General features: G+C 37.3%; 4 protein-coding genes and 1 long non-coding RNA gene across 7 annotated transcripts in view; 3 read left to right on the forward strand and 2 right to left on the reverse strand.

The window, feature by feature from the left end:
- LOC121318292 (transmembrane and coiled-coil domain protein 3-like) overlaps positions 1-21,179 on the forward strand; it is a 30,201-nt gene extending 9,022 nt beyond the window's left edge. The window contains exons 1-4 of one of the 2 annotated variants that reach the window (XM_041254806.1): positions 11,023-11,110; positions 15,766-16,688; positions 17,955-18,090; positions 20,075-21,179. In XM_041254806.1, the coding sequence (XP_041110740.1) occupies positions 11,102-11,110; positions 15,766-16,688; positions 17,955-18,090; positions 20,075-20,377 (1,371 nt within the window). In that variant the 5' untranslated portion in view covers positions 11,023-11,101 and the 3' untranslated portion in view covers positions 20,378-21,179. Of the gene's footprint in view, positions 1-11,022; positions 11,111-15,765; positions 16,689-17,954; positions 18,091-20,074 lie in introns of those variants that run through there. The other variant, XM_041254805.1, reaches the window with a different exon arrangement.
- A 4,469-nt stretch (positions 21,180-25,648) lies between these two features.
- Positions 25,649-33,228, reverse strand: LOC121319056 (histidine ammonia-lyase-like). The gene is made up of 20 exons (XM_041256279.1): positions 32,981-33,228; positions 32,453-32,513; positions 31,855-31,882; positions 31,146-31,220; positions 30,959-31,031; positions 30,779-30,845; positions 30,535-30,572; positions 29,946-30,071; positions 29,704-29,843; positions 29,568-29,615; positions 29,308-29,455; positions 29,112-29,207; positions 28,969-29,027; positions 28,757-28,837; positions 28,239-28,304; positions 27,164-27,329; positions 26,839-26,973; positions 26,190-26,298; positions 26,030-26,099; positions 25,649-25,752 (listed from the first exon to the last, which is right to left on the reverse strand). The coding sequence occupies exons 1-20, from the start codon at positions 33,225-33,227 to the stop codon at positions 25,672-25,674; spliced, it is 1,914 nt and encodes a 637-aa protein (XP_041112213.1). The 5' UTR covers position 33,228; the 3' UTR covers positions 25,649-25,671.
- A 1,367-nt stretch (positions 33,229-34,595) lies between these two features.
- Positions 34,596-52,810, forward strand: cep83 (centrosomal protein 83). The gene is made up of 16 exons (XM_041254810.1): positions 34,596-34,680; positions 35,648-35,910; positions 36,564-36,714; positions 36,897-36,989; positions 37,500-37,631; positions 38,641-38,892; positions 39,196-39,327; positions 43,490-43,604; positions 44,022-44,166; positions 44,996-45,145; positions 45,312-45,387; positions 45,917-46,074; positions 47,247-47,376; positions 47,491-47,594; positions 51,283-51,469; positions 52,037-52,810. Exons 2-16 carry the CDS (start codon positions 35,777-35,779, stop codon positions 52,133-52,135), a joined length of 2,058 nt encoding a protein of 685 aa, XP_041110744.1. The 5' UTR covers positions 34,596-34,680; positions 35,648-35,776; the 3' UTR covers positions 52,136-52,810.
- A 1,891-nt stretch (positions 52,811-54,701) lies between these two features.
- Positions 54,702-101,576, reverse strand: LOC121318293 (plexin-C1-like). Of its 2 annotated transcripts, XM_041254808.1 has the most exons (34): positions 100,389-101,576; positions 84,541-84,672; positions 83,752-83,886; positions 83,568-83,668; positions 82,059-82,185; positions 81,796-81,955; positions 80,937-81,039; positions 79,998-80,091; positions 79,438-79,524; positions 78,860-78,946; positions 76,019-76,100; positions 75,696-75,745; positions 74,553-74,695; positions 74,142-74,318; positions 73,540-73,630; positions 72,517-72,693; positions 72,244-72,417; positions 71,569-71,665; positions 70,769-70,870; positions 70,024-70,127; positions 69,094-69,135; positions 68,756-68,877; positions 67,449-67,647; positions 66,661-66,807; positions 65,914-66,088; positions 65,673-65,776; positions 63,016-63,091; positions 62,247-62,281; positions 62,064-62,168; positions 61,604-61,767; positions 61,355-61,502; positions 60,463-60,603; positions 60,275-60,349; positions 54,702-55,525 (listed from the first exon to the last, which is right to left on the reverse strand). In XM_041254808.1, exons 1-34 carry the CDS (start codon positions 101,346-101,348, stop codon positions 55,421-55,423), a joined length of 4,821 nt encoding a protein of 1,606 aa, XP_041110742.1. In that variant the 5' UTR covers positions 101,349-101,576; the 3' UTR covers positions 54,702-55,420. The 2 variants fall into 2 exon arrangements, with proteins under 2 accessions (XP_041110742.1, XP_041110743.1); XM_041254809.1 differs by lacking the exons at positions 54,702-55,525; positions 60,275-60,349; positions 60,463-60,603 and having other exon boundaries at positions 61,413-61,502; positions 61,604-61,667.
- Positions 68,628-70,747, forward strand: LOC121318295. Its single transcript, XR_005950590.1, has 3 exons — positions 68,628-68,713; positions 70,489-70,552; positions 70,657-70,747. It is a non-coding gene; the product is annotated as an uncharacterized LOC121318295 (long non-coding RNA).
- Positions 101,577-110,771: the final 9,195 nt, after the last annotated feature.

Below are 110,771 nucleotides of genomic sequence, written 5' to 3' on the forward strand. Positions count from 1 at the left end.
GGGTATTATTGAAGGAAACAATGAAGATTTTGTTTTTAGAATAAATATAATTCCCAGACTTCAGTGTCCTAATGTATAGTGCAGACATATTAACATTAACACGTGTGCTGTGCCTTGCATGTAAAAGGGTAGGGGTGGTTTGAGTCCTAGTTGTTAGAAGGACATTCAGATCTGTGAGCGTCTTGCCCCTGTCAAATGGAATGACCTGTGCACCATGCAGTGAAAATCTGATGTGCTTTTTAAGCCAACATTTCTCTATCCAGATGGTCTTTCACAGCTGGTTCACGTCCGTTAAATAAAGGATTAATAAAAATGAATATAGTCTCGTTTCCACTGCCTTTTACCAGGTAAAGCTGAGCTGGACAGTCTGGGTGAGGTGTAATTAAAGATAGCTGTCTGCATTCCATAGTCATTTTGTCAGGTATAGCTGATGAGGAAGTATCAGTGTAGCATTAAAAAGTCACATTATTATCTTGTATTCATTTTTCAATTTCATATCTCTTATCTCAACACTGAATAGCAGTGTGATCAATTATCTGCTGCCGCAGAATCTCCACAATTGTCAAACACTTTTAAATGTCTAGCTGTGCCTCTTGAATGTGGTTTTCCACCCAGATGTGAGGAGAGCTGCACTTTCTTTTACATCCCACGAAGCAACAACTTTGTCGGTATTGTTTTCAACACAGTCTTTCGCTTACAGCCCACATTGTTCAAGACAGTTTGTCACTTTTTAGCCATGCTTTCGATATCAACAAACAGACTAAGTCTGAGATATACTGTAAAAACTTAGCTGCATACTGCCAGTTAATACTTTTATGTATATTATCAATCTCCCTGTAATATTGCGTAGTACATCTCTGAAATGTATAAATCATAGTGTAAGGATCAGGGGTATGATTCATGTCTGAGGAATGAATACTTCAGGAATTGTAGAAACTCAATATGTTAAAAGTCATTAAAGAAATTGGACAGACATTAATTAAAGTAAACCATAAACAGGTCAGATATGGCTTATGCCTTTCATATAGCAACTTGATCATTATTGATCATAATTAATACTTTATGAAGAATGTCTTCTACAATTCCCCCATTTTGTACTTTTGGACAAAAAGAACACAAGTACAATTTGAGCTATATCTCTTAGTTTACCGGTGGTGCTGAAGCAATCTCACTGTTTCTTGTCTATCAATCATTCTTTTCAATTGTTTATGCTGATATTTCCACCAAATACATTGCCCCAAGTTCCACAACATAAGTAACCCTAGAGCCCCAAAGATAATAAACAATATCTAATCCCAGAGTTATTTCGCATTGCTTCTGCTAACCAACCATACCGCTTTACAATGGCGACGCCTGGTCACGTGCACCGCAAGATTTCTGCCAGGCAGTGGCACTGCCACTGTGTTACATAGCCACTGTGTTACAGGAAAAAAGGGCTGAAAAGATTTTTAAAATTTTTTGGGTGGCCTCAGTACGCTTCAATCAGTACTGCTTTCACATAGTATACTGAACCGCCACTCAACTGACCAGTGACATGCTTGCTGTTTGTGCACACAGCTTTTACACGTTACAGTTCGAACGGACACACAACATGACATAACGCTGAGTGAGAGACGTGAAGTATGGCCTGACAGCGGTAGGGCAAAGGAAAAAAATCTTTTTAAAATTAGCTATTTGTTTTGGTCGCCCTAATTTGTCTAAACGGCTGAAAACTGTTGATGAACCGTCTGAAGACGACAAGCTAGTAGCTACCACCGGCCGTCCTGCGCCAATCAAACGGTAATTAAATTAGTCAGGATGTGCGAGAAAATGGTTTGCTTTGCTTTGAACACAACATGTTAGCTAACAAAAATGAACAACCATAAGTAGAGGTCTACTTAAATTGCAGCAAATTTACGTATTTTTCATGGGTAAGTTGCAGAATGAAATTAGGATTTCGCTGACATTTCACGGACCTGTTTAAACATTTAAATAAACCTAAGTAGACCAGTATTTCAGAACACTGTAAAGCCTAAAAATAGTGGGACTTGCTCCTCACTAAAACATAGTGCTGTAATTTGTTAAAGGCAAGCATGCAGCATCCCCCTGCAATTGACTTGCCCATTCGTTGAGACTGCACGTTCTGCATCCACTGAATTGTTTGGAGGTTAAGGCAAAGCTTTGCGAAGTTATACAGATGTGGAATCGATTAGAAACAGGCACACAGCTTGTTTACCCATGGGCATCTGGCATACTTTAATAAAGGCAATATATGCAGCATGTTCGTTATCATGTTATTTGTCCCATCCAGTAATTTATTTTATTAGTACCGAGTCAAAACATAGAGAACGTGGCTGTTCCGATCTAACATTCCAACTATGGAAAAGTAAGCAGCAGGTCGAAGCGAGGTGGCTGTGCTAGATCGTTGTAGTACTGATTTAACTTGCTGACAGGAATGCTTTTTGTCTGGGCTGATTTTCCAGTTTGGTTTCTGAAAGCTGTTTATTTTATGTTCTGTTGAGCAGCCTCTGTAGTAGCCTTTTGTTTAATGTGTGATTCGATCGTATTTACTCCAAAATTATATTAAGATATGCAAAACAATTACCTCCAGCTACATGTACAATTACTTTGCGAAATATCTTGACAAGATCAATCACAAAAATATACTTTTTTTTTTTTTGTTTGCTTTGTTTTCTACTATTTTACCTCCACTGAAAACTAGATTTTATCAACCTAAATCAAAACAATGCAGCACTAACTTTGTCCCAGCCCCTACGGCACAGTATAGGTCACAGAAAAGCAGTACAGACCCACTGATAGGCTGATTAAAACGTTGTTGTCATTTGAATAGTAAACAAGAACGTTAACCACTGGAGAATTTTTTTATAAATGTTATTTGTGGACATTTTTTGTTTGTTTTTTGCTTAAGTGCAATGCACACAGGACGGTGAAGGAATAAAAAGGGCTATCTACAGAAGGATGATACATAGTTTGCGTTGCTTGCATTGTGCAGAAGTTCATTTAAACGAGGTTTCTGTTTTTTTCCTCTCCGTACTTGTTAAAAATTCCTTTGCTTTGTATTTCCATTTTTGTTTTTAATCGGAAGGGTTCTAAACTGAATCTTTCACTATTTTATATTGTATTTGATTATTCGATCTTCTGTTAAAAAAATTGTTCTTTTATTTTTCGAAAATAAAATGTCAATACAGGAATAAGAATTCAGGTTGCCAATTGCACCAGTGTGATTACTTACCTTTAAAAAGTTGCCATTTCCAACCCCTCCCGAAAAAACAATCCTGGCAACGCCACTGTTATTTAAAAATAGAATATATATATATATATTTTTTTCGTAAGTGGGTAGAGAATATATGCAAGTACACAGTTTATTTCAAACTTTCAAATCTTAGTAGCATAATCAAAGAGTGTCTTAAGACCCTTCACTGTTATATCTGTTATTGTGTGACAGACTAACTTTTTCAGTCAGTGAAAATATGTGCTAAAAACTAAGTGAATTTGATGTAGCCCTGTTAAGATGGCAAAAAGACAGCTACGTTTGGGGATTTTCTACAACAAAAATGCTAAACCACCAACGCCAGAGACATCAACAGAAACCGAACCTGACTCTTCTGTAGTTCAGAATGTTATTAACAGCACAAGAGTGTGACAATACTTCCATTTCAAACGCTCAGGTTAGTGCAGGTGCAGCTGTCGATAAGAGACCCTTGCCAATAAAGTGTTGTTTGCAGCTCTCTTGATTGTGACCAAGGAGGCATTTGAACATCTTTTATTCTTTTAATTTATTCCACTAGGAGTCATTATTGGATTTATGACGCCATATTATGGAGGTTTAAAATGTAATTCTATTCCTTTCCATTTTGGGATATTGACATTGTGTTTTTGTATTGTTTCTTTCTCGACAGTGGTTAACTGCGATAGGTCTTTGCCTTTTCCAGTAAACATATTTTCTACTTTTGTTTTAGTTTTTCATTATTATTATTATTATATTATTATTATTTTTTTTTTTTTTTTTGTTTACATCTAATTTTACTTCCAGATTCCTGCCACCAGGTGGATAGTTCCTTTTCAGTTTTACACTTGCACAGCTCAATTCCTTTTTCTTTATTATGTGTGATTATTCAAAGATTGACTCATCTAATCGGACGATGATAATGGAACCGGTCATAAAAATGAAGAAAATTAATCTTTACAACCAATGATTGTTTCAGGAAGTTTCTCAGGAATCCTGGGTTTCGGCACCATAAACTGTAGTGAAATAAATGGACAAGTGATTTTTTTTAATCAAAAATATTTTATATTCGCAAAGAAAATAGTTAATACAATCGTGTAAACATTAGATACAAGCAAGCAAAGACACGCAGGTCGCAGCGTGTCCTAATGTATACGTTTGTATCATAACACAGACTTCCGTGGAGTCAAATCAAAGAATTGACTGACGATTCAAACAAAAACATTTCATTAAATATTGTGAATATATTAGCATTTGCATCCTCATTTCTTCCAGTCAGTATGGATAAACCCTACTATCACACACCTTCAACACACCTCTCGTAAGGGTGGGGAGAGGGTGGGGGGGAAACTCGCCCAAATCTGTAACATTCTATATTGCGTCATATTTAAACTATCTTAACCTAATCTGTTAGAAACTATTTCAAACTGGTTCTTTGTTTGTGGTGTTCTGTTTTCTCACTGTGTCTCCACTCCTCCACACATCTTGATTAGACATCTACTCACTTTGGCTGTCTGCCCAGATGCCAAGATACGAGAGACTGAAAATGCCTAGTTTTTTTTTAGAGAGACAGGAAAATCGCAGTCTTGCTTAGTTAGTTACATGTGCTTTTAAGATGTATCAAAATATGAACATTTTAACATAGCAGTAAAGAGACTTCTAATCAAATACATAATTAATACTTAATGCAGAATGTCATCTACACCACACAACATCCTGTAACTTCTTTACAGTGTAATGCCTCTGTGGGGTTCAGGTTATCTATGCACAGTAATTTGCTACATTCACAGCTCAATGTCATTTCTCCATTGCTCACAGAAATTAATATGAACATTCTGCTTAATCAGGAAATTCGAGGACTTGGTTTATAATGAAGCTTTAATTCACAGGCCTGGATCTGTTATATTCAGTCATATTAATACTCTGTGTGTCCTCAGGTTAAGTAAATAGGGTTCTTACTCTAAGCAGTGTTTTACCATATAATCTTGAACCTGTCTGGATAGCCATCATTGCCTAATTACTAACTCCACTGTGAGAGTTGCAGTCTCTTCACTGATTAATCACTCCACAGTAACATCCCTGAGACTGTGTGGTGCCTTGTTTGTCATACAAATGCCCTGTTTGTTATTAAAAATCAAAGTGAGTGGCACTGTGTTCATTGTTCTCAAGAAATTCATAGCTTTCTGTTGATTTCTTTTGTGGCTTAGAGGTAGATACTGTACTATATTGTCAGCTGCACTATTCATCCATTTAGACTAAAACAATGTGGTAGAAAACTCATCCCTACTGGATCTTGATCTGTCTGCTTGGAAATACAGATTTTGACATAACTTTAGTTTTTATCTTTCTTTTATACTACTTGAGTACATAGAATCTGGTGAAATAATATATAATTAATTTCAAAATCTCAGGCTCGATTTTAAATAGGACAATTTCTTACAATTTTCAAAACCATTTTGGTAGCAATTGTTTTTAAACTTCTAATGTTCACATGCTATAGTGAATAGAACTGTGGTTCCCCAAACTCTGTATGCCACAGACAGTCTGTTCCAGTTACCCAGTCACTGTAGTTACTGGTATTTTTAAATCAGACTTTAATTATTCAAACAGTTTCCTTTTTAATGGCAGTGTAATGTGATACAGAAATATCTGTGTGGTTGCAGCCATTTTTCTTAACCAATGAATATTAAGTGGTAAGTCTTTCAGCTTTTGCTTTTGCTGCTCAGTATTCATGTTAAATATCTAAAGAGGGTTTAAAGTTTTAGGAATGCATGGTTTCTGCTTCTCTAATACAGTAGGATTGCTTTTTGACAACTCTGTATATGGTATGTCGGCCACCCCCCTGGCCCCGAAAATGAAGGTTGGTGGGCCCATCTCGACTGCCCGAACACTCGCATAGAAAAATACACCTCCACACACGCGCTTGAATACTGTAGCCGTCATATGCTTAAATCTATAACTGGCACGGGACGATCTAATCGACCGAAGTGTTGCTTTAAGAACATGTAGTCTGATTGATTCTGCCCAACTGTGCACACTATTTTTACCACTGTTATTCTCCTATTAAAAAAAATGGATTGCTTTCAAAACCACACTATCCAGAAGCCAAGCTATAATGTCTGTATGATACATTTTATATCGTTATTTGTCCATTTGGTAACGAGAAATCTGGTGGGTTTGTGGGCGTTTCAGTTGGCATTGCGCTTTTGGTCTGTCTCTTCTGCGGCACTGCCTGCTTGTGAGCTTTGTGAGAGGAATGATCTGAAAAAGCTGTTTTGTGAGAGTTATTGTGTGGAATAATTTTGGAGTTGTATATACAGAAATGGTGGTTGAGGTGAAATCTTACTTTATTATTAGTTCATAACAGTAACAATATTAGTAGTGCAACTACCTGTGTATGTGTGTGTGTCATGGGCATCAGAAGCTGCGTGCTTCCCCTTCCTTCCACTATGTTCCCCCTGAGGTTCCAGACGTCACTGCACCGGTCCTGAGCTGCCCACTTGGGCCTGTTGCTCCTTGCTCCCGGTCACCGGCCGGTGCTGCGGTCGCCCTGGTCAAGCCGCCCGGGTCCCACCTCGCCGGTATTCGGTCCCTCCCTGGAAGCACCAGAGGGACTGATCCACCCTCAATCCCACCCGTGGGGGGCAAAGACCAAAGAAATGGGACTTGAGGGTGGGTGGTCTTTTAAGGGTGGAGGGAAGTGGCCTTGGAATGGCTATAAGCGTTGGACATTTAGGGGAAGGATGTGTAACCAGGCAAGGAGGGGGTTAAAATCCTCCCTGCTGAAAACATGTGCGTATGCACATTTGTTTAGCTTAATTATTGTTTTATTATTAATTCTCCCCTGAACCTGGCTATCATTGTATATTATAGCCGGGTGCAAGGTATTTAAGGAAAGCAGTCAGTCTCTTCAGGGCTGCTGTGTGTGAAGAACACAGGAAGCCCGTCTGTGTATGTGTGTACAGCCTTAATTATAGAACAAAGGTAGTGTGTAACCTTTTTGTTTTGTGGTGTAAACTGTGTTTGTTTTGTGCTAGTAAACAGCTTAGCTGTCCAGCTTATTAGAGGAGATTCCAGTTGGTGTTTAGTTAGTGCACATAAGAGCTAGGTGTTTGTTTTCATTTTTTTTGTTTTTGTTATTAAAAATGACGCATCCGCGCTTTAAAAACCTTTATTCTTGTGTCTGGGTCTGTGTTCAAAAGGGCGAAACGAACCTGAGCTGTAAGGCTTGTTTTATATATATATATATATAATATATATATATATATTATTTGTAGTATTATTTTGAAGTCAAATGGAAATGTATGTACAAACTTATGTACCGTACTAATCTCTTCTTCCGCCTCGTCTGTTAATGTCACACTTTCCATGTCTTCCCAAAAAACTGCTATATTTTTTTTGTATATTAGGGAAGAGCAACAGTCAGGGAAGCTACTCCACATTTCCTATGGTAGCTCACACTAATCTCCTAAAGAAGTGATATGTCTGTCTGTGCTAACCTGTATTAATAAAATGAATTAGAAATATACAAAACCATTTGTGTATGTAATTTGTACACCAAAGTGTTTTTCCGTTTCAACATTACTTTTTTCCATTTGAAGTAATTTCCACGTTTTTCCATTTCACATGCCGATAACTTGATATTTATGTACTGGACTTTCTTTCAAGCTACATCGCTCAAGTAAATGCCAATACATTAGTTATTCAACAGTCAACAGAATTGAAAAAAATTTAAAAACAAAAGAAAAAAATACAACTTACTGTAGAAATCGCATTGTTTACAGAAAATGCAACCGAAACAAACTTCTGAAAACTAAAATCAACAGTGTTCGAAATCACAGTTCTCGCAAGCACATTTTTAAAATATTTATTCATGCACTTGCATATTCTCAGACTCTGTAGTTAATGAGAAATTGCGACATGGTAAGGTATGTATACTCAGAATCTTGGAAGAGTAAAAAATAAATGTAAGGACTGGTTGGTTCCATGAATATTTTTAGGATCTACTGCTTCTTATCGTATGTCTTTTTAATTTAGAAATTGCTTCACATTTTTCTCTTCGGTTTCACTTGGTGTTATGGGATCTATATAATGTGACATTGTTTGTTGGTTTTTGTGCCTCAAGTATAATTTCTCTGTTTCATTGGTGTCTGGTTCTTTCTTTCACCACTTTTTTTTTTCTGTGCATAATAAATTATTGCAATACCAAACGGTTTGCTTAGTTTTAGATTTACTGTGTATTAAGGCAAGTTTGTGGTTTTAAAATTCTATTATAACTATATTATTTTGTAATTACTTGTCATAGACACAAGTAACTTTTACTTGCTCTTTAAATCTCAACACAAAAAAAACTTAGTTACACCTCGTTTGAATTTTGGGTCGCTATTAAGGGACATATTTAGGCCCAGGATATGCAGTTTTAGACCCCTGCAAAGCCCTGAAATTTGTTTTAAGTGAGGGGCATTGCTATCTGCACCCGCGCTGGGTTGAGAAAATATATAAAATAGGTAGTACATGAAATAATGATTTAAATCAGTGATTTCTTTTTTTAAATCAGCCAACCCTGACACACACACACACACACACACACACACACACACACAAATAATATGTGCGCCTTTTTTTCTCTGGAGTGAGACGCTTGGAAATCCCATCAAAGATAACTTTATTTGGGATGAACATACACTGTATATGTTTGCACAGTTTGAATTGCTTTTAGTTTTTCAATTCTATATTTGTTTTCACTCTGGGTAATTTTTTTTTTTTATTGTCCCTGTAAAAGCATGAATAATTGCCAGTGAAAAACGTGTGATGTATGGGGTTTCCTTTGCACACAGCCAGCTTGAATAGCTGCTGTATAAGTCTTGTTACATGATGCCATCAAACAACATTACTGTAGTTGTGTGGCTGTTAAAAAAAAAAAAAAAAAAAAAAAGTAAGAATAGCACCAGATATTTTGCTTAAGTTAGATTTTCCATAATAAAACACTGAAATGAATACCCATTGCAGACAAGTGGTTTTCTTCACTAGTTCTATCCCAGACTTGTTTTTCTTCAATTTAATAACAATTAATAAATCAATATGTGTCTTTAAAATATAAATTTTCACATATACAGTCATAGTTCATAAATTATACTTTAAAAAAAAAAATACTACTGTAAAATATATTTTACAAGATTTTCTGCAATTGACATGGTCTGGTTCTTCTGTAGTGAATTCATTGCTTGAATTCTGAACTGAGTAAAATATCCACAAAAGTTAGATATTGTTTTACACAAAGCTTTATTTTACAGCTTTTTTCAGCCATTTTGACTCTTCTGCTGTGACTTGACTCCCACAATGCAACACTCAATGCTAAGAGGGCATAAGTGTGCTGGTTACACCCTCCTGGTACGAAGTTTAATTCGATTGCGCAGTTGTGTCTTTTGTTACTTTCTCACTTTATTCAATACAATTTGTGATTTCAGTTAGGTCCATTTGGCATTAGATAGATCTCATCAAAATCTTTAATTTGATATATAATATGCCATTTTGACAAAAATGTCACTTACGCCCCTCTGGTTCTGAGCCCGTGAAACTGACAACAATTTAGGTGCTGGTTGAAGCAGCTAAACTTACTTTTACAGAAACAAATGGCAGGAAAACTTAATTGGTGGAACCAGGATAAAATTGTGCCCAGTGAGTTGCACCATAATCAGCTTTACTATATTTTATGGCTTACTGATTTCTTGACTATTTCCAAATTCAGTGCACGTGCGTTCATTCCCATTAGTTTTGTTTGCTACAGTTTGCTTTGTTTTTGCAATGGTGAAACACAGTGTTTGGACTCTGCTGACACAGACACATAAGAATACAGTAGTTATACAATTCTATGGTCATGGCAGGGAAAGAACTGCATTAACAAATCAGTAAAGAATGCAGACCAGTAAAAATGAGACAGTTTTGATTCCACCAAAAACTCCTTTTAAACCTAGTGAAGAACTCTCAAACCAACAACACGTGAAAAACCTATATTTGTGACTCTGTGTTTGTATGTCGGTATGGGGATAGGAGTGAAAATCTGCTCTGGATCTTGACCTTGGTGTAACCACTAATTTTGGACTTTCATTAAAAAATTGAGTACACTGACTGTATAGAAGTACTTCAAGCACGGAAAGTTAATAATAGAGTATGGGGACCAGAAGTAAGTCAATGAGCATAAAAAACTAAAATACTTTAAAATAACAATCGGTTTAACAAGCCATACATTTAACTAAATCTAAATATCAAAAATGACATTTAGCCAGAAGGAAGTGGTGTTGTTATTTGTTGTCGTTCTAGTATCTGGTGTTTATTGGTTCCGCCTCAAGCAACTTGAAAAACTGCAATTTAGTGGCAAGTCTCACTAATGTCTTAATTTTCACAGCAGTAGTTAATTGTGTGTGCATGGTTTTAACACCTAAATTTTGACCTAAAATCTGTACCTTAGCAAAATGTACTTCATAAGCTCTGATTCACTGTACTGCATTGCTCTGTATATAACTGCAAAATATATTGGTTCTGAAAAAACACCTGAATAAAATGTTTCAAGATATTTCAGCTTCACAATTATTATTAAGTAAAGTTTTTAAAATGTTATTTTTATTACCATTTGACATTGTACACTATGGTAACACTAGAACTCCTGTATGCTTTGAAAATTTGATTTGAACACTTCTATAAAAAGCTATAATTACCGAGCCTAGATAAGAAGTCATCAGGTCAGGTGGGGTGGTTTGCCACTCCCTTTTTTCTTATTATGACAGTGATGAAAAGGGCTGCAGTACCTTTAGTTTTGGTGACATCATTCTTGGTTTCGTGAGAAACTTAGTGTAACCTTGTCGGAGCTGAAGGGGAATGAAGCAGGTGAGCCCCTGCAGTGAACTGAAGGACCTTATCTTTTAAAGACTGGAGGGCTGTGTTTCATTGACGACTGGGAAGACAGTACCCTGTTATGTGTAATGCTCTGTTTCCAGAGCATGGGGAAAGAAAAGCTCTTTTTTTGAAACGTGGAGCAGAAAAAAGGTGAAGCTCAATTATTAGAAAAAGTGATTTCTGATAAAAGATCACGAGAGGCTTATGTCTGTATCAGTAGAGTAGATTAGGAAGCACAACATGTTTCACTTTGCAGAAGAAAGGTTTGGATTTCTTGGATTAAGTTAGTCAGGATGTTTAAAATGCTAACAGATGTTTTATCAGTTCAAACATAAGTTACAGTACAAACATTTTTAAATGTAATTCATCTGTGATACACCTTAATTCACTGCAGATGCCCAGGAGATTTGTAGTAATTACAAAGTTGTCTCTCTGTGATACTAAAAACTTTAGTTGAAGAAGAAAATATTGATGTGTTTTCACAGTGACATGCACATTCTAATGAGCAGACAGGTGTCTGGTTTTTGTTTTCTCTCTGAAAACAACATGTTCTCCTCACTATTTGTTTCTATCTACTTTAGCTCATGGTGGTCTCTTTGTAATCCAAGGAAGTACACTTTATTTCAAAAATCTATTATCAAGCATTTTATTGTACATTTAGAGAGCAACATCTGGTGCCGCCAGTTGTTCCTGTGTTTGTCTTAATAATGTTTAGATCCCAGTAATGCATTTTAAATGTGAATTTTAATCCATTATTCCAGATTCTCTGCTGCTGTATCCTTTTTTTGAAATTCTGAAACTAAGAGCTTTGAATTTAGGAGCAACTGTATTTGGTGAAATTAAAGGAGATAATGGACTTTTAATGGACATGGCCTATTTGTATATTTGAGATTTCTTGCTCATAAAATAGTGCCTATGAACGAACAATCCCCAGTTATGACTTTGCAAAGACACCTTTCAAGGCTGCTTTAGTTTTTTCTGTTGATAGCGTCAGTTATTTGCAAGGGAAACCTGTTTTTCAGTGCAGCAGCGGGATAGGGGAATGGAGGTGGAACAACAAACAAAGAAGCTGCTTTGCAAAATGTTCTTGAATGCTTAAACTGAGGTGTGCATTTGTGAAATTAACCGGCAGTGGTGGAGGAACATTCTCTGGGATAGTATGTGACAAAGGGTTGCCAAATCAAGACAGAGCAGAAACAGTAGAGATCTAATATATTAGTTGGGGAAGTACTGGGTAGCTGGTGAGAAAATGCTGAAAGAATACAGATGATGTGGGTGGGTAGGTTGCATTGAGGTCAGATTTATAAAGTATGTGTTGTTTGATTTGTTCACTGTCAATGTAAGATATCAAGGTTAGCTTCCAGAGACGCATTTTTCCTGTGTACACCTAGTTTAAATAAAATACTAATATTGTTCATGATTTGAAAAATCTTCACACTTCAAAGTCTGCATAAAGGTCATACCATTACAGTAACACATGACTAGTCAGCTACTTACAGTATCATTGTCCAGGAAAAAAAAAAAAAACTGAAAAGCTATATGAGGATTTCACATTGTTCAGTGCTATTTATGCAATGTGGTTATCGTAGTATAAGTATTTGAAATCAGATGGATCTATAGAAAATGTTTCAAACTCTGAGGATACTGGACCAGCTAGATCTTTTATGGCAGTGCTAGGCATTTGTCCTTGCCTCCTTTTGATTTTTCAGCTGTACAGCATTGATTAGTTTTATGTTTCTTGAGCTCTTTCAGTCTTTGTGCTTCTTGCTGAAAACTAATAGTGAATACCAAGTCACTCATTTAAACACAGCACATCCCTTATACAATAGCAGTACTGTACAGCTGTGCACATGGACTTGTGTATAGTGTCCTATAAACTGTCTCCGATTTCAAGTGAACAGCATTGCTTAGTTTCAAGTCACTTGAGCCCTCAGTGTGTTCTTGTTTTCAAACTTGGGTGAATCATGCATTTCAATTTAAATCTCAGTGGCAAAACAATGTGTACTGTGACGTAACTTTGGGCGAGTGGCTGTGCAATACATATTTTTGTGTTTTCTGTCTCGGGTTGAGTGCTACCACTAGTATTATTACTGTGAGAAGTCAGTGTAAGATTCCCAGCTCAGGCTGACATACTACAGTATGTACGTTTTTAAATGAGCACATAACAGCATGTTAAGAAGTTAAATGATTATTAGAAAGAATTTCAATGGGGATCAGAGTTCTTGCACAATAGAGATAGTTGCTACTTAGAGTAGACTACAGACTTCATGTAAATAATGGGTAACACATATAGATCAGACTGACAAGTTGTTGATCATGGAATTTTTTTTATTCATCAAAGTATTTATTTATTTATTTGTAATTATTTTAAACCAGAACCTTAAAAAAAAAAAAAAAAAGTTTTGTTTGTTTCAAAGATGTGACATGACTGTGAGTATGAATTAAATCTGTATACATTTCTAATGTGGTTCAAAAGCTACAAATGCAATAAAAAAAACAAATAAAAAAACAGAACAGTTGTTGATATAGTGAGGTTTATGACAAAAACAGTTACAGATACATGTACCTCAGTTCCTGGTGATTTAGAAGTAAACAGACATTATCATAAAAAATTAAAAAAATCATAAAGTAGTTTCATGCCAGTAAATGTATTGAATCCCTAGGCAAATACCATTGTGCTAATGCTTTACAAATACAGCCTGTAGTACTGCACTCTCACACTCCTGTAAATATTCTGCTGAATCAACTTGAACAATTTATAACACTCTGTCAAAATGCTCATGGGAATACCACAGGAGTGTGCGATTTTTAAAAAGAAATTCTTGTCCAAGGGACAAAATGCTAGAAAAATCTACTTATCCTTAAAAATATTTTGCCCCCTCCCCGTTGCAAAAAACACACGCAAAAAAAAAAGTTTAAATATAACTTTGTAAGGTTTTGTTTTTTTATTTAACAGTGGGCACAATCAATCAGTTAGTGATTAACAGGCCTTGATCTAGCCTTGTGACAGGTTCCCTAAATTCTTCAAAGTACACAAAAGGTTCCCTGTGACCCCAACAAATGTATAACACACTTTAAGGAAATGTTCCTTTCAGTGCAGTTTGGAACACATTTGCTAGTAAATTTAAGTAACATACTAAGAGTACAACTATAACAAGCAACACTTGGGAGTTATTCAAATATAAAAATAGCTTCTGCCTATTTTTCCACTCTGTAAGCTGAATTCAACTCCTGATGTACAGGTGTTTCAGTTGGTTTCATCAGAGATACAGAAACATTGCCAACTGTTACTGCTGCTTTGTGGAATTCTGATTTTTCTTGACGTTCTTTCAGTTTTGTAACTGCTGAACCCCAGATTTTGTGGGAGGGTAACATACTTTCCCTGCACTACTCTCACTTAAAATTAAATACATGAATGAATTAATACATCAACACACTGCTGTGAGATTTACAGTCTCTATTGTTTTTTAAATAATAATAGTACAGATAATCTCATATACAAGCATCTCATTTCTAACATTATAAACATATTTGTTAATCTTCATGTTTTAGTAGTTTCACAAATCGATGGATTGTGCATTTCCAATAAATAATATTGCTTCTGTTCCAATCTAGTAAAAAAAAAAAAAAGTTTTTATTTATAAGTGTTTAAATCAAAAAGAAAAATGTAAATATGGTAAATGGCAAATTAGGTTGGCAATACTAAAAATCAAAAGAAATAAAATCATAAATTTTTTTGCCAGGGAAAGTTTGTATTGAAATGCATCTAAACCATGATCATGTGTTTTTTTTAAAACATCCCAACAAGTACAGGCTTGACCACAAAGTAGAAATAATTTTATAAATTACACAACATGATTTTTTTGTAATATGCTAATACCTTGGCGACACTGGTGGTTTTTTTAAATGTCAGGTTCATGTATTAAGAAAACAGTATCATTTATTTGTTAATTTATAAAAAACATAAATAAGTTTACCAGATTAGTCTGTCTCTTGGCAGCCATTTCTGGGCTTCTTTGTAACAGTAGAAGATCAGCTTTTTCCACAGCTAGCAAATCAGTGATAGGGGTGGGATGTAAGCACTTTTTAAAATGATTGTGTGTAGGTGCTAGACTTCCGCAATTCAGTTTTCAGAAACTTGCGTGGCTCTCTAGAAATATACCCGGAGTGTTTTTCTAGCAACAGAACGAACATAGGAAAAATAAATAAATGAAAGCTGTTTGTCCAACAAGTAAAGTATAACAGCAAAACTTGTCCATCATACAAATCATGTTGTCTCGGGTGTCGGGCGATAAGAATTGCACACCCCTGTACCAGACTGGAATATTGTGTTTGTGCATGCAGTTGCGGGAAATCACCTACCTTTACAATAAAAATAACTGAACAACAATAAAACGTTTTGACTGCAAGAAGGATTCCCATTAAGAATGGTTGGGTATTCCCCAATATGACGACAAATGTCAACAACAGTAAAAAATGCTATAGTTTCTCTACTTATTTTGCTTTGAATTGGCAGCACTACACTCAAACTATTTGTACCCTGGTGTTACGAAAGGCAAATTTTTTGATCAGCCAGATTTTTGTAATATACTCTAAATAACTGAACTCAGTATTTACTCATTTCTGTTCCTCCTCTTGTTTTCCAGGCAGATCGGAATGATGTGACTGCCCTCACTGTACCTGTGACCATCCAACGTGGAGGCTCGGACAGCAACCTCAACGTGGACGTGACCGACGGCATCCTGGATTTCCACAAGAATAGAATCACTAACGACAACCTCCAGCAAAAGATCCTGAAGATCACAGAGTCGATGAAGATCGAGCAGTCTGCTCGTGACGAGAATGTGGCGGAGTACCTGAAACTGGTCGACAGTGCAGACAAGCAGCAGGTGGCCCGTATCAAGCAGGTGTTTGAGAAGAAGAACCAAAAGTCTGCCCATACCATCTCTCAGCTGCAGAAGAAGCTAGAACAGTACCACAAGAAACTGAAGGAAATCGAGCAAAGTGTGCCCTCCAAGATCTCAAAGGATGCCTCCAAAGACAACCTGAAGGACATACAACAGACCCCAAAGGATGCAGGTAGCACCCAACGAACTGGCAACTCTGGGCAGGCCAGCACAGAGAAGAGCAAAACGATAGGACCAGGTGTGTCCTTGACACCTCCCTTTTTTTTCAACAAACCTAGGGAATTTGCCAACCTGATCCGTAATAGGTTTGGCAGTGCAGACAACATAGCACAACTTAAAAACTCATTAGATACATTCCACCCTGAAGGAGGGAATAGGGCCCTAAGTGGCAGTGCCACTATTGTTGCCAAGCCCAAGTATCCCAGCGATGATGAGTCCTCCAGTGGGACCTCTGCCTCTGCAGACAGCAACGGGAACCACTCCTTTGGCCCTGGAGGCTCCAACACGCTGGAGAGCCAGACCAAGTTTACCATGATCTTTGAAGACTTGCAGGAGATGAAGGCGATGCAAACCCAGTTAGCAGAAGATATTGAAAATTTAAAAATTCAATTTAAGAGTGAATATGAATTCATTACACAAACCCTGCAGGAGGAAAGATACAGGTGATTATTTATTTATTTATTTTTAAATACCAGGTTTATTTTAGCAGTTAAATTTACATACTATATTATTAAACATCTAGTTTTTGTCAATGCACTGTTCTCTTGGCCTTGCAGCGGCAAATTATTTTGGAATACATTTTAATAAATTACTCTTTTAAATGCAAGCACACATTTAACTTTCAAAGCTATACAGCCATCATTTTTCTTGTGCAACAAACTCAGATAGTAGATAATGTCAATGTCATTTTACTTTTTAATTACATAAATATCATTATTTATCTTCCAATGTAGTTTGTTTTTCATAAATAAGAGATATATTTCTCCAAACAACAGCACATATAAATAATTACCACAGTTACAATTATTAAAGTAGTTTGTAAACCTACGTATAACAGAAGTTTATTTTATATTTCTAGACAGCATAGGGCATTTGTAAATTAATAGTAATTATGTTGTTGTACTTTAGATTATTATGTGCCAGAAAACAATTTAAATTAATCCTGCAACTAACAAAAATAAGATTAGCATTTATGTGCTAATTAAAGGAGTGACACTGAGAGTTACTGGAAGATAAACATTTGTGCAAGCAAAATGGTCTGTTGTAAATTCTGTATTCCTTTCTTTACCTTTCGTTAACTAATTTTGCATAAGCTAGTATGTCAGTCAGTCAAGTTTGATTTAGATAATATATTGAAGACCAATTGGTAAAACCTTTTGTGTAGGGAAGCCCACTCATGAATGAAATATTTGTTATAGAATTTTTAACCTAACACGTATTCTAATACTATATAGAAGCTGCATATGCTTACTGCGAGTCAGTTTCGGTCTCAGTGGGCAATACAGCAGATCAGACAGACAATCTGTCAGGAGGCTGATAGTTGCAAGTGCTACTGTATCCTGTATTTTACACAAGGAACAGCCTTAAAAATGATGACTCTATGGGCTGTTCTGAAGAACAGGCTTTCTTTCTCCCTCAAACTTCTCTGAAGGATCATTGAGGAATGGTGACGCATTCCAATGGAACAGTCAAACACCTTGCAGACTTTTCAGTTAACCAGTGCCATCCTGGCTGCTGACCTTCAACACTACTGATAGTGTTATGGAAAGTTCTTTCTTTTTTTTTTGTCAAACCCCTCTGTGGTATACATGGCAATGTACTAAAACAGAATGCCATTTGGGGTAAAAACAGATTAGAAATTCGATTGTTTTGAAAAGCACAACATACTGCATTCCAGGCATGGTAAGCATTTCGTTGTCTTTCCACAGGTATGAGCGTTTGGAAGATCAGTTTAATGACCTGACAGAACTGCATCAACACGAGACCACAAACCTCAAACAAGAATTGTCCAGTATTGAAGAAAAAGTGGCTTACCAGGCCTATGAACGGTCCAGAGACATTGAGGTACCTCAAAGCAGCAAATGAAATGTGAAATAGTTTGTAATCTGTCAGACAGAGGAGGAACACAGAGGCTAGCACTGTCGTCTTTTCTTTTTTTTGTCAGTCAAAGACAATGCATTGGAAAGGGTTGATTTAGTAACGTTGCAATACTTCTTAAATACAAATTGTATTTTACTAACACCACTCATTGTTTAGTGTTGTCCACATTAGGTTAGTTGCTTAAGTGGATTAGTTCATTTTAGGGCATCAAATTCAGGATTTATCTGAATTGATTTAAAATGGAACAAATTTGTTGACGTTTGATATTTAAATACAATATTCTGTTTTTTTTGCAAAGAATTGCATCAAATAATGTATATGTAAAGAGAAGCGAATAACAGAAGGTGTTTGTCAGCTGCATCAATCTCAGAGTGACCATAAAGAACTCTAAAATACTTTAGATTATAAATCACAATGTTTACAACACAAATAGAGGTAGCACACTAGAACAGTAACACTATCATTGATACAGGTTTGTAACAAACTTCTATGTGCACGTCAGTGGGTGTCATTTTATGGTAATTAAGGAGAGGCAATGCTAATATTGGGGATGCCACTCATCATTACAAACATACCAGTTAAATGCTAATTGCATTAGAATGGGTGTTTTATAATGACTGTATGATTATAGAATGATGTTACAGAAACGTTGCAATTTTACTTACCTAATCACAGGTTTTTACCTAATCATCCAGGTTTACAGCAGATGTAACTGGAACGTTCTACTTGTCATCTCTGCTTTTTTAAAAATTTTTATTTATTGATTTTTATCTCGGAGGATGTTTAAATTAGGGCTGTCAAGTGATTAAAAACATTAATCGCGATTAATCTTGAGATTAAGCATGTTAATCTCAGTTTAATCTTGGTTTAATATAATTATTAAAATAAAACAAAGCTGTCATTTTGTTAACAGGGCTGCAGTCGGTAGCTGTCCACTTTGCAACAGCACTGATTACATTATTGTAATTAGCTTGATTCATGGGTTTGCAGCAATCCTGAATTTCTAAAAGAGTACTTTCTCGAAACTGACGGGTTTCGTTTGTCGTTGTGTGTAGCAGAAGAATTACTAGAAATGTGTATTTTGAGAAGTGAATGCATGTTTAGCACACAGGTGGTACAGCAGACTAGACGCACTTCTGTGACACAAGTAACCCTATTTCTATCCAGTGAACCATCAGAAAGGTTTTTTAAATAAACTTTCCATTCACAGGTCCTTCAGTTTGAGTTCTTTGCTACGTAATGCGTTTCCTTGACTAATTTTGTATTCAAACGATGACGACACTCATTCAATCCTGACATGCACTTGAGTGCCGCAGGAAATGAATTACGGTCTGCTAAGAGAGGGTTAAAACTGTGATTAATTGACAGCCCTAGTTTAAATGTAATTATTGTTAAATGTTTCCTTTAAGATTATCTTATAGCACAGATTTTTTTTTTTTTTAAATAGTGCCAGTAGGGCTATCATTACTAATTCCATTTAAGTTTATTTATTGAACTGCGTTCTGTTAATGTACAGTGTGTGTACAGTCAGTTACAAAACTCCTAAGAATATGCAGCTGGCTGACAGTCATGAGGAAGCACTGATGTAGCTTTTTGCCCTTGCCCTAGTTAGCTTTAGTTTTTCATACTGTTTCATTGGCGCTTGCATTGTTTGTTGTTAAGGTGTTCATTAAGCATTACAGGGGGTTACAGGAGATAAGGAAGTGTATTTCTGCCTCAGTAAGGTGATCAGTCTTCATAAAAAGAACATTGCTATCTGAGTGATATTGCTATCAAAAGTCATTCTGAACATGGCAAATGGTTATCTTATAAAGTCCAATATACTCTAGGTGATTTTGTGTTGCTTTATACTGTATTATGCAATCTGAAATACAGCCCAAGCCAAGGTTTACAAACTGGTGATGGAACTGAGTGTCATTTATTTCCTTTTTTTTTTTCCCCTCATCAGGAAGTGCTGGAGTCATGCCAGACCAAGATCTCTAAACTGGAGCTCCAGCAACAGCAGCAGCAAGTGGTGCAGTTTGAAAACACCAACGCCAAGGTTCTGCTGGGGAAGTCCATCAACATCATGCTGGCCATTGTCACAGTGATTCTGGTCTGCGTCTCCACCATCGCCAAGTTCACTGCCCCCCTCATGAAGAGCAGACTGCACGTCATCTGCACTTTCTTTGCTGTCGCCCTCCTTGCCGTTTTCTGGAAGAACTGGGAACACTTTCAGATCGCTATTGAGAGATTATTACTACCGAACTGAAGGAAAATACTTTACTGAGCTGGTGCTGTTTTTTTTTTTTTTTTTTTAAAATCTAGTTTTATAAAAAAAGTGCTGTACATGCAGCGATAAATACTGTGGTATAATTCTGTGACGGGTGACATTACTTTTGGTTTCCACAGTGCTGGTAGAGATTCAGCGGAATAGCTAGCCAAGTGTTTATGTTCAAAAGGTGGTTGTTTCTTTTTATACAAATTATCTGGTGACAATTAACTGTCAAAGGCTTTTTGGTTTGGCATCTCTTCCTGACATGTGGCACCATATCATAACACAAACTTGACTTTATCTGTAATACCTAATTAAAGTTTATTTTAGTTTTATTCACTTTGATCGATTGAGTGTTTATAGAGGGTTTTAGTCACAAAAGAATTAAAAAATAAAAGTTCTGTTAGTTTTGCATTATACTACTACAATGGCTGGCTTGTAAAGTGCAATAAAGGTGTGGGATTTTGGATTGCTTTTTCTTATGCTATCTGACACCCACTGAACTACAACCCAAGCCAGCAGTGTACACTGCACAGTATAAATGCATTAAAATATCTAGTGAGCTGAATGGCAGTTGCTTGTAAGACCTGTTATTCGTTATTCCACCTGATAAACTGGTTGTTTGTCTTTTCCTAACATGTTTCGTGCTAAACAAGCAAGTTGGGTGCTTGAGTGGCATAGGTTCAGTGTACGACCTCAAATGAAGTCCTATTGAAGATAGGTACCTGAATTGGTTCCTATGGGGAAATAAAATAATTCAACTATGGTATTTAAATTTAATTTAAGATGCCCCCCCCCCCCCCCCCCCCCCCCCCCCCAAACAATTACTGTATTTTTGTTTTGCACCCACGCAGGAAACCCAAACTTTAAATTGTTTTTGCATATGTAGACACAGACTGTATTCCCATATTGTTTGAAAATTAAAAAGTAAAAACATAATATTTATGAATTTAATTAATTTAATAAACAAATTAAAACAAACTACATGTGACATGCTTCTCGGTTTCATATTTTTAGAACATGAATTTCTGATTTCTTGATCAGTCTTAATTTTACATTTCTTAATACGAAATGTAAAGCTGCTGTATCCTGCATGCACTCAAGAACGGCCTTCATACCTCCACTTTTCACAAGGAAAACCAGTAGATTTTCCTTAATACTGTACAGCATTGTTTGCATCTGACTTTATAATCACTAAATATGCTTTTTTTTTTTTTTAATTCCCTGACTTTAATTATTATTTTTTTATTTATTTAAATGTGTATTTTAATACAGTGTGGTTGTCCCGTCAAGCTCTTACTGAATGGTGTATAACATTGGAACCTTTCATTTGAAATAGCATCAAAGTAAATATAGTAATCATGGTGGGCCATTGGACCAGTACCAAAACCCACTTTATGGTTGATTTGTATGAACTTCGTGTCTGATGGTTTAATGCTGTGCCTGTCTTTTACGTTCAAACATTTGGATTAAATGTCTAAATCTTTAAAGAAAATTATTAATATGTAAAAAGTGTAATTTAATAAATATTGAGAGTTTGTAATTATTAGTATAGTATAGTACAAACCTGTTATTTTTGTACTTTCTAAATCTACTTCAGAAACACTTGGAAATGCTATGAAACAACCAACTACACTCAGTCTTTATGTCAAAGCTAAAGTTTTATAGGGTGTAAACCCCACAGGCCACTGTGGGCATATTGTCCTGCAAGATATTAGTTTCTGTTTATAGTGTTGTTGTTGTTGTTGTTGTTGTTGTTGTTTTTTTCTGTCCTAGAATCACTTTTAAATTATCAAACTTGTTGAGAAATGTTTATTATTCCAATGGGTTGGTTTCATAGACCTCCAAGCACTATTCTTGGTCTGCCTAATGTAGGTAAAGTAATCAATAATGAGGGTCTGTAAAAACCAACCATATTTGTTTAAGTAACAGTTAATATATTTTCTAAGTCTAGAATGTTTTTACTAGGGGTAAATGTGTTTCTCTTGCACAAAGACCATGTTAACAATGTGCTTGATCATGTTTTAACATGAAGGTAAAAATGGTCAGGTTTTCATTCCAAAAAATGTACCTGCAGTATTCTCACTCACGGTAAGATCACTTTGGTAAGACTGTGTGGTATATTGTGGTAGTTCAGCATGTGTTATAAAATTGTACCGTAATATAGTTTGCTAGGCTTTGACACTTTTCATAAACTACAGTAAATAAATCTTTAAAAATATTTAATATGAGCTTCATTGGACACACCTGGGGTGGTTACCTATATATAGGGCTCATTGTTTTCGGGTTTTACTTTTGGTCATGTGATGTCTCTTTAAAGTTATATTGACCCGACTCTATTTCTTAATTAAATGGAAAACTGTTGATTGTGAAACATGATCACTTTTGTTTTTTCTCCTGTAACTTGAATGAGACGATAATTCTATTTCATTGATAATGTCAAAAAAAGGCAGCTCCTTATTTTCAGTTCAAACCAAACACAAAAAGCGAATTCAGTTAAATAGTTTTTCCCAGATTTAAAATCTTAATGACTCGTTGCAAAAATGTTATAACCTGTTTTTCAAATACTAGTTTCCTCTTAATTACGATTTAATTAAATCAATTTAACTTCACTCATTGTTTGCATTCGGTTTTAATTAAAAATAAGAAGCTTTATTTTTTGTTTTATACAATACCAATGAAAAAGAACCAGTCTGGATCAAGTTACGTGAAAAACTAACATCAACTTGTTTCACAATAAAATGCTTTTCCAAGCATTTAATTGAGCAGAGTTGGCACAAAAAACAAAACAAAACCGAAAACTAAGAGCCCTACAGGCTAATTAAGCTCCCATTAACACCTGGAAGGGCTCAAACTGCTATGCAATTGGGAGTCTAATTTCAAATTCTGATCTCTACATGTTTATGTACATCCCTTATAGTAATCTATTCTATGACCCTATATTAAACTTATAGTGACAACCAAAGTTGTTGACCAATGAATTAACTGTAGGAGATATGAGATGTATAAAACAAATATGGATGTTGTCTCATTGTTTGAGCACATTTTAAAGAATAGGAATTTGTTTTGGATTGTATTTTGTAAAATTACAAATTTTATAATTGAGAATAAATGGTTTCACTGTTTTCTCTATCTACATGTACAGTCTGTGTGTGTGTCGAGGGGAAGGGGGGAGGGTATGAATTGTGTAATTGTTCATAATGGGAGGCTGTACATTTTTTTTTTTAAATAAGTGCTTTAAATAAACACATTTTATGCAGACTTAAAAAAAACAAAGTATCCTTATAACAACAGCTCATATGGTTACAATGGTGTTTGGTGTTTAATATGCAAGTGTTATTTTTTAATAAAGAAAAATAACATACAAGCTGTATTTGGAGAAGGGATTGGCTAAATGAACTGACAGTGCGGTAGGCCAAAGTATTACATAAAAAAATTGAATGGAGCACTGAGGTGGCTATTCATGCATGAGGGTTAGAATTGCAGAGACAAGACCAGGTCATTATTTTCACTGAAGCGATTAAGGCATAAGTCATTGCTATCTTAATGCTCAGTGATAGGCTATTCTGCCTAATATCTATTCAGGGTTGTGTTCATTACAAAAAACAAAAACAAAAAAAAACAAAAAAAACACTACTACTATTATTTTTATGAGTAGGACACATTTCAAAACTAATTATAATTGCTTTATGTCAGAATAGATTATGAGCACAGCTGCAAGATTTCATAGTTTTGCAGCACTGTTCAGGTTTGTCATTTCAAACATGCTGTGCAATTGCAGTATTTGTTATGTTGTGTGCTTTAAAATGGACCTAAAATGGTTTTGTTTTTTGTAATTTTATTTAGCCAATCCCTTCTCCAAATACAGCTTGTATGTTAGATTTTAAATGAATTCTTAACAAAAATGCAGCATACGTTTACTTAAAGATTCAGCTTGAATGTTGAAATATTATATAAAAACATTATACAAGTAACCCAGATTCACGCTCCGCTCGTATTTAGTTGTACTACTCTGTGCTTTTGACTGAGTGCCTTTCAGCGCCACAAGGCTCTCTGTACATTTTTTATATTTAGAAAAATAATGACCTTAACCCAGTATATTTATTGAATGGGACAAATGAGACATCAAGGGCTAGTGTTATTGTACTGTATGTGTTCCATAATATTTATAAAGCTACATGGTATACTATACTTGTCTGTCTTGTAAAAACCCTTGCAGGTTTTTAACATTATAGTAATTAATTATTATTATTAATAAAAAAAATTCCCCCAAAAGACCAAATAAAATAATTAAACCTTGACTTCTGTACTTGGGTTGCCCTCTTGTGGTAAAATAGTGAACATAGTGAACATGGGACAGATTTTTTGCAACGCAAACCTAAGGTGTTTTATATATACTATACAGGAAAAACAAATAGTTAGAGTTACCAGCAGGCCTGGTCGTTTAGAACATGGTTCTGTTAGTGTATGAGCATTGTGTATTTTGGCAGTGTGCCATCTGGTGCTCTGATGTTGTTTTTAGTTTACTTTATCCCACTCCCTAGGATTCAAATTGAATAAACACAATTGTATGCAGCGTTACCATTAAATGATGGCACACCATTATCATAGTTTGTATTGGTAAAACAAACCTTTTAGAAGCTGCTATAATAGTAGCACCATACTTAAAATGTAAATCTAGGATTAGTCAGAAAAAGTGCTGTATCAGGATAGTGATGCACTGCTCCCAGGAACTTTTTAGCTAATCATGTTAATGAAAATTCCTTTTTGAAGCCCAGTAAGTTGTTGATTGAAAGGATTGCTAAACCAATACATTACAAACAATCAGTGATTCTAGTGCTAATTCCATTCACTAATCTTTTATATATTGAAAAGTGTTTTAGAATGGTAGAATGATTTTCATTTAAAAATGGATTATTCTCTAACCCATGTGTCGTTCATGCTATCAGTTTTTGTTCATTGTCGTATTGTGTTTTGTTTTTGGTTTGGAAGGGTTTCATACTTCATCAATGTGAGACTAAAGGTTATAGTGAGATTACATGTTCAAGTCATCTCATGAGTACATGACTACTGAATTTCAAGCAGTCCTAAGCTTTAGACTTGTCATTTAAACAGAAAACAAACAAATTATACAAGTCAATCAAACATTAAAAGTATACAGTTTTTTGAAATTAAAAGCAAATTCCCTTATGTTTTCACAGATTCGATCTAAATATATTATTTCCTAGTTTACAGCTGTAGGTAAGTAACAGCCGGTGGCGTGTCAATAGTGGGCTGCTTTTCCAGATGAATCAGGGGAAACAGGCACAGTCAGACTCGGGACTGAGAGCCAGTCTAAACTTTTCAATGTAAGGGTGTACTGCTTTCCACACCTGTTGGGGACACAGCAAATGGTCATTTAGCCATTTTGTTACCAGTCATTTTAGGAAAGCATGTCCTTTGTCATCATGGTTTTTATCGCAAATCTCAGTGTATATTTTGTTATCTGGTACCCAGAAATGATAATACAGAATTTATAAAAACATTGTTTGCATGTGACATTTACTTTCATGGTAACAAACTGTATCACCCATATAGAAGGCTGAAGGACATTTGGACAAAAATCTATGACTTAGAGTACAAATACACTATGTAATATCAATAACTTGCCTTTTGATCCAAAAGTAGCTTGTGAACAGCTTCAATATCCGGAGCCATGAAGCGGTCCTTAATCCATGGCCTGAAAAAGACACGAGGTATTAATGTTTAAACTTTAACCAAAAATCATCTTTGATTCGGATTGTTAACGCACTATTTCTGTTTAACTTACTTTGCAACAGAGCGCACAAGGTCATAGACCTTCTCCAATGGTGTGGTAGTTCTCAGGGGGCGTAAAAACTCAATCCCTTGGCAGGCTGAGAGTAGCTCTATGGAAAGAACTGAACAGCAAAGCATTGATGTATGTATTTTACTTGCTACTGACTCTTTAATCGAAAGGCAAATATTTGCAAGTTTTGAAGTGCAGTTGGAAAAATAATAACAATAAATAGTATACCATTACATTTTAGTATTGAGACAAGTCTTTAAAAAATGAAATTCTTTGTACTTGCAATGATGTAGTGCTCTTCTTTACTGACCTAGTCAATACAAATTTTAAAGCTATAATTTAACTGTAAGTTAAAATACATTTTTCCTGTGCAGATCACAGTTTCTCAATCTACTCTGAACATGTTTGCAGATATTTTTTCAGAATATAAGCATTGTGTCAGACCTTATTAAGCATGCAGTTAGTTATTTTTAAAACTTTTTACAACTGTCTGTATAGAGTAAAACTGTACCAAAATCACCAGAGCATAAAGAGCAAAAGTCAAAAGTCTGGTTTGTGGATAATTTATATACTGTATTCTCTCTGGAATAACTGAGCTGAAATAAATGTGCAATAAATGACAACTTGTTAGACATTTTAATATATGAATTACCTTGCTCTACGTGTTCAATCACTTTGAGTGCTTTCCTGGCAGCCCAGCCCCCCATAGATACATGGTCCTCAGTGGCAGCGCTGGTGGACAGGGAGTCCACAGAGGAGGGGTGGCACAGCACTTTATTCTCTGAAACTGGAGGATTAACATTGTGTTAATGTAAAGACCTGGGACTCCTGTTCTTATCACTACTGAAAGAATACCCACAATACCATTCAACTATGAAATCTGGATAGCCCACATCTGCTTCCAATACAGGGAGGGTGAGGGTGAGCTGCATCCTTCAGATTTTCTTGCCTTTCCTCCTCCATTTGTCTCCACTCACCCAAGGATGCAGCTGTGCAGTGAGCAATCATAAAACCTGAGTTTAGACCCCCTTCACAGACCAGAAATGCTGGGAGCTCGCTGAGAGAGGGGTTACACAGGCGTTCAATTCTTCTCTCGCTCATTGCAGCAAGTTCATGCACACCAATCGCAAGGTAGTCTAGAGCCTGGAAAAAGATGCATCAAACCATTACCAGTATGTGAACACAAACCAGTCCTAAAAAATGATTAATAGAAACTGAGATATTTACACAGACAACGATGAGAGTAAGGAATGAGTTACCAAGTAACATTGTTGCTGCTGAATCATTGACATCCTTTAAGAAAGGTCTGTGAACCAGATGAGAATTAATGGGCTTCTCTTGCTTATAAGTTTTTTATGGGTTTTTTTTTTAGAATTAAATTTACTAGACATCATATATGATTATTAATAACACTATGTAATACTATTTTTGTTCCTGGGTAGTAAGTGTTATTTCCTAATTGCTTAGCCTCAAAAGTGTAAAAAATGGCTATTATTCCCCACAAACTTTCCTTTTGTGACCAGGACAGTGATATTTTGAAATATCACTATTTCCAACGAGAAAACGGGAGCTTTTGTGTCTTTTCGTTCACATAAAGTCAGAAAAAAACAACATATGAATCCAAATTAACATGTATTTACACTAAAGTAATACAAAAATGACTACAAAAGATTTAGAAGTGAGTAGTTTTTCGAGATTTACAATTATACAGTAAATTTACAGTATAATCGTAAATCTCGAAAAACTACTCACTTCTAAATCTTTTGTAGTCATTTTTGTATTATTTTAGTATAAATACATGTTAATTTGGATTCATATGTTGTTTTTTTTTCTGACTTTGTGAACGAAAAGACACAAAAGCTCCCGTTTTCTCATTGGAAATAGTGATATTTCAAAATATCACTGTCCTGGTCACAAAAGCAAAGTTTGTGGGGAATAATAGCCATTTTCTATACTTTTGAGGCATAAGCAATTAGGAAATAACACTTACTACCCAGGAAAAAAAAAAAAAAATTGTTACATGGTGTAATGTTTGGGTAATGCCATACATACTTTAGCTGGATATTCACCATGGAAATTTCCTCCTGAAAGAGTCACACCTCGTTCTGCGAATACCATCTTCAGCAGTTGTTAAGGCTAAACTAACATAGCTAGATACAAAATTTAAGAAAAGTGGGCTCCTTGAGACACACCTGCCCTGTTTAAAACCAGACACAGAGGGAAATACTTGCATTGTTAGAGTGAATCATATTGTTTACACGGCCACTGTGGATGTTTATTGGGGATTAATTTGCAAATCTATTTAAGAATTGTTTGGTTAATAAAAAAAGAAGGGCACAAACCTGTATAATTCTATATACTGTTTATCTCCTATTTTGTAATAAATAAAAAGAGCACCTACATGTGGACCTGCAACACATAGATATATACAGTACATATAGACGTACCTTACATATAGTACCTTACATGCTTGCTGCTACAGTAATACATTGATTAAGGGCCTTAGCCACAAATACAGCCTACAATCTGACTGATTTAATCTTTTCGATTACCAAAACTGTAAAGGATACAGGGTTGTCTGTGGCACTGTTAATCTCTGTGTCAATGATATTCTTTACAAAAGCAATTGTGTCGTTCACCACTCCATGGACCTGAAAGAGAACACATGCTTTTATTCACACCTACTGTACACTGCCATTACAGCTAGATATCTACAAACACACATGACGAGGCTATGTTACAGTATGTAACCTCTCATAGAGAGTGCTTTGTATTATAGTACCTGAGGGCAGCAGCGTAAAGTGTATGCATCCTGAACTCTGTCACAGAACCTGTGGCTTTCTGATAAAAATAAATAAATACATTTTAGTGTTTTCATTTGAAAAGCTTAACAATCCATTTTAAGTCCTTCGTTAAACTCTTCACCTGCAATTTCAGAGGGGTGGTGATCTGAATCCAGAAGGGATCGGAACCTGAAAGCCACCTCTTTCTGCCCAGGGTGGGGCCGCAGCTCATGGATGTCTAGGAGGGAATGTAAAGAGACTGTCACTACAGTGCTTCATATCGCTAACCCAGCCGTTCTCATCCTCTCATTACTCCCGTCATCCACTGTGACACCCACCACTGTCAAAGGCCTTTGTGGTTCCCTTCAGGACCTCCAGTGTCAGAGCTGCGATGATGTCAGCCTGTCTGGCGATAGCCAGGGCTCTCTCAACTGCCTCCGCACCCAGAGACGTGATCATCTGGGTTCCATTGATGAGCGCCAGCCCCTAGGTAGCAAAGAGATGATAAACCTGAGATTGGAGCAAGGCACTAAAGATTACAGTCCAAGTTAATATGCTTTCATCACATTTTTACATCAGAAGTCAGAGAATGCTGTACCTCTTTAGGTTTCAGTGATATAGGTTTCAGTCCATGAGCCTCCAAAACCTAAAGAAAGTATTTTTCATGATCAGTTCAATGTGTAAAGGTGAATGTACTGGCTGGTGGCTACGTGAAGAAGTTATTGAAAACGTACGTATTTGGCATCTGCCCAGCCACTCTTGGGTGACCACATCTTGCCCTCTCCCATCAGTCCCAGAGCCAGGTGAGACAGAGGGGCGAGGTCTCCGCTGGCCCCAACCGTCCCCTTCTCCGGCACATAGGAGAGGCAGGAAGCTGCACGCAATCATCAAGGGGAATCGGTTACTGTTTTAGTAATTTAGGTTATAATGTGCTGTGTATTCTGTATGTAGTCAATGCCACTGAAGGTCTGGTTACCATTGAAGGCTTCAATCATCTGATGGAGAGTGTCCAAGGAAATGCCGCTGTAGCCTTTGGCCAGAACATTGATCCTCAAGGCCAGGAGCATTCGGGAGCGCTCAGGGCTCAGTGGTTTGCCAACACCTAAAATCAACAAGAGTTACGAAAAAGTGACATTTGTTTAAAGCATATGCAAGCTGATATATTCAAATGTATTCTGTTCAACGTAGCTTTAAAAATATATGTATTTATAAGACTTTACAAGCTGAGGCTGACAGAGGCCTTATTCAAATAGGTTTGGATTTGTACTGCTGCATCAACAGGGAATATTTTAAATATTTTTCAAACCTTTCATGCATGAAATATTGAAAATAGCTGAAAAAATTTAGTTTTGAACACATAGTAAATATATATTTTCATTGGAAATGCTTTCAATTTCTTTCCATTGCTTTATCTGGGGTAAAAATGCATTAGAAGATCATTTTTTTATCTATTCCTATATGAGGCTGTTATGCAAGAAGGGTAAATTTAGTACAGGTGACAGGGATATAAATATATTATAACAAGAACAATCTTTAATGGCTCAGTTTGTTCTTTCCTACAGTACCTGCTGAACAGGAACGAATCACATTTTCCTGTAGTTCGCTGGGGGTATAAGAACATTCAATATTTAATGGAAGAGATTGTATATGAATAGTACACTACATACACGTTAACAGAAACAAAGCACATTCTCACTCAGCTCAGTGTTGAAGAAGTTCTTGACTCTGTGATTTGTACTCAGAAATCTCAACTGGATTTTTATAGACAGGTCCCCAGCAAGAAGATGGAAAACATATTAAACCACTTACATGAGTTTATTATTTGGGATGATGGTTTGGGAAAATTTTCCAAATCCTGTTGTGATTCCATATACAACTAGATGAAAAAAAAAAAAAAAAAAAAAAAAAAACTTAAAGTAAAGTTGTTGAAATAAAATTGAAGCAGATAGATAATGTTGCCTCCTCTTAATAAATGACATATTACTTTACCTTTATGGTCCTTAACAATGTTGTCAACAAGTTCCCTTGACTTTTTGACTTGACTTTCTGCATCTGCAGTAAGCTTAAAAAAAATAAATAAAAAAATAACAAAAAATACACAGGCACCTTTTCTATAAAACATCTGAAAAACACCATTTTGACAAAAAAATGCAATTTCTTTTGATATGTTTCTCACCTTAATCTTGTAAAGTCCTTTTCCTAAATTCACCAGGTCAGTTGTTGAGAGGCCTTTCCCATCTATAGAAATATACTTAAAAAACAGAACTTATGAATTGAAAATAAAAACTGGTAGGCTGCTAAACACTAAAAACAAGTCACACCTTCTACCTACAGTGGTCTAACAAACTGCATATTGGATAACATGAAAGCTAAGCTTTAACAAATGCATTTCATTACAGTACAGTGGAAATCGGCAAAGTCTAGAATAATCATCACTTTTGACTGTTAAGGAACAGTCAAAAGTGATGATTCTTCTAGATAAACAGTATATAGAATTATACAGGTTGTGTGCCCTTCTTTTTTTGTTAACCAAACAATTCTTTTTTGCAAATTAATCCCCAATAAACATCCACAGCGGCCGTGTAAACAATATGATTCACTCTGTAACAATGCAAGTATTTCCCTCTGTGTCAGGAATTTGTGCAGTATTTTGGATACAAAAGCACATGACAACCTAATGCCTGCTGACAGCCCATTATCAGTCAGTCAGGGAGATGCATCCTCTATTTATTACAGAATATATATGTGAGATGCTAATTGCATTACAAATGTATCAGTCATATGAGAGACAGCCATGTACACATGAAAACTGTGTAAAATTTGTTGTGTTACAGTAAATGTACTTGTTTAGAAAATTGCATAGGACAATTTCATACGGTTCTTACCTCCATGGGTTCTTGATATTTATTATAACTAAAGAGCAAATATTAAGGAAATAAAAGTATATATTTTTATTTCTAAACATGCACCATCATCATTTATTAATAAACTGTAAATTATAATACATATGGGATACTATTGTACAATGATAATGATATTTGGACAGTATATGAGATATTGTCCATAACTTTAAAACATGAATCAGTGTATCAAAAATGTTTACACTGGTATTGTTTTGTGGTGCTGGGGTGCAGTATTTGTTGCCCATTTGACTCCACTCAGACGGCATGCTTAACAGTTATCTTGCTATTGCAGGATATACAATTGTTCACTTCATTCTGTAAATTATGCGCAAACCAGCTTACAACATCAACATTATGAAAAAATAAGGATGACATTTATAGCCCATGTAACCCCAATCAGAGTATTTGATCACAAAATATCATGGTATGCATAAACAGAGCCTAATATTTATCCCTTTAAATGGATACAATATTTTAAAATTGGTGTTGGCATTGGTATGTAATATTGTAATACAATACAAATTCTGAATGACTGGGTGGGAAATGCACTTTCCCCAGGTAAATGCTTTAGAAAGGATACAAGTGAGAACCATCAAGGTGTGGTGAAGTGAAATCTGGAGACATGGTTTCCCCATTAATTACTGAAAAAAAAGTTCAATGTAACTTTAACATAAATTATTCTGACTAGTTTGCGTGACTTATTTTTTAAAAACTAAATTTGTATAACATATATTGTTCAAACCACTATTTAGTTATTGCCATTTAAAAAAGCATTTTGATGAGCCTTGCAAAGTGACCATGCAACATAAATTACAGATATGCATCTTTATATATATATATATATATATATATATATATATATATATATATATATATATATATATATATATACTCTAACTGTACTGTACTGTATAATGGTTACTTTTTTTATACAGGAATTATGTTAGATCAGCATCATATTTATTTTTCAATTATATTACTCCTCCCAAAAATGTATGACACACTCAGTGCTACACTGCTAAATAAAAATAAATCCAGAGAGAAAAACAAGACAGGGATGGAATTATTCATCCTGAACTTGGCTGTGAGACCTTGACCCTCCTCTTACCAATTTCTACAACATCATTATCTTCCAGAGTATCTTCCAAAGTGTCACCCGCGTCCAGCAGCCCTTGCCCTTGGCATCTTCTTACATAGAAACTGGCCTCTTGCACATAGCCGATGCCCCCATTATCCGGCTTGTTCTTTATGTATCGTTTCAGCGCCTCGAGACCCAGCCACTGCACTGTGCGGGACAGGTCTCTGCAGGGGACAGTCAGCCACTCATCCCTGACATGCACTGTGAATCGCGGCATTGTGTTTCTTCCAGAGGTGGAAGCTTGCAGTGCAACTCCAAACTGACATCCAAAGTGTGCTGCACCTCACTGTAATCAACCCTCAGTATGGTAGGGCGGGAACAGCCACAAGCCATGAGTAGCCAATGAAACCACTCTTACACAGCCTAGGCCTTTGGTCAAATGGGTGTCTTTGTGAGCATTGATCAAGCAGAACCATGTTTCCATTAACACAAATAGGTAGAAACTTTAAGCAGACATGTTAAATCATTACCTTTTCTGAACAGAACAGTCAGTTATAAAAACTATACTGATTAAAGAGATCCTGCAGCTTTCTTCTCACACATTAACGTTAAGATCTTTGTCAGGAGTTTGGAGTAAACTGTGATACAAAAATGTCTCTTTATCTTTACAAATCTCCAGTTGAACCACATACACTGATAGATCTGGGTTTGGCTGACTGACAGCCACAGATGGCTGGTCTTCCTAATTATTGTGCCCGTTATGTCTTCTTCACGACCATTATCTGCTGACCAGGTAATAGTGGAGAATGTTTACAACCTCATTCAAATTGCTACTTATGTTGGTTTGAATTACGCTCCAATATCTCCTGAGATCTCTGGTTGGCGTAAGTCATCCTGTCATGATGCTGGCTCACCTAGCTCTCTTACCACTTTCAGTGTTCCGCGATCCTTTTATTCTGGGCACAGCTGTCCCTGGTCCAGCCCTAGGTGATACCAACAGAGGATGAACACAGGATCCTCATTCTGCACTCTACTTCATTATTTTGGTCTGTAGGCAGTGATAAAGTTTTTAAGTCATTTTGGCTGCACAAATACATGCAAGCAAGCATGAACAACATCATGAATTACCTTTGTCTTAGAGGGCCCCGTTAATAGCTCTCCCACTTCAGTCAAGTCAAATTGATAGTTTCTCAACTGGGCTGTCCACTGTTGCTCCATAGCACTTAACTTGGGCAAGGGGACTGTTATCACTATATACTTCAAAAAGAAAGACAGCAAAGTATTCATCAAGCATCTCTACTGTTGCCTAATTTAAGGCCAGGAACTACAAGCACTCAGAAGAGTTAAAATGTTCACAGTCGAAGTTGTTCACTTTGGCAGCCCACAAACTAATATTGGTTCGATACAGAGAAGGTTAGCATGAGCCCCCGCGCCGGATTGACACGCAAATACTAAGACGACTAATAATAATAATAATAATAACTGTTATATTTACCAACGTTATAAATTCTCAGTTTCAGTTTTTTTTTTTTTAATGAGTACAAAGGCATCTGTGTGTTGGTAAAAATACGTCCGCTAGATGGTGCTTTTTTCTATTGGTTGCTGTGTGTGCTTGCTGAAGATGACGTTAGGTGGTCCCGTGATGCTGTTCTGTTGTGGAGTTCCTGCCTGACAGGAGCAGCTGTTGTTGATTCCAAGAAGTTAGATATCTGGAAGTGAAGCTTGTTCAGGTAGGGGAAATTTGATAAGATGTCGTTATTATTGTCTGATTATACATTACATTAGAAATGTGGTGAAATATTACATGTCGAGTGTTTAGTTTATGACCTGGGATTTCTGGGTTAGCAACGGCGGGAGGAAAAGCGCCATTTTTAAATATCTGAACTTTGTGAAGCTGACACAACCTTATTTACTTCCCTGCCGCAACAAATAACACATATATGGAGGGTTTAAATACGTTTCTGCGTCTAACTTAATATCTGCTAATATAAAGCACGTAAGTCTAAAGTTAGCTTGTCGTACGGTTACTGTTCCTTACCTCCTTAGACTAGATGTTTTTATCGTTATTTTCAAATACATTTCTTACTGTTCTTTTCGTGTAATAAACATATGTGGCAAATGAAATAACCCAATTTACTTTGCAACTGTTGACTACCAACAAAGAGACCCAACAAAGAGACTGTCAAAAATGTTCAGGCGTTCGGTATTGATACAGCAGTCTTATCGCCTGAATCAGTTATAAGATAAATCACGCTTACAGTACCTCCTGGCGTTTACTGAAACAAATTAAAAAGGAACGTTACACGTTTCTTAATATTACCAAATGTATTAGTTCTGTAAATGTAAAGTATGGTCGCGCTGGGCAGTTGCCAAGACAACAAATTCAGAAGCTACCGCACCTTGGCCAACTGTAACCTTCCTACGCGGCTTTGTTTTTATTTTCACTGGGGCTCTTGTGTCCTCATGCCGTTCATGGCAATGTATTTAGTTGCAAAGTAAACTGTTAAACATTGTGTGTGTGTTTTTTTTTTGTTTTTTTTTTCATGATTTTGGTTAGGGATCAGTCCAGAATGGTTTCCCTACGTTTGCTAAATCATTACATGAATTTAATTCAAACTTGTGTTAACACAGTTCACAATGATTTTTATATAGCGCTTCATTTTGTGGGCATGTTTTTTATTTATTTTTTTGCAACAGGTAATTGAATCCTCTGGGACAGCACCAGGTGGGGAGGCGAGGCCCATTACAGACAACCCTTCTGGGAGATCATTGACTTCTGGCTTGTTGAATCCTGTTCTGGCACTTTCTGCTCCACTACTTCCAAAGATGGATTATTTAAGTAATAACCCTGTAGGTTTGGGAGTGTCTGACACGGAGTTTCAGAAAATACTGATTGATGAAAGAATGAGATGCGAGCACCACAAAACTAATTATCAAACACTTAAAGCTGAACACACAAGGTAAGGCATTGATAATGCACAGTGCCAGTTGTTTTATTGTTAATTCTTTCACCAATCCTAAGTTTATGTGTACACTTTTGTACAATGTTTTTCAAGGCTGTGTGGAGTGTACATTTTTTAACTTAATACAAAATAAGTAACATTTTAGAGATCCAAATGCACTCATAATGATTAACGTACTACTCTAATTTACGTAATCTTATGTGATATATATATGATTGTGTGTTTATGTATATATGTGTGTGTGTGTGTATATGTGTATATATATATATATATATATATATATATATATATATATATATATATATATATATATATATATATATATGTGTGTGTACAAATGCATGTCTTTTTAAATTTCAATCATTGCAATGCTGTCCACTTATTTTGTTTTTAGTTATTATACAAGTTAAAAAAAAAAAAAAAAAAAAAAAATTGGAAGAGAAAACAATGTTAATTTTTTTTGCAGTTGAGCATTGCTAAATTGTTCTGTTTTCTTCCAGGGCTGTAGTTCTGTTTTTGTACTGCACATTGCAATGGCAGACAGTAATGTTGGAAGTCAACATGCAAGAAAGAGAAATAATGCAAATGGTTGCAAAAACATTTGTGTGCATTAAGGGACCAATTAAAATATCTTGTAATTGTTATAATAGGCTACAGGACGAGTATACAAAGGCTCAACATGATCTGAAACGCATGTTGGCTGAGAAACAGAGTGTCCATGATAAATTTCAGTTACTGCTTGCTGAGCTGCGTGGGGAGATGTTGGATAAAACCAGAGAACTAGAGGAGCTGAAGATGCAGGTAAAGCAGACCTGCAAGATGTAAAAATAAGTCTGATGCATAAACTGCAGTAAAACATTGCTGATCTGTTGTGCACAGTTACATTCAGTTAACCAAATAACCACACAAGTTTTTTTTTTCTAACATATAAGATGGCACATGAAGCAAAGGTTTTTTGAAATGGCAGCATTTCTCTTTTACAGGTTATCACACCACAGAAGCTAGAAATATTAAGAGGTCAAATTCAGCAGGAGCTAGAGGTGCCAATGAGAGAGCGATTTAGTAGACTTGATGAGGTTAGTTGTTATATCCTGTGTTAATCATGCCCTAACCCTTTCAAGACTTGACAGAAAGATGGCCTTAGGCGTAAGTTGCTGTAGAAATTTAAATGGTTTTAGTATCTTATGCTTTCAAAAATAAGTGTGGCCCAGTCAACTATTCAGCAGTGTTGAATCTTTCTACTAATGCATGCCATATCAGCTTCTTATTTTGCATGTCATTAATGTCATTTACTGACTAACTCATTTAAAACTATACTGCTTTACAGACATTTTAATTTAAGAAAACAGCAGTTTAGATAATTAGCTCTACCACCTTTGCCACTGTGTATTTTACTGTATCGTGTTCCTTAACCCTTTCATGCTTGGAACCTCATATGAAGACGGATACAAATAAGTGCATGCTAGTCTCATGAGGTTGTCATTTTCTCCCCAAATAAAAAAATAATATTTCATGAAAGGGTTAATTTATTTTTGTGTTTTTATTGTATTGTGACATGGGTTTTCAAAACTGTATTTTCTTTGTAGGAAGTAGAAAAGTACAGGTCAGATTACAACAAACTTCGTTATGATTACACGTTTCTGAAATCTGAATCTGAACACCAGGAGGTGGCACACATGCGCATATTAGAAGAAAATAAAATCAGATATGAATCTGAGGTGAGTGAACAAAAAAAAAAGTGGTTTCCTTTGAACCTGATTCGGTGATTGTACCTAGTAGTTTTACTTTCATTTCATTTCATTTGTGTTTATTATGTGATCTCTCTTTGTTTATCATTTGACAAACGCTTCAGTTAAAAGCAGCAGTTTAGGTGTGGTTTTAACTTGCCATCTAACATTAATTGAAGTGTGAGAAAGATAAACATCTGTACATACAGTAAAAGCTATACATTAAATCAAACAATTATACACATTCTTCAGGCATAGCCGTTTAAGGTTAATATATTAGAAGATTACTGAATATGCTTCAGTAAACCTAAACATGTTATCACTGTTTAACCCAATAATTCCCACTTGCACTTTGAGTAAATATACTGTGTGTTATTTGTCACCAGACATGAATTCAGGTACCAAACAAATAATTAGAACATATATAGAATTTAATAGAAATAAATGAATGGATTTGTAACATGCAGTATATCTGTTAATTGTACAACATGATTAATTAAGCAATTAGAAGAAAATAAAAACCTCACATTTAGAGATTAGCATGTATTGTATTTTAATAGAACACGGAGGGTAGCAATGTCCTTTGTCAAGCACTGAAGTGCTATTTCTCTGTGTTTCCAAACTCATTAATGTTTTTGGTTCACTGTTACTATTTCCCGGTGGAATAGCTCTTAATTTATCCCCATCTGTATACTTAGACCTCCCCTGTTGACTGCATAGTAAATGTTATGACCTAAAGTTTTTTCATATGTATACAAAACGTGAAACATTCATAATCATATTCATTTTGATAACAGTATGGGCACAACATATATTTTAATTCTATAATAAAATCATTATGTATTTAAAAAAAAAAGATGGTTACACTTAATAACTAATGTTACATAAAATTCTGGGCTGTTTTAAATGTCCATATCAACTTTACTTGCAGAATATAGCATCACTTGTAGTAGTAGTAGTCGTAGTAGTCGGGAATTTATTTTTGCAATGTTTAAATCAGATTTCCAGATTAGAACTAGACAAACAGGACCTGAGTAACCAGCTGCTGAGCATGGATCCTTCTAGAGACAACAAGAGAGTTGAATCGCTCCTCCGAGAAAAGGCTCAGCTGTTACAAAAGTTAAGGAGCCTGGAAGCAGAGGTCGCTGAGTTACGAGCTGAGAGAGACAACTCGGGAGCACAGGCAGAAAATGTTCAGAGAATACAGGTGCGGCAACTGGCTGAGGCTCAGACTGCACTCAAGTCTTTGGAGGTATGTCAATGAACTGTTTACAAAAGTTTTTTTCTTGTGCTAAAATTAAACTGTGTCTGAGGTCGCTCTTAATTTAAAATGTTCCATCACTATATGTCTAAAATTAGATGTGTTTTATAATAACAAATGTTTCCTGCTTTAGCTTTTGGTTCTTATTTGGTGTAGTTATACAGTTCAGATATGTGCTGAATTAAGTTATTCATTCATTACAGAGATATACTGCACTATAATGTGCAAAACTTGCTTTTAGTAAAGTTACTTTTGATAGCTTTGTTGCTGAAAACAATCTCATTTTATTTCAAGGCAGAGAAACAATCCTTGAGACTGCAGCTGGAGCGCTTTGAGAAAGAACTACAGCTAAGCCACGAACAAAATACACAACTAACTAGCAAACTGCACAAGGCTGAGCGAGAGGTCAACGCCCTTACTAACAGTGTAAGTGTATCTTAAATCCTTTTTTTTTTTTTAATTATATATTTAAAACTGAACTTTTAGCAGTTCTTGCAATAAGTGACTTACCCAGTGGAGTTGAGTCGAGTAGACTGATTCAGTAATTTCCATTTGATCTTTATTAACTGTGGATAGCTAATTCACAAATATTCACACGCCTCTTACATATTTTTACAGAATGTTGGTGTGTGGCTAGTTGATTTAGTGTTTTGAGTGACTGCCATTTGAACTAATTAACCAGTGTGAGAAATTGTTATTCTCTTTTCAGCTGGTGGTTAGGACAGCCACACCAGGGAATTGATCAAATAGTTTGTTCCACATATTTGTCAAATAAAACCCAAGTTGTTCTCTTACAAATACAAAATATGAACCATCACTAATGGGTTAGTCCCCTTTAAGAACCCAAGAACTGAAGCACGTACGCCAACAAACTCTCGCGAGAGTGCATGACGCAGTGCGAGTTTCCCCGACAAAAGCACACTGCGGCCATTTGCAAATTCTCTATTCCTTTTTTCACTAAGAGTGAAAGCATCAGAACTAAGTTTTCTTTACTTACTCGATTTATGTCTCTTATTAAATTGTTTTTTGCAGGTTTCTGTCTTATAACAGTGTTTTTTCATTTGGTAGATAATATCTACTGTGGTTAAAAAAAAAAATTTTAAAAATGTTTAAAAAAAAAAACTTCTGCCGTGAGCTAGTTATCCCTACCTGGGCTAGTTTCTTTATCTTGTGTATTCAGTGCTGTTACGTTACTGTTTACTCACTTCCCTGGTTTTTCTTTGTTTTGCAGAAAATAGGATCGAGTTCTGTGGGCTCACAGGACTCTCTGTATTACAGATGTAGTACAGAGGCTATCTTCGGCTGGAGATAGCCGGTAACTATGTTTGAGTGTAGTATTCGTACTGCTCATTCTACAGTTACACAGTCTTCTTGACTGTACAGTTAGCTGGTGTGCATCTTTTTGTGAGATCTGCTTTTGTGGGATTGCCTTACTACTGTTGTACTTTAGCACAAGGTTAACGTCTTCTTCTTTGTACCTCGGTACCAGAGTGGACACAACCTTAGAGGAGGTGTTCGGTACCAACTCTATATTGACGCGATATATAACGCGTACGGTACTGGGGTGGTCGGGTGAGTATTAGCGTCCCGTACCGAAGTCTCATTGGAAAAATAAATAAATAAATAAAAACCACGGATGGTGCAGATGTTACGTTACCAACGGTACTTGCGGTTGGTACCGAGCCATTTTCAATTAGTTTCGGTACCTGTAATATTCATACCTCGTACCTAAACTACTTCAGTACCAGGTTGCTGGCACTAACGTTGGGTCCGTGGGGGAGGAAATGGAGGATGCTGGCTCTGTCCTTGCTTTGGAAGAAGCGGAGGAGCAAGAGGGGTTTGTATTGGAGGAACAAGCGGCATCGGATTCGCTGCCCCTACCTCCATTACCTGGAGAGCTTATACCCTTGATGCGTCGAGCCAATGAAGCACTTAGGGTGCCATGGCCAAGCACAAAGGCCGAAAGGTGCTCATTGTTTGACAAGTGTAAGGAGATTCCATCTGAAGCCCCGCCCATCTACCCACATTTTTGGCAGGAGCTTACCTAGTCATGGCAACACCTGGCCACGGCCCCTGCGACCCCTAGGTCAGGCACGACCTCTAGGGTGCATGAGGGGGATAAGATGGGACTGGTCCAGTTCCCCACAGTGGGATCGATCATACCAGCATTGGCGCCGCCAGCGAACCTGGCGATGCTGTCCAAGGACGCCGCTTGCCTGAACAAGCAATGTAGGGTCATGGAGGTACTTCTAAAGAAAGCCTACTCCGCTGACGCCTTTGTTGCGCATTTGCGCAACTACGATACGGGCCTGGTAGCTTACCAGTGCTACATTTGGAGCTCCGCTGCTGAGGTGGGACTCGCCTCTGATCAGACGACTGAGCTGCAGTTAATATCTCCCATGTTGCTACGGCTGGCGAAGCTCCTGAGCCAAGCAACAGGGCGGAGTATGGCAGCATTGGTAGCAGCACGCCTTCAGTTCTGGCTTTCTCAAGCAAGGTTGATGGAGGGTAATAAGACTCCTATGCTTGACGTGCCCATTACACCAGGGCATACTTTCGGCCCTGCAGTGGATGATATGTTGCTTTGGTCCAAGGCGGCAATAGAGGCAACAAAGGTGTTTGATAACCTTGCCCCTAAGCCTGTACCTCTGCCTAAGAGGCAGTGATATCAGAGACCACCACCCTGGCCACAGTGGCAGCCTCAGGGCGGTCCACAGGATGCTCTAGCAGTTGCTGGTACATTGGGCCGAGGGCGTGGTAGGCACAAGGGGTTTCAGCGCACCGCGCCTGGCAAGAAACCGCAGGTGCCAAAGTTGAAGCAACAGCCCTAGGACATTGCTGCCACAGGGCCAGGGCCCCTTCTCCAGGGACCATCTGGACTACTGAGACCACAAGGTTTTGCAGGATGAACATTGTGGATCCGCTGTATCCTGGATTTGGATCACGGGTGCTGAGGGCTGCTTCGGAGGCCATCCCCTCAACCATGGATTGATCGGTGGGTAACCTAGTTACCTTAGGACAGCTAGCGCCATTAGCTCAGAAGAGTCTTGCGCCTGTCCTCACGACAGATTGGGTATACTTACCCATTAGTGATGGTTCATATTTCTTATTTGTAAGAGAACATTAGGTTATTATCATAACCCTGGTTCTCTGAAATATAAATATTTACCATCAGTCTTCGCGGTTGCTACAGAGGCACGAGACTCAAAAGTAAAACAATTTGCAAATGGCCGCAGTGTGCTTTTGTCGGGGCAACTCGCACTGCTTCATGCACTCTCGTGAGAGTTTGTTGGCATTCATGCTTCAGTTTTGGGGTTTTTAAAGGAGAATAACCCATTAGTGATGGTTAATATTTTTATTTCAGAGAACGAGAAACTTTTTGTGCAGTGGAAAAACAGAAATTGCTTATCATTTGCAAATTTCCATTGTCCAATAATGCACAATATTATGGTATATTCTAATACTGATGCATGTTCTTAAACACTAAAGCTGCAAGTAAAATTTAAAATATAGTAACCAGGTGTGAACGTGTGGGTTGCAGTGCTCAGGTGATTCAGGTGCTTTTAACAATGACAAACACAAAGTTCACAGTTCAAAACAGTTCTTTTATTTCTCCTTTTGTCTGCTTAGACCGTTAAGTAATAAACACTGGCTCTACACAACCATGTGTGTTGCCAGTTTTAAACCACAGGGTTCAGTCCTGAAATAATAATCACAAACACAGACATGGCCACTTCTCCTGACAGTGAGTGCTCTGCGTGCAGCTGCTGGTGCAAGGTATTCAGTGACAAGTGGTGTAAGTGCAGTCCGGGCTTGATGCTGGCCTGTAGCGACAGCTTCCTGGCTTGTGTTAGCCGTATAGTAGTGAAAAACAGACCGTTAGATTCCACAAACAAAACACTTAACACTCAAGATACATTTGCACGGTCCCTTTCCTTTATCCGTCAGTTTCGTAAATACATCAAATTATACCCTTAGTCACTCCACCTGCGATAGCTAGTTTAGTCACGCCTCCTCCAATCCATGACTGACGCATCACGTACCGCTTTAGGGCGAAGACTTTAGACATTGGGACTCCACCCCCTTCCTGGCTGGCTGGCTTCTGACTGACCCTGGAATGAACTGCCAGACCAACCAGATTTTTTCCTTTTAATGTCTGCAAATTCCAAGAAAGCTGAGCTCACATCACTGTTAACTGCCAATGTAGTGAGGATAATTTTTTATGGTGTACTGTGTACATCTCCAATTGCCAGTTCATTTATTGAAATATAAATAGTGTATATTTAAGTATATAAAGTGTATTTTTTTTCATTAATTTGTATACAGTTTCAGTTTGTAATTCATGGAGAATTCTAAATTAATATTTTAGTAAATGCAGTTTATTCTGGGGACCTGTGCTATATCAAAGTGGGTTTCTAATTTTGAAATAGTTTTGGTAACATCTGTACTACAATGTTTTGGTTGTGTGCAGTTATACACCCAGCAGGTGGCATCACAAAAAGGAATCTTGTATATCTTGACTATTCATTAGCCACATGCAAAGGCATTGTCTCCCCAGCCAAACTGTCGATATTTCCTTGATTATTAGAAGGAAGAACTCAAACATTCCCATAAACTGGAAATTTCTAATACCAAACTAGAGGCTGCCCGAGCAAAGGGGGAAATGGAGAGAGAGAGGGACAGCCTTCAGAGCCAAGTCAATGGTAATTGCCTTTTTGCTTTTAAATGCCTTTTATAAATTCCTTTCTATAAAGTTATCCTTTCCTGTTGGATAACGTTGAAGCAGACACAAACTTATATCACACTTTTTAGTATAAGGTTTTAATTGGTTATTGAATGTATCATAATCTCAGGGTATATGGAGGCCACTGATTGTATGTCACAATTTCAAATACTTTTTTTATTTGAAAGCCTAAAGCAGTGGTTCACAACTTTGGCCCTCGGTGTCCATTCCAGTCCTGATAATTGTATTTGAAACAGCTAAGAGTCACTGAACTAATTTAGGACTTGATGGAATCAAAGGCCTAGACTGGACCGCAATACCTTGTTATAAAGCATAGTGTACCATACCTTTTTTTTCCTTGAACCATTTATTTATTTAAATTTTTTTGCTTGGACAGGATTACAGTCTGATATTGAAATCCTGAAGACCACAATTGAAAGGCACAAAAACCACGTAGCAGAAAAGGAATGCGAGCTGATACGCAAAGTTCAAGCTATCAGGGAGGAAGAATTTCAAAAACTTGCAGCAGTTCAAGATGAAAAGTAAGATGGCAAATTCTAAATTCTGTTGTTTCTAAACATTGTGTTTTTGTGTGGCAGAGTAGGGAGAGGAGAGAGGAAGATTTAGTCCATGAGGTGTAGTACAGGAGTACATCCCCCAGAATTAAAGCCAGGATCGGAAACACCTGCCTATAAAAGCAGGGTAAAATGTTTGTGTGCTGTCTGTGTAAAGCCTGGGAGTAAACTTTGTAATCTATGTGGGGACAACTTTAAAGATACTGTGTGTAACCCTGTGTAAAACTTTTCTTTGTGAACAAGTGTGTTTTGTAATCGGTAACTGGCTTAGCCGTCCAGTTCTATAGTTCAGAACTGTGAAAGTAGGCTTTTGTTTTATTCCAGTGTTTAATCTGTGTGAATAAAAGTGCACAGAAAGCGCTTAAACTTGCAGTTCTGGTGTCTGGGTCAACTGTTTAAGGGCGCAAACCAGGGCTGAGGGCTTCACCAAGTTTAACCACTTTCTGCATACTTCTATTCACACAGATGAAACGCTGGAACAAACAAGACACACTTGTTCACAAACACAAGTTTTACATAGGACACACAGGTTTACACACGCATCTTTTTAAACTTTACTCCCAGGCTTCACACAGAGGCCTCAGCATTCACACAGACAGCACACAAACATTTTGTCCTGCTTTTATAGGCAGGTATTTCCCATCCTGGCTGTAATTCTAACCCCAAGGCATTTTGGGGGATGTAGTCCTGTACTACACTTCAAGAACTACATCTCCTTCTCGTCTCCTGCCACATTTTGACTTTCTAAAAATAGACAATGCATTCATTTTAACGAGACCCTTTCTCATTGATATAGGCAGGAGTTGGAAAACCGAGTTGCTGACTTGGAGCAGCAGAAAGCACTACAGGAAGCTGCAGGGCGTTCAGAACAAGAACAGTGGGAAGAGAAAATGCAGGCTGTGCAATTAACTGAAGAGTCAGCAAAAAAGGAAGTCCAAAACCTTAGGTAGCCATAAATGAATTTGACTACTTGGACATAATCCTTGACAGAATGTCTACTTGTACTTCTTTCTTGAAACGTCATATTTTATTTTAAGGAACAAAATGCTTTATAGCTTGAATTCCCTTGCCAAAAAGTTCTACACATAGTATGTTTTATATCTAACTTTCAGGGCTAAAGTGCAACAACAAGGGCTTCTCCTGGAAGACCTTGAGAGAGAGAAAAATGAGAATGCTGATCTTAGACAGGTATGGTTTACAAATGTCTGTTCACTCGGTATTATAGGTGTTCCACAAAATAACCATTTTTTTTGCCATGAAATAATTGTTATTATAATTTAAGTTTCCAAGGTTTTTAAAGGCTGTTTATGTAAAACTTTTACTAAACTATGTGTATACGGGTGCCCCCACTGTATCCTGTTACACGGAATATGCATTTATTACATTTCGAATAATGAACCAAAATGTATGACATCAAAATCAAGATTAGATAAAAGAATAAATATAAAATGACAGAAAACACTTGACTATGGTATTACATTTACTTGAAACATCTTTGATTTTGAGAATGTTTTGTGTGAATCCGCAGCAAGCAGTCCGACTGCAGTCAAGATATAGTATGAGTATACAATATGAGGGGTGATAGTTCATGATTAATTACTATATGTGATTACTTTTACCGTATGCACAAGCATTGTCTGACAGTATACACTAGTGTTGGGATACCATATACTTGTACAATTTAAAATATTTTATGACATTTTCTTTCTCTTCACAGCAAAACCATGACCTCCAAATTCAAGTGACAGCACTGTCACATTCAGAAAGCGACTTACTTGATGCCAATCTGAAACTGCGTGAGATGCTTGAACGAGTAAAAGAGGAATTACGAAATGCAAGAAGCCAAGCAGAAAAGGCACAGCAGGAAGCAGAAAAGTACACCCTTAATTCTGTTTTTATTACTTGTGAAATTGGCAAAATACTTGAAACGTTTTTATCGACCCTAAGCAAATACATTTGTCATAGAGCTGAACTTTAAGAAAAAAGCCCAAACACTGAAATCTAAGGAGGGCATTTATTTTAAAACTGATGTCCTTTCTCTTTTAAGACTTTGAAATATCTATTACTTTCAGATGTTGTTGTCTTTGTTGTTGTGTCCTTGAACATGCATAAATACATACATATAAGAGGCTGAGGTGATTATTGGGTTATGACAAACCTTCACTAGAAAGTGTACACTGGTAGCAGCTACTTTTCAAAATGGTGAATTTTGTATGTATGTGAATGTTAAAACCAAAGTTTTAAAATCTTTTTTTTTTTTCTTCTTAATAGCATTATCAAGTGCTCAACTGGTTATCTAATATCAAGAAAAAATATTTATTGTAGTTATGTATTTTTGCAAACATTACTGTATACCTCCTGTGGTGTGTTTCCTTGATAAAGCAAGACAGTCAACTTGATGTAACAGATTATGTCATAGGGTTTTTATTTAACTCTGTAGAGGGGGAACTTGAAAAAAATCAGCAAAACAGGCAAATGCAAAAACATAATGTGGTAATGGTGTTAAAATGGATTTGAAAGCCTAGGATCACCCCTTTTTGAAGCATTTAGTAACATTTCAATCAGAAATGTGCCTATTATTTCGTTCAATATTGTTAATATGATTTCTTTCTGTTTTGTTATTTTCTTTCTGTGGCTTTATATATTTCTTACAGTTTAAAACTTTTAAAGCATTCCACAAAGTAATTGATAAATTGTTACAATTCTCAGTTGGAATCTACTAGAGGTTTACATATTGAGTTATTGCAAATATTTAACCAGTAGTAACAATAATCCTTTACAATATTCATCACTAATCACTCACCACAGCTATAACCAAAGTGCAATTTATATTTTATAGTGGGGAGCCAAAGTTTTGAGCCCAGCAAATCATTTTTATCAATGGTCTGGCATTATATTTCATTGATGACAGATGACAGTGCCTTCTAGTTGGCAGCATTACAGCTGTACCAAATTACAGCAATATGAGGGCTTTCACTGCATTGTTGTAGCAAATGTTAACGTGGTTATGTTTTGTGTGTCCTAACATTCCCATTTTTTATTTGAAGAGTTCTTGAAGATAGACGTATAGAATGGCTAGAAGAGAAACACAAACTGCAGGAATGTTCCTCTACACTAGAAGAGAAGTACTGTCAAGCCAAGGAGAAGCTGCAGCGAGCTGCACTTGCACAGAAAAAGGTGTCTTGTAACTACCCACACACTTCTTGCAATTGGGAACACGTGATAGAGTGGCAACTCTGTTAAGTAACACTTTTGGAGATGAGACTGATATTTATTTATTTATTTCTGCAGAGAAAGACACTAAATGAAAATAAACAGAAGAGATTGCGAGATACGATCCAGCTACTGGAAGCAAAGAAAGAAGAATTAGAAATTGAGAAAAGCACCTTAAACAAGTAATTTTCATTTTCACATTAAATTGCCTCTTTTTCTTTTGGTTTTACATGAGCCCATCTAGCCACCTGCATTGAAAAAATGCAAAGCCTTTCTGAAACGCAAATGCATTTTTGCATGAAATGAAAAGTTTAATGTTTTTCATGGCACTTTTATATTGAGCACTACATATTTAATATGCCAAACATAATACATATATCAGTATTCATTATCCTAGTACTGTACTTTTTAATTCTAGGCTTTCGAGAGGAAGAAGGCAGACCTGAGATTTTTAAAACAAATTTCACTTTGTTTAATGTTAAAATGAAAGATCTTATGATTGGGGGTTAATCTAGGAATGAAAGGCAAACTGCATACACGGCAAATTAATTTAAAATAAAACATATTGTAAAAAATACACTACACGTGTATTTTATTATTGTAGAATTGTATCCATAAGTTAAATATATTATTGTAATCATGGACATTAACCCTTTGTGATCCATTTATTCAGTGCCTATCAGGAAGGTCGGGTCTAATTTATTTTCACACAAGCTGTTTATTTTACACACGCTGTTGTTTAAAAGTAATTTTATTCACAGTAAAACATGGTTTAAAAGGCACTGTATATAAATAGAACACTCAGTACTGCATCTCCAGCCCTGCCCCACTCCTTGTTCTCTGTATTTATCACATATCTCTTCATGCTCATGCATACTGATAAGTCATCTCCCGATCACTCGATTTATCACCAAACTCCTCAATAATGCTATCCAAGTCATTATTTTATTATTGTAACATCTCAAAAAGCTTGGCAAATGTCTGTGATTTTCTTTCAGTGCTGGATGCGGAAGCAGCGATCTTGTTTGTTCATGTCTGTGTTATGTCTTTGGTGAAGGGACTGTGCATATTGTTTTTTTCCGGCCTCAAAGCCACTGAAAGCTGTGCTAGTCTTTTTCCGGAGAAAAACCGACATTGACGCCGGACAGTATCCAAAATCGGACCAGAAAGGAAAAATTGTAATGTCGGACCTGGTCCGGCATAGGACCACAAAGGGTTAACATTCGCTTATCCACATACACGCTGTATTGCATATTTATAGACTACATATAATTAATTGGATGAAATGCAGGAATCACAATGTATCATATACACTGTCTGTCTGATGTTATGGTCTAGCCTTATCGTCATGTGACATTACTAGTGGGTAAGTATTTCTGAAGTGGCAGTTTGGGCAGTGGCAGTATACAGTAGCAGACAAAAGTATTGACACCCTGTACTAAATGTAATTCAAAAAATACAAGCATTTAGTTAACATTAGCCACTAATTATGACAACGACCAAAATACACACTTTCTGATGGTTTAACGTGTCGGAGAAAAATAATTTATAATGTTTGAATATAAAAGTAATTCCTAATTGGGCTTCTATAAGTTAAACTTTTTTTTTAACCACAATGTTTATTGCAAGTTCTGCAGTCTGCCAGGCCGAGGGACACATGGATTGTAAACCCCTGGTTTCATTAGGTCGTGGATTACAAACATCTGATTTTGAAGATTGAATGAATGCAGCCATGTATCAAAACATTCTACAAAGTACAATGATACCATCTGTTCAAAGGCTGATTGGCTGATTAGCTTCCAACACAATGACCCAAAGCATACGGCTAAGACAACTCTGGAATTCTTGAAGAAAACTAGATAAAAGTTCTGGAATGGCCTGCACATCGCTAGATCTGAAAAAAAAAAAAACTGTAGCCAACCATTGTGTATCCATTCAGTCTGAGCTGTAGGAAATATGCAAGATCGAATACTAAAGCAAGGGTGCCAATACTTTAAACAAAATAAACTGGATTGTTTTTTGATAGATTATTTGTTAAATTACTAGAGACTTTTCATTAAAAAGTGGTTCATGTTTACTAAATGCTTATCCTTAATCGGTTACCTTAAATTATGGTATAATTAGTGTTGGGTGTCAATTTTTGTGACTATGTATGAGAGGTTAGCGTGTAAGGTAGAAATGTACATACAGTAAGAAGGGCGAGGACAGAAGTGGAGCTCCAAAAATGAGTTAATTAACAGATTGTTTGGACCATAGCCAATATCAAACATGCAGTGCCATATGTTATACATAAATCGCAGTTATCTGTGTATGTATGTTAGCATGGATATATTTTTTAAATTTATTTTATTTTTCATTTCAGAGAATAGTTCAGTACATTGTGGTGTTGACATGTGAGATGCATCACAAGTTGCTCTCTCTAATCTCTTATGTCTGCTGTTTGGCATGAGAAGTTATTTTCGACTGTCAGTTTACGGGCTTGAGGTCAACATGCAAACCTCAAGAGCAGCTCTGTAGTTTCAGATTAAAAATGGCCTGCAGTAACCAGGCATTGAGTGTGCTGTAATTAGGGCTTCTGATTTTCGTTTTTAACCTGCACAACCCAATAAAACACCCCCGATACAAAAAAATGAAATCGGTGGGTAGCCAATAAAAACAGGAAAACACTGGCAAAACTGTGCAAATGGGTAATCAATTCACGTTGACTTTACCCTTTTCCCATTAAAAAAATAAAACCTACTACAAAAATAATAATAAATACATTTCCCAGTGCTGCTGGGCAGTGTACCGCCTTCCTGACTCATATCTGTCATTGATTTATTCTGAATGCTTTAAACCTGCCCCAACGACTGAGTGACAGCACATTCCTACATGCCCATTGGAGACTCCACTTGCAAGATTTCAAACCAGGAATGGAGGCTTGTTAGCGTGATTTAAAGCTGTATTACAGTTAAGATACAGAGGATTTAAAACAGAATTGTGGCAAAATGTAAAAAAAAGGTCTACGCACAAAAACCCCAGAAGAATGTGCCGGTGACCATAGGGATTTCTTTGTGGAAAACAACAAAGGAAAGAAGGTACAACTTAAGTACTGTCGAGTTACTATAAATATTTTGACAGAAAAAAAAAACACAAGCATTTTGGAAAGTAACCAAAAACACTAATTTCATACAGTATATCAAAAACGAAAGCCCCGAAAAAAACAATCTATAGAAAACTCAAATAAAAAAAAAAAAAAAAAAAAAAAAAAAAAAAAAAAAAAAAGCAGAATAAAAACAAAAACAGAAGCTCTAGCTATAATTAAGACTGGTAAAGTGTCACAGATTCTGCACAATACCCCCAAAAATGCATTTCATGAAAGCAGAGGCTTATTGTTTTGTTCATTGTGCAACATACCGGTAGATTATAATCGTAAACTGTTATAAAATAAAAATCTAATTAAAAAAAAAGCTGTAAACTACCACAGCAGGTTTTTTTTTTTTTTAACTTTTAAATGTTACTTTCTGAAGGTATGTAAAACCTACATTTGTGTGCTGCCTTGTAATGCTGGGATGAAAACTCACCGACCTGTTACATAAAAGGAAACATTTTTGTTTGTAGTTGTATACAAGCTTACAGATTTAGAGGGTTAAAGTACTTGAATTAAATTATCAGTTTGTCATATAGATTCGCATTGATGTTATGAAAACCATAATAAATATTTGTTTGTACTTTTATGTAAGTATATTGTGTGTGACTTCACACACCATTTCCCCCTTCCTCTGGGATTTTAACCAAGTTTACCCTGACTGCTCCATGATTTTTGTATAAATTTCCGTGACAAAATCACAGCCTTAACTATAATACTATTGCCTATTTCTGTTCTCTCAGACAGAACACCTATACGGAAGAGCATGCTAAGCTTCAAAAAAGGCTAAAGGATATACAGCGGAGGCATAATGAATTTCGCAGGCTTATTCTAGGACCACACATGATAACGGCTGGAATTAACAATTCAGCCAGTTTTCTGTCATCCACGTTGGTCCCAGGAGCTCAAATGGCAATATCTAATCTCCAAGTGAGTATCGGCATTTCTTACTTTGTGCACACTAATTCGGTTGGCCTACAGAATAAATAGTGAATATTTGAAACAACGTAAAATACTTTCCTAGAGACTGAGTTTGCTCATAATAGAAGTCAAGCAGGCTTCACAACTGAACGTTACAACCAGCGGTTCATAACTTGGATACATGCTTGTATCAATAGTCTAAAATGTTATCTGTGTGGTTTATTGCAATGAGGTTGCTTCATAATGTAAATGTTGTTATCCGAATGTTTTGAAAAAACATACATTGAGATTAACTTGATTTAACAATGTCAAAAACTTTTAAATTAAACAGTCTAGTCCTAGTACTAAAAAGGATCTTGGTAATTATGTCAAAAAATATTTTGACTATAAAAAGAAGAATGTAAAAGTGTTTTTCTGTTTTATAATGTATTTCTGCTAACGCACACAGTCATGCAATGTTTATTTTTAGTATCACTAAATATCTAACTTTTATGTTAAATATGTTGTATGTGAAATTCTTGTCAGATCCTTTTAAAATTAAAATATACATATACACATTTTTTAACTTTATTTTAGGAAGAGCAACATCAGAGTGAACTGTTCCTTTTGCGCAAACGACTAGAAGATCTGGAGACTACACAGCAGCAACAGCTGGAGGAACTTGGAGCACCCTAGAATGTGAAAGGCAAGAAGCATTTTTACACAGAAAAGACATGATGGATAAGTTATAAGAAACTGCAGATCCAAAGCTGATTGTGTGGTCTAAATATTTTTTTCTTTCTGTCCCAGCAAAATCACTAAACAGTGTCAATATAAACTTTACAATGAATTATAATGTTTTAATAGTAACACTTTTTTTTTTTTTTAATATATTTGAAAAGTTATTTTTATGTTTTACAAACATTGGGTTTTAAATCCTAACTCCACAAATACATACATCTATTTTTAAGCAGCTCATGTTTGCTGGCTACATTCCTTCAACAGGAAGTCCAGCATGGAATAAAGTGGAAGACATTCATCAATTTTTTAAAAATGCTATGAAAAAAAAGACCATTAAAAACATTAACATATTGTGTGCATTTTTCAGAAAGAAAAATGTGAAATCTACGAAGAGATAGTAGTAACTCCAAGATTTATTGGAATTATTTTGTTGATGACCGTGTACTTTAAAAGAATTAGTTATTTTATTTGTGATCAAGTATCAGTTTTGAAATAGTCTAATTAATGTCTCTTCAGGATTTTCATCTCCCGTAACATTTAGTGAAACATGCACATATTCAATAATAAAATACAGAAGAATATGATTTTTTAATTTGTTTTGCACATTTAAATATTAGTACTAGGTTGTATTTAAATGTTTTCTAAGCTGTCATTTTTTTTTGTTTGTTTTAAGTAAAATCAGCTTTATATCCTATTTAAATGTTGTGCATTCAATACTGTATAACCCATTTTTCACAACAGAAATTTGATTTAAAATGGTAGTGTTTATCATTGTAATTTTGCATATATACAAATAATTACATATTGTACAACCTCCACAACAGTACATGCAAGAAGCTGACTATCTCTCTCATCCAATCCCTAGGAATCTAAAAATGTGCATATTATTCTAACCATGCTATCACAGTACATCTGTAGAAACTTGACAATTGTATGGTAATAAGTACGGTATGTAAATATTTATCAAACAGACTTTTCCTATAGCACAGGCTACAATTTAATACTCTGACACAAATCACTAATATGAACATGGTCTGGTCTCAGGTGGTTTGGATTTGCAAAAGTCTACAGTACTTAATACAAATTGCAGACAGTTAACCCTTTTTTTACATACACTCCTGTGCAAAAGTCTTAGACATGTTGCATTATGAGCATCAACAATTACTCAAAGCCTCCACTAGTGTTTTCTACTATTATAACAACCTTCACTTGCATAAAGAAGGAAACACATTAAGTGAAATAGCTCGCAACGCTCAATTTTCAAGCATAATCAACAAGTACAGAGAAACATCATCTGTAATTGAAAAACCCATGCCAAAAAGCTGTGGCTGTCCATCAAACCAACAGTACTAAGGTCACTCTTGAAATCAGGTCTTTAAGGATGTGTTGCAGTAAGAGTACTTACAATGATACAATGTCTGATTGCCATGTAATAATAAAAATAGAAAGCAAATATATTTTTTCTAGATATTTCTGACAATATTCAAACATCTTGCAAACAAATAATTATACAAATCTCACTGTTATGCTATTAAAATAGCATGTTATTCATATTCACTTTATTAAAACTAATGTTCTGATAACGACTGCACAGCAAGTTAACTATGAAAGCATGTCAATTAGTGATTGCTTTATGTGTGTTGTATAATATGTTCTAATTCCATTGTTTAAATGTAAATGAAAAGTTTCTAAATTAAATACATAGAATGACAGTAAATAGAGGGAAAATAAACTTAAGTGTGTATCCAACGTGCCATCTTTGAGGGGAGTGCATTACATTTCGTACTGTTGCCAAACAATTTTTTTTTTTTTTTAGCCAAATATAAGATCTCTGACAGGCTTGGTTTCTTCTGCTAATTTCCTGTGCCTGAACAGTTACTGGTGGCAGGATTGCTATTTTTTCCTAAAAATACTTTGTTTATCATAGGAAAAATAAAGAAAATATAGACAAATGCACTTAAGTTTTTCACGTATTTCTGTAATAAAGCCAAACATAAAGCCAAACATATTGCAAGATTTAAAAACATGTTCTGACACCAGGTCAAACGCAATAGGTTAATCAATCATTTAACTTAATACAATACCTAAGCTAAAGTACACTGCTAACGTATTTAAATTAAATGAATACAAATACTACTTTCACTTTCATGTTCTAATCACATACTGCGCAATTCCCAGCTAAACCTAGAGAAATTAAAGTGATTTCCAGTACCATTTATCCTAAAACTATACGTAAAACTGTAATATTCTAGAATAGGGTGTGAAGGCTTAATTTTGCCCACTGAATTAAGTATAAAGCAAAGGATGTCAAAACTTAAAATTATACACTTTTTCATGTGTGTATTTCAGGCAGAAACAGTACCAAAACAGATATTGCTTTTTTCTTTTTTTTTTTTTAAATCCCTGCCATTGTAGTTTCTTTGAAGTAAACAGTGGCAAATGACCCATTTTTATAAAGTAATAACGTTGGAGGGTTTTTTTTTTTTTTTTTTTTTTTTTTTTAAAGCTGTGCACACAAGAGAAAACTGTCAAATTTAACTTACACTAATAAATGTGGAAAAGGGGGCGTTGCATATAGAAAAAAATAAACACTGTTTTGGTTTTCGTTTACTTACTCTCTTCATAACAGAAAATAAGATCACACAAAACAATATACGTAACATTTACCTTGCTTGTTTGGACAGTGCCTGGAAAGTGTGACGCGTTGTTGATTACCTGCAGCAATATCTCCTGATTCTGACTCATTTGCCAAATCTGAAGCATCACTTTGCTGATGTTGTGTTAATCTCACACATCACTTGCCATTTTGGACACGGCATGAAATCTGAAATCTCACTAGAATGAAAGCTGACTTGTTCCTGATTAGGTTGCCAAAAAAAAACAAAAAACGCTTGTAGGGACACAAATATCCTGATAGTGGAGACATTACAATATTGCCTTTCAGCAATTTCAGCTTTTGTAATAAAGGGAAGCTGATGGGCCAAAAGGAAGGATCTCGGGACGCCAATTAAGGATGTATGGGGAACTGCTCTGGTACATGTTTTTCAATAACGCGGTCTCCTGGAAACCGCCTGTTCCCTTTAATTCTATGTTAGTTTTTTAGCACTGTGCTGCCCTAGCTTTGTGTTTCAGAATATAAAAAGTATGCTAAGGTTTTGCTGTGAATGAAAAATTAACATTATTTTGTTCTTTTTAAAATCACGTAATTCTCTCATTCTTGCAGAATTCCACACCTGAAGATTATTCCGACTTGCACGATTTATTTTCACAGAACAAGTCCTTCACCTTCAGTAACTGTTGTTTCAGGCTGCCTGAAGCCTCATTTTGTTCCAGCTTGATCAGGACCTGTAGAGAATATCACAGATTAGTACAGCCATAACAGTGCTGATTTGTATTAGTGCAAGGTCTTGTGAGTTGATTCTTTAGCTTCGGGGCTCCTGATTTAAAAGAAATTACCACAAAAGAAATTACATAGATTTTTTTATATCGTATATGAAGATACTCGTATATGAAGATACTTATAATTATATGAAGATACTTGTAAAAAAGTACTTAAATGACTATAGAAATTGATTCAAAGAATACAGACATTTTTGGATGTTATTTATTATTTTAAACTGAACAGTGTGTTTGTAGTGTATTTTGATTTAAGATTACGTATCTACAGTGTTTTGTTGCTCTGCCCCGTCTTAGAGCAACTGGGTGTTTGTGTTCACATGCAACCTTGGATACAACAACAATCTCAGACTCCTGCTTGTGACTGCAGCTGGAAAAAGTGATGATATAGAGATGCACAGACAACTTCACCACTGTTATTTGCGTCACTGTTAAAGTGCCCAATCCTCAAACAACTAAAGAACTGATTTTGATGAGTTTAAACAGGTGCACAGAAAATTACTAGAGACCGATGTAGTCAAGGACTTTAAACTGATTGTTTACCCTAACCCTTTGATTATTTTCACTGATTGATGAAATTCTGGAATTTTGTGAACTGCATGACTGAATCATTTCTTTATTAATTTCTGCATGGGTGAAAGTTTTCTGTCTGTAGACAGAATTCTGTCAAAAAGGCCTCTCCCAGGTCCATTCCTATGATTCGCTTAGAAATACAAAATAAAAACGGCAGGGGGGGGGGGTATGTAATTTTTATTACAGAAAACTGTTCAATATTTTCACATGTACTACTTGATTTTTGCAACAGAAGATGCAGTTTGTAGATAATACTACCAAAAAAAAAATTTCAAATTTCAAAAATTCTCTTAATTAATCTGTTGAAAAAAGGGCAATAGAACCAAAGGTGTGTGTGTGTGTGTGTATATATATATATATATATATATATATATATATATATATATATATATATATATCATTTCTTTTTTTTAAATAAGGAAGTTAGTAGGTTCATGTTGCTGTGGGGCCTTGAATGGTTTAAGTTCAACACCAAATTTAAATAAAATGATGTTACTGTTATTAAGCACTAGTATTAATCTGTAGCAGCGGCTTTTCAAAATAACAAAAGCATGTTTTTACTTTAGTTGATAGGCTAAAATGCCACCCCCCCCTTTAAAAACTTGTCGTTTTCAATTGAAGTTCATTTTCAACTTAAGGTTCATATTGATGCTTGTGTACTACTCATTCAATCAAACCAAGTAGGAATTTGCTTAAGACTTTTTTCATGACAAGTAAGCTTAATTTGTGTATAAACTAAAATAGTCGCAGTCCTTTTTTTGCAGCTAGTGTCGTCTTACTTTGTTTAAAAGCACATACTGTACCTGAAATCGCAAGGTAATTTAAATATTTTGCTTATAGTTGTTCGCCTGCCCTTGTTAGATATCAAATAATGTACACGATCCGAAGCAAGCGCAAAACTTGCCCCAATATGTAAAGTAAAAAAATATAAATATTTTAAAACTACCTTTAGCTGGTTGCAGTAGCAGCAGTTACATTATTATTTAAATAATTGTACCTTTATATCTGCTACACCCACATTGCCTCCTACTTGCAAGCGCTGTTCTGCAAACTCGCTCGCCCAGAGTCCCAGGACAGGCCAGAGCACAGCCCCTCCTCTCCAGCACAGTGCAGCTGAACAGATCCCATCCTTCAGCTTCATAACAACATTTTCGAGGACGTGAAGTCCCTCATTCATCCCATCGCTGTCTCAATTGTTTCAATTAATACACATCTCAACGATATGGACAAACGGGTTGCTTCCAACACTGCAGCAATCTCCACTTCAATCATGGCTGCCGTCTTTCCAGGTTCAGCACTTCTAGTCCCCACAGCTGACGTTCCCACCTACAACCCTCAATGGTTCACAGCAAGCGACTGTAGTCAGAGGTCAAGTCCAGCCACCACATATGGTTTCTATTTTTGATATTTGTGCAACATTAAGGACTAGATTCTTAAAGTTTTTTCTTCTGAAAAGGAACATTTTCAAGTACAGTTCTAATTTAGACTGTTTGCAAGTACTAAGAAATAGCTGAGTTGTTGTTTCTGTCAAGTCTGATTTTTGGAAACAGGCTTCACACTGCTATTTTACTGGACTTTCCCATCTTGTACACTTCCAGTTTTCAATGCTACTAAACGAATGATATTTTCATAATTTCGATTTTACCCCGGTAAAGCCTATTTATTTATATATTTTCCCACTCATTGCCCGCCCTTTCTTGCCCAGCAGCGCCTTGTCAGCAATAGTCACTCATTTGGATGGCATAGACAATCGCTCCAGCACCATTTCAGTTCCTTTTTCAGCCTCTCATGTGCCAATCTCAGGCCCCTTCTTAATTGCATCTTCTACTTCAGCAGCTCCATTGCTTGCCCCAGCCCAGGCAGCTTCGGCCTTGCCCCCATCTACCAGCATTCCAGAGTACAACCCGGTTACACCATCTGCTTCAGGCTCCCAATCAGCAGCCGCCATCTGACATCACGCCCTCTCCCCGTCCGTCATGCCCTCTCCCCATTGAGCCGAGGTCAAGAAATAGAAGATGGCCAAGTTCAACAGTCTGTTTTGCAGCGCCCCACGGTCACAGACAAACCCAAGCTCTGCACTGCCCCACAGCCACAGACACGCCCAAGCTCTGCACCGCCCCATGATCACAGACACACACATACACTCTGCACCACCCCGCAGTCACAGGCTTTCCCTATTTTAAAAGCCTTGGTTGGCCCCCTTCGTAATCTCCCTGTCCCATTCATATGCAAAAATCCATCAAAACAGCAGGCTACAACTTTCTACTTATATCCCCACCTTAGGACCCCCCACTCAAGCAATCTTCAATCTGCAATCCCAGTTTTCTTCAGTAGGCATCCCACTCTCAAGATAAACCATCAGCACAACTAGCATTCCTTGGAATCACCTGGGACACTGTCAAATCTGAAGCCAGCCTCCCACTTGACAATCCTGGAATGCAATCCAAGTATCAAAATCAATCTCTAAACACAACCCGTCTCCTCCCAAATCTCTGAATGTGAGTTCACCTTTTCCATTCTAAGCAGACATGATAGCAGCAAACCACTGATCGATCCTTTAGTAGCTAAAACATAGGATGGTTGGCATCTCTCTAGACATCAGAATGTGCTACACCTTGCTGCAACACTGGAACAATAAACGAAAGAAAATCCAACAGTTCAACTTTAATTGTTTGAATATCAGTTTCCCAAGATTTCATCACCCAAGCTTGCCATCTTCCAAGCATCTACAATAATGCAGCCATCCCAGCAGTACATCTGACTCTACGAGGAATCACCAAGAACCCCCCCCCCCCCCCCCCCCCCCCCCCCCCCCCCCCCATCCCCCCCCCCAGATTTCCTATAATTGCTTCCAAAGCATCGTTGCCAGACACTGGTTCTTTTCCCATCTCTCTCGTCACTAGAGCAGGTCTTTCTCCCCTATTCTACACCATACGCTTCTTCAGGATTGGCATAGCCTCTTCAGCGGCCACAGCCCGCACCAGCCATCACCTGATCAAGACCACGGGGCATTGGTCCTCTTCAGCAGTCAACTCCTACATGCGATCGCTGCCATCCGATATCACTGCAGCTCACCAGTCTATAGCTAGTGGGGGGCACCCTCTCCACCAGGACCACCAGAGGTTTTCTCCTAAAGAAGGGTATTTTTCCCCTCTGTCGAGCGGATAGCCGAAACATAGCTTGTTCCCCTAACCATCTACTTTAGTTTTTTTGTTTGTCTTCACAGTTGCGGGTTCAGCGGGGAGCCAGTGGTCCATCTTCTGGGGGGATAGTGAGTATAGTGATTGCACTGTCTCCACCCTGTTTTTTGTGAATTTCTGCTGGATTGCCCAGAATTACATGTTCATGTGGTTTGCAATGATTGTGACAGATGCAACACTTTAGTACATCTACACCTATGTTTGTTAACTAGCCTTGTATGATTTATCAGGTTGATCCATCTGGCAAAATGACAAGTTGTAAGAAGTAATTTCTGAATTTCTTTCCTTACAAAGTTAAGTTCAAATGTGATTCTGAAAATGGCTCAGAATGCATCTGAGAGCACGTACAACCCCAGAGCTCTGGGGGGCTTAGACGGGCCCCTGGCTAAAAGATTGGTTTTGCCCCAGGAGCTTGATCACTTACACCCATGTTTCTGTATTCAATAAACTGCTCTACATTTACTAGTGTTGTTTTATATTGTTATTGATACACCTTAGTCATATATTTGAACTTTTGAGGTTGGGTTTGTTGTATTAACATTACATCATACATAGCTATATTATTGGTTTTTCCAGGTACTGCAATTTGATCAAATTTAAGGGAAGATGGTCTTAAATAAATTTAACACCCTGAATATTCACTACTAAAATAAATACAGCTGTGGAGATATTTTATAAGTGAAAAAGGTTTGCATTGAATTTCATTTTTTTGACCAGTTATAATTTTGCTGTAGGTACACATATTAAATAATGTTATAAAATGTTGTTGTAGCTACAATGCACCTGCATTATGAAGCGTATTCCATTCATTTGTCTATGCATAACAGGGGTTGAAGGTATATCATGAAAAAGATAACTGTTACCAGTATTTTATGTTCACTTTGGATTATCATTAAAAAAAACAAACAAAAAAAAAAACACTTACCTCATCGAAATATACTGTAATGAATTTGTAGATTTCAGCCATAGCTGCTTGTTCATTAAATTCATGTTTATGCTTCTGAGGGAAAAGATTAAATTCAGAATAGTTGAATTGAAGAACATTATGTACAGGCAAACAAAATCATGAACATACCACATAAAAAGGAAGACTATTTTAAAATGATTAGATACCTCTGATTCTTCAAGCAGAAAGTCATTAAGGTCTTTTTTGCTGAATTCAGGGAGCTCTTGTATGTGCTTGTAGTAGGCTTTGACCTCTGTCTTGTACTGTGGTATGTCTTTGGCATACAGCAGTTTGTTTGTTGGTGCATACTAAAATTGGAAAGAATAAAAGTGGAAATTACACAAACAAATTTTTCTTCTATTTGGTTTCAACCTTTCTGTCTCTAACCTAATAATCACTGTATTAGCATACTGGATGAGAAGACAGTATTATAGAAATGGGTTATAGCATAAATGTCTTGTTTCTTGTGACTGAAAAAAGTACAGCACACATGCTACATATTGTATGCCTGGTTCCTTCCATTTTCTAACCAGACTACATCATGTCCCATAAACGCCCTCTGAATTGTATCATCTGAATCCTTCAGAGGGGAATAAGCAGATTTTAAAAATCAAAGAACTGTTCCAGCTCTAATGTCTGAATTATTGTGTTAACATCGCAACAGGAGGTAAACAAAGTGAAGTCCTATTGCCCTGGATTTTACACTTGCTCTTATTAGATTGTGTTGAAAATGCCCCTTCTTTAAGTTAAATATCCCATTAAAAGTTATTTGAGAGAAATAAAAAATAAGAAAACAGGTGTAATTACATTGTGTTCTGTGTCATTTTTGACCTTACTAAACATCATGCCTTATCATTACAACACAACGTAAATACATAACAGGTAAGCAATTTCCCCTATTGATTAAAATAAACATTTTATTTAAAAATAGAAAATATACAGTCCTTTCAATTTACAGTACATTAATAAGCTTGCCTTGAAGTTTTAAACGGTCAAAACATTTATTTTACTAATACAGACTATATTACTGGTCTTTAATACACAGCTTTTAATAAGTACCTTCCCGAGCTGCTGGTCTGATAAGGAGAATGAGTCCATGAAAGCCTGAGCTATAACTGACAGGCATGCATCCAGGTGGGGGGACTTTTCCATGTCAAAAACAAACTGCGGATTTTTCAGGATATTGACCCAAAAACGCAAGGGGAGACTGAATAGGTACAGAAAAAGCAAATGGTTATAAATCTTAAAAACACCATAAGATTCATGAAATTGGTTCATGTCTTTCTGTTTGTTCAAAGAATGCATTACCTGTTAGTTTTCCAGATGTGCAACATATCTGGGTCAGTGATCATTTTATTTTTAGCCTGGAGATCTAAGAAATCAAAAAAGTACTTTATAGCCACTGGAACTTTGTTGTTTGGCATTCCCCATATTGTCTGGAAGAGTTTTTCAACAAAAGAGTGAATAGCAACCTAGAAAAGGAAGTGGTTACAGCTGATGAGTTGTTGTATGTGACTTAAATAAGTTTGTATACTGTAATATTCACACAGGAAGCATCTAGCTGTAATGTGTTTGTGCTTGCGTATGTGCTGTTTTAAAAAAATAATTTAAAATGAGGAAATAGTCTTATTTTTTGTGAACTGAGTGCTGGTTTTCTTCTTACTACATACTGTAATATTTAAGAAAGTACTCAACTAAGTATGTTGCATTTTCTCTACTCTTGTCTGTGCCGTTTATATTGAATATAATGGCTGACTCAAAAACATACCTTTGTTGACAACAGTTTAGTGAGGTAGACTTCTTTCAGCTTCAACGTTTTTCTTTTCTTTATATTTTGTTGTTGATCTAAAACTTCTGATGAATCTGTTTCAATCTATAAACACATTGGGATAAGGTCAAACATTGTACACAAATATACATACGTGTTGTAATACAAGTTGCTGTAACTTACCAAATGGCAGTATTTGGTTGTATAGTTGTCATCATCTGCACACATTAGAAGAGAAATGAAGAGAGGTCAAATTAAAGAACTAACAATCAACATCGCCATTAGCTTGAGCTATCAAAGCTATCAGGTCTTAGGACTCCCTAAAATGTACAAACATTCGCCAACCTGATCTCACTGTATTTGTATTGCTTGTAGTAATGTTAATAAATTGATCTATAAATCACATCTGAGGGCAAACCTGAAATATATACAATATAGAGTTAAAGTGTGTGCTCTAGAACACTGACACAGAGAGGAGGTCAAAGCAATATTGCAGTGAAATGGTTATTTTTTACACTTGTAATGGACCTTGAAGAAAATCAAAGAATGCAGCGGGTCAATGCAGTAGGCATGCAGTATTTATAAAAACAAATATGAAGTCACTACCTCATATGGTTTCTGATACTGCATATGAAGCTTTGACACTGGTGTCAGCCACAGCTTTGCGAAATTCCTGGTACAAATAGGTAATTTTTTCTTGTACTACAAACTTTCAATCTTAATCTAGGCAATCACAGATTTCAGCTGTGTATTGAGCATCAAGCTAAAAGCATGAAGTGCTGGGTCTTTATCATCTCGCAATTCAAACTGAAGGGCACCATTACATATTCTACTTCCTTTTATGGCTTTCTATAATACCGGTACCTAAAATATCAGTATCTGAAAGTTTATGAGATATTAGCAGTTGAATTAGCAGTGCAGCAAATATCCAAACTCATACACGCTTATTAACCTTTTATACTTTCTTGAGTAGATAAATTATTCTCCCGATTTTTCTTGGTGACCCTTATGAAAGCTCCATCAGGAATCTAAAAATAAAGGCCACAATTAGATTCAAGTATAGGTACTGAACTATGGTCATTTCTAGGAACAGACTTGCAGAAATGAAAGAAAATAACACTATGTAACACAATTTTTGTTCCTGGGTAGTAAGTGTTATTTCCTAATTGCTTATGCCTCAAAAGTATAGAACATGGCTATTATTCCCCACAAACTTTGCTTTTGTGACCAGGACAGGTAAATTTCAAAATATCACTATTTACAGTAAATTTACAGTATAATCGTAAATCTCGAAAAACTACTCACTTTTAAACCTTTTGTAGTCATTTTTGTATTACTTTAGTATAAATACATATTAATTTGGATTCATATGTTGTTTTTTTCTGACTTTATGTGAACGAAAAGACACAAAAGCGCCCGTTTTCTCATTGGAAATAGTGATATTTTGAAATTTACCTGTCCTGGTCACAAAAGCAAAGTTTGTGGGGAATAATAGCCATTTTCTATACTTTTGAGGCATAAGCAATTAGGAAATAAAACTTACTACCCAGGAACAAAAAAAAAACAAAACAATTGTTACACGGTGTAATCAAAACAAATGACAGCCTCCCTCTTCACACAGACACACTGCTGTTTAAATACCTGCTTGCTACAGGCCGGTGCCATCAACTAATTTAACAAAAATAATTACAGCTGTGGCTGTATAAACACAGCCACACCCACACACATTTATCTGGCAGGGACAGAAATTAACCCTATCCCTGCCAGCCACCAACACATTTTCTTCATGCAGGGATTTGCCCTGCCACACATCCTTCCCCATTCCAAAGTCACTTCACCCCCCCTCCTTTAAAATTTAACCACCCTTCCTCAAGTCTGACATTGCTCATGTTCACCCTCGGTGGGCAGGCTTGAGGGCGGCTTGGTCCATCACCTGGAGCCTCTGGGAAGGGGCCGAGAACTGGCGACGGGACCAAAACGATGCGGCAGGGGCGACTGTCGTGCAGGATAGGGACTGTGAGGCTGCAGCAGCAGGCTGAGGTGAGAGCTCTGGAATCAGCGTAGTGACGTCTGATCCTCTGGGGGGAATGCCAGTGATGTCTGCTGACTGTGCAATGACGTCTGGGGTTTCAGGAGGAGCGCAGCAGGAGACCAATCAAACTCTCACTGGTGGTGCATCGACCAGTAACACCACTAGCAGCATGTGGCAAGGGACCCCATCCACCGGCGTCAGACTGGTGTGCAGGGGTGGTGGTCGCGACTGTGGTGGCGGTGTGATCCTAACCCCCCCCCCTTCTCTCTGGCCTGTAGTTCATCTTCCTGCAGCTGTGATGGAAACTCTTGCTCCGGAGGCTGCAACACTTGCTACAGTGCAGGCGACCTCACTCTCTGCAGCACCAACTGCGACTCCGATGGCTCAAGTTCTGGCAGCTCCAACTCTTGCCTCCATCGCCCGTTGCTCTCCTTAAGTGCATCCATCGACTACACTACTGTTTTGATTAAATCTGCTATTTCCATAGTTTTTATTTCAAACTGTGCTGGGTTTGTAGGATTTGGTACTGCTGCAATAAGATTTTACTTATTTTAAAAGGATCACAAGATTTTAATTTTTCTATTTTTTTGTACTTTCATGAGATTTTATTAACTGCAGAAATAAAAGAAAATAATCAAAACAAAAAAAAACCTAACTCACACATGGAGTACTAACTATACTTTTTTCAGTACCTAAACTAACAAAACTGGACTGGCATTAGTGATTTAACTGTAATTAGCACAAGCTCTGGCACTTAATGATATTGTGCATCTCTCTCTCTCTCTCTCTCTCTCTCTCTCTCTCTCTCTCTCTCTCTCTCTCTCTCTCTCTCTCTCTCTCTCTCTCTCTCTCTCTCTCTCTCTCTCTCTCTCTCTCTCTCTCTCTCTCTCTCTCTCTTTAAATATCTGCCTGCTAACAAAATAATTACACCTGCAGCTGTGCAACACCCACACCCACACCCACTTATCTGGCAGGAACAGAAATGAACCCTATCTCTCCCAGCCACCAACACATTTTTTTCAGGCAAGGATTTGCCCTGCACACAGGACAGATATGAGCTTACATTAAAACAAGCACAAAAAACTGAAGTTCAATAAACTTATTACTAATAAAGTGAAAGCTAGTGGGTGTTGCAAATCTCAACAAGGCTACAACAGCTGTAAGCTGTAACAAATAGGCAGGAATCACAGCACTCACCATAGAACAGTAGTTGATTCCCTTTTGCAAAATTAAAATTTACAGTACAAATTAAAAACATAACTATATTCTGGTGGAATCAGTGCTGTTACTTAACATCCTAACAATTCTGCAACCAAACTTTTATAGCTTTAACATTTCTCACATTAAACATCATTTAATGATGTTTGCAATGATTCAGAGTGGTTCTACTGAGCTATTTTTTTTTCTTACTGGCTTTGAATTCGCTTTCAGCTTGTCTGAGACTGAACAGCATTCCTCATTATGTTCCAATCATGTGACAACATGACCTTTCAACTCTGCCAGGCCCAATATTCTTGTCTACAAAGAATATATATAAAACAAGCTTATCTGAATAACGTGTTCCAACACATTCCTACCTTGTAATGCCCAATAGTGTTCAGCATTGTTACGCCATTTTCCAGAACTTTAGAACTGTTGTCCACTTCTTTAAGTTTCTGTTGAATCCCATCTTTTTCAAATTCTGAAAAAAATATACATTTAAAAAAAGATTTAGTTTCTTAAAAGACACACACACACTCAAATGCATTGACTTTTCAGAACATTTCAAGACATTTCTGATATGATAAGAACATGTTATCACACATACAACAGACTCACCAATATCAACATCATTTATCTGAAAAGGACAGCAGTGGCCAAATTTGGTTTTGAAGCTTTGAAGAATCTTCTCGCTGGCCTGTCCAATAGTGTCGCAATCGAGAACATTGACATCAAGAGAAGTGTGTGCCTCACCCTCACTTTCAGGACTTTCTTGTAATGAAACTTTAAGTTTCTAGTAAAAAAACAAACAAAGAATGTACTGTATGGGTATACACAAAGGTATGAAAACAGTTATTCAAGAGAGAAAATGCTACAGCTTACGAAAGTACAATGTAATATTCTACAGAATAATCACTTCACCAGCAGACATTAACATATTTACATATTTTTATTTTGTACAATGCCAAACATTCTATACAATGCCAAACATTCTATAGCTATATTACTACATAGTTTAAAAAAAATAAATATATATATATATATAATATATAATATATATATATATATATATACGACAAACTTAGAAGTACATTGAGCAACAGATTTCCTGTGTGATGGCTGTCTCATAAGAATCAGTAGAAGAAGTTGCTGAGAATCAACAAGTAGGCAAAGAACTGTGCAGCAGATATGTGTTGTAACTGCCATTGCCTACAATAATAAGAACATTTAAAAAAATAAATAGATGTTTGAAAAAAATGCAATTTAGGGTGTTTAGATAAATGTTTATAGCCACTGACTTGAAAAAACTCATAAAAGGAATTCATCAAATGCCTATCAAAAAAATAAATAAAAATGCAATCATACCACAGTACTGAAATCTCGAGCTTGCCACAGTAGCCAGTCCTCATTGAGGGTGTAAAGAGCTTTTTCATGAATGGCATCTACTGGACCTTTGTTGCTCCGCTGTGTTATGGCTGACACCAGCAAGAACAAAGGTTCTCCCACTGACTCCTGAATAAAAGAAAACAGGAACAGTGCTGTTTTTATAATACACAAACCAACCCACTTTGCAACAGTCTTTGTTCTAACCACATCCTTAACTGTTAAACTGTACTGTTAAATGACCCTCTATTACCCTATCTGCCTACAGCGAGGCATGACCAACACATGTTGAAACCATTCACAATCCTGTTTTCAAAACATGATGATTGCTCATTTTTTTGGTCATGTGAATAGGGTATATAATAGAGTTCCTAACCCTGTTAGCACAGCAACTGTAGACTTATTGTATACTTCAGGCTTATCTTATTAAATATCTGAAACATTAGCACTGAGTTTAGCCATTATTGCCACCACAATCCTACCATGGACTTGTACTTCTTAATCTGTGAGAAAATAATGAAAATGTAAAAATGATCTGGGCTGAGTTATAATGTTTAACAATTAATTTAACCTTGGCAATTAAATAATGGAACTATTCCCTTTTTTGACACCTTGTTTATAATTTCAGAATTGCCTTGTTTTTTGTTCTCCCAGTATCCATTTGCAGTAACTAATAATCCCTTTTAAAAATGAGAAACAAGTCAAAATAACTGCCACTAATAAACCCAATAATTCATTTTACAAGCAGTTTCAAAATGTATTATACTTACCCTAAGAAAACCATACAAGCACACAGACATCCAGTTTGTCAACAGTTTTTCAACAACTGACTCAGTACGTCTCAGCATCAGTTTTGGTTGTGTGTTACTGGACTGGTCTATTAAGTTCTTAAGTAATTCCTCCATCACACTGGTTAGGTATACAAGGTTACTTTGCAGAGCAATGGTCAAGTAGGAGGCAAAGGTGCACCTGTTGGCATTAAAAGTATTGTATTTATACACTACAGTTGCAGAATCTTCACAGGCCTTTTAATATGTTGGCGGGTGGATATGAAGTGTTTCAGACCACGCACTCTGAACTTTTCACCCCGACTCAGATCTCTTCTAAGTGTTGCTGTTATGGTACTACTTTATCGTCACAACAGGCACTGTCTGCTACACCCTTTGGTAAGGTACCATGTTAAAAGACAAGTTCCAGACCTCTGTTTAGTGCTGTACATCCAGGCTGCCTGTATTCAGAGTACTCAGTATCCTGTTCTCAATGCTTCTCATGTCTAGTTGGGCATTTGTATTTGGACGGGCTGTACTGTATGTCCAGTGCATATGCAGCACATCGTTTTACATCATTTCCATACCGTGGATAGCTCATGCTGTTGACACATTATTTATTTTTTAGGTCAATAATTCAAAGTAGACCAATTCAAAGTAACGAGCCTTTCTGTATCACAAGTGTAGCAAACATCTTTGTGAACACATTTGCACTTGAAAAAGAGGAATGGCTGGAACTGAACTGCACAATTTTGTGTAGCACCAGTTCCTCTGTTGCAGCACCGAGTATATTAACAAACACCTTCTTTGTTTCAGGATGTAGACAAAATTTATGTAACAAAATAATTGTGCAGCTTTTACAGTAAAGAATGTATTCATATTCAGAAGGGAAACAACATTTTGAAAGGCTATTACTGATTTTACCTTGCTGTCACATATGAATGTAAAAAAAGTGCTTAAAAAAAAAAAGTAATCTCAGTGTACTGGATTGCTCAATCATTTTAGCTTAAAGCCAATTATTCTTCTTTGAAGACCTTCTAATGAAGAAGAAAAGCAGGAAGCATACTGTAATTGAAACTGCTGTCTTGATAGGGTTTGGCAGCAGTGCAGCTATTTTAGATCCAGATAACTCTATAGAGTAATGCCTTCCTTTGTACTGTTTCCGGTGTGTAGTTGGAGAATGTGGAAAGGAAGACTTCTGCATTATATCTGCTAAGCAAATCAAGATATAACAGTTCAAGAAGCCTGCAAGAAACCTGGTGTGCTAGGTAGGCTGCACATTATTTTTCTCTGTTAAAACTGCAACTCACCTGTCTTTGATGGTGAATTGTTTTTGTTCTTCCATGGCATATACCAAGGTGATAAGAAACTGCTTGTTTAATATAAGTTCAGACAAGGCTTTGGAACGGTCATCTTGTGAATCTTGAAAAGGCTTTAAAAAAGAACATATTTCTCTTTCTCATGAGATCAATTCTATATTCTACATTAATGTAATGCCACAATGAGTGCCTGTGTTGAGCAGTTTTATTACTATACAAAAACACTATTAGATTTATAACACATCCAATCAGTTTATTATTGTTTTTATTAGGATATGTGTTACATACAGTATCAGAAATAAAAAAAAAAATCACAGGGATAAACTTACATGACTAACTTCATTAACAAAATGGCTTGATTTACACCCAACCTAGAAACAACAAATAAAAACAGAAACCAGCCATCAAATATGCACTTGAGTCTTCAAATAAATGTGATCTATAACATCACACACACACACACACAAAATGAACCACATATTCCTAAACATATAGCAAATTATATAAAAATGAAGTAAACCACATACTACATTTGGTGCTGAGATGTCGATATATTTATATATATATATATATATATATATATATATATATATATATATATAAATATATATATATATATATACACTTATGGTGTGAACTTCCACTGCTATGCGGATGAAACCCAGCTGTATTTATCTTTAAAACCTGGTGATACTTTTGTGGGGGTTTTACTTGCTGCTTGCCTTGCTGATATCAATTTAGCATTTTAGCATCCTTGAACTGGCTCCCTGTACAATATAGAATAGCAGAATATAGAATAGTAGAATAGAATTGTATTATTGACTTATAAAGCCTTGAATGGAGCAGCACCTAGCTACTTGCAGGAGCTACTGACCATGTATCTCCCAAATCACACTTTTAGATCACAGGAAGCGGGGCTGCTCGTTGTTCCCAGGGTCAATAAAATCAATACGGGAGGGAGGGCCTTTTCTTTTAGAGCCCCTAAACTACAGAATGCTCTACCTCCAGTTTTATAAAATGGCATTTTTATCTTAGTGGTTTTAATGCAACATAATTGCTAGCTTTTAAAGATTTTTTTTTTTATTATTATTATTATTTTTATATTTTATAGGCTGAAAATGTCTGGGCTCTTATTTTTATGTATTTTTTAAATATATTTTAATGTATTTTTATGTATTTATGTACAGTGCCTTGTGATACTTCGTTATGAAAGGTGCTATATAAATTAAATAAATAAATAAGAGAGCATGGCTTATTACCTCAGGAAAAAATGTTCTCATGGCAAAATGCTTATAGTCCAAGTAAGGGATTGTTCCAGAGCCTTCTACTAAATCAGTCTGATCCGTTTGTAATTCAGCAAAGCCTTACAAGTGAAAAAAATAAATGTGTTAATTTGAATTTATCAAAATAATTTCATTTTATATGCTATAAGCTATTCTTTAAGACTAGCAGATTAACTGTACTTAAACTTTATTCTGAAACATACTTTGACACTCATTCATAACTTGCTCCAATTTTATGGAATGGTTTACCTGACAATGTGAAATATGCAAGTTTTCCACTAAAATGTATGAAATTGCTTCTTGCTTTGTAACTCCTGTTATTTATCAAATGTATTCATTCCTATTGCCTTTGTTGTCCTGTTAAGGTGTTTTCTTTGTTTGTGTGTAGTGTTTTATATACTCTGTGTAAAGGGTAATTGTCCCAGTGGTCTTGTCTTTCAGCGCCTACACCTGCAGTCTATAGCCAACATGAGGAAAGACATGGAGCCAATGAGAAACTACACAGGTAGATTATAAATAGCCTGTATTCTTCTATGATTAAATTGAAGATGGTACAGTTTTCATCCAGACATACAAATATATTTATTTTTAATTTCATTTCCCAAAAAGACAAGCAGGTGGCAGTTTGGGATTTCCAGTCAGAAATGCACGTTTCATCAGCCTGCATTATTTAAGTAACCCAGGTGAAGGAATCTGCTCCTGGTTATTGGTAGAGGATTACCTTCACGTATCTCATTCCGGATGTCGTGTTCCAGAAGCTCCAGCTGTTCACTTAAATTCTTTGACATTACTCTTTTATTGCGTTGATTTATGTAGATGGAGACTTTAAAAAAATAAAACAAATATGATAATTACTGGCTTCAATTTGTCTTTGCTTAAAACTGTGGTTAAGGTAACACACATCTCAAACCTACTGAATTCTTACTCTCTTTCACATGCAAAAGACCACATTACAACATATATTTTTTTATTTGTAAAAACAGTAAAAAAATTTGCCACTTGAGAGCATTTGTTGTGGATGGAACTTTTTTTTTTTTTTTTTTTTTATTTGGAATAGCCAATCATTTTTCAGATTTTCTCCCCAATTTGAAATGCCCAATTATTTTTATTTCAACCTGGCCCACCGCTGCCACCCCCGTACTGACGCGGGAGAGACAAAGATGGACACACACATCTTCTGAGACTTGCGTCGTCATCCGTCTGTATCTTTTCACTGTGCAGACCTACCATGCAGCAACCTCAGAGCTACGAAGGGCAGGCCCAAAAGCGCCCACCAATTGTGACGCTCGGCCAATTGTGCACCTCCACCTAGAAACTCCTGTCCACAGTTAGCAGTGGAATAGCGTGGACTCAAACCAGCGACCTCCAGGCTATAGGACGCATCCTGAACTCCACGTGGAGTGCCTTTACCGGATGCGCCACTCAGGAGCCCCATGGATGGAACTTCCTAATCTGAGTCTTGTTCATTAAAATATAATGAGGATGTATACAAAACAATGCTTATGAAAGAAAATAACTTACCTATAATTATAGAAAGTATGAAAAATGGGACGATAATTAATAGCCATAAATAATTAAATGGCTGTTCTAAAACAGTAGAAAAGTTTCCCAGCTTGATCTACAAGGAATACATAAAAAGACAATGAAATTTAGTTTCTTTTTTACATTTTTAAAAACCTATATAAATCAGTTCTTTCCTTGTTCAGTCAAACTTCACAACACTCTGAACACAGCACTGCTTTATCAAAGTGGGCAAAAAACCTGTGTTTTAATAAGCCTGGCCCTGGTTGACTGATGTTGGCCCACCGTACCAGATGAGATCCTGAGAAAACTGTGCAATCATTGTATACCACCTTTATCCATTAGATCTTACAAATCTGTCTCCACTATTCCATTTTTCATAATTTTTTCAATCATGCACTTAAAAGTTTAGATATAAATATATAAATAAAAAAAAAGCAATTAAGAAATACTTTATTTCATGATATAAGAAACTTTAACGTCTGAAACCACACATGACCCCAACCCCTTTCCATGTTGTTGTTTTTCTGTTTGTTAGGTTTTCTCAATTTTCATATAACAATACATTTTTGTTTCTTGACATCCTTATTTTTCCTTTCCCTTTTTTTAAAAATATGTACTGAGTGAACGGAATAGCCCCCTGTTTCATATTTGAGACTTGCGTGAGTAACTTACCTCTAGGGTCAGTTTGGATGTGCTCAGTTTACAAGCTATAGTGCAGACAATTGAAGTATCACCGGACTTATCATTTTCTTTAATAACATTATCATTACATGGACAAGATTCATTGTTAGATTTGGCCAGAATAGTTAATTCATCCTTTGTAATATTCAATGTATCCCTCTTTTTCTGAAAACAAAAATAAAACAAATGTAAACATACCGTACTTGACAAAAAATAAATAAATTGGCAAAGCTTGGTTTAAAAAAAAATAAATAAAAAAATCACCTTTATGGTTATCTGTAAGATATTTCCCACAGGAGTGGCTGAAAAACCCAGAAACACTGGGTCAGGTTGGTAAATTAGATGACCACAGTCCAACTCATTTGTATTCACCACAAGTGAAACAGTAGACTTTCCAGCATTTGGAGGTGAGTTGTAAGAAATATGGGTACTGTTCATTATCTAAAAATAAAACAGCAAGTCATTTTTATTCCAGTTGAGTTTTTGATGACCACAGGTATTCTGTTTCTGTTACACTGTACACACACATAATGTCATACTATGGCAAATAAATCTCACACCGTTAAACACATATTAGTGTACTGTACTCTTAAGCTTTAGGGGGCATTATATATTCCTAGAGATTCCATTTTACAATTTCTAACGAAAAGTCTATAGAATTTATTGCATTCTGACCATCACTAAAAAGACTCCTACTGTACTAGAAACTGAAATACCATGATGTTCATTTTAATAAACTTTCAATTTCGATTGGGATGTCGGTACAGTTAAATGAAAAAGCAGACACATTCTTGTTGTTAAAATTCAGAGGGTCAGACAGGAAACTAGCTAGCATCTTACAGGATTTAACCTTGGGGCTGGTCTGGTGTAAACCACAATTGAGACCAATTAAATGTATTTGTTATCCATCGATAATAAGATATTTATTGCAAATAAAACAGATTCCAAAATAAAAAGCCTTCAAAGACTGCTACTTGGCAGTGATAGGCAGGCATTTCCCTAGGCCAGGACTTCTGCTAGTGTGACCTATTCTTCACTAGGACAGTGTTCTCTAAACTACTGTCTATAACTGACCTACATAAACCTTAAAATAACCAATCAAACTAATTAATGTAATAACAAAACAGATGCAATTAGCAATTGGATATGTTCTCTTGCTCTTCCCACCCCTGTGTCTGGCTTTCTGGCCAGTCAGTAAAGAACTGCAGGACTGAGCAATGTCCACATCATCCATTACATTTCTGAACCTAATAACATTGCAAATGATAAACATTTTTGAGAACCCACCGTATTTAATGGTTCAGCAGAATGCTTCCCAGTTTTTACAAAGTTGACTAAATGCAATTTTGTTCCAAAAATTGTGATTCTTCTGTTCCCACTGTTTAAAATAATAATGCAAGGGACTTTTTAAAGGCAATTTAATGCAATACGAAACAGAAAACCATCACAAGCATGTTGCAATTGTCTACCACAATCACAGTGCAAAAGCTTACAACCAGGAGTTGCAAAAGAAAAAAAAAAAAAAACAACAAAAAAAACAGTTTGCCTGATAATTTTAATCAATACAAAATATATGTCCACTGCAAAAAAAACAGCATTCTATTTACACTACTGAAATAGCCTACACAGTAAAAACAAATCTAAATTAAAAATTGTTCTGTCTGTCAGTAAGAGAAGTTAAACTTCCTGTTGGCAAACTGAGCTTCTCAAAACGAAGACTGACCTTGTTTTGTTTAAGTGAAATATTGATCAAAGTAAGTAATTGTGACTCTAAAGGGGGTGTTGGGTATTTTTTTCAATACAGCATTTGGGTAATTAACTTTTAGCCGACACATTCTTAGTATTCTTCAATGCTAACAGTGAGGTAATGTTAATTTGCAAACAAATACCTGGCCCATGAAACTTTGGGGGAAATGCTCTCACAGGACGGTAAAGAGAGATATGTTACTAAAACAGATCCATAGCATCTGCCGTCACCCAGCTCCACACATACTTTCCTCACATCCTTGTTTGCCTTTGGCAGGGAGATCCTTATTTCTGTGTCTGTTGAGCTCAATATCTGTGCTCTTGAAAAACAAAAAGACAGATGAGTCACACTTTTACCATCTTCTTAAAAAGTAATGTTTCCTTTCATATATCTTTGATAGAAGGGCACTGTTTGGAAACAGTATTTAGATTTGTTCCCTTAAGTTTTTTTTTGCAGGAGAATCTTATTAGAATGATATTTTTTGAGGCTTTCTTCCTGAGGCTTCTATTCAGAAAGTTAAAAAGTTTAATGAATTAAAACAATATTTACTTACACGTGTGGTTTGCAGTCAGAATTTCCTTTTACTAGTACTTTAAATGTTGTTGTTCTACTGGAAAAGTTTTTCCCTTTAATGATTACGTTGGTTTTTCCAAGTGTTGACACTTCATTTGGCTCTATGGAATCAATAACCGGCACCTGGTAAAACAAAATGCAGTTGTGTGTCAATGTTAAATGATTCCCACCACCCACAGGCAATAATACACAAAGCACCAAGGGATCAATGTGTAGGTGAAGTTAATTGCATTTTCAATGTATGCCTACCAGTTAGGGGTGCTTTTGACTCATCAACCAGTACACCATTAATTACTGTATATGACAAGCACAGCTATACATGGCTGACAAAATCAGTTAGGCAAAATAAAAGCTAGAATACTACAGTACTGCACAAAAAAAACCCCAAACCTCTATGCACTGTATTTCGTTGTTCCAGTGCTGTATATTTTAAGAAAAGTCCCCTTTCCATTTGGCCTTGTTTAATTCACCTAAAATCCCATCCAACAAGAAGTGAAAGAAACAAACATTGTGATTTTTTATACCAAACAGAATGTTTGTGACTAATATTTACCGGCACTTGTTGCTTTAACATTTGTTTAACACACTGAATAACAATCACGCCTGGGATTGGAAGGGGCATTTAAATGTTTGTTTCTTTCACTTCTTGTTGGATGGGATTTTAGGTGAATTAAACAAGGCCAAATGGAAAGGGGACTTTTCTTAAAATATACAGCACTGGAACAACGAAATACTGTATGTTGGAAGCCCTGTTTGTTTGGTTTGGTAGAACATTGTACAGTATATGTGACTTTGGATTACATGCTGATATTGAATTTATTGCTGTATAAAGCTTAAGGAGTGCTGAGCGAAGCTTTAAAATCCATTTTATTTCCTCTTTTAGGCATTACCAGCATGATCACATGGCCCCCTTTCATCTGTTGATATGTCCTTATATGCAGACATTTCAAAGAACACTATAATTACATGGGATACAAGAAAAGCAGGACCAATTATAATATAATGCATTTGAAATAAAAAAAAAAAGATATTGGGCTCTGCATGTGAATATAAATAATGAAGCTTAGTATAGTATATGTATATAATAAGCAGGAAAAGGTATTGGAACTCTAAGGTTACTCACCAATTGTATATCCTGACTGCACCCAGATGCATTAAGGACACAGCTGAAAACTGAATCAGAACAAAAAAATGTAAGTTACCCAACATCATATTTCAAATCTGGTCAATCTTGTCAATCAAAAGTCAACTTTGTGTTTTGTATAATTTTTATTGTCATTTTATACACGTATAGTATTCCTTTATAAATGTATGTTTCAATTAAATTAAGGTACAGTACATTTAATTCGGGGAAAAAAAAAACAAAAAACTGGAAAAGACTAATTTCATTCATCCTTCACCCTTGCATTCATACTCAGGAGACACAGAGAAATGGTAGCAACTTACTTGAGAGTTGGTTGGGGTTGTCAACAATTCCACCTTTATCATAGGCAATGTCCACAGGGATAATCAATTCTGAAAAATTAAACTAAAAGAATCATTTAGAAATTAGATTGTTTAAGTATGACCCATATTCAACTTCACCGGTAAGCAGTCAATATTTGCACTGTATTTGAAACATCAATTTTATTTTAGTAATTAGTGCCATTTGAAGCATTAAATATTGTGCATGTACAGGTAAAATCATCACTTTCTGATCCTTAACCCTATATAGTGGATATGCATCTCAGTTTTCTACAGACTCCATTAAGTGAATAATTTCAGTACATGATATTTCAGTGCATGCCCTACTGGGTGTTTTACACATTGAAAAAAAAGAATTCCGCATGATATTTAAATTCAATGCATAAAGAATACACATAGAATTTCGCAGCCAAGCTTGAGTTTGCATGATACCAAGATTCTTGTACTTTGTTGGTTCCTGACGTCTCCTAGAGAATGGATCATAGAAATGCTGTGACAGCTAAGTTTAGCCTGCCTGGGAATTGCCAGAAACATGTAATCAATAAGTTCAGGTTTTCAATAAAAAAAAAAAAAAAAAACTATAGAGACAGAATGATTCTTGGTGATAAATCTCCCTCCTGACCTGTAAGGGCGTTGTGTAAAGGGAACAGAGTGCCCTGGACTGGATGGCCAGACAATTCATTCCCAGGATTAGGTGGAAGTTGGCCATCTAGAAAGGGGGCAGAGCTATCATCAACCCAGAAGGGAAACGATGTAGCAGCCGCGGATTGGAGGAGTGGTTGCAATCATTAACCAAGGGGGCGTGATTGACGATATATAAGGGGATGTAGCAAGGAGATCCCTTTGTTATGGTTAATGGTGAACCGGAAGAACTCGTATTGTTATTGTGCTATGTCTAAAAATACTTGTTTGTTGTTATTAGATGGCTAACATGACCCGAAACTGTTGTTACAGGCCAGCACGAAACCTGGACAACACTGCACTTGAATCACGATTAATTGTATTTGCACCATGAGCACTATAGCACTCACTATGGACTTGTGATCCTGTTTGTGTTTATTGTGGGTGATTAAATATCGGGATTATTACTTCGGGACTGAACCCGTGGATTAAATGGAGCAATACGCCACGCTGTGTATTGCCGTTTATCATTGATTGTTTACTGTTGTCATCAGACAGAATTACAAATAAACAAACCTTAATTTCTCCAGTACTTTGTTGTTTGTCCTTGTCTTGAGCACTGGATCACCCCTACACCGGCGCACTGCAAACGACTTTGCCACATAAACATACGGTTGAATACACTCACTTGCAATGTGTGTTTGTGACTGCTGAATAAGCGCTGTGTTAGTCTCCCTCAACCTATCCTACCAGTTTACCTATCTGTCAACCAGATTTTTAGAAGGTAAATCTATATAATAAATACAATATTCTGTGTTTGAAGTGAGTCGGGATGCTTTGTATTGCTATAGCAAGGCGACCAATATTATTGCTTTTTAGACCATATTAAATTACTCTTGTTTCCAGCAAAAGTTTGTTTCGTTCTTAAAGATTATTTCAATAGCGACTTGAGTTCCAATATTACGATGTACTCATACATGCTCAGATAGTCTGTGATATATGAAGATTACAAGGCAGGTGTATATGCAACACTTTCGGCTATGTTAATATATTTATAGTCACCATGTACTTGTGATATTTAAGTAGGCTATATTTAAAATATTAAAAATAATCTGTAAATGTTAATTAAATGAATGTACACAGAGTGCGAATTGAGGTGCAGTCATAAATACAAGCAATCAAACGGCATCTAATGTTAAAAAAGTGACATTTTCACCAAACACCTTTTGAAATGAAAACAGTGAACTTTTAATTGACTGAGCAAGTGATTTGCTGACTTTTGATTAATATTACTAAATAAATCAGAGAGAGATCAAGTTGAACAAAAAAATATGTATTTGATTTGCAGAGTTAAACATAAATGTTCCATTAACAATCACTTTCTCTGCTTTGACTGTCTCGTGGGACGCTGTGATTTGGGACAAGACCCCGCCCTCCTCCTATGAGGCACATTTATTTTGTCCTTAATGTTTCATTGAAGTTAATGTTCTCACTGATTCAGCACCAAAATGCCTTTCATAATTCCCCACCACTTCTTTTGCTAATACATTTAGCTCCTGGTCTGTAAACTTTAAATTCCTCACTCTGTCCTCCTTGGTTGCTTCACTGTGACAAACTCAGAACCATACTTACCTTTTCTTTCGAGCGGCCTTATATATATATATATATATATATAGAAAGAAAGTGATTGTCTCTCACAATGTATGCCAACCGCCAGGAATGTTCAAACAAACCTTCTGATCAAACTTGGTCTTAAACCTTGTGGTTTTTCTTAATGATCCATACTACTCAAGTTTTCCAAGATTAAATTCATTTTATTTATTTTACTGAGCAAATTTCAAAAATAAAAAAAAAAAAAGTTTTCACCACCTGATGAACATATATTATAAAACAGTGTGTGTAAACCTCATGCATAAATCTGCGTGTTGAATTCTGCGTGCTGAATTCCGTGTGTTGTGACAACTTGCAAATGAATCATTTAGCTTGCTTTATTTGTGCATATAATTAGCTTACTAAATAGAGCTACCTCTGGTTAATTTGTGCACGCGGTGTGGCTTCCCCCTGCCACGCAAGAATTCTGGTCATTTACTGTCGTTTAGTGAATGAGGCCCAGAGTGCTTAAATTGGAGAGTAAATTACTCAATGACCCAAAGCCTTCTCTGGAGCGCTGCTTAGAAGATTATAGCTATGAAAGGCACTCACTTTGTTTCCAGAGCATCTGAAAGTTCCATTCTCCTGCTTTGGTTTTACAGTTTTATGTTCACCAAATCTACATACAAGGTCGCTGTTCTGTGAAAAGAATAAAGTGGGCTATGGTTGAGTAATATAAACACATTTGATAATCATAACCTTGTAAATAAGAGATAGAAATTATAATATGACACTGCTGTTTACAAGTAATAACACATGTTGTGTTGAAGCACTAGTTGAAGCCAAATGCCTTCAGTCATGTAAGATATCCATATATTATAGGATGACTATACACCCTGGAGTGTGTTGTTTGGTTATAAAAATGTGTATACAGGAATAGCCCTATAGATTCTATTTTCTTTCATATGTGCTTATTGATTTCTGGTGATTTAGATACAGTAACATATGCATAAGATGTGTGTGATTTATCCCATTCCTCTCTGTAGCCTATACAGATTCAAATGACCCATTGTCATTGTTAATTTTTGTATAGATTTTTTTAAATGTATTTAATTCTCACTTGCCACATCTATAACTCCATAAGACTTTAACAGGAAGTACAGTATTAACCTATAAGACTACAAAGTTACCTTTAAAGCCTCCGTATTTTCAGATTGTACAAGAATTTCTCTACTGGATTTGTCAAAGCTTATCTTGATTAGCGTAGGACATGAATTCTGATTTAAAAAAAAGAACAGTTTTAAGATTATTATTAAACACAGTTAAAATGGATTTTAATTTAGTATGTCGACCAGTTAAAATAAGATAATCCATTTATCAATGATGGGTGCGCCCTGTTCACAATTTCTAAGGACTGTTTGTTATGGACTTTTTTTCATGAAACCCATCCTACTGTTTTAGAGAGAGTTTATTAGTCTGCTCTCATGTTAAAATAACTACACACTCAAAAAACAGTCCTTTAAAAAAAAATTAAAATTAAAGCAGTAAATCTGCAATAATCACTGCTTCTCAGCTTGATTTCCATTAAAGTGAATGAAATGGATTTGCTTATCTACTTCACAAAATATACAGACAAGGTGTTCAGTAGTTGCAGCAGCTAACAGAAGATGAGGAATGATGAACAGCACTCGTCTTTTGGAACTAAGTGTCCATTTGATTATTCACGTTGAGTAAGCATGGTTCTAATTACCTGTCCAGGGCTCACACTCTGAGGATTGGATGATGAAGAGCATTTATGGTCTTTTACAGACCAGGAGCAGCCAGCTGAAACACAATCTGAACAACTGGGAAACAGAAACGTTAAGTGGCACTTTTTTTGTGGCCAAATTACAGGTTAAGGTCTATTATGAAGGGACTGTAAAAAACATAAAACAGGCAGTGTTTTGCTAATCATGTTTATCTAACCATGTAACATGTCACACTTTGTTATTGACAGTGCAGTATATAAGTGCCAGAGCAGTTACATTAGTTAGTCATTGGTTGATAGTAGAATTGAGGGTCTTGTCCGGTGTGTCTTGTGACACTGTATGTAGCATGTTGCTTGTCACTAAGCACATACGTGCAAGGTTAGATATGATCCGCTTACAACCAAAAAAGTGCTTTCCTGTTGTAATTTTACACTAATCCAAGAATCAGAGACTGCCTAGATGCATGCTGCAGCTACTGACTGAGCTGCAAATTTTACTTAAAAGCTCCACTTTTTATTATTTCTGTACGTCTTCATTTTAAATATATAATTTTACAAAACAGGAGGGGCATTTATAACTCGAGTGTTAACCACTTCCTGGAACTGGGGTCCTGTGTGGTTAGGAAGTAGGCTGTGAAGCTTTTTCAGCTGAAGTTGCCAGTTAGATTCAATCACAAGTTGCGGAGTGTGTCTGTTTTGAAACTGATCTTTGGATAACAGATACATGTTGAAAATAATTTACTATTGTGCAAAATTTTCACACATTTTTGTTAACTTTTTGAGTAATTTATTTAAAGCTTTTTAACATCCATTTTTTGTTTTCTTTTAGAAAAATTGTTACATTAAATTATTTGTGAATATATATTAAAGTGTGCACGACTAAAAATAAATAACAGCTTTTCCAAAATTAAAATAAAAACACATTAAAATGGCAGTACTTACGGAACTTTAGTGGGGGTGCTTCCAATTTTAGAACAGTTAGGTAGAGTCATTGTTTCATCGAATGTAAATGTGCCAATGGCAAATGTCACACTAACTTTGAGGCCTACAATGAAGGAAGAAAGGAAAAAACACTGAGGTATGGCATAAACATACCTATTGATTCTGTGCACCCTTGTAGCAGTATGCTACTGTAGTTAAAAAATGATGTAAAGCATTCTAGAGTAATATCAATGCTCTTACCGTGCTTAAAACTAAAAGTAATCAACATATTTTATACACTTCTTTTTTGACCTTTAATTAAATGTAAATTGATTTTCTAATACAAAGTAATAACACATTCAATTAATAACATATATTGGTTGTTTACATGTAAAGTTAACTTTAATTAATTAATAATTAAATACGTATTTAGTCCTTGCAAAATAAAACATTACCTAAAAATAAAATTTAGATGCCAGTTGAGACTTAAAAAAAAAACTTTTATTATTTTGAAACATTAACATATTTTTAAAAATATATTTAATATTTTCATCAGGAATACACATGGTCTATTACCATTTTAATATTGTTTTATGTATTTAGATATTAATCCAGTAGTTCCCAAATACAGAGCTTTCAGACTGTTGAAAAACAATTACCACATATTATAGCTAATGCAACCACACGTGTGTATATGTATGTATGTATGTATGTATGTATGTATGTATGTGTGTGTGTGTGTGTGTGTGTGTGTGTGTGTATGTATTGGCATATTAACCCTAGGGATAAAGTAAGGACATGGTTACAGTAAGTAAAACTTCCTTGGAGGGTCTACAAATTGACATTCAAACCGGATACAAACAGCTCATTAAACAGTTACCTTCAGCACTAAGTTTGCCTTTTGGGAAACTGCAGGAACAATCTGGAAACATTGTGTTGTGTTTTTCACAAAGATGTTCATTTTCAGCTGTTGTTAGCCGACAAGTGAAGGAATGGTCTCTTGAGTTATTTACAAAGACTTGTGCCGTCAAATGAACATCCTAAGGGGAAATGAATGACTGAATGACTGAATGAATGAACAGAAAGAACAATCAGCTTCACAAAAAGACAATGTTGTCAAATGTTAACTATTTGTATTTGTACCTGTTTATCTTCAGAAGAGCTGTCCATCAATCTATAGGAAAATATTTCTTTGGGGTTTTGAATAGACCCCTCTGCTATGGTAACCCAAATCGAGTTTGGTCTTGAGCATTCATTCGCTAAAGTGCACCTACAAATTTTAAAACAAACAAAAAAAAAGTAAGAAGAACATTTCCAAGGCTGTACCGAGTGGTTTCACAGTTCAGTGGTGTGGGAGCATCCATGTAACAGCACATTTAAAGCATAGTACACAGTACATATTGGGCTGCAAAACTGTGCATTGCCATAATAGAACAGATTAACTTCAATGGAATAAAACCAGCAACAAACTAGAAGGTTGTTTGCAAATCACTCTACTGTATGCTCACAAATAATAATGCTCATAGATCTACATTATTAATATCCAGTGGGGGTGTTTTGGGCATGTTCATTCTCCCGTCATTACCAATACATATACACATTTTCAAATCAAATCAGGTTTTGAGAAACAAAAAAACACTTATAAGCCAAAATATCCATACAAGAAAACATACTACAGATTGAAAAAGAGGCTGCGTGCTGAAATCTGTAACTCATTTAACTGCTCATTTCCAGCTGGTTTGTCATTACTGTTGTTTTGTTCCTTCATTTGCCCTTACACTTGCTTTAATCCTGAGAAAACCACAAAAAGGTGGAAAGGTTTTGCAAAATGATTGTGGGCACCATAATTAATTACTTTATGGTAGTTTGTAAAAGCTGACTGCTTAAACCGTGCAGCAGTAGTCTGGGTGTTACAAGAGGACGTATCGAGGGTGCACTTACTCTGTTGTGTCCCCAGATACAGAAATATTTCCATACACAAGACAAAGCAGTTTGTCTAGCAAAGTTGGGGAGTCTGCTTATTCACTTGCTTGGGGTTACTTCAAATGCAACACTGAGTACAACCTTAATGTCAGAACTATCACATATTTCGAATGTTAATTTCCAATGCCTGCACTAAAGGTATGTACTATTCTACAACAAAATAGGTTTATAACTGAATTCTATGTATCCATCAATTAGGGATGCCTAGTGTTGTAGGGAACCACCAGTCAATAGAGTTTGGGAACCCCTGGCATGCTGTACATGGCATGATACATATCTTAAGTTTCTATATGAACTACACAGAAATGGAACAAATATGTGGATAATTACTTCAGTAACAGTTGATTTGAAAAAAATCTTTAACATTTTATTTTGATACATTCTGGACACGTTTGCTTTTTTTTTTTTTTTTTTTTTTTTTTTTTTTTTTAAAAGGAAAGAATAATTTTGTGTGACAGCTGACTTATTCAAAGCCAAGAAGTTCAACATAGTAGTTCATTTGATGCTGAACACTTAAGTGTAACAATTTATAAGTCGACCTCAATCATGTGGCCACCGTGTGATTTCACATGTCTTGCCCTCTTTTCTTTTTATGGTGCAGTTTTTCAGGCATTGCAGTTGCTTAGAAAGCATTTCAATATTGAATAAGATGTGTATCTGTATACAGACCTGTTCTCATGAGCACACCATCCACAGAAGGGATCCTGTGCCAACCAACACGTTTTCCAGGAGTCAAATTTTCTGCAGTTTGCTACTTTTACTCTGGTGAGCTGCAAAAAAAAAAACAGCATGCTTTACTTGATTTCCCCCCAAAATACATTCCATCTCAAATCATGCTCAAATAAAAAAGTACCTCATTTCCAGAAGCCATGTATACGTGGTCTTGATCCACGGGGTCCAGCAACATTTTAAAAAACACAGCCTTTTCTGCTGGGGATTCATACAGGACTTCTGGACAACTCACTTTATGATTCTTGTCAATAACAATCTGTAAGTAGGGAAATAGTTACATTTAATTTAGAACAAATAATTAATTATATTGCAGTATCTGAATAACTTTTTAAAACGAGGATATGGTTATTCAGTACACTGCAGCTACAAGTTCCTTTAAGAAACGTGTGAACAGCCATGTTTGTTCGTATACAAGATGTATGAGTTTGTTTGGTTTTTGTTTTTTGGTGGAAAAACTTTTTAACATTCAAATATTTATAAAAAGGTTCCTAAAAGTTTCTTTAAGAAATTATGTTGTTCTCTTTAAAATGATCAGGCTTATAATACACTTGACAGAAAATGTATCCAACCTACCGAAAATAAATCTTAGTCTACCCAGCCACAACACAATGATCTACTGTTACATGTGAAGTTATTTATTTATAATCCTGAATGAGATATATTAAATACTTTATTGATATTACCAAAGGCTTTCATTTATCATTGCACCAGTGTTCTATAATTTTCTTTATAATTTACCAAATAATGCAATACTGCACATTTGATAACTTTCCAAGTGAATGGAAGTTTAGGACAGTTAAGATTTACAAAAGTACTTTGTTAGCACTACAACCACTTTCAGTTCTGACATTACAAATCACTTTCAAACATCTTCCTCACTTACTAGTGGGTATGAATGACTGTCACTTACCTTTAGCAACTGCCCATCCCCAGTCCCAATGAACACCACCACCCAGTTGCGGACAGCAACTGTTGCTAAGGATGTCATCTTAGAATGGACCAGAGCTGCTTTAATTGGAATAGTTTTACTGCTTGAGGAGGGCTGGAAAATGAGAAAAAAAAAGAACAAAATGTTTTTTTTTATTTTTTATTCTTCAGTTGATATCCTTCTAGGGTTATAAACCTTACACTAAGATCAAAAAATAAATACAGGTCACAATACAATATGGGGGAGACAAAGCATACAGCCAAAGACAGAAAAAATGATGAATGTACTAAAGACCCTCTGTTCCAAAGGGAACGAAGAGGACCAAGTAACTAAGTAAGTAACAATACAATCATGGCCGTAGCTGGTTATGAGGACACCGAGGGCGTGTTTTTTGCATCATCAATGCTGATGCCCATGTAAATATTCTGTTAAAGTACAAAAGACGGGGGGTTGGGGGGTAGATAATAGCGACCCCCTAAATATAGCACTACACCACTGGTTACGGCACTGAACACAATATGAAAAAAAAAAAAAAAAACTTAAATGATTTTGAAAAGAAAAGATTATGCACATAGTTAAACTATCTGGCCACTTTATTAGGAACCGATACTAGTATTACCATAACAGTTTTATTTTGTTTTTTTTTGCTTTGGGTCACACAGAGGTCTCACAGCGGCTCCAAGGTGTGTCGATATCCCCACAACTGACCCCCTGTCATTTGATGTTGCTTAAATATTCTTTGATTGGTTCAGACCACACTAAGCATGCCTAAAAAATTAAACCCATTACTATCCTCAGAGACCATGACACTAAAATATCATTTAACTACAACGTGGGGAAAAAAGTCACAATGTGACATTTGAAAAATTACAGACTATAATGATGGTGTCACCAGCCTTGAAACAGAAAAACTCGTACATTTCTTTACCCTTTTATCCCATACCAAATACACCCACCCCTCGTTATATTGCCCCTTGCTACAATGCGGATTCGGGTATATCGCAGTCCTAGAGTTGGCTCCCCATTTCTACTGTCTAACTACGCATGCCTTAGCTGCACTATACATAGACAATTACTGTTTGTTTAATTTCGTACTGCTCATCAAATAAAAATATACAAAATAATTTTTTAAAAAGCACTACTATCGTACTGTTATCAAATACACACGTATTGCACAATAACACAAAACAAATTAAATATACTTGCTGAAGCGGTTTTTATTTTAGCCAAAGAGGTGCACAAGTGCTGCAGCAATTGGCACTAGCAAAAGCCACAAGGCAGTGAGATCAACTCTCTAGCATCAAGCTTCCTATGTTGTTGTTGTGAATGGATTATTTCAATGCAGCGGGTTTGTGCATTTGAGAAAGAAGAGGAAGACTTGTGTAATTAATTGGAGACTAAAGTTGAGAAGCGATTACTCTCCGATGTACGAATTAAAACGGTGTGCTGCTTTTTATACGAAAAATTAGAAAAAGCAGGTTGCGTAGAAGATTTATACTGGACCCTGAGCACCCGATAAAACGAGGGAGTGGTTGTACAGTATTTATTTGTTAGCCTATTTGTTTTTCTATGTGTCTCTCGCTATATCGCAGCCCATAGCGGATTTATTTTGGACCGCGACATGATATATCGAGTGGATGATGTATCTTCGTATCCCAGAACAGCTTACCATATCCTCTAAAACATAATGCCATCTCACAACCACAGTGGTAGCTCAAACTGGCAGCTATGTTTAAATTTAACAAGGGTTCCCTTTCAATTCGAATGACAACCAAATGGGAAGAGCCTCTGTGACCGTCAATCACTGAGCATATATAAAAAAGCTGCCCTATCAGGGCCCTGCTGTGAGGAGGAAGTCCCTCCCACCTCCTGTTGAAGAGGGACGTCCTCACAGTAGCACATCGCCATTTTCTCTCTCATCTCACTAAGATAGGTCAGATTGCGTTTTGCTTTCTTGAACCGAAATTGGCTGATTTGTTGGTTTTATCCACAAATTAAAATAAAATCCACGGTAAAATTGCGCTTCGAGCATGTCTAAGAGTGCTCTCGCTTTATTCTTGCATCAGTTTTCTGACTAGAGCTGGTTTTGACCCCTCTTAAGGAATTAGCAAGCAGCCATTGCTCTTTTTACTACATGAGGCCTTGTGTAGCTGATACACCGTGTGGAGAGCTGTTTTGGTGCTGTAAGGAGACCCCGCGGGCTCGCAGCGTCATCCTCTACACCAATTTAATCGGTCACGGCAACCATTAAAAAAAATAAAATAAAATAAAACAGCTCGGGCCTAGCGCCCCTCTCAATTCTCTGGCTTTCCTAGCGCGGCTGCGCTTGCCCTCGTGACCACGCCGACTGAATCATCTGCATACCCCAGCATCGACCACAGTTTTTCCCGCCAATCATGAGGTTGAGAAAAAAGCACCTTCCCGGTCCCAATTGACTCGCGCATGCACCGCTCCCCTTCCCCAAGGAACAGGTGGTCGCCATTCAAGGAACTGCTCCCCTTCTCCATGTTGTAAACAGCTATTTTCAACGCCGACACCGACAGCGCTCGTCTCGACGCCGATCCCGGAATCGATTAATTCGGCACCGGTGAATCGCTCAAAAGCGTCTACAGCCCTGCAACGACCGTGCTAATATCGGCACCGAGCGCAGCAGTTAATCTGCTAAACCATGTCAGTCCAATCAGTTGGGTCCACCACTGGGTTCCACCAGGGCGACCAATGCATGGCGAAGCTACCAACACAGGACGAGCACAGGTCCTGTGTCAGATGCCTAGGGCCAGAACACATGGGCCCCCACAGTCTCGTTCCCAGTCCCCTCTGCCTAGACTCCCTAGCCCAGGTGTGCTGTCCTTGTCGGTGTCCAGATCGGACATCTCGGCCCAATGCAGCTTGCAGCTGCAGCCACTGACGTTCCCTGGCAGGCAAAACAAGAGGAAAAGGGGAACCACTTCAGCCAACAGAAAGGGCACCCACAGCATGTCCTCCTCCTATGCCAGGTCTTCCTGGAATTGGTGCACTCCTACTGGAGCAACCCAGCGTCTACACCCTCAGCCTCCAGAACAGCAGAGTCTCTACTTCTTACTGCAGGAGCCCAAGAAGCAGGCCTAGGCGTATTCCCCGCTATCGGGGACATGGTCACAGTATTGGTGCAAGGTCCCACCTTAACCAAGATGGATAAGGACCCAACCTGTCCGTCCAAGCCTTGCAGAACAACAGATGCGATGCTTAAAAAAGCTTACAATCGGCAGCACTGTCGGCGTGAGCAGCAAATGCCATGGCCATACTGGTGCTCTACCAGAACCAGCTGGCAGAGAGGCTGCAGGAGAGAGCTACACAAGCGGACACGGGGAAGCTCCAGGCGGTAGCTAAGGCGATGACTGACCTAATAGGGAAGTTAGGTCAGGCATCAGGGAGGTCTCTGGCGGCGCTGGTGGCCGCTCACCAGCATTTGTGGCTGACACAAGCCAAGGTCATGGAGACCGAGAAGGTGGTGCTACAGGACGTCCCCATTACACTGGGGCAGACATTTGAGGTGACCATTGATGTGAGCCTTGAGCGGTCCCACAAGGCCACGGAGGTCACCTCCAAGTTTTTGCGCCTTCCGGCTCACCGTCCGCATTCCAAGGTGGCATGGGCAGCCTGCCGGGGTAAAAGGGTTTGAACATCAGGATCCTCAACTTGTTCCTCAAACAAAGGAAGTTCAACATGTTGACAGCACAGCGTATCATCTAGTCTGTCCAACCGGGCGACTGGTTCTCATCGATCGACCTGCAAGACGCCTACTTTCACGTCCCGATCCGTCCCATGCAAAGAAAATATCTGCGCTTAGCCTTTCAAGGCAACATGTACGAATTATGTGTGCTGCCTTTGGCCTCTCGTTGACGCCCCGCACTTTTTCAAAGGCACGGATGCTGCACTGGCTCCACTCAGGCTGTGAGCTATCTGGACGATTGGCTAGTTTGCGTGCATTCAAAAGCATGCGCAGAGGCGCACACAAAACAGGTCATAGATCATGTGACAAAGTTAAAGCTCTCAATACATCAACAGATGAGCAACTTCGTACCGTCTCAGACCACAGCCTTTCTGGGGATCAAACTGAACTCTGTGAGCATGCTTGCCTCACTGTTAGAAGACAGGATTCGGTTGTTGGAGGCTACACTCTCCCTATTCAGAGAGGACACTCTCCTACAGGTCAAGGTATATCAAAGGTTGTTGGGGCTGATGGCAGCCACCTCAAGAATCCTTCCACTAGGGCTGCTGAGAATGCGCCTGCTTCAATCCTGGGTAAATATGCTCAAGGTGCACCCGGTCCGAGATCGGTACTGGCTGGTGCGAGTGTGCAGACAATGCCGGAAGACACTGGAGTGGTGACTCTGTCCTGGCAATCTACGCCTCGGGTCTCCCCTCAGATCCCCTCACAGAAGGGAAGTGATCACTACAGATGCCTCCAGCCTGGGCTGGGGAGGGGTCTGGAATGGAGAGGAATTAGAGGTCAGTGGAGGGGACATTGGCAGCAAGCACACGTAAATGCCCAAAGAGCTGCAAGCAGTGAACCTGGCGTTATCTCATTTTCGCCAGCAGTTAGTGCACAAACATGTGCTGGTCCAGACAGACAACACTACAGTGGTAGCCTACATAAACCACCAAGGCGCCCTGCGCTCCCCAGGCCTTCACCACGCAGCGCACAGACTCCTGGATACACAGAAACTTGCGTTCCATCACGGCACTTCACCTACCCAGTGTGGACAACAAGGCAGCAGACCTCCTGTCCAGAAGAGCTCCAGACAGCTTGAAGTGGAGGCTGCATCCTCAAGTGGTGAAACAGATTCGGGAGAGGTTTTGACCGGCACGAGTCAAACGCTTTGCCACAGCCACTCATTGCCCCCTATGCTTCTCCATGGAGAGAGACGGGGGCTCCCTGGGAGTAGACGCACTAGATCACCCTTGGCCACAGGAGCTATTGTATGCATTCCCTCCGCTACCATTATTACCCCTGACACTAGAGAGGATCAGGGCGGAGAGAGCACAGGTTTTGCTGGTTGCACCCAGATGGCCGAGACGCCCCTAGTTTGCTCTCCTCTCCGACATGTTGTCGGATCAGCCGTGGCAGCTCCTACTGCGCAGGGACCTCCTGAGCCAAGCGGCGGGGCTATTATGGCACCCAAACCCAGCCCAGTTCCAACTCTGGGTCTGGCCGTTGAACGGAGCCGTCTATTCAGACGAAGTTTGCCAGGTGCAGTAGTAGAAACACTACAGTCTGCTAGGGCGCCAAGCACTAGAGTCCAGTACTCATATAAATGGAAAGTTTTCCAAGACTGGTGCCTGTGACTTGCCCTGTTGAGATGATATTAACCTTCTTACAACACTTGGTTGATGCAGAAAAATCAGAGTCCACTTTGAAGGTATATCTGGCAGCAATATCAGTGTGCCATGATAAAATTGACTCAGTGTCCCCTGGGGCACATTTTCTGGCAGTGAAATTTCTTAAAGGGGCTCAGAGGTTTCGTCCTCCCATGAAAAGTATGGTCCCCAAGTGGGATCTAGAACTGGTACTGTGGGCCCTTATGGGTCCCCCATTTGAGCCCATGGCGTCAACAGAACTGCGCCCTGTTTCATTGAAAGTGGCATTTTTAATAGCCATTACGTCTGCCAGACGAGCAAGTGAGCTTCATGCACTGTCCATCGATGACACATGTATGGCCTTGTGGCAGGCTGGTGAGTTGATAGTGGCACAGAGACAGACTGCAGTTCAAAAAATCCTAATTTTATTATAAATAAACACAAAAATAAAGTGCACAAGGGCAAAATAAAGATCTTTAAACACAAATAGAAAGATAACAAAACAAAACTTACAAAAATAAGGTTTCCAGGCTGGGCAATGCCTTCGCTGGATTTAACAAAATTTCAACCACAAAAAAACCACCAACCTGCTTTCTCAGCTCCCTCCTCCTAAATGAGAAGGAGAGGCTTCCTTTTATGTCAGGTGGCTGGGTGCTGATTGATCGTTAATTAACCTAATCAACTAATCAACCCCAGACACCTGAACATAATAAACCCAGGCAGGCAGGAGAAATTAACCCCATCCCTGCCAATTTAAAAAGGGCAGAGCTTTGCTCTGCCACAGGCCTTCACTGGGAATGACTCGCGGGTAACATTAAGAACAAATCCATCCTTTTTGCCAAAGGTGGTATCCTCATTCCATATTAATCAATCAGTGGTTTTGGAAACTTTCAGACCTCCCCCGCACAAGTCAGAGAAGGACCGTAGACAACACACGCTATGCCCAGTTCGGGCTCTGCACTGTTATTTGGATAGGACGGCGTCCTGGAGACAGTCCAACCAGCTGTTTGTCTGCTATGGGTCCCGCTCTAGAGTTCAGGCCCTATTGAAGCAACGTCTAGCGCACTGGGTGGCAGATGCTATATGCTTGGCATATGAACAGACGGACTCCCCGTTACCGGTGGACATTACGGCCCATTCTACCAGGGGCCAGGCAACTTCATGGGCTCTCCTTCATGGCGCCGCCTTAGATGAGCTATGCAATGCTGCTACATGGACAGGTAGTCAGACATTTGTGCGTTTTTACCGCCTTGATGTTACAAACCCGAACAAGACCCTCTCTGGACTTTAGAGTTTTGCAGGCGTCATGCCCTTAGGCGTCATGCGGGCTCTGAGGTTATAGCTGTGGGGGTGTACTGTCAGTAGTTTGGAGCCACGACAGCTTTGGTACAGCTTTCCCATTGGGTAATAGTTGTCATTTGAATTTAAAGGGAATGTTAGGTTATTACCATAACTCTGGTTCCCTGAAAGACAATGACAACCATTACGCTTTGAGGTTGTTTCCCCAGCTGACTTCTGTTTTTGAAAGAAAATGGTGATGTGCTACTGTGAGGACGTCTTCCCAGCGACAGCAAGTGGAAGAGTCTTCGCAGCGACAGCGAGTGGAAGCGACAGCGAGTGGGAGAAGTACAGGCGTGGAAAAGTACAGAGCAGTTTAGAAGCAGTAAGCAGAAATTGCATCTTGAATTGCTTTAATCAGAAAACAGAGGACATTGGGGAAACACAGCAGCAGCTCAAAGTCAAACAGCCGCATGTGTTTTTCTGATAACAAACAAGCTGAAACTCGGAGCAGCTGATTCAAATTCAGCGCCGTTCTGAGACACGGGCGAGGGGAGGGGCCAACAGCACAGCAGAACAACGCAGTTAAACGAGGCAGTCTTCCCAGCGACAGCAAGTGGAAGCGACAGCGAGTGGGAGAAGTACAGGCGTGGAAAAGTACAGAGCAGTTTAGAAGCAGTTTGAAAGCAGGTTGACGGCTGAAGAAGAAACTAAACTTCAAAAAAAAAAACCCTCAACATGGTCTTCAAGCCAGTAATCTGTGACACCTGCTTGATGTGGGAAATCCGAGAAAATCCAACGGAGCTAAACCAAGTGTGTGTAAAGTGCAGCGCGATCCAGGATTTGCATAAACTAGTAAGTATGCTAGAAATGGAGCTGGAAGAAGTGAGACAGCAACAGGATCTTGAGGAACTGGCACACCCACAATTCATGGAAGTCTGCATCACCCCTAACAGACTGAAAGCCACCAAGGAGATAGAAGGTCAGAACAGCTGGGTTCAGGTAGGCAGAAGCAGGGAAAAAAAGAAACTTCGTCAAACACAACCACCAGAAATCAAAACAACCAACAAATTTGAGTCACTTCAGAATTTTGATGAGCAGAACCAACAACAAGAGAATGAAAGGAACAACATCCAGGACCCCATTGACAGTGGTGACCAGACAGCAAAAAGAAGGGAGGTCATGATTGTTGGGGACTCCATATTGAGAAACACAGCAAGTTCAATTTGCAGTTTGGACCCCCTTACTACAACAGTGTGCTGCCTTCCGGGAGCCTCGGTCAAGCACATCACTGAGAACGTGGACAGGCTCCTAGAACGAACAGGAGATGACCCGGTAGTAGTCGTCCACATCGGTACAAACAACATTGGAAGAGACAGACCAAAATCCCTGCAAAACAAATTCAGAGAGCTAGGAAGGAAATTAAAAGAGAAAACCAAAACTGTGGTATTTTCTGGTATACTACCGGCACCTTGCAAAGGACCATATGGACAGCTGGAAATAATTAATCAAAACGCATGGCTGAAGATGTGGTGCACACGGGAAGGCTTCACCTATCTTGATCATTGGACCACATTCTACAACGAGGACTATCTGTATAGACGGGATGGACTGCACTTAAATAACAAGGGAACCAGTCTACTTGGAGAAAAGATCCTCGAGCAGGTTCAGAAGCATTTAAACTAGAAAGGAAGGGGGGAGAAATCAACAAAAAAACAGAAGGGAGACCACATCAAAACAAGAACAACAACTCAGGTAAGACAACCATTAAATGTATTTATCTAAATGCTAGAAGTATCAGAAACAAAATTCTAGAACTTGAAGCTACTGCACTAACAGGTAACTATGATGTGATAGGTGTTACTGAAACTTGGTTGTCTGAGAGTGATGGGGACGAATATAATATTTGTGGGTATACACTGTATAGGAAAGACAGGCAGGACAGAAGAGGAGGAGGGGTAGCGCTATACATAAGAAACAGTCTTGAAGCCCAGGTGTTAAACCTGGACAAAGAAAATAAAACCGAATCAATATGGGTCAGAATAACAGACAAAAATTCAAAGGGCATAATAATAGGAGCATGCTATAGACCGCCAGATTCAGACGGTGAGCACAATAATCTGTTATACAATGACATTAGAAATGCGTGTAGCAAAGGAGAAGCCATACTAATGGGGGATTTCAACTTCCCCCAAATAAAATGGGAAAACCCGGTGGGTAGCACGAAGGATGAAATAGAAATGGTGGAAATGACAAATGACTGCTTCCTAACACAATTTGTCAAGGCACTGACTAGAGGGGAGGCATGCCTTGATTTAGTCTTTTCAAATAACAAAGATAGAATAACTAAAACAGAGGTCAGAGAACCACTGGCAAACTCAGACCACAACATGGTCTCATTTGAAGTGTTTTTTAAAACCCCAAAAGTAATGACTAAAGCTAAGGTTTACAATTTTAGAAAAGCAAACTATGAAGGTATAAAACAGAGACTAACAGAAGTAGATTGGAGTAAAATAGAGAAAACACCCACAGAAGAAGGATGGTTGTTCTTCAAAAATGTAGTACTAGAGGCGCAAAACAATTACATCCCTAAATTAGACAAATCTAAATGTAAAACTAAATTGCCAAAATGGTTTAATAGATCAATTAAAAAAAATATTCAGCGAAAAAAGGCACTTTACAGAGCATTAAAAAAGGACCGAAAAGAAAGTACGCAGAAAGAGTACACAGAACTGCAAACGCAAGTCAAAAAGGAAGTTAGAAAGGCCAAGAGAGAACATTGCTAAGGGAGCTAAAACCAGTTCCAAAATGTTTTTCCAATATTACAACAGCAAGTGAACATTCAAAGAGGAGATTAAATGTTTAAGAGATACAAATGGCAAAATCGTAGATGAAGAAAAAAAAATAGCAAATATATTAAATGATTACTTTTCACAAGTTTTTACAAAGGAAGATACTGACAACATGCCACACATGTCATCCAGTTCCTATCCAGTTTTAAATAACTTTAGCATAACTGAGGTAGAAGTGTTAAAGGGACTAGGAGCTCTTAAAATAAACAAATCCCCTGGGCCGGATGAGATCCTACCAGTAGTACTCAAAGAAATGAAAGAATTAATTTAGCAAACCGCTAACCAAGATCATGCAGCAGTCTCTTGACACAGGGGTGGTACCGACAGACTGGAAACTTGCAAACGTAATACCGATCCACAAAAAGGGAAGCAAAATTGAACCAGGTAACTACAGACCAGTAAGCCTGACTTCTATTATATGCAAACTTATGGAAACTATAATAAAACAGAAGGGAGACCGCATCAAAACAAGAACAACAACTCAGGTAAGACAACCATTAAATGTATTTATCTAAATGCTAGAAGTATCAGAAACAAAATTCTAGAACTTGAAGCTACTGCACTAACAGGTAACTATGATGTGATAGGTGTTACAGAAACGTGGTTATCTGAGAGTGATGGGGACGAATATAATACTTGTGGGTATACACTGTATAGGAAAGACAGGCAGGACAGACGAGGAGGAGGGGTAGCGCTATACATAAGAAACAGTCTTGAAGCCCAGGTGTTAAACCTGGACAAAGAAAATAAAACCGAATCAATATGGGTCAGAATAACAGACAAAAATTCAAAAGGCATAATAATAGGAGCATGCTATAGACCGCCAGATTCAGACGGTGAGCACAATAATCTGTTATACAATGACATTAGAAATGTGTGTAGCAAAGGAGAAGCCATACTAATGGGGGATTTCAACTTCCCCCAGATAAAATGGGAAAACCCGGTGGGTAGCGCGAAGGATGAAATAGAAATGGTGGAAATGACAAATGACTGCTTCCTAACACAATTTGTGAAGGCACCCACTAGAGGGGAGGCATGCCTTGATTTAGTCTTTTCAAATAACGAAGATAGAATAACTAAAACAGAGGTCAGAGAACCACTGGCAAACTCAGACCACAACATGGTCTCATTTGAAGTGTTTTTTAAATCCTCAAAAGTAATGACTAAAGCTAAGGTTTACAATTTTAGAAAAGCAAACTATGAAGGCATGAAACAGAGACTAACAGAAGTAGATTGGAGTAAAATAGAGAAAACACCCACAGAAGAAGGATGGTTGTTCTTCAAAAATGTAGTACTAGAGGCGCAAAACAATTACATCCCTAAAGTAGACAAATCTAAATGTAAAACTAAATTGCCAAAATGGTTTAATAGATCAATTAAAAAAAATATTCAGCGAAAAAAGGCACTTTACAGAGCATTAAAAAAGGACCAAAAAGAAAGTACGCAGAAAGAGTACACGGAACTGCAAACGCAAGTCAAAAAGGAAGTTAGAAAGGCCAAGAGAGAAATAGAAATGAACATTGCTAAGGGAGCTAAAACCAATTCCAAAATGTTTTTCCAATATTACAACAGCAAGAGAACATTCAAAGAGGAGATTAAATGTTTAAGAGATACAAATGGCAAAATCATAGAGGAAGAAAAAAAAATAGCAAATATGTTAAATGATTACTTTTCACAAGTTTTTACAAAGGAAGATACTGACAACATGCCCCACATGTCATCCAGTTCCTATCCAGTTTTAAATAACTTTAGCATAACTGAGGCAGAAGTGTTAAAGGGACTAGGAGCTCTTAAAATAAACAAATCCCCTGGGCCGGATGAGATCCTCCCAGTAGTACTCAAAGAAATGAAAGAAGTAATTTACAAACCGCTAACCAAGATCATGCAGCAGTCTCTTGACACAGGGGTTGTACCGACAGACTGGAAAATTGCAAACGTAATACCGATCCACAAAAAGGGAAACAAAACTGAACCAGGTAACTACAGACCAGTAAGCCTGACTTCTATTATATGCAAACTTATGGAAACTATAATAAGATCCAAAATGGAAAATTACCTATATGGTAACAGGGTACTGGGAGACAGTCAACATGGTTTTAGGAAAGGGAGATCGTGCCTAACTAACTTGCTTGATTTTTTTGAGGATGCAACATCCATAATGGATAATTGCAAAGCATATGACATGGTTTATTTAGATTTCCAGAAAGCTTTTGACAAAGTCCCGCACAAAAGATTAATTCTCAAACTGAACGCAGTTGGGATTCAAGGAAACACATGTACATGGATTAGGGAGTGGTTAACATGTAGAAAACAGAAAGTACTGATTAGAGGAAAAACCTCAGAATGGAGTGTGGTAACCAGTGGTGTACCACAGGGATCAGTATTAGGTCCTCTGCTATTCCTAATCTACATTAATGATTTAGATTCTGGTATAGTAAGCAAACTTGTTAAATTTGCAGACGACACAAAAGTAGGAGGAGTGGCAAACACTGTTGCAGCAGCAAAGGTCATTCAAAATGATCTAGACAAGATTCAGAACTGGGCAGACACATGGCAAATGACATTTAATAGAGAAAAGTGTAAGGTACTGCACGCAGGAAATAAAAATTTACATTATAAATATCATATGGGAGATACTGAAATTGGAGAAGGAATCTATGAAAAAGACCTAGGAGTTTTTGTTGACTCAGAAATGTCTTCATCTAGGCAATGTGGGGAAGCTATAAAAAAGGCTAACAAGATACTCGGATACATTGTGAAAAGTGTTGAATTTAAATCAAGGGAAGTAATGTTAAAACTGTACAATGCACTTGTAAGACCTCATCTTGAATATTGTGTGCAGTTCTGGTCACCTCGCTATAAAAAAGATATTGCTGCTCTAGAAAGAGTGCAAAGAAGAGCGACCAGAATTATTCCGGGCTTAAAAGGCATGTCATATGCAGACAGGCTAAAAGAATTGAATCTGTTCAGTCTTGAACAAAGAAGACTACGTGGCGACCTAATTCAAGCATTCAAAATTCTAAAAGGTATTGACAGTGTCGACCCAAGGGACTTTTTCAGCCTGAAAAAAGAAACAAGGACCAGGGGTCACAAATGGAGTTTAGAAAAAGGGGCATTCAGAACAGAAAATAGGAGACACTTTTTTACACAGAGAATTGTGAGGGTCTGGAATCAACTCCCCAGTAATGTTGTTGAAGCTGACACCCTGGGATCCTTCAAGAAGCTGCTTGATGAGATTTTAGGATCAATAAGCTACTAAAGATTAATTCTCAAACTGAACGCAGTTGGGATTCAAGGAAACGCATGTACATGGATTAGGGAGTGGTTAACATGTAGAAAACAGAAAGTACTGATTAGAGGAAAAACCTCAGAATGGAGTGTGGTAACCAGCGGTGTACCACAGGGATCAGTATTAGGTCCTCTGCTATTCCTAATCTACATTAATGATTTAGATTCTGGTATAGTAAGCAAACTTGTTAAATTTGCAGACGACACAAAAGTAGGAGGAGTGGCAAACACTGTTGCAGCAGCAAAGGTCATTCAAAATGATCTAGACAAGATTCAGAACTGGGCAGATACATGGCAAATGACATTTAATAGAGAAAAGTGTAAGGTACTGCACGCAGGAAATAAAAATGTACATTATAAATATCATATGGGAGATATTGAAATTGGAGAAGGAATCTATGAAAAAGACCTAGGAGTTTTTGTTGACTCAGAAATGTCTTCATCTAGGAATGTGGGGAAGCTATAAAAAAGGCTAACAAGATACTCGGATACATTGTGAAAAGTGTTGAATTTAAATCAAGGGAAGTAATGTTAAAACTGTACAATGCACTTGTAAGACCTCATCTTGAATACTGTGTGCAGTTCTGGTCACCTCGCTATAAAAAAGATATTGCTGCTCTAGAAAGAGTGCAAAGAAGAGCGACCAGAATTATTCCGGGCTTAAAAGGCATGTCATATGCAGACAGGCTAAAAGAATTGAATCTGTTCAGTCTTGAACAAAGAAGACTACGTGGCGACCTAATTCAAGCATTCAAAATTCTAAAAGGTATTGACAGTGTCGACGCAAGGGACTTTTTCAGCCTGAAAAAAGAAACAAGTACCAGGGGTCACAAATGGAGTTTAGAAAAAGGGGCATTCAGAACAGAAAATAGGAGACACTTTTTTACACAGAGAATTGTGAGGGTCTGGAATCAACTCCCCAGTAATGTTGTTGAAGCTGACACCCTGGGATCCTTCAAGAAGCTGCTTGATGAGATTTTGGGATCAATAAGCTACTAACAACCAAACGAGCAAGATGGGCCGAATGGCCTCCTCTCGTTTGTAAACTTTCTTATGTTCTTATGTACTAACAACCAAACGAGCAAGATGGGCCGAATGGCCTCCTCTCGTTTGTAAACTTTCTTATGTTCTTATGATCTTATGTTCTAAGATCCAAAATGGAAAATTACCTATATGGTAACAGGGTCCTGGGAGACAGTCAACATGGTTTTAGGAAAGGGAGATCGTGTCTAACTAACTTGCTTGATTTTTTTGAGGATGCAACATCGATAATGGATAATTGCAAAGCATATGACATGGTTTATTTAGATTTCCAGAAAGCTTTTGACAAAGTCCCGCACAAAAGATTAATTCTCAAACTGAACGCAGTTGGGATTCAAGGAAACACATGTACATGGATTAGGGAGTGGTTAACATGTAGAAAACAGAAAGTACTGATTAGAGGAGAAACCTCAGAATGGAGTGTGGTAACCAGTGGTGTACCACAGGGATCAGTATTAGGTCCTCTGCTATTCCTAATCTACATTAATGATTTAGATTCTGGTATAGTAAGCAAACTTGTTAAATTTGCAGACAACACAAAAGTAGGAGGAGTGGCAAACACTGTTGCAGCAGCAGAGGTCATTCAAAATGATCTAGACAAGATTCAGAACTGGGCAGACACATGGCAAATGACATTTAATAGAGAAAAGTGTAAGGTACTGCACGCAGGAAATAAAAATTTACATTATAAATATCATATGGGAGATACTGAAATTGGAGAAGGAATCTATGAAAAAGACCTAGGAGTTTTTGTTGACTCAGAAATGTCTTCATCTAGACAATGTAGGGAAGCTATAAAAAAGGCTAACAAGATGCTCGGATACATTGTGAAAAGTGTTGAATTTAAATCAAGGGAAGTAATGTTAAAACTGTACAATGCACTAGTAAGACCTCATCTTGAATATTGTGTGCAGTTCTGGTCACCTCGCTATAAAAAAGATATTGCTGCTCTAGAAAGAGTGCAAAGAAGAGCGACCAGAATTATTCCGGGCTTAAAAGGCATGTCATACGCAGACAGGCTAAAAGAATTGAATCTGTTCAGTCTTGAACAAAGAAGACTACGCGGCGACCTATTTCAAGCATTCAAAATTCTAAAAGGTATTGACAGTGTCGACCCAAGGGACTTTTTCAGCCTGAAAAAAGAAACAAGGACCAGGGGTCACAAATGAAGATTAGTCAAAGGGGCATTCAGAACAGAAAATAGGAGGCACTTTTTTACACAGAGAATTGTGAGGGTCTGGAATCAACTCCCCAGTAATGTTGTTGAAGCTGACACCCTGGGATCCTTCAAGAAGCTGCTTGATGAGATTTTGGGATCAATAAGCTACTAACAACCAAACGAGCAAGATGGGCCGAATGGCCTCCTCTCGTTTGTAAACTTTCTTATGTTCTTATGTTCTCTTCAACAGGAGGTGGGAGGGACTTCATCCTCACAGCAGGGCCCTGATAGGACAGCTTTTTTATATATGCTCAGTGATTGACAGTCAGAGAGGCTCTTCCCATTCGGTAATGGTTGTCATTCTCTTTCAGGGAACCAGGGTTATGGTAATAACCTAACGTTAGCAAGTATTACCACTCATTTTAAATATATAGGTCTCGTTCCAATACAATAATACATTGTCTATGGGCCGCCAACACCATAAAGCATCAGCACATGGCAGCACATAATACACGGCAGAAATAAAATAATATTTACACACTGAACATTTGAAATAGTACTGTCAAGTACAGTAGTTCCATTGCAGTCATTTTTAGTAATACTGTTTATTTTAGTAATACCTATTATACATTTTTCGTAGAATACATTAAAAGCTATTAAATTCTAATAAAATGTAAGCACATCATTTGAGTGACCGATAGACTCAGATAACAATTGGTCAGTTTTTCCACTTTCTTACCCACCAAATTAGTTGTGTTATTTATTACACTATATTATTACAATTTAGGTCGACTGGGAGAATTAATAGAAATATAAAATGTACTTATTAACCCCCAGAATTATGTTAAAACGAAATACTATAAAATACATACCGGTATCTTTTCACAGGCTAAAAAGCAGAAGTAATCATCATCATCCTTGCCTTCGCCATTCTGAAGCCGGGCGTCCGACAGGTTCAAGACTCCCAGCGCTGTAGTATCAGGTCCACCAGACTTCCCAGCTGTGAAAACCCCTGCCCAGAGAGCACTGTCTCTGGACAGTTGTGTTAAAGAAGAGGAAAGGAGCTCTGGACGGGCTTTATCGTTGCAGCACAACAGGGTCACAGCAGTAAAAGAGTTAAAAATGTCCACTTTGTATTTTTTAGTCTCCATTACAATTATTCTCGCTCTTTCTGAAGTGTCATTGGTATTTAAAAAGAAATAAATCCTCTGTAACCACTGAAAACCGTCCACAAAGTGTACATAACCGTGTTTGTTTTTCCGCACTGAAATAAAGGGTTTATGAGGGGCTTGATGTTCTACAAAAATGTCTGAACCAACAACGTCCCTCAGAGTTATTGGATGTAGGTCTTCATCTATACGACTCGACGGCGGAACAATTGTTCTAAACGCGCCAACAGCCAAATACGCATTAGTTTCAGCCTTGAATAAAAAACCTACAGCTGAACCAGAGTAGACAGGAACAACGGGTATCTCATCTGAAAATAAGATGTTTGAAATATTATTCAGACTTCTCACTTCGCAAGCCCCATGATTTCTTGTACCACACTGAATTAATGTGTTGTTGTCTTCGTATACCACCAAGAGTCTGATCCAGTTAAATGTACTGCCGGTAGAACCAGCACTGTTAGCAAAGACTTCATTTTTTATCTCCAGCTTCAAATCCTGCTTCAGCTGGTAAAGGTGGCTCTCGGTGGCAACGTAAACTTTATTTTTTCCAATAGCTAGGTTGTTGATGTCAGCTCCAAATCTGTAAATCTCATTGCAGCAAGCGTAGTAAACGAGCAAAACGAAACAAAAGGTATTATAGGTTTCCATCTTTCTTACTCGCATTCAACAATCAGAGAGCAGATTAACAGGTGGCAAGCTGCTCTACCGCGTGTGCCCGATTGCATGACAGGGATTCTTCATTAAGAGTGTTTAAAGTTCCTTATTTTTAACCACGAGATCTCGCTCGGAACGCTACCGTAATTAAAACAGAAGTTGTTAAAACTGTACAATTAATACATTTTTTTATTACATCTTCCTCTTTACCCTCTACCCTGTTTTAACAATTATTTATATTGCGTCTTCTAGTATACTCACATGTGACCGGTTTAGGAGTTTGTTAGACCCATCACAGCGTAACATCATATAGGCATGTCTAATATAGCCTAAAACAAAAAAAAAAAAAAAAAAACAGCCCTATACCTATACTGCTTGTACAGTATTGTTAAGCAATCAAAATAATTACACTGAAAATATTTATTGATAGAAAAAATGTACAATGCATGTATTTTATTATTATTATTATTTTATAGTAAGCATCTTATACCTCTAAAAGTGATATGCGCTTTTGAATACACTTTTAAAGTCACTAGCTATGGTTTATGGTGCAACATTAACAGCTGTAAGTCTAAACAGTGATGGTTTCCATATTTGAGGTGTTTGGGGTCTTTACTTGACCACAGCTAACGCTTCAGCCTAACCACACCCCATAGTTATGTACATGCACTTCCAGTTCATTTTTATTTTTAATTCATTTGAGTAGATGTCAAACTTCAAAGGAGAGCAAGTTCTTGACATGAATGTGTGAAAATGTAACATTTGGTACCTTGGATAGTTGATCGCTAATCGCAAGTGCCCCACAGTATTATGACCCTGCACCATCACTAGTGTTGCAGTTGTCAGTAATACTGATGACTTTCCCAGTGCACCAGATGTTCAATTTCAAGGCAGAGATGAGATTCTTTATATCAATACTTGCTTATGTTGACACTGTGATAAGCCATAAAATAGGGTTTAAGGTGGATACAAAAATGATTTACGTGTTATGTTTTGTCCGTAAAGGATGAACATTCTGAACATCCTATTTACTCAACGTTAAAGAACATGAACGATATGGCCAATGATGTCAATCGTGTAACTATGCAGCAGTTTGCAATGAAAACGTAAATATCACCTCTATTTCCTGAAACCCCAAGATAAAATTCTACGAGAACCTTTCGTGTTTGGGGTAATTGAAGTGGGGTATTTTGGCAATCAATTTCAAGGTTATCATAGCAATATGCCTTTATGATTAAATAAAGCTAGACAAGGGGAGGAGTGAGGAAGTGTAGAAGTGAGTGGTTTAACACTGCCATCTTGTGTAAAAGGTAGAACAATATAATGAAAACACAGACTTGGAGGGGTAAATAAATACCATATACAGCATTAAAATAAACACCATGACCTACATTCACATTATGCTCATTTTAAATTGTGAGTGCGACATTCAGGCTGGATGATAGATCTATAAACCCCAGATTCTGATACTCTTATAGTGTGTGCTCGCAGAGGTCTTAATTCGGTTTTCTAGTTAGACCTATGTTCTTTCTATACGTATATTTAACAGGACTTCATCAGGACAGGTCTACCCAATTGGATTTGACAGGGTGACTCCATATACCTACAGATTCTGAAACGCTAAAGTAATGTTACCGTGTGTTAGTTTGTGTTACAGATACGTGCGGTGCTGCTATTAGTATAAACCATAAGCATCATTATTACATAGATACGCATTTTAGATTTATGTTCAATTGACCCTGAATAATCCACAGTAAATTAGTGATTTTTTTTTTTTTTTTTAAAGAACGTGCTTATATATACAAATATTGTTTTGTTCGGTCTTCTGTATGTTCCTGTATTTGTGCATAAGCGCACACTCAAATATAGATTTTATACACAATAATACGATATGTTAGCAAGGAACACAAACCTGATATCGTAGCAGGTTTCCCACATGTTTTCATTGGTTTGGCTTTGATTCTCATTTTCTATCATCCCTTATTTTGTCTGTTCTGAAGTTGTGCGATAACTATTTCTAAAAAACAAGATTCCATTGTGCAAAGTTAGAGGTATCAGTGAAAAACAAACAAACAAACAAACAAAATAAAACAAATCACTGCTGTATGCACATGTAAAAATGCACTTCTGACATACAGACGGACAGATACATGCAATACCTACATTTTCCAACAGATGGCGGCCAGCTCTCTGGAACAAACAGAGCCTAAAACCCTAATAAACCTGTGCCTACGCTACAGGATATACATACTGTGAAATTACACTTTGAAATTTAAGGTTATTCATATTACAGCAATAGCAATCTAGCCCAGCCTATAACAACTTCAATAAAGGGCTAGTGTACTTTTGCATGCTTCAATTAATACATTTGAAAATATATGTTTGTGGTGTTTCAGACCCTTCATTTATTTTGCGTCGCCCGCAAACTGGAAAGCCGCACAATTCTCGGAATACCTTTGAACACACTTCGAATTAAATTCTAAAATTAGATAGGGACAGCCGGTTTCTAGATAATTTTTCATTTATTAGCATTGAAGTGAAAGAAATGTTTCAAATTAAAGTTCTTATTATATATTATATATATATATATATATATATATATATATATATATATATATATATATATATATAAATGTGTTTTCATTTTACAGACTTTTGCTATTTGTGATACTAAACAATGAATATACATGTTGTGCGATTTTACTATGCCACTTCATTTTTAAGTGGCTCTTATAAAAGGGTTTCTTTTTCTAGAAGTCTGCATTTCTTCTTTTCTTTCAGACGTAAAAAAATACAATAAAACAGGCCAACTCAAGAATAATCAAGCTTCAAAGTGGATGCACCTCTAATTAAAGCATTCACCTTTGCGCTTTGTTATCTTTCTTAAGCATTACATTAGTAAACACAACACTCACATGCTTCAAACAGAGAGGCATTAAAGTTTGCAAAGAAACGGTATCTCTGGATATTCAAAAAATTACCTGGTCTGATTTTCCGCAGTGGACAAATTGTCCATGCCCTACATTTAATATATGCAGTGGACAATTTGCCTGCCTATTGCCAAAGTAAATGAAACACCTGCATTCTCGAAAAGTGTAGCCGTAGGTGCATCGGAAATCATATACCAAACTAGAAGCAATAGAAAAATTCTGCACACTGCATTATGCAAAATCTCACTTTATTGTTAAAAAAACAAACAAACAAACAAACAAACAAAAAAACAGAAAGGAGCTTAGTTTCGGTCATCAGACCTTCGTCATAACAGCTAAAATAACTAGATACCATTCTGTATATAGTCATCCTTTATTATTATACCACTAAATACAGAACAGAAGCCAAACTGCCAATATAACTAGAGTGGCAACAAGGGCTATTAAACATAATAAACTAGAAAACCTTCACATGTTAGCAATGAAAACTTATTTTTCAGAACAAAGTTACTAATGTGTTCTGTACAGTAAACAAGCCAGGTAGTTGTGGTATTTCTACGTTTCAATGGTTTGGAGTATCGTGCTGGCGGTAGAGCATGGTAGGCAGCATTGTATTTACGTACATTTACTTGACTAGATACATTGTCAGGTTACTGTATAATAAAAGGCGATAGGTTTGGATTATACTGCTGAATATCAGTTCAGGAATATCTGGTGAGTGTGTCATTATAAAAAGGGGGTAATGTAATGAAGGAGGATGTTCCATTACAATACTGCATCTCTTTATTTTGCTTGAGAGTACCTAAGAAACCAGCAAATGTGCAGAGCAAACACATTATGTAGTAGAGCTATGTAATTTGGTTTGCCCCTTTTGTGTCAAGTGGTGAAGGAAAACAATTTTAAGTTCAATTTTTTTGGAAAGAAATGCATGGAAATAAATGTTGTCTACAAATAACTGGTTGTACAAATCCACCATAGTCTCATCTGACTGGTCAAAATCACAACCAGTCTTTAAAACCACTAAAACATCAATGAAACAATATTCTGGAATGTGATATTTTGATAATGTGATATTTTGTGATGTGATACTTTGTACTGTGGTATTTTGTAACAGGTGTAAACACAACAAACGTTTGCATTATTGATTATACATAGCAGATGTCTTTAGTTTACTTCTAGTAAATGAACACACTGCACAGAGCTGCACAATTTCTTTAAAACGACTTCACGAAAAAAAAAAAAAACACCAGCTTCCCCAAAGATCGGAAATGTTTTGCTGCAGATCACTCTGTCCAGTAGGAGAAGGGGGCATTTCACAGGGCTGTTATTTTTATTTATGTTTTTATTTTCTTTGATAATTCATTGATGGTGAATATAGAATATCTTTAACAGGTGGACATAAAAATGAAATATTCTAGAATGTAACATTTACTATTTTTCAGGTAAGCATTTAAATATTTAGAAACATGTGTTGTATAATGATACATTTTGAATGTTGAAGGATCCTCTAAATTGTGAAATCGAAACTGTGAGTGTTCTGTGTATTCGTCTGTCTCGTAACACCGTTTGTTTTGTGTTGTTTGTCTTTAAAGAATACTCGTGTGATCCAGAGCTGTAGCTGCAGGCCAGCATTAACCCGGACACCAACACTTACTTTTCACTTTGGCACTTAATTCACGCACTGTAGAACTGTGTCTGTGTTTGTGTTTTGTGTGGGTGAGGAAAGATGGGACCTTTCGGTTGAGGGTCAAACCCGTGGGATTACAAACAGGAGTGATACACGCCGCTGTACCACTTCCATCATTGTTATTGTTTGCAGGTTTTGCCATAAGGCTCTGGACATTATAATCATTAATAAACACCCTTGCACATGTAAATCATTTGTCTGTGTGATTAATCCACTCTGCACTGCACTCACCTGCACATATTCACCACTTTGCCACAGTCAGTAGTATAAAAAATGTTTTTGGTCCCATGCTGTTCGTGGTCCATGTCAAACTCTGTTAAAATGAATGTGGTCCACATCTCATGGGAACCACTGCTAGATACAGTATATTAAATTATATGTCACTAGATGCATGGAACTTCTCTTCTCACTGAGTTTTATTCTGGGCAGATTTCCATCTCAAAACCTACTCAAGCCGCTCCAGAGGCTAAAGGGAAATGCCTATAAACCTGCCTCTTTCAATAGGAAACATGATCTGTAACTTAAATCTTAGTGCTAATTTCAGCCAAGCACCTCTGGCTTTTGATGTAAACAATCCATCTTCTAGACCAATTCAAACATCCAAGGCAGTCAGTCATAAATCAATCCTAGACTTGAGCATCAGCTCAACATTCTGGCTGTGCAACATTGTCTAAAGCAGAATTCTCAGAAGCAGCGAACAATTCGTTATCTGCAGGCGGCACAAAGAAGAAACTGTGCCTGGTATCCATTGTCTGCATAAAAAACGGGCAGAATGTGTGACTGTGGTTTCTGAGTGCTATGTGCTTAGAAAAGCAACTTCGCATGGAAACATGTTAGATCTTGTTATGTTACAGTAGTTCCATTATGACAAAATAAAAGTTACAGGCACAGTTTTTGTTTTTTTTCACCAGAAATCTCAGAACAATACTATACCATTTCAGATACCATTGTACTTGGTTTTATGCTGTTGTCATGCCTTTGTTTGTACTAATAGTACATAACAACTTTGGTACTAGAAGCGGTAGCATGTCTGTATAGGTAAGCCTAAACAACTGCCACACCCACGTTTTCTTGGGATTGTTCAGTCACAGTGGTGAAAAATGAAAAGATCACTACAGTACTATCTGCATTATTATTATTATTATTATTATTATTATTATTATTATTATTATATAGTATGCTTTTTGTGTGTTTATTGTATCATAAAACAATTCATACCATTTGATTTTGCTCTTAGCTTTTGAAAACTTTTAGAAAGTCCTACCGATGACATAATGGTAAGGTATTACTGTATTACTGTATTTCTGTATTACTGTATTTATCAGGAGGTTAAGTCTTGGCTCAGACAAATCCCTTAAAACAAGGCCCTTTCATGCAAAGTGATTTGTGAATGGCATGCATTCTGCATTCAGGCAGATGCATGCTATAAAGATGTTTCACAATACATATAATCATTGTTTTAAGAACTGAAGAGCTAAAGATGGCATCTATACAAATAGCCTTTCTATTTTTTTCTGAATTGTGGGTAAGTAAATTAGAACATTAATAATCTGTCAAAAGGAAGATATAATAAGTAAAGTCTTGTCTTGATAACTTCTCTTGTTTAATAACACATTTACCATGTTTTGATAAAGTTCTCAAATCTTAGGTAACCCTGGCCAATTTTTCTAAATTACGGGATTAATTCACAAAGTTATTAAAAAAAAAATTTTTCAGCACAATGGCTGCGATGCTGGCTCCCGGGATCAACCTAGTGCAGTCTTTCCAGCACATCAGCATGACAACTGTTTGGATTGAGCTAAGTAGCTTACATTTCTGGGGTCTTCGAGTGGGCACCTTCCATCCTCCGTGTTTCATTGACTAGCCCACGACACCTCAAGAGGGCTCAACAGTGATTCTGGCGTCCCAGCATCACCCCCCTCCATTCCGCACTCAGTTCAGCCCAGCTTAATTACCTGTAAATCAGCATTGCTTTCTTTCTATTGTGCTTGAGATCCCCATCCAGAGTCTTTCCGTCTCAACCACAGCCAGTAGCTGTTCCTTTCTGCTGCTTCATACAAGTTCTTCACTGTGCGATGCAACTCTTGGCCACTGAACCCGATGTCTCTGAGAAACCGGGTTGTAGAGTGTGCCACAAATCCTCGACAACCCACCTCCACTGGGTAAACCCGGACTCTCCATCCTCACTATTCTGCTTCAGCAGCTAGTTGAGCATATCAAAGTTTCTTCCTCTTATACGCCTGTAACAAAGTGCCCGCCCCTGTGTATATTATCTGTTATGTGTTGCGTGTGGTGTGTTTAAATGTTGGTGTATAGACATTGGTACACGGGATATAAACGGGTCTGTGTAACACGAGTGTTTAAAAATGTATATGTGTATTTAGGCACGAGGATTGCACAGCACTTCACGTGCAAGTAAAATGTAGTAATATGTGAGCACGGGGAATTGCACTTTATTAATTCACGTGCTGGGATTCAAGTGAATAATTAATTGGTAATTGAATCCCAGCACAATAGTATATATAGATGCACGTTGTCACATACTGGCGGTTGGGTGTTCGGTGAGCGGAGAACGGGATTGGAGACGGAGGAAATAAGTATAGTAGTAGTAATAATAATAATAATAATAATAATAACAGAAAGTATCTGCTCACCGTGTTTGTCAGTGTCTGTCCGTGCACCGTTTTGTTAAGTTTAGTCTGTTTTTGTTTGTCTATTTATTTTGGCGTAGAGTGCCGTGTCCTGTGTTTTCGTGTTTGTTTAAACCTTTTATTTTGTAATAAACCGGCGCCAACAGGCGTCTTCATCATTTCATTTCACATCATCGTCTTTGTATATTTCATTCCTTCCTGGTTCTGACGCCGCCCACTTGGCCGTCTTTGTGACAACGCCTCATCCACAGCATCTTCCCATCGCACTGTTAACTCTACCACATGAACAAGGCGTGCTGATCCAGAGCACAAGACAGTGTCTGGTCGAAGGTTAGTGGTGGCAACCTCAGTTGGAAAAATAAGCCGTTGAACAACATCTGCCAGCAGCTTCCAGTTGTCCTTGGTGCTTGGTTTTAACACCTTTTCTTGGTGGTTGCTCTCCTGGACGGAAAAATATTGTCTTTTGTGTGTAATGCTTTGATGGAACTGGTGGCAACTTATTGGTCAGGTTACTCTTGTCTTCCAATGATAAGGCCAAACATCGCAGCAACTGGGCATGGCGCCAAGTAAACCGTCATTGGCTAAGACCCACCTTACATCCTGTCAGAATGTGCCTTAATGCTGCAGGTGATGAACACAAAGGACATGAGGGATCCTCACCCACCCAAGGTTTAGGTTCTGTGGTGATGGGAGAACATTATATGTTGATCTGATGAGGAAACTGATCCTGCTCTGTTCCATTGTCCATAGGTCTTGCCAACCGATCTTGTTTTGTTCCACACTTTCCCATCTCATCCATTCTCTCTGCTTGGCCTGGGAAATGGCTTTTACACACTTGATCCTCTCCTCCTGCTTTTGCACCTCATTGACTACCAGCTTCCTCCGTTGAGCTGGGGTTGCCTTGTGCCATGTAGGTGGAGCTGAACTGAGACCAAAACCTCATTTTTCATGCTGGACTTGCCCCATAATATATCAGATTCAAAGGGCAGCCTTAGCATCTTCCACAGCTTTCTTTGCCGTACATTTTGTTCCAGTTTTCAACACAGGTGCTGCCTCCCTTACGCATTTGTTGCGTGAATCTACTAATGTCATTTCCAGTAGGACTTTTGCGCACTTAAACTTCTCTGTTAGAACAGAGATTGGTAGCTGTAGTATTCCTTTACCATAAAGTCCCACTCTGCTGAGGCAGCGTGGAACTCCCATCCATTTCTTGACGTATGAACTGATTAAAGCTTCCAGCTTCTCAATTGTTGTCAAGGAGACTTCGTACACAGTCAGTGGCCACAGCAGTCTTGGCAGTAGACCAAACTGAAAGCACCAGAGTTTCAGTTTGCCTGGTAAAGTGCTGCTGTCTGTGCTCTTCAACCCTTCCACTGCTTCTTGTCTAACTTCTCCCACATGAACGTGTCCTTTAGATCCCCGTCGTACCTTCTCCCTAGACTTTTCACTGGCTTCTTGGACACTGTTGGTATTGCCTCACCATTAATGTAGAACCTTTTATCTAATACATTACCTTTAATTATAGAGATGCTCCTTGATTTAGTGGGCTTGAATTGAATTCGTGCCCATTCGATGTTATTGGTTAATTTGCCCAATAACCAATTAGTGCAGGCCACTGTTGTAGTCACTGTTGTCATGTCATCCATGTATGTTTAAATTGGTGGTAGTCGCATTCCAGAAGCCAAACACTCTCCTCCTACCACTCATTTTTATGCCCTAATAATTACTTCCATTGCCATGGTAAAAGCCAGTGGAGAAATGGTACATCTTGCCATTATTCCAACTTCTAGGCATTGCCATGTAGTGCTGAATTCTAAATTGCAAATCTCCAAAGTAGGCTTTCACTAAATTTGTTATTGTCATCGGTACGCTGAAAAAATCAAATGCTGCCCAAAGTTGTTCATGTGGCACTGAACCATATGCATTAGCCAAATCCAGGAATGTAACATGGAGCTCCTTCCTCTCCTTTTTTGCTGATTGAATTTGTTGCCAGATTACGATGATGTGTTCTAAGCATCCTGGGAAACCTGGAAAGCCTGCTTTTTGTACTGAAGTGTCAATGAAGCAGTTCTTTAATAGGTAGTTTGACAATCTCTGAGCAATAATGTTGAAGAAAATCTTTCCTTCTACGTTTAATAAGGAAATAAGACGAAACTGGCCGATG

The sequence above is a fragment of the Polyodon spathula genome, chromosome 7 (assembly GCF_017654505.1).
Source record: "Polyodon spathula isolate WHYD16114869_AA chromosome 7, ASM1765450v1, whole genome shotgun sequence".
Classification (NCBI taxonomy): Eukaryota; Metazoa; Chordata; class Actinopteri; order Acipenseriformes; family Polyodontidae; genus Polyodon; species Polyodon spathula.

What these genes read in the sequence shown, in the direction of transcription:
- LOC121319056 (XM_041256279.1), bottom strand. Translation starts at nt 33,227, where the DNA reads ATGCCGCGATTCACAGTGCATGTCAGGGATGAGTGGCTGACTGTCCCC. An exon ending in AAGGACTTTACAAGATTAAG is followed by an intron (nt 31,032 to 31,145) that starts GTGAGAAACATA and finishes ATTTTTTTTAAG; the next exon opens with CTTACTGCAGATGCAGAAAG. An exon ending in GATTGAACACGTAGAGCAAG is followed by an intron (nt 26,299 to 26,838) that starts GTAATTCATATA and finishes TTTGCTGTTCAG; the next exon opens with TTCTTTCCATAGAGCTACTC.
- cep83 (XM_041254810.1), top strand. Translation starts at nt 35,777, where the DNA reads ATGGATTATTTAAGTAATAACCCTGTAGGTTTGGGAGTGTCTGACACG. An exon ending in CTGCACTTGCACAGAAAAAG is followed by an intron (nt 47,377 to 47,490) that starts GTGTCTTGTAAC and finishes TTATTTCTGCAG; the next exon opens with AGAAAGACACTAAATGAAAA. An exon ending in GAGAAAAGCACCTTAAACAA is followed by an intron (nt 47,595 to 51,282) that starts GTAATTTTCATT and finishes CTGTTCTCTCAG; the next exon opens with ACAGAACACCTATACGGAAG.
- LOC121318293 (XM_041254808.1), bottom strand. Translation starts at nt 101,348, where the DNA reads ATGCGAGTAAGAAAGATGGAAACCTATAATACCTTTTGTTTCGTTTTG. An exon ending in ACATGGCTTCTGGAAATGAG is followed by an intron (nt 83,669 to 83,751) that starts GTACTTTTTTAT and finishes TTTTTTTTGCAG; the next exon opens with CTCACCAGAGTAAAAGTAGC. An exon ending in CTCGAGATTTCAGTACTGTG is followed by an intron (nt 66,089 to 66,660) that starts GTATGATTGCAT and finishes TTTTTTTACTAG; the next exon opens with AAACTTAAAGTTTCATTACA.